The sequence below is a fragment of the Lissotriton helveticus genome, chromosome 3_1, assembly GCF_964261635.1.
Source record: "Lissotriton helveticus chromosome 3_1, aLisHel1.1, whole genome shotgun sequence".
NCBI lineage: Eukaryota > Metazoa > Chordata > Amphibia > Caudata > Salamandridae > Lissotriton > Lissotriton helveticus.
Genome location: NC_136061.1, coordinates 1,206,432,714 through 1,206,576,892, shown reverse-complemented (window position 1 = coordinate 1,206,576,892; position 144,179 = coordinate 1,206,432,714). Strand labels below are relative to the sequence as shown.

Here is a 144,179-nt window from a genome sequence, read left to right as displayed (position 1 = left end):
GACGGGCTCCACCCTGCCGGGCGAGACGTTGCAGCATGGCCACAGTGGAAGAACCGTTATCTAGGTCGTTCCGAAACTGTGCAGCACTGTAGTTGTTAGGATGCCACCGCCTGGAGCGCTGAGGGTGCAGCTGGGAAGTCTCCACCTGGGGAGGCGGGAGAGGCCTGTTCGCACCGTCTCTCCCTCCCAGTGCACCCCACGGCGTCTCGCTTGAGATTTGTTATGGCCGGACCAGGCGATGAGGACGAGGGGGGGGTCGGAGGCATGTGCAAGACATCCCCCCCCAGTGTTGTCGCAGCCATTATAAAAGAAAGAAGTGTCCCGTCCGTCTTCGGGCCGGGCTTCCGGTGGATGTCGGCCGGACGCCCCTGGCTCTGGCCCCATGAACGGGTTTCTTGGTTTATCGGCTGCAGCCGGATCCCGTCGGCCTCGGCCCCCCGACCGTTGGTGGTCGGACCGGAAGAGCATGTGGCGGGACTACCTGCAACTCTCAAGGGCCACCGCGGCCGGACTGGGAGAGAGAGGGGAGGGTCGAGGAGACATTCCCCCCCCCTGCAACTGTTCAGCGTTGTAAAGGCAATCCCCTGGCCGGGTCCCGCTGGTCTCGGCCTCTCCTCCGGCTACACCCTACGTTAGGATCTCCTGGCCGAGGCGTGGCAGCAGGACCTGCCTTATATGGGCTGCTCCCGGCTGGGCGTAGCCGGAACCCTGCCCCACCTTGGAAGTTTCCAGAGTGGGGGTGGATGTTCTACTGACTTGCATTTTCCCTAGTCTATCGATTTTTTTGGCGTGGCAGGCGGTGGGACAGCGAGGGGTGATTTGGTTTCTCTTACTGTTTTTCTGGTCTCTCACCACTGGCATATTTTAACGTTTTCTTGTTTCTAGGACATTAATAGGTTTTATCATTACGTTATGTTATCGTTTCTTTGTTCGTTGTTTAATAAAAGTTCATGTTCATCAGTGGCCTACTGATTTTCGTTTTCCTATTTTTTTCTTTCCAGGTTGTTTCATGGTAAAGTTTCTGTTAACAGGATACAGTGATCACTTCGTTATTATTGCATATGTCCTTTTCACTAGGGGTGCTCTCTGGTCGGGCCAGATGACGTATCTCTAGTAAATGGTCCGGGTGAAAAAGGTGCATCAATCAGTGGGGAGTAGATAGGCATGACAGATTACAACGGGGGAGAACGGTCCGCATTACGTACCCTTTCACTACTTGCAAAGATTTTCCTACGTTTATTTGCAAACAGGGAATACCTCCAAAAAGAACTAATTCCCAAACAGTCAATGTTCGGACAATCAATCAATCAATGAGGAATGAAATAGGTACGACGTGTTAAAGGCTTGCGTTACCTACCCTTCACTATCTGCAAAGGGAGATAGAATATTCCTATTCTTCCTCGTTTGCAGGTAGAGAAGATCGTTAAGAGAATTAACTTCGAACAATTCAATGCTCGATTGAAACAATCAACAAGGGGTACTGTGAACACAAATGAACGCCGCTTATATACATACGCATTGCTATTTTCAACAGGTTGTTCCTAATGTTTCTATTTTAGCGAGGTCAAAAGAGATCCCATTAGTGGCCTACTGATTTTGCTCGATTCCTTTTGTTTTTTTACACGATTTTTCGCTATCTGCAAAGACTAAACAGAGTATTGCGACTCTGTGCTTGTTTGTAAATAGAGAATGAACCAAAGAGAACAATCAATCAAATGGAGAGAGAAGCAGGCACGACGGATTACAAAGGGGGAAAGGGCTGCGTTAACTACCCTTCACTATCTGCAAAGAGAGAGTACTCCTAATAGAAATGAGGGGTGGGGGGCAGCAATCAAAGCAGATCAGTGTGCATAAACACGAAAAAAAAAATTCTTACCACGTACTTGACATTCGACAGCTTATGATATTTGCTATTAAAAAACCATTGAAATTCACTGAAAAAACCATAGGTTATAGACCATATATAGTTAGGAATTAGCATTTACAAAACCTTGAAAATTCACTGAAAAAACCATAGGTTATAGACCATATATAGTTAGGAATTAGCATTTACAAAACCTTGAAAATTCACTGAAAAAACCATAGGTTATAGACCATATATAGTTAGGAATTAGCATTTAAAAAACCTTATTTTACTCACACAAAACCATTGAAATTCCATATATAGTTAGTTGCACTAACTATATATCGCGCACCCGCAATCCACTGCTGATGATGTCACATATTACATCATTCATGACATGGTCAGTGACATCACTGATGACATCACTGATGACATCTCAAATGACATCACTGATGACATCACTGATGACATCTCATTTGACATCAATGACCACATCACTGATGATATCATTCATGTGACAATACAATGCATCTCTTCACACTTTAATATAACCTCTGTTACACCCAGTGTTAAATACAGAGTATAATTTTTGAAACCATTGACACACCAATACTAGTTACTACATACGCACTCAGTGATTCCTATGTTTACACACACATTCACTCATTTACCCATACAATCATTCATACATACAATCACTCATCTTTACAACACTATCATATGCACTCATACACCTATACAGACTCTCACACTCTGTCACTCATCCATGGAGTTACTCACACACCTAGTCAGTCCTGTTAAGAATCAATCACACTTCCATTTTCTAATCTATACAGTTAAACATAGAGCACCTTACATTTTGAAACATATACTAACACATAATTACTCTCTTATACAATCATTGATACAAGTACACATTGATCTGCACAGAGTCACACACCTCCCAGCCAGCCACACACACACTCAGTCTCCCATACAAATATTTGGGCAATCAATCAATAACCCATAAAGTTACTCATATAGCTACTGATCAACACATGCAGCAGTTTACAGAACAACAGACATAATGATGCACAAATTAAGACAGTTTAGTCACTAACCCATGCACTCAGTGAGACACATTTAATCACTCACTCATACAGTCAGTCACGCACCTACTAAATCCTTCATCCAGACACTTCTACATCTACTCATTCTTCAATATGTAAAACATATTTAAACTTTACAGAAACACACAGTCACTGGATGATGTCATCAGTGATGTCATCAGTGATGTCATTTGAGATGTCATCAGTGATGTCATCAGTGATGTCACTGACCATGTCATGAATGATGTAATATGTGACATCATCAGCAGTGGATTGCGGGTGCGCGATATATAGTTAGTGCAACTAACTATATATGGAATTTCAATGGTTTTGTGTGAGTAAAATAAGGTTTTTTAAATGCTAATTCCTAACTATATATGGTCTATAACCTATGGTTTTTTCAGTGAATATATATATATATATATATTACCTACTGGCGGTCGCCAGTAGGTATATATAGTTAGGATTTTTTCTCTATGGGATTTTTGAAAATTCTATGTCTAATAACTTTGGCGTTTGTGGACGGAATTGGCTGAAATTTTCAGGAAAATGGCACATTTTGTTTCTGAGCAGCCCTTGAAAATTTGGGGGGGGTTCGTCAAGGGGGGGCCGAGAAAAAAGGGGGGTCCCAAAACGTGTTTTTAACATTGAGTTTTCCATAGGGCGGTTGGCCTCACTTTTAGCCCGAACGGCTGAATGGATTTGCACGAAACTTGGCAAAATTGTAGGGACTGGTAGCCCGATGTGCCTTTGCTAGGTCTCAATATATGTGCTCCAGTGGATTTTGAGAAATTAACGTTCAAAAAAAGATATATATCTGTAACAGCGGACCGGGCAGCGCTCCGGTTCGCGGACTTTTCGCGGTACGGAGCTTTGTGAAGCGAAGCTGATTGGTTCTCCGGCGTCTGTGAACATTCCAAACAGTCCGTAGCGGCCGCCATCTTGTCTCTCGGTAGGATCGAGAGACAAGAGGAGGCCAAAGCGAAGGGGCAAATGACCATAAGGGGGCATAGTAGATCCTCCTTGACCTCTTAGGTTTGATGTGGAGGTTTTAAAAGGGTCCCGCGGGGCAAAAAAAAAAATAATAATAATAATCGAACGGCTGAATGGATTTGCACGAAACTTGGCAAAATTGTAGGGACTGGTAGCTCGATGTGCCTTTGCTAGGTCTCAATATATGTGCTTCAGTGGATTTTGAGAAATTAACGTTCAAAAACAAGATATATATCTGTAACAGCGCTCCGCTTCGCGGAGATAAAATTATATCTGTATTACCTAGCTGTTGCTAACACCAGTTAGCGACGGCTAGTAGGAGATAGCGACCATCTTGGGCCCCACTTTGCATGTGAGTGATATTTATCACTAATGACATGCAAAGTGGGCATGCCAAGATGTTAGCGACTGGAAACAGTCGCTAACATCGCTATCTCCTATTATCAACTTTTGGAAATATTCGCGATAAGCGCGAATATCTCCAAAAGCTAGCACCTGCCCTGAGCAGTTCTTAGCCATGTTATCCAATGGGAGGTGGATAACATGGCTAAGAGCATTAGCTCGGTAATGCATGAATATCGCTGAGTTTTCAGCGATATTAATGCATTGCGGTCGTTTTTTATCGTATTTGCGATAAACCTTGATAATAGCAAGGTTTATCTGCGATAATTTCTGACGATGCTTAGCGGTAAAAAAATCGTTGCTAAGCATCGTTAGGGATAAATATCGCTTAACTTTGGTAATATGCCCCAACGTCTGTTAACGTTCGATTCGAAGGAAATCAGGAAGTGTTGAAAAACATTGTCTGCGCCATCTTGTCTTTTTTCAAATGCCACACTTTTGTCGTGCACGGCAGCCATTTTAGATGCCTTGACCAGACTCACTCTGTGCACGCTGTCGATCCTTAGCATGGCTCCCCACCCTCGCAAGCATCTCCCCCAGGCAGTGGTCACCCCCGCTCTCTGTCTTATGCATGGGTAATAAACCTCCCCCCATCTGCGCTGCTCTTCCCTGAGAATCACACCCTGTGCCCGCCCGACACCTCCCTTTCGCCCTATTCACTACCGCACCCTCTGACACTCCTTTTCCTCTGTGTCCGATTGTCCAGGCCGGTCCTAGGGTATCAGCTAGCCCTGCAGATGTAGTTTATGGCCCCAGCTGTAAAGAATCACCCCTCTTCAAAGGAGTTATAGTAGATCAAGGCCCACACTCGATGAGATCCGTCAAAGCAGACGCGTTCCTATTATCTGAAAACCATCCTGTATTGTGATTGGGGAGGGGACCGAGCCTGAAGCGGAAGATTCCAGGGATGACTCTTTGTACATCAAAGTTTTTACAATTATGTGTCACATTAAAAATATATAGCACTCCGACAAAGTAGTAAGATTATAAAACTTTAATAACTTATAAATATATACAAGAAAACAAAAACAGTAATAACATATAAACATTTTTAGGGAAAAACAACGAAGTAGCGGTCGGCTGTGCGAATAGTCCCAACGCAGCACAACGTCCAGATTTCCGGCGTGGGGCGTCGCGGGGGGTGGGTCATCAGTAGCAAACTGTTGTGCGAATAGTTCCAAGGCAGCAGAACGATGGCACCAAGGTGATGTCCAGTAAGTTGCCGCACTGGTTTTGGTATCCTACAATGCTGCTCCGAATAACGGCGTGGGGCGCCCCGGGGGAGGCGGCGTGAACGGGCCTCTCCAGGTGGAGTGTCATCTGTTGTAGTGGGGCGCCCCTTTACCGTTTCAGTTGCCATTCCATCCGTTTTTGGTCCACTGTGTCAAAAGCCGCAATTCAGCTGAGTTGCGCCCACTCTTGCGGTGCAGCGATAGGCGGCTGTCACAGGACTCTCAAAATGGCGGCAGGCTGTTTCCTTTTTGGGCCTGGTCCACTGAAATGGCCCTGGGACACCTTGGAAATCGGACGCTTGTCTGCTAGGTCTTGGACCCCATTCTCGAAAGCGTCCCCTCCGCCTTGAGGATTCATCAAAAGTTTTGGGGGCCCCCGACTCCTGTAGGCTTCTGGTGGGGAGCGGTTGCCATGATTGCTCGCGGAATGACCACGACGGAGCTACGAGATGGTGGTGCTCTCATGCTGACGCCAGCTTCAGTCTGAAACATCCAGAAACAAGGTGGGGCTTTCATCGTTTGGGAAAAAAAAAAGTTTTCATCCAATGAAAAGTGTTGTTTTTAGGTCATATGATCAAGCCTTCCATCATTAGGAAACCAAAAGTAAAATGAACCAATGAAAAGTTTTATAAACAAGTCACATGACCTGTTATGCGGCATAGGGTATAAAATGCAGAGAAAATACGTTGGCACGTGAGGCGGCGTCAGTAGCGGACCGATGTGCGAATAGGCCGAAGGCAATACAACGCGCCAAGATCCGGATGGCACCGAGGTGGTGTCCAGCAAGTTGCAGCACTGGTGTGGCCATCCTACAATGCTGAAAGTCGGCGTGGGGCGCCCCGTTGGCCTGTGAGTTTGCGTCAGTAGCGGACCGATGTGCGAATAGGCCGAAGGCAGCACAACGCGCCAAGATCCGGATGGCACCGAGGTGGTGTCTAGTAAGTTGCCGCACTGGTGTGGCCATCCTACAATGTTGAAAGTCGGCGTGGGGCGCCCCGTTGGCCTGTGAGATGGCGGCAGTAGCGGACCGATGTGCGAATGGGGCCAAAGGCAGCGCAACAATATTTTCGGAATAGAAGACACCACAAGGCGCTGAGATGCCAAGATCCGGATGGCACCGAGGTGGTGTCTAGCAAGTTGTGGCACTGGTGTGGCCATCCTACAATGGTAAAAGTCGGCGTGGGGCGCCCTGTTGGCCTGTGAGATGGTGTCAGTAGCGGACTGATGTGCGAATGGGGCCAAAGGCAGCGCAACAATATTTTCTGACTGACACCACAAGGCGCTGAGATGCCAAGATCCGGATGGCACCGAGGTGATGTCTAGCAAGTTGCTGTACTGGTGTGGCCATCCTACAATGGTAAAAGTCGGCGTGGGGCGCCCTGTTGGCCTGTGAGATGGTGTCAGTTGCGGACCGATGTGCGAATGGGGCCAAAGGCAGCGCAACAATATTTTCTGTATGGAAGATACCACTAGGCGTTGAGATGCCAAGATCCGGATGGCACCGAGGTGATGTCTAGCAAGTTGCTGTACTGGTGTGGTCATCCTACAATGCTGAAACTCGGCGTGGGGCGCCCCATTAGCCTGTGAGATGGCGTCAGTAGCGGACCGATGTGTGAATAGGCCGGAACCAGCACAAGGCGCCAAGATCCGGATGTCACCGTGGTGGTTTCATAGTTGAGAGGCACTTCATCTGCAGTGGGGCGCCGAGATCCGGATGGCACCGAGGTGATGTCTAGCAAGTTGCTGTACTGGTGTGGTCATCCTACAATGCTGAAACTCGGCGTGGGGCGCCCTATTAGCCTGTGAGATGGCGTCAGTAGCGGACCGATGTGTGAATGGGGCAAAGGTAGCGCAAGAATATTTTCTGAATAGAAGACACCACAAGGCGCTGAGATGCCAAGATCCGGATGGCACCGAGGTGGTGTCTAGTAAGGTGCACTGGTGTGGTCATCCTACAATGCTGAAACTCGGCGTGGGGCGCCCCATTAGTCTGTGAGATGGCGTCAGTAGCGGACCGATGTGCGAATAGGCCGAAGGCAGCACAACGCGCCAAGATCCGGATGTCACCGTGGTGGTTTCATAGTTGAGAGGCACTTCATCTGCAGTGGGGTGCCGAGATCCGGATGGCACCGAGGTGATGTCTAGCAAGTTGCTGTACTGGTGTGGTCATCCTACAATGCTGAAACTCGGCGTGGGGCGCCCCATTAGCCTGTGAGATGGCGTCAGTAGCGGACCGATGTGCGAATAGGCCGAAGGCAGCACAACGCGCCAAGATCCGGATGTCACCGTGGTAGTTTCATAGTTGAGAGGCACTTCATCTGCAGTGGGGCGCCGAGATCCGGATGGCACCGAGGTGATGTCTAGCAAGTTGCTGTACTGGTGTGGTCATCCTACAATGCTGAAACTCGGCGTGGGGCGCCCCATTAGCCTGTGAGATGGCGTCAGTAGCGGACCGATGTGCGAATGGGGCCAAAGGCAGCGCAACAATTTTTTTGGAATAGAAGAGACCACAAGGCGCTGAGATTCGGTTAGCACCGAGGTGGTGTCTAGCAAGCTATGCAGCTGAGTTGCGTGCGCACTTGCGGCGAATAGGTCGAAGGCAGCATAACAATGTTTTCTGAATAGAAGACACCACAAGGCGTTGAGATTCGGTTACCACCGAGGTGATGTGTAGCAAGTTGCCGCACTGGTGTGGCCATCCTACAATACTGCTCCGAATAACGGCGTAGGGTGCCCGAAGGGGGGGGGGGGGCGGCGTGAACGGGCCTACCTAGGTGGAGGCTCGTCTGCTGTAGTGGGGTGCCCCTTTACCGTTTCAGTTGCCATTCAGCTGAGTTTCGGCTGCTCTTGATGCTACAGCGACAGGCGGCTGCAACAGGACTCTCAAAATGGCGGCCTGTTCTTTGGATTTGGGCCTGGTCCACTAAAATGGCCCTGGGACACCTTAGAACTCGGACGCTCGATTTTTTTTCCTTTCCTGTACATGCAAAAAAAGGTAAATGCCCGGTACGTTACACGCTTCATCTGCCACGATGAACTCTCCAGAGGAACCGAAAAAAAATATAGTTATGGTAACTATACCATGCATCGTTATATGGAGAGGTGGCACCAATTAATTATAGTGCTGCATAAAAGAGAGATTTGGAGGAGAACCCCTGACCTGCTAGTACATTCATCAAAGAAGTGGCACTGACAGCATCAGAGGCAAGGGAAACGGTCCCAAATATTTAGAAGAACTTTGGAAAGATTAAAATGACATGTTTAGATTGTGGCAAATTAATTTCATGTGGACAGATGAGTGTTACTCTAATAAATACAGCATATGAACATCATCATAGTCGATGGTTGGTAGAGACATTTTGACTATATCCTGGACCTGCCCGTCCTCGCCCAAAATGGCGCCGGAATAAATGGGACTCGTAACTCCTTGTTGTGTACTGGTTGCAGAACCTTGAAATCACGAGATACGTATGCAGTTTTGAAGCACATGGCGGGCGGGGACGAGAATTGATTGAATATTTCGACATCCCTATTGATATTAAGTTCTGATGTGTTATTGATTACTGTACTATTGAAAGTTCGAATTAACGTCACCCATGGTACTTGCCCGCAAATGTATATCTAGATAATTTTATTGTAACTGGCCCTGTCGTATTTTAATTATAAAATGTACGTCCACCGATTCCGTAACTGTTAGACACCTTAGTTCTTGCAACCTAATGGCCCGCCCGTTACGTTCCTCTACAGTGTAAATGTCTACTCATCATATACGATTACAGTTTGCTCCGTGGCCGGCCCACGTGGTTATAGGCTCGTATTTGTATAATGAAATTTTCACAATAAAGGTTTTTAAAAGAAAACATGGTAGTAGTATATACATTGGTAAAGTTTTTAATAATAGTCACTGTTTTAGAATCATTAAAAGGCAAGTGAAATAAAGCAGACCAATTACATGAAGGGTAAAAGGTATAATACGAAGGAACGCAGTAAAGATAAATGGTCAAGGGCTGTTGTGTTTTCTATTCCTGCAACATAAAGTGATCGATAAGAATCTCATATTCAGGTGTATCGGCGACTAAGACAGCAGGTCGACCCTCTTTTGCTCAACGGCTCCGTCATGGGACGAAGAAACGCTCTTTTTCTCGAAAAAAGAATATATTTTACTTGCAGGACAGTTGTAAATTTTCCGGGAAAGTACATTAGCCTGGAACATTATAACATATATTTAAGAAAAAATAATGTTCGGAAGTAATAAAAAGCGTAATTTTTAGGTCATATGACCAAGCCTTTCATCATTAGAATAAGAAAAGTAAAATGAACCAATGAAAAGTTTTATTAACAAGTCACATGACTTGTTATGCTTACGTTACGCGCTGCGCGCCCCGGATGACTTCCGGATGCGCTAACGCGGCGCGTCATATGACGCATTACGCGACAACGCAGGTCCAGAATATAGTCAAAATGTCTCCACCAACCAGCGGTCGGAACACAACCCCTTTCAGCAGGCTAAATAGTTCTGTTAAATGACAACAGAAGGGACAGGCAACAAGAACCATCAGTCAAAGAGGGGAGGGCTAGTTCTTCTCTACCGGGTTACATTGGGGCGCTACCGGAACTGATCGAATTGGTAGTCTACAGTGTTTGTGGATGTTTCAGACTGAAGCTGGGGTTAGCATGAGAGCAGTACCATTTCGTAGCTCCGTCGTGGCCATTCCGCAACCAATCATGGCAGCCGCTCTTTATCGTTATTTTGGGCGGGGTGGGTGGCGGAGCCGAGCTGTTTTGCAGCCATCATTGTGTGGAATTCAGTTCATTTCACTAGTTTTGTATTTGTCATGAGGGGTTGTTCCTAATGTTTCTATTTTAGCGAGGTCAAAAAGAGATCCCATTAGTGGCCTACTGATTTTGCTCGATTCCTTTTCTTTTTTTTTTACACGATTTTTCGTTATCTGCAAAGACTAAACAGAGTATTGCGACTCTGTGTTTGTTTGTAAATAGAGAATGAACCAAAGAGAACCAATTCTAAAACAGTAAATACTTGGATAACAATCAATCAAATGGAGAGAGAAGCAGGCACGACGTATTACAACGGGGGCAAAGGCCTGCGTTAACTACCCTTCACTATGTGCAAAGAGAGAGTACTCCTAATAGAAATGAGGGGGGGGGCACCATTCAAAGCAGATCAGTGTGCATAAACACGAAAATGTTTTCACTTACCACGTACTTGACATTCGACAGCTTATGATATTTGCTATTAAAAAACCATTGAAATTCACTGAAAAAACCATAGGTTATAGACCATATATAGTTAGGAATTAGCATTTACAAAACCTTGAAAATTCACTGAAAAAACCATAGGTTATAGACCATATATAGTTAGGAATTAGCATTTAAAAAACCTTATTTTACTCACACAAAACCATTGAAATTCCATATATAGTTAGTTGCACTAACTATATATCGCGCACCCGCAATCCACTGCTGATGATGTCACATATTACATCATTCATGACATGGTCAGTGACATCACTGATGACATCACTGATGACATCTCAAATGACATCACTGATTACATCTCAAATGACATCACTGATGACATCATCTAGTGTCTGTGTGTTTTTGTAAAGTTTAAATATGTTTTACATATTGAAGAATGAGTGGATGTATGGAAGACTGAGTGTGTGTGTGGCTGGCTGGGAGGTGTGTGACTCTGTGCATATCAATGTGTACTTGTATCAGTGATTGTATAAGAGAGTAAGTATGTGTTAGTATATGTGTGAAAAGTATGGTGTTCTCTGTTTAACTGTATAGATGAGGAAATCGAAGTGTGATTGATTCTTCACAGGACTGACTAGGTGTATGAGTGCATATGATAGTGTTGTAATAATGAGTGACTGTATGTATGAGTGATTGTTTGGGTGAATGAGTGAATGTGTGTGTAGACGTAGGAATCAGTGAGTGCGTATGTAGTAACTGGTATTGGTGTGTCATGATGTCATCAGTGATGTCATTTGAGATGTCATCAGTGATGTCATTTGAGATGTCATCAGTGATGTCATCAGTGATGTCACTGAAGTATGGTGTTCTGTGTTTAACTGTATAGATGAGGAAATGGAAGTGTGATTGATTCTTTACAGGACTGACTAGGTGTGTGAGTAACTCCATGGATGAGTGGCAGTGTGTGAGTGTCTGCATAGGTGTATGAGTGCATATGATAGTGTTGTAAAAATGAGTGACTGTATGTATGAGTGATTGTATGGGTGAATGAGTGAATGTGTGTGTAGACGTAGGAATCAGTGAGTGCGTATGTAGTAACTGGTATTGGTGTGTCATGATGTCATCAGTGATGTCATTTGAGATGTCATCAGTGATGTCATCAGTGATGTCATTTGAGATGTCATCAGTGATGTCATCAGTGATGTCACTGACCATGTCATGAATGATGTAATATGTGACATCATCAGCAGTGGATTGCGGGTGCGCGATATATAGTTAGTGCAACTAACTATATATGGAATTTCAATGGTTTTGTGTGAGTAAAATAAGGTTTTTTAAATGCTAATTCCTAACTATATATGGTCTATAACCTATGGTTTTTTCAGTGAATATATATATATATATATATATATATACACATATGAATGTAATTATATTTTAAGTTTTAACATTTTATAATTAAAAATATTAATTATATGTTGATAATATTAAGTTAATACATATAAAAATTATATTTTTTACATTTCATTTATTATTTATTCATTTTATTAATTTAAGTATGTTTTACTTAATTATATTTAATATTTAATTTATTTTATATTTCTTTTAAGACATTTAAAAAATTCAATATTTTTGCAAACTATATTTTGGATTTGATATTTTTGCACTTACCTATTTGTAGATAGGAAGTCGATATGCTGATCCTCGATATTTTTACCTCGATATTTTGGTAGGTCGATATTCTTCACATCAATATTTTGTCGATGATCCAGATATCTTTTATAGAATGCGGCACACAGCACACAACACAAGTAGCACGGAAACAGCTGTAAAAATTGCCACTTACTGGTCTTCGAACCCTGTCAGGCTTCACAGGAGCAACCCTGCTGATAGCGATGAGTGCTGGCGACAATGTGGGACTAAGGGCACCCTCACTCATATCTTATGGGACTGTCCAAAGTTGACTTCATTCTGAGATTCTGTGTTAAATGAAATTGATACCCACTTTCACACCCAAATCCCCAGGTTCCAGTCATTTAAATATTAGGACTCCCCAATGCCCTCACATACCTGCTTACAATGTGCAGGGGGTGACATGTTAGTATAGCCCTGGGGCCGGCCCATCACACCAACCCAGCACTCTGGGGCACCGCCACTGCACCGACACATCTAGGATGGCTTCAGTGCCATTGGCATGTTCTTAGAATGGAAAAGCTGACACTTACTATCTCTACCGAGGATGACACCTATATAACCCTCTGGCAACTGTTCATAGCCCTACTGTTCCAGGAATTTAGGGAACTGACCTGCCCCCGCTATTTGCGGCTATTACATCTTACAGATCCTGCTTCTACAAAAGATAAAGAGGCCCCTTCTGAGTGACACTCGTTTGACTACTTTCTTCCTGCACTTTCATACTGCTATTAGTAACCGGGGAGGGAGGGAGGAGGGTTGTGGGGTGGGGGCTAGGGTTTCCTTGAAAAGTTGTGCTTTATGGTTGCATTCTATCTGAATTCTTCAATATGTCAAAGTTCGCTGTTTGGGAGAGCAGGTAAAGCTGTAACAATAAAACAAATTTAAACCTAAATCAGTGTCCGGACCTTCCACCATCATTTTTTTATAATGGTTGATAGAACATCCAAATGTCTGTGCCAGAACATAAAATTCCACCACAAGTGGTGGTTTAATACATCAGGGGGACCATCTCCTTATATTTTATGAATATTTAAATGGGCAGCTAAGCCAAAATAAACCCTATTGGATTATTCACTAAAAGCTAAATTCATTACTTTTCCCCTTAGTCTACGAAATCAATCATGTGACATTCTATACTGAGTGCAGCTAACTAATATTGACCCTACATATGGGAAGCCGTTCATGTCGAAATTACAGCTCCACAAATATGACCCCCCCTGAAATACTGTAAAAAGAATATAAGAAAAAAAGAATATAAGTTTGAATATAATAAATATATAAATATAAATAGGATTATAAGAAATACTGCAAAAAAGATATAACACAAGCCCGAATAAATATAACATATTTCAAAACCAGCAGGAGACATGGCAGAATCCATATACCATGCAGCAAAACAAATCTGATAAACAGCAGAATTAATACTTTACTTGGTATATGATATTAATAATGCACATTCCAAATTGAATAAAACATTTACTAAAGGTTGTGTCAACTGTACAGAAAGGAATATGGCCTTTCCAGAAAAGAATATAGTAAGCACTGAAATTAATATGACTTGTATTAAAAAGAATACAATATGCGCTGTACTGATTGACGTGTGAAGAGAAATATGGCACATGTTGATGTGAATATAATGTGCTTAAATGAATATAACCTTCAGTGAAATTAATATGATCCATGTTAAAATAAATATATAAAGTAAATATATTGTATTTTAGAATGAATGCAGTCTAAATTGAGAAGAATATGTTACACCTTGAAATGAACATTACACATATTGTAATTAATACAGCTGGTGATGATATTGAATATGGCCCACATTAAAATTATTATGGCTGGAAACGAAAGAGTATGTGATATTTTAAAATGACTTTATTATGCAAGAACATTAAACGAGATATGTTAAAATAAATATAAGCCATTTTGAAATAAATATGATACATGTTCAAATGAATAGGAAATTCGCTGAAATGAATATGATGAATATTAATATGATTGTGACCTACGCTAAAATGAATGTGACATGCACTGAGATCAAAATGGAATGCATTGAGATGAAATGACATACTTTGAAGTTGGTATATGCTGAAATGAATACGACATGCATTAAAATTAAATGAAACACTGTAAAATAAATATCACCATTCCTTTAAAGCCATAGTATCAATTCTTTAATGATTATAACATGCTTTGAAGTGAGTATGACCTATGTTGAAATACATCTGACTTGTATTAGAGTGAATATCATATATTTTGAAATGAGTAAGACCATTCTTCCAAGGAATATGACATGCATTAAAATAAATATGGCTTATGCTGTCATGAATATGACATGTGGTGAAATGAATATGGCATGCATTGTAGATAATAGGACCTCCATTAAAAATATTTTGTCATGCCTTAAAAATAATACAACCTGTGCTGCAATAAAAATAACATTTGATGAAGTGAATATGGTGTGCATTGAAAAGAATATACTCCACTTTGAAGTGAATCTAACATAAATGAATACGACACATTTTGAAATTAACATGGTCCATGTGAAAATGAACACGATGTGTATTAAAATGAATATGGCAGCCCTTAAAATAATATGAAACCCTGTGAGATGACAGTAACATGCAATGAACAGAATAATGTTGAAATAAACATGAACCATGTTTAAATAAATATGCCATGCTTTGAAATTAACTTGGCATGTTGAAATTTATATTGCAGCAGCTGAAATGAATATGACATGCTCTAAAATTACTATAACATGCAGTGAAAAGGGAATATATCCAGCATAAAATGCAGCACGGGGACATGCAGAATGAGGAAGTTGCGGTACAAGGATATGCAGTATTTATTTATTTATTTGTTAGACTTATACTGCGCATGGCTGCCCCAGCAACGGAGCGTCCCAGCGCACACCAACAACTCCTGGACATTAACCGCAGCAACCGGCCATTAAGCCGGAAAAAGCCAGGTCTTAATGGCTTTCCGGAACGCAAGATTGTTCTGAATTATTCTGATTGACCCAGGGAGCGAGTTCCAAAGTTGCGCCGCCAGGCAGCGGAAGGAACGACCACTCGCTCTGGCTCTCTGGACACGCGGAGTGCATACAAGTGCTGTGGAGGCAGATCTTAAGGGGCGGCGGGGGGTGTAGGGCTGCAGCAATCCCCTCAAGCCCACCGGAGCCTGTGGTGAAAGGATCTTATGCGCTAAGCAAAGCGTCTTAAATTGGATGCGCTTTGCTTTTGGCAACCAGTGAAGTCTCTGTAAGACCTGGGAAACTGAGCAGATAGAGGGGATAGCCAGCAGCATACGAGCAGCCGCGTTCTGTGCCCTCTGCAAGCGCTTAACGCTGCTTGGTTAGCGCCTAAATAAAGACAGTTCCCATAGTGTAAACGCAACAGAATGGTCGCCTGTAGGATGAGCTGGTGAACTTTTTAGGGGAAGAAACCCAATAGAGGTTTCAAGCCCCTCAGAGCACCAAAGCACGATCCGGCCACAGCTTTCGATTGGGCGTCGAAAGTTAGTTCGCTATCAAACCAGATACCGAGATTTTTCACGGTCTCCTTGGGAGCTGGAGCAGGATTCAGCTGGTCCAGCCAATAACTCTCGGACCACATCCCTCTGTCTCTTCCAAACAGCAGGATTTCGGACTTGCCTGCATTCAACTGCAGGCAGTTCGCTGCCATCCAGTCTGCTATAGCGGCAAGATCCTCCTTAAACCTCACCAACTTTGTGACGTTTTTTTGGGAGAAAGCGATCACCAACTGGGTGTCATCAGCGTACGATACCAGTGCCAAGCCCCTATCCTTTGCCGATACGGCCAAAGGCTGAATGTAGATGTTAAACAATAGGGGACTTAGCACTGATCCCTGTGGTACACCTTGGCGTAAGGCAAACTCCTGTGACTGGAAAGGCGGGTCATGCACTTGGAAAGACGGGTTGTGAAGGGTTTCGGGCACAAAAATAGAGAAAAACTATTGCCTTCATTGAAAGATGTGTGGAACAGTATTACCCCATTGTTTTGTATAGTGATAACACTCCAATTCCAAGCAATGCTTGGTCCATTTTAAAAGCCTCATTACAATTTGCTGATGAAGCTGCCCGAAAAGCGGAACTAACTGATGTAAAGAAGTTAGCAGTCCAGTAGCTGGGGTGGGCGGAGCTAGGTGGGCAGAGGGGAAGAGGTGGGGACAGGACAGGAAGGAGCAGTCAGAGTAGGGACAGGGACGAGAGTAGATGTGTTATAATAAAGCTCCAGTGATAGTACTATATAGTGTCTGTGGTTATTGTAGCAGGACGCTACAGCTGGCAACGAGGGTGGGATGCGCTTGAACCCCACCCACAGAACCTCACAAGAGAGCCCTGTCCCCAGGCAGCCTCGAGGAGAAGGAGACGCTGACCAAAGAGACGAAATTACGACCTGCCACGAGAGGCCGGTAGCAGGTGACCCTGTCCCCCCCAGCAGTCGAGAGGGACCCAAGAGGGAGCCGAGGCACCAAGCGTCTGAACGCTCGAGGAAGAAGAGACCCCTTCGCGCTAAAACGCGACTCGCGCAGGAAGCGTGCAGGGACCAGTAAGTGCTGCAGGAGCAGAAGCCAGGAGCCTACCCTGACTCTGCCAAGCCCCAAAAGAGAAGAGAAAGTGCCCCAGCGTGGAGGACGGCGCCCCACGAAGACCGCCTGCTAAGCGGTGCTGAACGAGCGCTGTTCGCGCCAAAACGGAAGAAAAGCTCACCCCCGATGCGTGAGACATCGCCCGCAAGCCACAAAGTGAACCGGGAGTTCGCCTGGATCGCGTCTGACTGCTCCGGTGTCCGAGGAGCGCCTGGAGAGGTGCGGAGGGTGAGCTGCCTGAAGAAATCGGCTGCCGGTGAGTGCCGAGTGGAGCATGGAGGCTTGAATGAGAGCTTGGGGGAAATGAGATTCCCATAGCGGTGGCCATCTTTGAGTCAGGCGGATTTCAAGGACGTACCCTGTGAGATCCATGGGCGGCCATCTTTGAGTCAGGCAACCGACAGAAAGTGAACAAGCCCTAACAAGAGCCAGTTAAAACACCAAAACAAATACCAATAAGAGGATAGCAACAAGCATTGGTGCTGTCAAGGACAAGCATAAGCAAGAAACACACAAGCATTGATAGCTACGAGGGGACGACCCTTGGAAACGCGCCCCAGTCACTGAAGCAGGAAGCAGACACCGGCCCTACGACTCACCGCCAGGATGTCTAACCCTCCCGCGCAATCTGAAGTCAAGGGAGGCACGCATCTGCGCGCTCCGGAGCCACTGTCAGTCACAGCAGGAAGCAGCATGGGCCTGAAATGGCAAGAATGGCTAGAGGACTTTGAGGACTACATTGAAGGGTCCAAAATTGAACCAGACAAAGACAAGATAATAGCCCTTCGCAATCTAGGAGGGCGCGAGCTAAGCAAGATCGTACAAGAGATCCCGGCCACAGATGGTGACACCTATGCCAAAGTAAGAGACGTTCTAAATAACCGTTTCCTGCATAAGAGAAACGTCGACTATGAGAGACACAAATTTCACCAGCAGCGCCAGGGAAAGGAAGAACCACTGAGCTCCTTCATACATCGACTGCGACGACAGTCCCAACATTGTGACTTTACTAACTTCTCGCCGGATGCCGCCATCAAATCTCAAATAATCACTGGGTGTCACTCGGAATCGCTGAGACGGCGGTTACTAAGAAAACCACAGGAACTAGCAGACATCGAAGAGAACTCCCGACTATACGACCAAGCTGAAGAAAACGCGGCGGATATTGAAACCGGACCCGGTACCAGCCGTGAACACGCCAACCGTGTCACTGAACGACGGCAAGGGCGACAGGATCGGCGCGACAGCGGAAGACGCCACCCGCGAGACAGATCGCGGCGCTCCAAGTACTCGCCCAGGCGACGCCCTGACTACAGGAGGAAAGTATCGGAAAGGAGAGATCGCCGACCTGAACGCACGAGGCGATGTTTCAGGTGTGGATACGACTACCCTCACATCGACTCCTGCCCTGCCATGGGCCAAGGGTGCAGAAAATGTGGACGGTCGAACCACTTTGAGGCCATGTGTGGGGATTACCACAAAGAAAAACGCAACGACAGTGACAGACAAGATGGGTCGCAGCGACCCTCACGTTCGGAGGCCAAGCGTCATCACATCAGAGCGGTTCAGGAAGAGCCTCCTAGATCTCCCACGTCCTCACACTCCAGCCACGACTCTCGACGCTCCAGGTGGGACCGTCGTTCTCCGTCAAGAGACTCAAGATCGTCCTCATCCAGGCGGTCGTCATACACCACCGAATACGTCAACTTTGCTGACCATGATCAGTTCAAACGCTATCCACGTCTCAACATCAAAGTGGGCAACCACGCCGCCAAGTTCTTGATGGACAGCGGAGCGTCGCTCAACTACATATCAGTTGCCGAACATGACCGCATGGACCCCAAACCACGTCTGCATTTTGCGCCCGTCCGCGTCTACACCTGGATGGTGAAGAAACCTCTCCAATGCCTGGGCAAGTTTGACACCACCCTCACGCATGGCAAGCTGTCCATCCCAGCAGTTATCCACGTCATTAAAAGACCTGAGGCTGACTGTCTGCTGAGTCTCCCCACAGCTGAACGTCTTCAGTTGGTGCACATCCTCTTCAACGTCCATGACATTTCGGACTGCGCTGGAAAATTCCCTTCCCTCTTCCGAGGTTTGGGAAAACTGAAAGGCCGTCAAATCCATCTGCATATCAACGAGCAAGTCAAGCCGGTGGCTCAACACCCGCGAAGAGTGCCATTTCACTTGCAATCCGCGGTTGAATGTGAACTGCAAGAACTTTTGGACGCCGACATCATTGAGCGCACTGCGGGCCCCACTCCCTGGGTGTCCCCGGTGGTTATCGTCCCCAAGAAGGGGTCCCAAAACAAAGTCCGTCTCTGTGTGGACATGCGTCTGCCGAACACAGCCATCGAGAGGGAGAGACACCCAGGCCCACTCCTGAGCGACATGATCACGGCGCTCAACGGGGCAACCGTGTTCTCTAAACTGGACCTGAACAAGGGCTACCATCAGCTCGAGCTGGACGACAGTTCTCGCCCCATCACGACGTTTGCCACCCATCTTGGTCTATTCCGCTACAAACGGCTCCGTTTTGGCGTTTCATCGGCCGCCGAGATCTTCCAGGAGGCCATACGTCTCGTCATCCACCACATCCCTAACGCCCTCAATTACAGCGATGATATCTTGGTCTACGGTTCTGACACGCAAGAGCATGACACCGCCCTTGATCGTGTCTGCCTCGCTCTGATGGAAGCTGGGTTGACCCTCAACAAGGAAAAATGTGAATTTCATCAGTCGACCCTGAAATTCTTCGGACACATCTTCTCAGCGAGTGGCATGAAACCAGACCCGGACAAGATCGCCACGCTCAACAACACCAAGAGTCCGGCGGACGTCAACGACCTGCGTTCCTTTCTTGGGATGGCAAGCTACTGCGCCCGCTACATTCGTGACTATGCCACCGTCAGTCACCCACTGAGGCTCCTCACGAAAGCTGGTGCGCAATTTGTGTGGACCCGGAGTGTGAGCGTGCCTTCAAGGACATCAAATGCGCCGTGGAATCAGCCAAGTGCCTCTCCTATTTCAATCCCAAGAGAAAAACGGAAATCACTGTGGACGCAAGCCCCGTAGGCTTAGGGGCCATCCTGGCACAGTACGACCATGAGTCGGATCAGAGGAGGATCATCGCCTATGCCAGTCGGAGCCTAACGGACCCTGAAAAACGATACTCCCAACCGGAGAAGGAGAGCCTGGCCGTCGTGTGGGCGTGCGAACACTTTCACATCTTCATATTCGGGAAACACTTCACACTCATAACCAACCATCAGGCACTTGTCACGATCTATGGGAATCCCAAGTGCAAGATGCCCCCCAGGATCGAAAGGTGGGGCCTGCGGCTGCAAGAGTACACGTTTTCGATCATTCACAAACCGGGGAAGGATGAGAATCCAGCTGACTATATGTCCCGCCACCCCCGAGACTCATCAGAGACTGCGCCCTCCATCGCGGAAGAATACATTCACTTTGTGGCTAATCAGGCTCGTCCACCAGCCATCCCCATGCACGCCATTCGGGAAGCGACCAATCAAGACAACATCCTACAAGCAGTAATAAAGCGTACCCGAACCAACAAATGGAGATACCACCCGCAGGAGGAAGAGGAAAGCCCTGCTGTCAAGAAAGAACTCCAAGCCTTCCGACATGTCTCCGATGAACTCTCTGTAACCGGTGACGACCTCCTCCTCAGAGATCACAGACTAGTTATACCAGCGACACTGAGACAAGGAGTAATCGACTTGGCCCACGAAGGCCATCGAGGAGTTGTTTCCACCAAAAGAGCTTTGAGAGAACGTGTCTGGTTCCCAGCACTCGACCAGATGGTTGAAGACACGTTGAAAGACTGCCACCCATGTCAACTGACCAGCCACAGTAATCCACCTGCACCTCTACAGATGACCCCGTTGCCTGATGGGGTATGGCAAGAAGTTGCCATGGACTTTTATGGCCCCCTGCAATCCGGGAAGTACGTAGTCGTCATCCTGGATGAATACTCCAGGTTTCCAGTGGCTCAGTTCATATCATCCACCAGTGCCGCCTGCACCCTCAAGGTACTTGAAGAAGTCTTCGCGACTTGGGGTGTCCCCAGGGTCATCAAGACGGACAACGGGCCCCCATTCAATGGTCATGAATTCAGCGACTTCGCGAAACACATGGACTTTCATCATCGCAAAGTCACGCCACTCTGGCCCCAAGCCAACGGCACTGTGGAAAGATTCATGTCCACCATTAAGAGAACATTCCAACAAGCCACGGCCGAGAAGAAAGATCTTCAGTCAGCACTGAACGAGGTCCTTAGTGCCTACAGAACCACTCCCCACTCCACAACGGGCCAATGCCCTGCGACTCTCATGCTCGGGAGGACAATGAGGAATCGGATCCCCACATGGGACGGAGCACTGAGAAAGCCCCCGTCGGATCAACAACACAGAGAAATGGCTGTAACAGATCGGCACCGCAAAGACAAAATGAAGGAGTATGCGGACCACAAACGAAGAGCCCGGTCCCCCTCCTTGAAGGAAGGCGACAGAGTCGTTGTCAGACAGGAACAACGCCAAAAGACTGATTGTCGTTTCAAGGGTGAGCCTCTAACAATTACCCAACAAAAGGGCACTATGGTGACAGCGGAATCCGAAACACGGAGAGTCACCCGCAACGCTTCTCATTTTAAGAAGTGCTCCTCTGAAGTTCAAGAAGGCACCACTGCAGTCCCAGTGCCTGAAAACCGGGACAACCCTGAATCTGTTGCACCCGATACCGGACATTCACCTGTAAAGGAACCCTCAACTGAAGGCGCCGTGTCCGCACCAGCGAGACCCCGCCGTCACGTGCAGCCTCCCAAGAGACTGATCGCAGAGATGGACTAATCTCTACTTCATTTGTTACTTTATTAAGAAAGGGGGAGATGTAAAGAAGTTAGCAGTCCAGTAGCTGGGGTGGGCGGAGCTAGGTGGGCAGAGGGGAAGAGGTGGGGACAGGACAGGAAGGGGCAGTCAGAGTAGGGACAGGGACGAGAGTAGATGTGTTATAATAAAGCTCCAGTGATAGTACTATATAGTGTCTGTGGTTATTGTAGCAGGACGCTACAACTCTGAAATGTTTTACTTGCTCAGGGCTTCACTTAGGAAGCAGAAGTCCAGAGATGCGCCAGGGCAATATATCCAGTGTTGTACCCTGTGCAAAATGCAAAGTGTTCCTTGGAGCTCAGTCAGTCGGCAAATATCAAAATGCGCTTCATGGATCGACACCAGATCATTAATGGGTAAATTGAAGAAATAGTATAGCAAAACCGAGCTAAACTAGAATTTGAATTGAAGATGGGGTAATGGGTTGTGCATATAACTACTGAAGTACCAGGGGTAGGTAGTGGAAATCCTGTGGAATCTACTGAAAATGAAGTTCACATTTTCTAGAGGAAAGAAAGGGAAAAGAGATACTAAATAGGAAGTTCCAATTAATTGACGAACCCTGGGGGCATTACAGATCTGTGCTAGGAGGCAATCCAATTGGCAAGAATTATGTTGTTAAATTATGTAAATATAACCTGACACACAATGATAGGAAAAAGTAAAGAATTCGATTTCACAGTCACTCACATTACTGCTTGTAACACAAGGCTACACCACACTGAAAATAAATATGCCATTTGAAAGCTACAATAATTGCACTGCTCTGGGAGATTTCTAAAGCAAGGTAAAATTATTTATACTGCTTAATGGAAATCCCTGGGGTGAAAAATCGATGCCTTTTACTGAACAGTATTTTTACACATAATCTCTAGTGGCTAATTTGCATGCAGATGCAAACTGCCGCCAGAAGGGCACAACAGTTAAAGTGAGCGGGCAGGCCTCTGTGCGACCCGGTGTTAGCCGAGAAGAGAAAATCTTGCAACACAATGTGAATACATAACACTACTCCCCATATTACGAGTGTGAAGCAAAGCAAACCCTAGCGCTTGATTACGAGAGTGTTGGGTTCCTTCCCCTATCAGCACTTAACCCCTTCTTTGGCGAGGATGGAACAGGTCCGTCCTCCTCCACAGTGGATGTGTGCAAAGGACGGAACCGTTCTGTCTTCGGCACACGTCTAGGAAATTCCTCTGCAGTTTACAGCAGAGGGATTTCCTTTTTTTTTAAATTTATTTATTTATTTATTTTTTAATTTTTTTTTTTTTAGCCTTGGGAGCAGAGAAATATCTTCCCCTGCCTCCTGGGGCTATTTTTGTTGGTGTGAAGATGATAAGCATCTATGGCATGCTGACATGATTACATTGAAAGTAAAAGTGAAATGAGATCGGCTCATTGGGAAAATGGTCTGTTTGTGGTGGAAAGATTTGCTGCCTCCGTGTTGCATTGTGGGCCGTTTCCTGTCATGGGCACTAGGTCTATCCACACAAGTGAGGTAACATCTTTTAACAGGAGACTTTGGGATTGCTGGGTGGAAGGACCTTTGCGGCTCCCTGCAGATTTCAGAACTTTCCATCACAGATATATCGGGAAAACGTGTTTTTAGTCAAAGTTTGAGGTTTGCAAGGGATTCTGGGTAATAAAACATGATCGGAGCCATACAAGTCAGCCCACCATGGATATCCCTAGGTTTCTATTTTTAAAAATGTACAGGTTGGCTAGGTTTCCCTAGGTGCCGGCTGAGCTAGGGTTGGAAATCTAGGATATCACAGAATAGTAGAACAAGTGTTATTATCAAATGTCTGGGCCAGGGGAGTCTTCCACTGCTTGGTCGATTTCAAAAGCTCTGACCAAGCCCCTGGAGGGCCCTGGGGTGGGAGCCCTTGTCCTGGACTCTGTCCCCAGCCAGCCATACAGTAAAGACCTGTGATAGGGGTCAATTGGGTCTGGGGCAGCTTCCCCTGCATGGCCGGGTTCAGGAGTTCTAGACAGGCCCCGGGTTGAGAGCTCTCGTCCTAGTCTCCATCCTCCTGCCCACCGCACTACAAAAGGACCGGGATGGGGATCCATTGGGCCGATGAGGATTCCCTTGCTTGGCAGGGTTCAAAAGCTCTGGGTGGGCTCGGGGTGGGAGCCCCCATCCTGGGCTCCATCCTTGGGCCCGCCATGTAGCAAATTGCCTGGGAAGGGGTCCAGCAGGCCCAAGGAGGCCTCCCCTTTGTGACCAGGTCCAGGCGTTCCAACAGGGCTCTGATGGGCCCTAGGGTGGGCGCTCCTACCAAGGGCCCAGGACAAGGTCCATCAGGCTTCCCCTGCATGGCTGGATCAGGAGCTCTGATCGGCCCCACCAGACCCAGGGGTGAGCACTTCAGCCCTGGGCTCCGTCAACCGGTCTGCAACACCGCCACGGTCCCAGGAACGGGTGGGTCCTTCAGGCACCGAGATGCCTCCCCTTCTTCACTAATCACAAACTTGGTCTCTCAAAGTTGCGTGAAGTTGACACAAAGAAAGGTGGTTGTCGACGTTTCGACCCTCTGACATACGCAGGGATGAGTTATGCCCTTGCTGTGGGATCTTCTTCAGGACCAGAAAAAGACGGCTAGTTCGTGTGGCGTTTCCAGTCCCGATTGATTCGGCGCGTACACCACGGAGTTTCATTACCCGCGGTTTTCTGGCGTTTTTCTGGCGGAGCCGTCCCGATACCGCATTATTGACGGCGCGATCTGACACCTACTGACACCTATACATCCTTCACCATTTTTCTTCCAGCGGACACGGACCAACTATAAGAACTCCATGTGATGTCATCACGTATCACCATGCGATTCTAAACATTCAGGTTGCCTGCCCCATCTTTTCTGGTCCTGAAGAAGACCCCACAGCAAGGGCATAACTCATCCCTGCATATGTCAGAGGGTCGAAACGTCAACAACCACCTTTCTTTGTGTCAACTTCACACCATCATTGTAACATTAATTGTATTTTGTGAAGTGTGCCGTCTTGATTTAAATGCCGAACTTATGGTCATTTTGTTTTGCATCTAATTCGATTATATAGTGTTGCTAACTGACTGATTTTATTGTCACTAATTCCTTCCATCCCCTCATCCTCACTTGACTATCACTTCCCTTCCCTCTCCTACCCCGGGGCACAGCACAACCGCCTAATAGTGCTTGATAAATTGTTTTGTATATTGAATATACTTCATCCCATTGTGAATTAAACAGTGCGGATACATTAAGTGCTTTGTGAGACCAAGTTTGTGACTTGTGTTTATTGCTTCTTGTTTACACTGGTACTTTCAGAACCCAGGTCCCAGTGACTATGTTTGGGTAAACCCCCTCATATATACTCCCCTTCTTCACCAGCAGGTTAAGATGCCTAAGGACCCAGGTCTGAGGTTCGTCAGGGTCCCCTTCTCAGCTCCATGCCTGAAACCTAGCTGGGGCTCCGAGCGCCCAGGCCACAGAGTCCCCGTCCCCTTGAAGGACAAGCGGAATCCCTTTCATTAAGGCCTTGCCTGACCAGATGGCCGTCCTGCAAGCCTGGCCATCTAGATGCACCAAGCCCCTCGGCCATCTAGGCATGAGCAATGCTTTCTATGGCGCCTCCAGGTGGCCGGGCTGCCATGGAAGTCCAGATGAGGGCTCATTCTCTTCCTCAAGCCCGGCCAGGACTCCATGAGATTGGGTGCCTTCTTGCCTTCGGAACCCTCTGTCAATCTGTGCACATGGATTACAAGAAAGGGGGATAGACTTTCCCCCTTGTCTCCAGTCTCCCCGTTACTAGAGACAAGGTCTTCCAGACCTCCTTGCAATCCTGTGGTTCTCAGACAGTGATGAGAAGACCTAGGACTGCGTCCCTGGCAAGTCCTGGGGTTGGGGCCCCCGTCCTGGGTTTCGTCCTCAGGCCCGCTACGTCACAAAGCATCCGGGATCAAGTGCCCCCAGGCAGGCACTGCCACCCTGGGCTCCATCCTCCAGCCTGACTCACCTCTAGAGGCCTGGCACAGGTGTTCATAGGGCTTGAAGAGGCTTCATGTAACATTGTGCTTTCTTTACTCGAGAAGGTCTGCCTGGGTCCCTTTTGACAGACAATGGGGTGCAGTTTGTGTCTCGTGAAATGGAGGACTTCCTACAACGCTGTTCTATTAATCACAAGCTGTGTGTTCTGTACCACCCAGAATGCAATGACATGGTGGAACGCTTTGTACGTGTGCTTAAAGAGACCATATCTATGTCCAAACAAAATAGTCTTGACTGGAAAAGTGAATTGAATAAAAAGGTTGAGGCTTATAGGTTCACTCTGCATGCCACCACTGGGTATACCCCACTCATCTTATTGAAAAACAGACAACCCAACACCTTAGTAGCACAATTTTGGGTAAATGTTGCTGAATCCAAAAGAAATAAAGGAGTTTCATCTCAAAATATGCGAGAGGCAAATGAGGAGAAAAAGGCAATTGCTAGGAAGGAGAATTTTGATTCCAGAAAGGCTGTGAAATCAACGGTTGTCAAAGTGGGAGATTTGGTTGTGGTTAGGGCACCAATGGGTAAGAAATCTTCAGGTTTATTTTCTAAACCCCACAAAGTTGTCAAGATTTTAAAGAATGCGATAAAAACTGAAGACTCGTGCATATGGAATTTAAATAGGGTGGTTGTATTGAAAAATAAAGCACTAATCAATGACAAAACAAGGTTAACAAATGTGAGTCTAATACCACATCTAATGTTCCTACTCCGATTCAAAGGGAATGTAGGAAAAGAAATGTACCCTGCAGATTCAAAGACTTTTATATGAATTTTTAAGACATGTTACACCGTGTATTATTTTTATTTTTTATTTTTTTTGATTATGTGGGAGGAAGGTGTGTAACATTGTGCTTTCTACTTATATTTATCTAGGTGCTCCCTTTAAGGATTTTGTTTTTTGTGTAAGCAGCGCCATGGCAATGGGATATATAAGTGTAGTCAAGAAGTCTGTTGCACCTGACTAGAGCAAGCGGATGAATGGGACATTTCCTTCTTCAGAATATACTTATCTTTATTCATCATACTGGAGATTATTCTTGCTTTTTACACTTCGCCTGCTTGGCCAGGTTCAGGAGCTCTGACCGGGCCACAGGGGGCCCTGGGGTGGGGGCCCCCCATCCTAATCTCTGTCATCTGGCCTGCCACGAGGCAGAGTGCCCAGGATGGGATCCTGATGGCCTGGGGAGGCCTCCCCTGCATGGCCAGGTCTAGGAGCTCAGTCTGGGCCCTGAGACGGGTGCTCCAACCTTGGACTCAATCCTTAGGCCTGTTGCATCACCAAGGGTCCGGGACGGAGGTCCTTGAAGCCTCCCAGATTCACCAGCATGTTATGGTACCTGTGGGCCCTGGGTTGGAGGCGCGTCAGGTCCCCCCTCGCAGCCCCATGCCTGAGACCCAGCAGGGTCTCCGAGACCCAGGCCGCAGACTCTCCGTCCACTCCAAGGACAAGCGGAAGCCCTTTCCTTAAAGCACAGCGTGACCAGATGTTCGAATTTCAAGCCCAGCCATCTGGATGAATTGAGCCCCTCGGCTATCTGGTCACGTGCAATACTTTCCAATGGCATGTCCAGATGGCTAGGCTGCCCTTGAAGTCCAGATGAGGGCTCATTTGCTTCCTCAAGTCCAGCCAGGGCTCAAGGATGTCCGGTGCGTTTGGTCCTTCAGTCCATTCTGTCACTTGGTGCGCACAGATTACAATAAAAGGAGGTAGCCTTTCTCCTGATTACAAGTGACAGGGTACTCCAAAGCCCCCTGTGGTCCAGTGGTTCACAGCCAGGTGGTGGCAGGGTCCGGGTCCACCAACTTGGGCCCAAGGGCCCAGGTCCATGCTTGCCTCCCAGCCCTGTCCGATGGGCCTTGTCTCCAAGCTTGCCTTCCCCGAGAGCAAGCAGGGACACAAAGCCACACCTTGGCTGCCTTGGAAGTTCTGATGAGGGTTCATTTACTTCCTCAAGCCCAGGCAGGGCTCCAAAAGCTTGGGTGCATTCGCGCCAGTGGTCCCCTCTGTCACTCAGCGCACAGATTACAAGGAAGGACTCTATTATAGATTACTAGTGGCAGGGTGTTCCGGACACCGTAGCGGTTCAGGGGTTCTCAGCCAGGTACTGCCAGGGCTTGGGCCAGTCTGCTCGGTCCCCCACCCTGCCTGATGGGCCTTTCCTCCGAACCTGTCTTCTCTGAGAGCAGCCAGGAACATGAAGCTGACATCCCGGCGCAGGGTGACCTGCCCGGGGAGGGTCTGACCAGCGCCATGTACCCCGATTGATTGGGCACGCTTGGTCCATTTAGGGATGTACTGCTTGGCCAGCCTCAGCTGTTGTTTCAAGCAAATAGCTTTCACTCTGCCATGGACCAACTGACTCAAGTGCCTGCCATTTGTGGAGGCCCTACCCAGCAAAGCGAAGGCTGAGCAGCCTTGGCAGCATGCGCCACCAGTGGTGGTACAACCAGATTGGAAGGGGTCAGGTGGAGCCAGGTCCCAGATCCCACCTGTTGGTCTGGGTTCCCACGCGCCACAGCTTCACACTCTCTGCCCAGCACATTTCCGCAGCAGCTCAGAATGACCGTTCTATGGGGTGACCCGCCACCCAGGCAGCACTTCTGTGTCGCGCTCAGGCTGCACCCTGGCCCACCTCTCCCATCTGTGGAGATGGCTGGGTCCACCGGTGCCCCTGTGACTGCACCTATCCTCCCAACAAGACCCCCACATGGGTGGGCTTCCCTAGCAGGCTCCCGCGGGGTGCGAAGGTTGGTTCGGGATGGGCATGCGTGTCAGATGCCAAACACACTCGTGCACTAACCTGATGTAACTAGGCCCAGCAGGAGCAATGAAGATGACAGTCCGACCACTCCCAAGGCTGTTCTCCTTTGAGAACAGTGATTTGCTCCCCAAGAAGCACGTCAAGGGGAATGGGTGTTGGGACAAAATAATAAAAGACAGCTTGCGCTGTAGCGGATCTCCCTCACAGCCTATTCTTCCTGGAGCTGGTAAAAGCAGGGACTGGAAGACCCAGGGATCGTCTCAAGACTGTGTGAGACAAGAAGTATCAGCACGCTTAGCCTCCTCAACCGCACAATTAACAAACATACAGGGTATTGGACGTGGATTAGAATACACTCGTAGTTGCGTTACATCTAGCTGATGCGCATAAGTCACTTACATAAAAGCTACATGCTGGATGTGTTGTCATTCAAATGTTGATAAACGGTAAACACTGTGAAGTTAAGTTCATAGAGATTAAAGCCTCACTATCGAAAGCTCATTCCTGCTTTCTTAGCGCTGCGTCACACGCAGGTTTATAAAAGGTGTTTTGCAAAGGGTTAATAGTTTGTAAACAAGTTGCGTAACATGTGAGTATAAACGTGTTAGTAGTTCTTTTAACATATTGTGGCACAGAAGTGAATAACGGTTAATAGCCCTTTCATAACTATTCCAATATTACATTAGCCCGTAATGCCCAGCACACTTGGTTTAGGAGTTAGTTTAACAATGCAATCAGTCACACGCATGCGAGGCCTCAGCTGCGCTGACTCAGCTGGCTGGTGAGGTCTCCCAGTTGTTCAGGACCATTTCGGAAGCTTGAAGCAGATCCGATATAGGAAGCGGAGATTCGATGGGCGTCCCTCGTAGGCAGAAGCGGATGTCCGATGGGCATCTCTCGATGACAGGGGTACGGTCGCTGAAGATTCGGATGACAGGAGCGGAGGCAGTCTCATGCTGATAGGCCGATTACCAAGCAAAGGGCGTGATCAGTGGTAGTGGTTATATACCCTCCACAGACTAATGCCAAGAATGTAACAGTGACTCATAAACAGTGATTCATAGCCTGATGGGAGATGAAGTGTGTAATCAGAAGTGCCAAGTCATTATGACTCATAGACAGTGACTCATAACTTGATGGGAGATGAAGTGTGTAGTCAGAAGTGCCAAATCATTGTGGCAGAATATGTGACAATGAACAGTGCTGCTTTATTCCAATGCCTGACTACGGGTTTTGTCCATTCCAATGTGTCAAATGGTTACTAATCACATACACGTATACTCTTGCCTTTAAGACACAACCAATTTAGCTACTAAGAATAACAGCAGTACATTCCTGATTTTATACTGAACCTTCCACATCCTCCCAATCATGCTCAAGCAGGGATACCCTAAAGGACTTGGTATAATATCTCCTGCGCAGGGAGTGAACACCCCAATGGAACCAAGTGGACAGAAGGGTCCTTTTCCGTACATGAGTTCTTGGAGGCAGAAGTTGAGTGCCCATGACAGTACCCGCCCCCCCCCGTAAGGACCGCCATATCGGCGGAAGACCTGGTTTGGCAGGATAGTGGGCATAGAACCTATGCAGCAGTGTAGGGGATTGTGGAATTACAAGCAGGTTCCCAGGATCGTCCCTCTGGACCAAACCCCCTCCCCCTTTCCAATCAATGAGGTAGTAGACTCTGGGGAAGGCTGTTGAGTGAAATGACGATGATGGGGCGGAGGAGGTGGAGAAGACTTTCTATATAAGTTTGGGGCCCGAGGTACTTTAAATGTGTGCGTTTGAAGGTCCTCAAGGCAGCCCTGGAAACCTGGTATAAAGTAAGATGTAGCTGGGGAATCAGATATTATTCTGAATTTGCCCCACATGGGACTCCCCTGGGACACCATTCTGTCTTCAAGATTGTTTGGCTGTACCAATTAGGAGAGCAGGCATAACCATCTGGTCTGACTTGGTGGATGTAGAAGGAATCCACCCTTGGGAGCTATTAAGAGCTAAGATAGGCCCTGTTTTTTCTAAGTTTAAGTACTTACAACTTAAATCGTGATTTGAAGCAGAAAAGGGGGATATAAGTGGAAATTGGGATACGGAGATTCTTTTTCAATCAGTACAGCCAATGAAGAAAGAAATCTCCTCTTGGTATAAGAAGTTTCTAGATGCAGAAGACATAAAAATTCCACCACAATCTTCGGTCTGGAGCCTATCCCCCTTTGAGCCTAACATTGAAGTCCTACTAGAACCCTCTTTGAAATTACTCTATAAATTCATTAAACCAGCTAGTTTAAAAAAGAATCACCATTTTGTCACCAATCGACTTTATTACACACCTTCCAGGATAGCCAAGTTTGCCCCATTGCCTACTCCTAAATGCCCCGGGTGTATGAAATCCAACGGCGACAATATTCATATCTTCTACGAGTGCCTCGAATTAAGAACTTTCTGGAAGGGTGTGGGAGATTCTCTCTGCAACATTTTTAAAGCAAACAGTAAGGTTAATTTATCACTAGTGTTTTTCGGGAATGATGGTTCATCTACCTTGAAATTATCACAGATTCATAGCGGTTTGTTGTTATACCTAGTGTTGCTTGCCCGGAGAGAAATATGTATGAAATGGAAAGATTCCCAACCGCCGAAGAGAGAAGATTGGCTTAAAGCCTCATTTGCTATGGCTCGCCTAGACCAGGACTAAACTCGGGATAGCTCTATAAACATCTGGCAGCCCCTTATGAGCTGGGGCCGAGACTTGAGATTAATATAATTTTTTGTTGTTGGCTTTCCCCATGGTCCTCTGATTACACCAAGCCTCCATCAAATGGGGCTGGTCGGGTCGACCTAAGCGAGGGCAGTAAGTCGTAGGGCGCCCAGTTGGATAAAGACGGCTTTTTAAGATCTGTTGAAGCTTACTGGTGAGATGAGGACAAAACAAAATGAGGTAGTGGACTCGTCCACATATGATTTTGGAGTCAAGGATTTGTTTGACTTCGTATTCTACCTCCCCTGCAATTTCCACTGGCGGTGGTGCTTGGGTTAAATGTATCTCAGGGGAACATGGTTGTAAAAGGGACACATGAAGCACTGGATCGACCTCTATAACGGGGGCAGGTCTACTCTTACGACTTTGGAAATTATGATATGTGTGATAGCATATGGGCCAATGTATTTAGGTTGCAACTTACAATTGCCTTTAAATGCTAAGTGTCTTGTGGTCAACCAGACTTGGTCTCCCGCTTGGTACGATGGTTCTGCTGAGCGTTTTTTGTCTGCATAATGTTTATTGGAATCTTGGGCTTTCCTCAACTGTTGTTTAGCTGTGTGGAGAACTTAACGAAGGTGCTTGTGGTGTTTCCTGAATGGAAGGGTGTGGAGAGGTGGCTGGCCATTCGAAGGACAGAATGTTGGGATGAAAAAAGGGAGAGCAGCCTAACAAGGAGTGTTCATCATAGTTGTAGGTGAATTCAGCCATCCATAATAGGTTGTTCCAATCGTCTCCATGTTGTAATGCCAAGCATCAGAGGAACTGCTCCATAGTTTGGTTCAGTCTTTCTGTTTTTCCATCTGTTTGAGGGTGATAGCTGGTTGACAACCGGGCGTAGATTTGCATGGTTTTACAGAGGTGTGACCAGAAACAAGACGTAAATTGTGAATTACGGTCCTTGATTATGACGGCTGGGATTCCGCGCAGTTTCAAAATGTGTTTTTGGAATACAGCGGCTATTTCCATAGCTGTAGGGCAATGAAGTGATCCATCTTAGTTAGGTGGTGAATAACCACCAGAATAATGGTATTTCCATCATTGGGAGGCCTTTCTACTACAAAGTCCATAGAAACCGTATGCCATGGGGCCGGCAGTATGGGAATAGGGCGCAACAATCTGGCAGGTGGTCTGTGCGTGGCCTTACTCTGCGCACTAATTACATATGACTTGATGTACTGTTGCACATCGTGTGATATTGTGGACCACCAAAAACATCACTGAATTGCTGCTATGGTTTTATGTACCCCAGTATGCCCCCCAATGGACAAGTCATGTACCCAACTCAATATCTGGTCTTGTAATTGTTTACTTGTGATAAACAGGGATTTCTGGTGATATAGGAGCTCTTTCTCTTGAGTTCTTCATTTATAGCGTCTTCTGATATCCATGAGGCAGCATCAAGGGTCCATAATTGATATTTTAGGTTGGATAATAATTTTTCTCCCTTGATGACGAGGAGGAGTTGTTCCTTGTTTATAGAGGATTCCAAGAGGATCAGTGGCAGTTCCTGTATCTTCTGTGTCACTTGTGATTGGTCATTGAGAGAGACTGGTGTTCTGGAGAGGGTTGCAGCTTTCCCGTTCTGTGGCCCAGGGCGATGTTTAATGATAAAGTCATAGTCGGAGAAAAATAAGGACCATCAAAACTGCCGAGCGGTGAGGGCTCTTGCGGTTGTCAAGAATACCAGATTTCGATGGTCAGAATACATTTCTATCACATGATGAGCCCCTATTAGGTAATGGCATCATTCTTCAAACGCCTGTTTGATGGCTAACATTTTTTCATTTGTGATTCCATATTTTAGCTTACAGAGTGAATTTTCGAGAATCAAATGCTACAGGGTGTTAATGACCGGTGTCTGGATGCCTCTGGGATAGCACTCCCCCATTGCAAAATGTGATGCATCAGCTTCCAGTATAAACAGGAGTGTAATATCCGGATGTCTTAGAATGGGGGGTTATGTGAAATGTTTCTTTAATGTCTGAAAGGCTTGTTCTGCCTCCTGGATACCATGTCAAAATTACGCCTTTTCCCAAAAGACGAGTGATGGGGTGACTGATGTCAGAAAAACCTTCAATGAAGCACTGATAAAAATAGGCAAAGCCGAGGAAGCTTTGTAAGGCCTTGACGCTGGTCAGGGAGTTCCATTGTGTTATTGCCGCCACTTTCTTCTCATCCATTTGAATCCCTTGGGGGCTGATGACATAGCCCAGAAATTCCATGACTGTTGTACGGAACAAGCATTTCTCCAGTTTAGCAAACAAGTGATGTTGTTGTAATCGTGCCAGTACTGCCTTCACATGTTTTACGTGTGCCTGAATGGTTTCGGAGTATATTAAGATGTCATCTATATATATATACTATACAGAAGACGTCCACATACCCCTTTACGACATCTTCCATGAAGTACTGAAATGCTGCCGGGGCTTTGCAGAGGCCAAAAGGCATCACCTGATATTCAAACAGGCCGAACTTGGTCTGGAAAGCCGTCTTCCATTCATCACCTTGCCGAACGCAGACTACATGATAAGCCCCACGAAGGTCCAGTTTGGTGAATACTGTGGCCCCTCTTAGTTGGTCAAGAAGTACTGGTATCAACGGGAGCGGGTACCTTTTCTTTATGGTCACTCGATTGATCATTCTAAAGTCAATGCAGGAATGAAGCTCACCCCCCTTCTTGGGTACAAAAAAAGAGGTGATGAGGCTGGCGATTGTGATGGTCATATGAATCCGGAGGAGAGATGTTCGTCTATGTAAGTATGCAGGTGTTTTGTCAAGGCATAGATGCAACTACATGGAATGGCAGCTCCAGGAACCAGATCAATGTGACAGTCGTACTCCTGATGCGGTGGGAGATGGCTAGCTCTTTGCTCATCGAACACCTTTTGGAAGTCATGGTAGGGTCACCACACCGCAAGCCTGTAGTGTGGCGCTGCCAAAGGTGAGTAATTTTGCAGGATTCTCTATAGTAGGTAGTGTCAATACCTGATTCTTGGTACAATGGTTTTGGCAAAACTGAGAATTCATAGTAACGGACCGAGCGGCCCAATGGACCAGGGGATCGTGCAACGTGAGTCAAGGCGTACCCAAGATTAATTTGATTTGGGGAGCATCAATGAGGTCGAACTGTATGTGCTCCAAATGTTGTCCGAATTGCATGATCAACTGAACTGTATGATATCTTACCGGTCCAGAAGTGAGTGCCGTTCCGTCCACAGCCTTTGCAGGTTCCGGCGTCTTTTTCTTTATACATGGTACTTGTAACCTTTGCGCATAATTGCGATCGCTGAAATTGTCCTTTGCCCCAGAGTCTAACAGGGCTGACGCTTCTACCTGATCACCTTCGGGGATCCATAAGGTAACCTGCATGTTTAGGTGGGCGAAGGAGCTTTGGAGAGTGTTTGCTAAATACGAGATCTGTGGTGTGCCTTGTCCCGAACAAGAGACCTCAGCCTTCCTCGAGAACTTCCGTTTTCCATTGTTATATCTTCCTCCTAGGTTTGTTGGACCACTGATTGAGTTTTGTTAGGTGTTAGGTTCTTAAAGCCAGAGGTTTTATTGCGAGCTTTACATTCTTTGACAAAGTGACCGCTTTTGCCACAATACATGCATAGTTTGAGTTTTCTTCTTTTTTCCCTTTCTTCTGAGGACAGAGACCGCCGTATCCCATTCACCTGCATGGGTTCAGTCCCATTAACAGGTTTGGGTCCATAGTCATGCGTGTTTCTGGGACGTACTAATAAGAATTTGCCTTCTCCACGATTGCGGTCTCCCTTCCTTTCTTGAAGCCGATGGTCTAGCTGGAGAGTGAAGTCTATGAGATCGTCACAGAAGGTAGGAAGATTAACCACTTGGGCCAGGATGTCTTTAAGTTTGCTACAAAGACCTTGGTAAAACAGATTAGCTCTTTTTTCTATTGGCCATACTGTTTCTACCACCAAATGGTTGAAGGTGGTTAAATAAGTTAACAAATCTTGCGAACCCTGTCTTAGGGTAATAATTTCTCGGTCTAGTGAAAGGAGATGTGTCCTTCGGTCAAACAGTTTCCTCATTACCGTGCAGAACCCGGAAAAATCATATAATAACGGGTCATTACGTTCAATCTAAGGGATTGACCAGCTAGCTGCATTACAACCCAAGTAAAAAAGGACAAATGCTGTTTTGGTTTGATCATCAGGAAAGGCGGTGGCTTTACAGAGAAAATGGAGTATACACTGGTGTAGGAAAACACAAAATTTCTTTGGTTCACCATAAAACGGTTCTTGGGCTGCAAGAGGAATCTATGCAGCATGAATTACCTGGATAGGTTGTGTCTGTGTGTGCGTTAAACCTGTTTGATCATGATAAACTGAAAAAAAAGTACCTTCTCCGGCGGCTTCACCCCAACTACTCATGGGTGAGGGAACTGAGCTATGAGTTGTGGTGGAAGACCCTCAGGTGGGGGTAAGGTCCAAGGTTTTAAGTGTGTTTTTCCACCCTCAGTTTTCCCTTTCCTAGCCAACCCAGCTACTGCTCTTCGAAACGACCCTAACTCTTTTTGCAACTCTTAACTTTCTGCACGGGATGCTTGTACCTCTACTTGGAGGCTGGTAATGGTTTCTAGAACCATTGTGAGGATCCGATTAGTATCCATCGCTAAGGCTAGGAAAGTACATGGGCTAGGCAATCTGTCAGATGCCAAACACACATGTGCACTAACCTGATGTAACTAGGCCCAGCAGGAGCGGTGATGATGACAGTCAGACCACTCCCAAAGCTGTTCTCCTTTGAGAACACTGAATTGCTCCCCAAGAACCACATCAAGGGGAATGGGGGTTGGGACAAAATAATAAAAGACCCCTTGTGCTGTAGCGGACCTCTCTCACTGGTTATTCTTCCTGGAGCTGGAGAATGCAGGGACAGGAAGACCCAGGGAGCGTCTCAAGGTTGTGCGAGAGAAAACCAAGAAGTATCAGCACGCTTAGCCTCCTCAACCGCACAATCAACAAACATACAGGTTATTAGATGTGGATTAGAATACACTCATACTTGCGTTACGTCTAGCTGATGTGGATAATCACTTACAGAAAAGCTACATGCTGGATGTGTTGTTGCACAAATGTGGATAAACAGGAAACACTGTGAAGCTTAAGTTCATAGAGATGAAAGCCTCTCTATTGAAAGCTCCTTCCTGCTTTCCTAGGGCTGCGTCACACACAGGTTTATAAAAGGTGTTTTGTGGTTTGCAACACCTTCTCAAAATTTACAAAGTGTTAATAGTTCGTATACAAGTTGCGTAACATGCGAGTCTAAACGTGTTAGTAGTTCTTTTAACTTATGCTTGCACAGAAATGAATAATGGCTAATAGCCCTTTCATAACTATTCCAATATTACATTAGCCGTAATGCCCGGCACACTTGGTTTAGGAGTTAGTTAAACAATGTGTTAGATCTGGGCGTCTCTAGTTGGCAGAGGTAGGTACCACTGTCCAAATAGGGACCCCTGCTTCTAGTCAGGGCAAGGAGATAACCCTCTAAGATAACCCCTGCTCACCCTCTAGGTAGCTTGGCACGAGCAGTCTAGGCTAACCAGAGGCCATGCGTAAAGTATTTGTACCAACACTCACAGTAACACAGTGAAAACACCACAAACTGACTCCACAACAGTTTAGAAAAATAAAGGTATTTTAATCTAAACTACACAAGACCAAAACGACAAAAATCCAACATACACAGTTCAAGAATATGGTTTCAAAAAGAGTTCTTAAGGTTGCGTTAGAATTCTCTACGTTGCGATAGAATTCTCTACTGATGCGTGAAAAGTTCACAGTTGCGTCACGTTTACTCACAGTACCTTTTAGTTGCAACAAAGTTCCAAAAGCAGAAGCTGGTGCGGTGGAAAACAAGCGATGCGTTGCTCCTGAGACCCTGGGGAGGCGATGCGACAGCCCCCCTGCAGCAGCGGGCGTGTTGCGACGAATCCGGTCTGTATGGGGAGGAAGGCCACTTGTATGGATTCCGGTGCGTAGATTCTGTAGGAAGTCTGTTCTCGCAAAGGCACGATGCGACGATCTCGTAGGGGCTGCGACGATCTCCGGGGCGACGATGCGCGGTCCAGCGGGGATCCTCTCTCTCGCAGCTCCTCGATGCGTTGATTCTGCGACGACACTCGCAGCGACGTGATGCGACCCGCAAGCAAGCGGTGCGGCGATCTCACCCAGTGACGACAGGCTCTGCGACGATACTCGCAGCGATGTTCAATTCTCCCGCACCGGTCTGGTGCGTCCCGCAAACGAAGGATGCGACGTCTCTGGCAGCGGCGTCAGGCGCTGCGACGATCTCGACCTCCGTAGCGGCGGGAAACTTCTCGCACTGTCGGGGATGCGCTCCGCAAGCGAGCGATGCAACACTTTTCAAGTTCAAAAGTCTCTCAAGCTTAGTTTCAAGCTTCCCAGCTCAGGTACAACTTCCAGAGGCCCCACAACTGGATCAAGCACTCTAGGAAGGACAGAACTCTCTCAGCAGAGTTCAGGGAAGCTGGGGGTGAAGTCCTTTTGTTCCTGGGACTTCAAAACAGGGAGCCAGCTCTTCTCAGGCCCTTGGAGATTCCTTCAAGACAGGGGACACAGCACACAGCAAAGTCCTTCCCCTCTCCTTGGCAGCAAAGCAGCAGGTCAGTCCACCAGAGCAACAGCAGGACAATCTTCCTTCTTCAGTTTCAGCTTTCTCCTTGGCAGAGGTTCCTTCTTGATTTCCAGGATGATCTAATTTTCTGTTGTCAGGGGTCCTGTACTTATACCCCTAAAGTCTTTGTTCTCTCTGTGCATGTGGGCCCTGAGCCCGGTCTGAACCAGTTCTGGGTATTTCCTGAGTACTTTGTTTTGCTGGCTGCTTCTTTCCTTTCAGAGTGAGGGGCAGGGTCCTCAGCCACCCAGCAGGGGGGTGGAGCCAGCATTGTGGAAGGCAGGCACAGCCCTATTCAGCCAAGGTGCTAACTCCTCCCACTACTCCAGTTGCAAATGCAGTCATTCAGCCTAGTGCTGACTCATCCAGGGGAATTCCCTCCTGGGGAATTCCCCAGCCCCTGTCACTCTCAAACCAGACAGTCAATACACAAACAGGCCCAGGCACACAGAAGGGTCAGGCAAGAGAACAGCAACTTTCTAAAAGTGCTGTTCTCAAACACAGGATTTAAAAACAACCTTTCCTAAAAGATGTGTTATTAAATTCTGAGTTCAGGGATACTAGATACTTATGTCCTATCTTGTTCCTATGGGAAGAAATGCTGTTAACCACTGTAGCCAGCATCCCCCATGTTAATCTATGGAGCAAGATAGCCTTACAATAGTGAAAAACGAAAATGGCTGTAATTCACTACCAGAACATGTTACCTGCACAAGTACATGCTCTACCTTTTACATACACTGCACCCTGCCCAGGGGGGTACCTTGGGCCTTCCATAGGGGTGACTGATGTGCACAAAAAGGGAAGGGTTAGGCCTGGTCAGTGGGGACCCTGACCAGGAAGACATGGCAGTTCTAAACTGCACACAGGCACTGCAGTGTCAGGCTTGAGACATCATTTTAGGGCTACTCCTGTGGGTGGCACAATCAGTGCTGCAGGCCCACTAGTAGCATTTGTCATCACCAGCCCTGGCACACCCAGTGCACTTTACTAGGGACTTCATGGTGGTACAAATATGCCAAACATGTATATTCAATCAGAATAACAATTTACACAGAGAGCATATGCACTTTAGCACTGATCAGCAGTGGTAAAGTGCGCAGAGTCCTATTGCCAACAGCCACGGGTCAGGAAAAATAAGGGAGGAAGAAGCAAAAAGTTTGAGGATGACCCTGCAAGAAGGGCCAGTTCCAACACAACCCCCTTCCAGCCTAAAGCCAGGGTAGACCAAACGATACCTCGATGGGATTCCCTGCTTAAGGCGATAGAACACGGAAACTGGCCCACACAGCAGGGCAGTCCTGTTTTACGCCGTCCTAAACCCAGTTCAATCACTCTATCCATACTCTCAGGGTCCACCATGCCAATCCATGTGGAACCCTTCTCCTCACCTGTGGACACCACCTGTGCGGCACCTAGCCTTAATTTCCTCACAGGTGTGTCCCAACAGACCGACAGCAAGCACAGTGACCACCAACAGTGATCGGGATGAGACCCAGGCCTCATGCTTCTCAGGGCGCTCAAACCTCTGTGGCGTCAGAGGGTGGGGGACAGTAGCCCCAGGTGCTTGGCACCCTTTGTCCACTCCCTCTCTTGTCAGGTCAGGTCTGACACTCTGGCACTGACCCACCAGTCCTGGACCTGTATCCAGCGGCTGGACAGGAGGCTGTGGTGGGCTTCCCCACACCCGGTCCTCCTCTTCCTTGGGGCTCTGTACCCTCCCACCTGGAGCAGTACCCCCTTCTAGAATAGCCAGGGCACCTGTGGCAGGTGTCCCGCACCCTTCATCCACCAGTTCAGGGGTGCTATCCTGCAACTGGTTTTCCAGGTCAGGGGGGATACCCCGGGCCTGGCCCTCAAACCTAGGCTCCCAGGCCTCCAGGTCAGACAACACCTGAACCTGGCTTCCCCACCCAGGGACTAACCCCTGCAGTGGAACACTTGCCTGGCGCACCAGGACTTCACTCACTGAGGTGCCTATACTGGTAGACAGTACCCACCTGGCCAACACAACGGTGTGGCCCAGTCCACCCCCAGGGTGAGACTCCTGCCCTCCTTCCAGGGGTAACCCTGTCCACCAAGACAACCAAGAACACAACTTTCCTACCAGTTCAGGACCTCCCTCCAGCAACTGGTCTCCCAACCGAGGGTTTAAACCCTCAGGTTGTACCGGGGTCAGGGGCGAGGGCTCCCTCCCTCTGCTCCCCTTCCAGAGCGCTGCACCCTCCCTACTGGAGGGGTACCCCTGGGAACCATATTGGTCAGGACACTGGTTACAGATGTCCTTCCTTCCAGGTCAGGCAAATCCTGAACCTGATCTCCCAACCCAGGGACCAAAACCTGCGGTTGTGCATTTGCCTGGCACACCAGGACTTCTGGGGACTCACATAGTACCCCCTTGAGAGTGACACACAACTCATGTGTCCTGTGACAGTCTGCCTGGTGCAGATCTCCCGACCCCTGTCCACCTGACAGCGCGGGAAGATCCCCCAGGACAGAAGTGAGGTCACCATGGTCACTCACTGGGGACTCCGCCCTTCCGACTGGTCCCTGACCCACTGGTTCTCCCACTGTGGACTCCTTCCCCCTCTCACCCCTCAGTCTGGACTTCTGTACCCTCCCAAATGGAGCGGCACTGCCAGACACCAGAACCGATGGAGGCCTGGTTACAGGCACTCCCCGTTCACCAGACACTAGGAGATCCTCCTCAAATGGCCTACAAGTACAGTCTAGGTCCCCAACCTGGTGTTCCCTTAAGGAACCCTCCAGCCCCTGAGACTGGGTTTCGGGCACCATGGGACACACCGTCCCACACTCATTCCTTCTCCGCTGAGTCCGGACATGAGCCCCTACACCCCTCCCACTACACTGGGACCTAACTGGGCTACACTGAACCTCTTCCACCTCACAGGTCTGGAAGATATCTAAGCCACTCCTTTTGGGATCACTCCCCAATGCCTCTTCAGACCCTTTGGAATCCACCAAGAGGTCTGCCTCCAATGCAAGCTCTCTGGGGTCAGAGAACCCACACTCCACCGGGTGTTGGCATAGCTCTGGAAAACAGGGACTTACAATATGCTCTCCAACACATGAATCACACAGCCCCCAACAGTTGTTAACCAAGCTACCCTTTGCCTCACCCTCCAGTGCCTCACACAAGTACCCCACACCACTCTCCTGAGACTGGCAAGACAGTATCTGACTGTCTCTGTCACACAACCCACACTCTTTTGGCTGGTCTTCACATACACACTCCAAGGTTTCTACCATGGGGGAACCCCTCTCCCTGTACCTCTCATCTAGAGGCAGTAGAGTGTCCCTCCCACCACTAGGAATATGGTCCCCTGTGCCAGTCCCCCAATCTAATTCAGGGACACTGCACTCCAATGGAACTACATCATAAACCTGAACCCCCTGGTGTATGTCGACCCCCTCCCTCAAGTCAGGCGCCACATCTCTGGGTGTTTGTACCTTTCTCTCAGCACTAGATATCATAAACATGCTGCCACCATCTGAGCTGGACTCCACCTCCAACTCAGCAGAGCTCCTTCCTTGAGCATCCCATTTTTCTTTCTGGGCTAAGGCCCACCGGATCATACCTTCCTTATTTAGCCGGTCTAATTCTCTGCACCTTTGCTCAGCAGCAAGGAGCCACTCATCTTTCTCTTCCTCACTGTCAGAGAAGTCCTCCTCCTCAGAATCATCTGCTAATGTTGCTTCCCAAATTCTGGCCTCATGGGAATACAGGCATGCCTCAAGATCCCTCCTTGTGGAACCTTTCTCCACGGGCAGCCCCCTCTTCTTGCAAAAGGCTTTTATCTCCTCTTCTGTGTAGATGCACAGGTGGAAAAAGTTGACTTCCATTTTGGCAGGATTTTACAGGTGCAACATTAGCCAGAGTCTCAATATCCAAAAAATACTTTCAGGAGGACACCGGAAAAAACAAACAGTATGTGGTGGCGTAGTGGTCTGCACTCACTAGTGATGTACACCAATTACTGTGGGTCAAGTACAAATACAAGTTCAAATCCCATCGCCTGACCACCAATGTTAGATCTGGGCGTCTCTAGTTGGCAGAGGTAGGTACCAGTGTCCAAATAGGGACCCCTGCTTCTAGTCAGGGCAAGGAGATAACCCTCTAAGATAACCCCTGCTCACCCTCTAGGTAGCTTGGCACGAGCAGTCTAGGCTAACCAGAGGCCATGCGTAAAGTATTTGTACCAACACTCACAGTAACACAGTGAAAACACCACAAACTGACTCCACAACAGTTTAGAAAAATAAAGGTATTTTAATCTAAACTACACAAGACCAAAACAACAAAAATCCAACATACACAGTTCAAGAATATGGTTTCAAAAAGAGTTCTTAAGGTTGCGTTAGAATTCTCTACGTTGCGATAGAATTCTCTACTGATGCGTGAAAAGTTCACAGTTGCATCACGTTTACTCACAGTACCTTTTAGTTGCAACAAAGTTCCAAAAGCAGAAGCTAGTGCGGTGGAAAACAAGCGATGCGTTGCTCCTGAGACCCTGGGGAGGCGATGCGACAGCCCCGCTGCAGCAGCGGGCGTGTTGCGACGAATCCGGTCTGTATGGGGAGGAAGGCCACTTGTATGGATTCCGGTGCGTAGATTCCGTAGGAAGTCTGTTCTCGCAAAGGCACGATGCGACGATCTCGTAGGGGCTGCGACGATCTCCGGGGCGACGATGCGCGGTCCAGCGGGGATCCTCTCTCTCGCAGCTCCTCGATGCGTTGATTCTGCGACGACACTCGCAGCGACGTGATGCGACCCGCAAGCAAGCGGTGCGGCGATCTCACCCAGTGACGACAGGCTCTGCGACGATACTCGCAGCGATGTTCAATTCTCCCGCACCGGTCTGTTAAATTGAAAGCGACAGAATTTACTTGTCTTTTTAAAACTTGCACTCACCTGCACCGAGCACTTCGCGCTCTCACGAGCCCTCAGTCAGCTGAGATACAAGCTCCCATTGGCGAGGGTTTGTTTTGGTTTCCCTGCCGCCATTGCCCAGGACATAGGCCACGCCCACCCGGACAGGCCACGCCCACCCCTCATCTCCTTTTCCAGCTATAAATCATGTGTCTACACAGGAAGCGCAGCGGACGAGCGCAGCGGGCGCGACGAATGCGCGCCGAAGGCGCGCATAAGGCAAGCTCGTCTGCGCTCGTCCGCGAGCGTCCGGGACCAGGGGCCAGGGACCCTGCGAGCCACTACATCTATACTTCTGCTGAATTACAGGTATTGCGCCCAACCGCTATTACGTGCCCACCTGTCCCCCATCACGCCGCCAAACGCATTTCTCTTTTGGGCATTGGCAATCCTGCCTCCCTCATGAACGCCCCTGCTCCCGAGTACTCTATGCGCACGACCTCACCCTGCTCCACCTACACGTTCAGGTGTATCTATCTCAACACCCGCTCCATGATTAAGCACCAATCTGATATATTTCTGCTACTCATGGACAAACAACCTGACATGTTGCTACTGACGGAGACCTGGCTTACTCCGGATTCACTACCAGATATTTTAGCTGCCCTTCCTGCAGACTACTATATTCTATCAGCTCTCCGCCCAGGCGGAAAAACTGGGGGAGGAGCAGCAATAATCGTCAATAAAAAATTCCAACTCAGACAGCTCCCCTCTCTGCCTTTACCTAATACTGAAAACATAGTCGCCAAAATTGACACCCCCAATGGCTCACTTATATTGGTCCTATTATACCGCCCTCCTCAAACCATGGCTACATTCCCCTCTGCTCTAGCTCAACTACTGGCACCATTGGTCACTAACCATCCTAAACTACTCCTGGTTGGAGATCTAAACTTCTGGTTCGACAACCTATCGTTGGACCCCCAAGCTGCAGAGATGAGCGAACTTTTCTGCGATCTCAACCTGACGCAACACATACACACCGAGACCCACCAGAAGGGCCACAGCCTCGACCAAATCTGGTCTCTGAACCTACCCCTATCTGTACTAGACATAAAACCCTGCTGTTGGTCTGATCACCACAGCATTACTTTCTCTTTCCAGCTAGATAAGACAACCCATTTTAAACTACAAACCAGCAACACCATTAGGAAATGGTCCTCCATAGACATGCCAGCCTTCCTAAATTTCTTGGGTAACTCCCCCCCTCTCGATAGCAACAATGTGGACGAGGCCGACAGCCGGCTCAACGATTGGCTCACCGAAGCGATTAACATCTATGCTCCCCTTACGCATCTTAGCTGCTCAAGGAGCCCGGACGCACACAAATGGTTTACACCCGAACTAAAAACACTGAAACTTGAAGTGAGGCAAAAGGAAAGAACCTGGCGTTCCCAGTACTGCCCACTGGCCAAAGCCGCATATTGCTCAGCCAGGAAGACATATCAAAAAACCCTACAGAACCTGAAAACAACCTACTATTCATCTAAAGTCCTTAACTCCACCAACAAATCTAAAGAAATCTTCAGGATTGTGAACGACCTTTGCAACGACGACAGAACTTCCCCCCCGGTAGTTCCCTCACAAGCACTATGCAATTCCCTGAATGACTTCTTCCGTGACAAAATCTTAACGATCAAGCAAAACATCCTCACATCTCCATCATCCGCCCCAGTGGACGACATCTATCTCAATCCCTCAACTCTACATTCCTACCCCCTTATCGACTCGAAAACCTTCTTAACCTTATTGTCTAGAGTCAAATCAGGATCCCCTATGGACATCTGCCCCCCCCATATCATGAAAGAAATTGGTCGAGCTATGCCCGACAGCATGCTATCCTTACTCAACGACTCTCTTATGTCAGGGACAGTACCTAGCAGCTTCAAACAGGCCTTACTGATTCCCCTTACCAAGAAGCCCGGCATCGACCCGCTCGACCTTGCGAACTACCGGCCCATATCACTGCTGCCTTTTCTGTCGAAAATGCTGGAGGCACATGTCACCAACTGCCTCTCTAACTTCGTGGAGGAAACAGAATACCTCCAACCCAACCAGGCGGGCTTCCGACCTGGTCACTCCACTGAAGCGGTAATATTAGCAGTCCAAAACACCCTGAGGTCCAACGCCGATAACAACCTTCATCAAGCCTTAGTACTCCTCGACTTATCCGCGGCATTCGACACGGTTGACTATTCCATTCTGGTCAACCGTGTCGAACAGGCGGGCCTCAGAGACTCTGCCTTAGCCTGGTTAAAATCGTTCATCTCCGAACGTACTCAATCGGTTCGCTTAGGCTCCTTTTCTGCCGCCAAGGTCAAGTCTTTCTGTGGGGTGCCCCAGGGCTCCTCACTATCCCCCTTGTTGTTCAATCTATACATGCGGCCCCTCCTCTTTGCCCTAAGTAAGCATAAAGTCACTGCATACAACTATGCAGATGACTTACAGCTTGTCTTTGTCCTCAACTCTCCTGACGCGGTGGAGGACTTCCAGGCCACCATGACCCTAATTCAGAGCTGGATGTCCTCAAACCACCTCAGACTAAACCCAGGGAAAACTGAGTTGATCCTGCCCGGCAAGAGCGAAATTAGTTGGAGCCCTAACTTCTGGCCATCGGACATGGGCCTCCCCCCTAAAAAATCCTCCACTGTGAAAAGCCTAGGGATAACCATCAACGAGGACCTCTCGCTAAAATCCCAAATTGGCACCGTGGTCTCCTCTGGATTTTTCCAATTAAGGAAAATCAGGAAAATCGCCCATTTCCTCACTCCCTCCGCCTTAATCCAGGTGGTCATGGCCCTGGTACTCTCCCATATTGACTTTTCCAACAGTTTATACCTAGGCCTACCCGCAGGACAACTCAAGAGACTTCAGTACCTGCAGAATCAGGCCGCCAGGCTGATCTGCAAAGTACCCAAATGGGAACCTATCAAACCAGGCCTCGAGAGTTTGCACTGGCTCCCCGTGGCTCAAAGAACCGAATTTAAAGCCGGATGCATTATCTTTAAGGCTCTGCAAGGCAAAGGACCCCTATTTATCAGACAGCTGATCGGTAGATACGTCCCCCCACGGAACCTAAGATCTGCCCACAAAGATCTTCTAGAAGTTCCTCGTTTCAAGAAAAAACGACAAGGCGGCAGCTGTTTTCACTTCCTTGCAGCCACCCTATGGAACTCCTTACCTCTTGCCCTCAGACAGAGTAGAGACCTTCTTGCCTTCAGAAAGGCTTTTAAAACACATCTTTTCATACAAGCTTACCCGAAATAACTCCTCCGCCAGACTCTCCTTCTGTTATGTTTTTTATCTTACCAGCGCCAAGAAGCCCTCGGGCGTACGCGCGCTTTATAAATTGCCAATAACATAACATAACATCCAGGGGAATTCCCTCCTGGGGAATTCCCCAGCCCCTGTCACTCTCATACCAGACAGTCAATACACAAACAGGCCCAGGCACACAGAAGGGTCAGGCAAGAGAACAGCAACTTTCTAAAAGTGCTGTTCTCAAACACAGGATTTAAAAACAACCTTTCCTAAAAGATGTGTTATTAAATTCTGAGTTCAGGGATACTAGATACTTATGTCCTATCTTGTTCCTATGGGAAGAAATGCTGTTAACCACTGTAGCCAGCATCCCCCATGTTAATCTATGGAGCAAGATAGCCTTACAATAGTGAAAAACGAAAATGGCTGTAATTCACTACCAGAACATGTTACCTGCACAAGTACATGTTCTACCTTTTACATACACTGCACCCTGCCCAGGGGGGTACCTTGGGCCTTCCATAGGGGTGACTGATGTGCACAAAAAGGGAAGGGTTAGGCCTGGTCAGTGGGGACCCTGACCAGGAAGACATGGCAGTTCTAAACTGCACACAGGCACTGCAGTGTCAGGCCTGAGACATCATTTTAGGGCTACTCCTGTGGGTGGCACAATCAGTGCTGCAGGCCCACTAGTAGCATTTGTCATCACCAGCCCTGGCACACCCAGTGCACTTTACTAGGGACTTCATGGTGATACAAATATGCCAAACATGTATATTCAATCAGAATAACAATTTACACAGAGAGCATATGCACTTTAGCACTGATCAGCAGTGGTAAAGTGCGCAGAGTCCTATTGCCAACAGCCACGGGTCAGGAAAAATAAGGGAGGAAGAAGCAAAAAGTTTGAGGATGACCCTGCAAGAAGGGCCAGTTCCAACACAATGCAATTAGTCACGCGTGTGCGAGGCTTCGGCTACGCTGACTTAGCTGGCTGGGAAATCCTCCCCGTTTTCCAGGACCATTTCCGAAGCTTGAAGCAGATCAGATGCAGGAAGCAGAGATTCGATGGGCGTCCCTCGTTGGCAGAAGTGGAGGTCAGATGGGCGTCCCTCGATGACAGGAGTCTGGTCGCTGAAGCCTTCCGGCAGGAACTGGATTCGGACAACAGAAGCGGAGACAGTCTCATGCTGATAGGCGGATTGCCTAGCAAAGGGCGTGATCGGTGTGAGTGGCTATATACCCTCCACAGACCAACGCCAAGACAGTAACAGTGGCTCATAAACAATGACTGATGGTAGATGAAGTGTGTAATCAGAAGTGCCAAGTCATTGTGACTCATAAACAGTGACTCATATCCTGATGGGAGATGAAGTGTGTAGTCAGAAGTGCCATGTCATTGTGGCAGAATATGTGGCAATGAGCAGTGCTGCTTCATTCCAGTGCCTGACTACGGGTTTTGTTCATTCCAGTGTGTCAAATGGTTACTAATCACACACAAGTATATTCTTACCTTTAAGACACATACCAATTTAGCTATTAAGAATAACGACAGTGCATTCCTGATTTTATGCTGAACCTTCCATATCTTCGCAATCATGCTCAAGCAGGGATACCCTAAAGGACTTGGTATAATATCTCCTGCGCCTGCGCTGGGAGTGAACACCCCAATGAAACCATGTGTGCAGAAGGGTCCTTTTCCGTACATGAGTTCTTGGAGGCAGAAGTTGAGTACCCAGTACAATACGGCTCTAAACCACATCCAACAGGGGGTACACAGTCGAAATATCGAGTTGTAAATATCGACCACCAAAATATCGTGTTTGAAATTTCGAAGGTCATGAATATCGATGTCAAGAATATCGTTGGACAGAATATCGATCCTAAGGTAAGTAATATCGAATTTATTTATATCGATGTGAGTAATATCGAAGTTAGTAATATCGATAGCATATATATCGTTGTAACTAATTTCGATGTCACTAATATCGATCTAACTAATTTCGATGTCACTAATATCGATATTAGTCTTATTTTTATGTTTTTTATTATGTATGTGTTATATGTATTTGTTAAGTATTTACATTAATTTATATTATATGTGTATTTTTTTATATATATTAATAAATTAATTTTTAAGTAAATTATATGTTTTAGTACCGGAGCGGGTTGTGGGTTTATAGGGGAATAGGGTGGGAAGTAATTTAATTGTAAATAATTAATGATATTTTTATGTGTAATAAATGTTTATTTTTATTATTAATTGGCAATTAATTATTTTAATTGATAAATTAATTATTTTATTGGTATTTAATGTGACTTTTTATTAAATTTTATGTTTTAGTACTGGAGCGGGTTGTGGGTTTATAGGGGAATAGGGTGGGAAGTAATTTAATTGTAAATAATTAATGATTTATTTATGTGTAAATTATTTTTAATTTAATTATTAATTGGCAATTAAATATTTTCATTGATAAATTAATTATTTTATTGGTAATTAATGTTAATTTTTATGAAATGTAATTTTTTAGTATCAGAGCGGTTGTGGGTTTATAGGGGAATAGGGTGGGAAGTGATTTTATTGTAATTAATTAATAATTTTTATGTATAATTAAATTAGTAATTATTCATTAATTGGCAATTGATTATTGTAATTGATAAATTAATTTATTAATTGGTAATTAATGTTAATTTTTATTAAATGTTATGTTCTAGTACCAGAGTGGGTTGTGGGTTTATAGGGGAATAGGGTGGGAAGTAATTTAATTGTAAATAAATAATTTATTTGATGTATAATGTATTTTGTAATTATTTATTATTTGGAAATGAATTATTTTAATTGATAAATTAATTATTTAATTGGTAATTATTGTAAATTTTTATTAAATGTGATGTTTTAGTATTGGAGCGTGTTGTTGTTTTATAGGGGTATTGGGTGGGAAGTAATTTAATTGTAAATATTTAATTATTTAAACACATTTTTACTGATAATTAATGTATTAATTAATTATTAAATGGCAAATAATTGTTTTTAAACATAATAAATTTATTTAATTGGGTTTTAATATTTTTAAATCGTAATTATTTTTAAATAACTAAAAAAAATCATTAATTAATTGGTAAACTTTTTTACAATTTTTTTATATATTGTATATTGTTTGTTAAATTATATTTGTAAATAAAATTTTATTTATTTTTTATTTTTATGATAAATAGTTACTTTTATTACTTTCATTATTTGGCGAGTAATATTTAATTATTATTATTTAATGGTGTTTGTTGTTAATTTATTGTCAATTTTATTTTTTTAAATTTCATTGGTTTTATTAATTAGTAATTGTATTTTATTGATGTTGATGTATTTAAAAAATGATTTATACATTATTTCAAATATAAGAATAATTCATAAGTATGTTAAAATAAAATTCTACGCTATTAAACGCTTTCCCTGGTGTTGCACCCTCTGGAGTGGGAATAGTAATTTTTACCCACCCGCTATCCAACGTTTTCCCTACTGTTGCACTCTCTGGAGTGTAAATAGTAATTTTTCCCCCTACGCTATCCAAATGTTTCCCTACTGTTGCACTCTTTGGAGTTGGAATAGTAATTTTACCCCTTTGCTATCCAACGCTTTCCCTACTGTTGCACTCACTGGTGTGGAAATAGTAATTTTTAACCACCCGCTATCCAACGCTTTCCCTACTGTTGCACTCTCTGGAGTGGGAATAGTAATTTTTACCCACCCGCTATCCAACGCTTTCCCTACTGTTGCACTTTATGGAGTGGGAATAGTAATTTTTCCCCCCTACGCTATCCAACTCTTTCCCTACTGTTGCATTAATTGGAGTTGGAATAGTAATTTTTACCTGTACGCTATCAAACGCTTTCCCTACTGTTGCACTCACTGGAGTGGGAATGGTAATTTTTACCCACCCGCTATCCAACGCTTTCCCTACTGTTGCACCCACTGGAGTGGGAATAGTAATTTTTACCCACTTGCTATCCAACGTTTTCCCTACTTTTGCACTCACTGGAGTGGGAATAGTAATTTTTACCCACCCGCTATCCAACGCTTTCCCTACCGTTGCACTCTTTGGAGTGGGAATAGTCATTTTTACCCACCCGCTATCCAACGCTTTCCCTACTGTTGCACTCTCTGGAGTGGGAATAGTAATTTTTCCCCCTACGCTATCCAACTCTTTCCTTACTGTTGCACTCTTTGGAGTTCGAATAGTAATTTTACCCCTACGCTATCCAACGCTTTCCCTACTGTTGCACCCACTGGAGTGGGAATAGTAATTTTTACCCACCCGCTATCCAACGCTTTCCCTACTGTTGCACTCTTTGGAGTGGGAATAGTAATTTTTCCCCCTACGCTATCCAACTCTTTCCCTACTGTTCCACTCTTTGGAGTTGGAATAGTAATTTTATCCCTACGCTATCCAACGCTTTCACTACTGTTGCACTCTTTGGAGTTGGAATAGTAATTTTTACCCACCCGCTATCCAACGTTTTCCCTACTGTTGCACTCTCTGGAGTGGGAATAGTAATTTTTCCCCATACGCTATCCAACACTTTCCCTACTGTTCCACTCTTTGGAGTTGGAATAGTAATTTTACCCCTACGCTATCCAACTCTTTCCCTAATGTTGCACCCTCTGGAGTTGGAATAGTAATTTTTACCCGTACGCTATCCAACGCTTTCCCTACAGTTGCACTCTCTGGAGTGGGAATAGTAATTTTTACCCACCCGCTATCCAACGCTTTCCCTACTATTGCACTCACTGGAGTGGGAATAGTAATTTTTACCCACCCGCTATCCAACGTTTTCCCTACTGTTGCACTCTCTGGAGTGTAAATAGTAATTTTTCCCCCTACGCTATCCAAATGTTTCCCTACTGTTGCACTCTTTGGAGTTGGAATAGTAATTTTACCCCTTTGCTATCCAACGCTTTCCCTACTGTTGCACTCACTGGTGTGGAAATAGTAATTTTTAACCACCCGCTATCCAACGCTTTCCCTACTGTTGCACTCTCTGGAGTGGGAATAGTAATTTTTACCCACCCGCTATCCAACGCTTTCCCTACTGTTGCACTTTATGGAGTGGGAATAGTAATTTTTCCCCCCTACGCTATCCAACTCTTTCCCTACTGTTGCATTAATTGGAGTTGGAATAGTAATTTTTACCTGTACGCTATCAAACGCTTTCCCTACTGTTGCACTCACTGGAGTGGGAATAGTAATTTTTACCCACCCGCTATCCAACGCTTTCCCTACTGTTGCACCCACTGGAGTGGGAATAGTAATTTTTACCCACTTGCTATCCAACGTTTTCCCTACTTTTGCACTCACTGGAGTGGGAATAGTAATTTTTACCCACCCGCTATCCAACGCTTTCCCTACCGTTGCACTCTTTGGAGTGGGAATAGTCATTTTTACCCACCCGCTATCCAACGCTTTCCCTACTGTTGCACTCTCTGGAGTGGGAATAGTAATTTTTCCCCCTACGCTATCCAACTCTTTCCTTACTGTTGCACTCTTTGGAGTTCGAATAGTAATTTTACCCCTACGCTATCCAACGCTTTCCCTACTGTTGCACCCACTGGAGTGGGAATAGTAATTTTTACCCACCCGCTATCCAACGCTTTCCCTACTTTTGCACTCTTTGGAGTGGGAATAGTAATTTTTCCCCCTACGCTATCCAACTCTTTCCCTACTGTTCCACTCTTTGGAGTTGGAATAGTAATGTTATCCCTACGCTATCCAACGCTTTCACTACTGTTGCACTCTTTGGAGTTGGAATAGTAATTTTTACCCACCCGCTATCCAACGTTTTCCCTACTGTTGCACTCTCTGGAGTGGGAATAGTACTTTTTCCCCATACGCTATCCAACACTTTCCCTACTGTTCCACTCTTTGGAGTTGGAATAGTAATTTTACCCCTACGCTATCCAACTCTTTCCCTACTGTTGCACCCTCTGGAGTTGGAATAGTAATTTTTACCCGTACGCTATCCAACGCTTTCCCTACAGTTGCACTCTCTGGAGTGGGAATAGTAATTTTTACCCACCCGCTATCCAACGCTTTCCCTACTATTGCACTCACTGGAGTGGGAATAGTAATTTTTACCCACCCGCTATCCAATGCTTTCCCTATTGTTGCACTCTCTGGAGTGGGAATACTAATTTTTCACCCTACGCTATCCAACTGTTTCCCTACTGTTGCACTCTTTGGAGTTGAAATAGTAATTTTACCCCTATGCTATCCAAAGATTTCCCTACTGTTGCACCCTCTGGAGCTGGAATAGTAATTTTTACCCGTACGCTATCCAACGCTTTCCCTAGTGTTGCACTCACTGGAGTGGGAATAGTAATTTTTACCCACCCGCTATCCAACGCTTTCCCTACTGTTGCAATCTCTGGAGTGGGAATAATAATTTTTCCCCCTACGCTATCCAACGCTTTCCCTACTATTGCAGTTACTGGAGTGGGAATAGTAATTTTTACCCACCTGCTATCCAACGCTTTCCCTACTGTTGCACCCTTTGGAGTTTGAATAGTAATTTCTACCCTTACGCTATCCAATATTATTTATATTTATTCATGTATTTAATATGTTTCATAATGTTGTATTTAATTAATTTTTAAAATATTGAAAGTATATTTAATTGTTGTTATTTATTAAATATAATTATTTATGTTATTATTTTATGAGTGTTGATGTATTTTTTATTTATAGTTTTTGTTACTATTTTTAAATAATTTAATAAATATATATATCTTAATTAAGTATATATTATATATTGTATGTTTAATTTTAATTAAATGTTTAATATTAAATATGTATTATTTATTCATTTTAAACATTATAATACATTTTTAAATAAGTTTAAATTATATATAAGTATTATTTATTTAATTTAATATTTTTTTTTACTGGAAAAAAAACGATATTTTTAATTACGATATTTTTAACATCGATATTTTATTTTCGATATTTTTGTACTTACCATGTTGTAGATAGGGTGTCGATATACTTTCCTTCGATATTCCAGCGCCGATATTTTGTCTGTCGATATTTGCATTCTCTATATTCTGTCATAGATTCCCAACAGGGATGGCTACCTGGTTGATCCTGCCAGTAGCATAGGCTTTTCTCAAATATTAAGTCATGCACATGTAAGTACACATGGCTGGTACAGTGAAACTGCCAATGGCTCATTAAATTAGTTATGGTTCCCTTGATCGCTCCATCTGTTACTTGGATAACTGTGGTAATCATAGAGCTAATAAATGTCGACGAGTGCTGACCTCCCGGAATGAGTGCAGTTATCAGACCATGACCAATCTGGGGTCACCCAGCCGCTTTGGTGACTCTGGATAACCTTGTGCTCATCACACGTCCCCGTGAGGGAGACAATACATACTTTTGATGGTACTTTCTGTGCCTACCATGGTGACCATGGGTAATGGGGAATCAGGGTTCAATCCTGGAGAGGGAGCCTGAGAAACGGCTACCACATCCAAGTATGGCAGCTAAAGTAACAGAAGCCCACGTCAACTCTGTTCTGTCTGAGCATCTGGTTCGTAACCAGATTCTGGACCCCAGTCAGAACGGCTTCCGGTCAGGACACAGTACCGAGACGGCATTACTCTACATCATGGAACATCTTCGCCAGGTACTTGACTCAGGTCATACTGCAGCGCTTATATTATTCGATCTAAGCGCTGCCTTCGATACTGTGTCCCACCAAATACTTATCCAACGTTTACAGGAGGCGGGAGTGACGGATGTCGCTCTCCAGTGGTTTCGGTCCTTTCTGGCAGACCGTTCTTTTAAAGTGGCCATACCACCTGGCCAATCCGCCACTCATCCCCTGGAGCTGGGGGTACCACAGGGATCCTCGTTGAGCCCTACAATGTTCAACCTCTATGTGAAACCGTTGGCTGGTGTCGTCAAACAGTGGGGTCTTACGATGGCCTCATATGCGGACGACACACAGCTAGCGGTGACACTTAGTGGAGACCCTGAGGTGGCGGCCCCCAGATTCCGTGCGGGTCTCTTGGCAGTAGCTAGCTGGCTTCGCACCAACTGCCTCCAGTTGAATGCCACCAAAACGGAGGTGTTGGTTTTAGGGAAGCACGCTGAGCTATGGGGTAACCAGTGGTGGCCATCAGAGTTTGGTGTCACTCCTATTCCAGCTGCTGGAGTGAGAAATCTAGGAGTCTGGGTGGACTCTGCGCTCAACTTCAGGGACCACACCAAGAAGGTGGCGGCCACGTGCTATGGAATATTGCGTGGTATTAGGCCAGTTTTAAAGTACTTTGATCCCCCTACCAGACAGCTGGTAGTCCAGGCCTCGATACTATCTCGGCTGGACTACGGCAGTTCACTGTTGTTAGGGGTGAATCAAACGGAGGCCTCTAGGCTCCAAAGAGTACAAAATGACGCGGCACGAGCCATTGTGGGCCTTCCCAGACACTGCTCAGTGTCTGGTACCATCACGGCCTTGCATTGGCTCCCGGTCAGACAGCGAATTAAGTTCAAGGCGCTGTGTCTGGCCTTCAAAATTTTGAAATCTTCTTCGCCGCCGGCACTCGCCAATCTACTCACGCCCTATGTACCTTCGAGATCCTTGAGATCTGAGGGGCTTCATTTGGCTGTCTGTCCACGCTTTAAGTTGAGCAGAATGGGTGGCCGTTCCTTTAGGGTGTTAGCGGCAGGCCTATGGAATTCGCTCCCAGTACACATCCGAGCTCTTGAGGATTTGCTCGCATTCAGGCAAGCGATTAAAACTTTCCTGTTTCTAGTGTCTAGTTAATTTCTTTTTTTTATTGTGTGTTATGTTACAGCGTCTGTCAAAGCGCCAGGACGCCCCTTTGCTGGGGCAGCTGTGCGCTATAAAAATACAAATAACATAACATAACATAACATAACATAACATAACATAACATAACAGCTGGTGCGCAAATTAACCACTCCTTACTCGTAGAGGTAGTAACGAAAAATTACAATACATGATTCTTTTGAGGCCCTGTAATTGGAATAAGTACACTTTAAATCCTTTAACGAGGATCCACTGGAGTGCAAGTCTGGTGTTAGCAGCCGCAGTAATTCTAGCTCCAATAGCATATATTAAAGTTACTGCAGTTAAAAGCTTGTATTTGGATCTTGGTATTGAGCTGGTAGTTTGCTGGGAGGCGAGCTACCGCTTGTCCCGGGCCCTGCCTCACAGCTCTCCCTTGATGCTCTTGACGGAGTGTCCTGTGTGTGCAAAGCATTTACTTAAAAAAAATATTAGTTTTCATAGCAGGCCAGTCACCTGAATACTTCAAATGGGAATAATGGAGTAGGACTCCAGTTCTATTTTGTTGCTTTTTGGAACTGGGCCATGATTTAGAGGGACAGCATGGGGAATTTGAATTGTGCCGCTAGAGGTGAAATTCTTGGACAGGCGCAAGATAAACCAAAGTGAAAGCATTTGCCAAGAATGTTTTCATTAATCAAAAACGAAAGTCAGTGGTTCAAAGATGATCAGATACTGTTGAAGTTCCAACCATAAATGATTCAGACTAGCGAACCAGCAGCATTATTCCCATGATCTGCCAAGCAGCTTCTGGAAAACCAAAGTGTTTGGTTTAAGGTGGATATTTAGTTCCAAAGCTGAAACTGAAAGGAATTGACTGAAGGGCAACACCAGGAGTGGAGTCTGTGGCTTAATTTGACTCAACACGGTAAACCTCATCCGGCCCAGACACAGAAAGGATTGACAGATTTATTGGTCTTTCCTGATTCAGTGGGTGGTGGTGCATGGCCATTTTTAATTGGTGGAGCGATTTGTCTGCCTAATTCCAATAACGAACAAGATTCCTCAATGCTAACTAGCTTTGTGAGCCCCAGCAGTCTGCAATGCATCCAACTTCTCAGAGGGACAAGTGATCTTCAGCCACACAAGATTAAGTGATAACAGGTCCATGATGCCCCCTGATATCCATTGCTGCATGCTTTTTACACTGAACAAATCAGGTTTCCATGGGTGAATGATCTTTAATGACAAAGCGGCCTGAGTGACTGAGGCTGCCAGCCCTAAACCCTCAGCCGCCTCCCAGATGGAAAACACACAATAGGCACTGCCCCCCCCCCTAGTGCACCCTGGCCAGTGGAGCAGTCTGCAGCCTCTGTGGCACTTGGGCAAGGACCAGGTGCAGGACGGGCTCCTCCACCTGAGAGGACCTGACTGACGTATGCGTGAGGAGACAAGGGCGGCCCTGGCCCCTCTGGGATCACGAAGATGGAAAGCCAACCCGAGACAAAACCGATGCTCACCCAACACGACCCAGCAGGGTGGAACTAAATGACTGTGCCTCCCAGTCTGGGACCACCCCTGAAGGCCCTGCCACACTGGGCTTTCCTGCGTCCGATCCCGGCCGGACCGGCTTTCAGGCCACCAAGGTGAGACCCTTCTCGTGCAGCAGGGCAGCCTGGATGAGAAGGAGCCGGGCCAACAGGGGACCCCTGGCTCCTCTCGGTGGGGATGTGTAGGATGGAGGTGCCACCCAGCTCTTCCCTTCCAGTGCTTTCGACCTTGTCAGGGGGTGGTATACCCCCAGGCCACCAGCATGGCTTGGGGCAGCTGCACAAGCCTGGGACTCTAGATGCTGCAGGGGTCACACCTAGTTGTGGATCTGGCATATGTGCTTGGCTGAGGAACCAATGGGGCAAAGCTACCTTCAGTATATATTGCTTTTAAACATATGCTATAGTTAGAAGTTGTTACAGGTGAAAATGTAGACACAAATGGCTGGGGGGTTTTCCAACTCAATTTCAATATTTTTTTCATTTCAGCTTTTACTTTTTATAGGAAAAGCTTGAAGGATCTACAAATATTACCACATGCTGAGTTTAGAATTTTGTCTACTTTTCAGAACTGTATAACTTTCCAGCATGGGTTTCGCACCCACTTCTAGCACTAACTGAAAGGTGGCAGAAAGCACAGTTAGGAAAAATAGGCTATGTCGCAGTAAAATGCAAAAACTATGTTAAATAAAATGGTTTTCTGATTCAAGCCTGCCTGTTCCGGAAAGCTTGGAAGATGGTGAGTTCAGCACTGCAAACCCTTTGTTGATGCCATTTGCAGGAAAAGCAACAGACGCTTTATTCTGCAGCACTTGTTTCCCCAAAACACCCAAATTTAGGTGCATTTTGTCTAATTTCTCAGTCTCCTCCAGGGAAATCAATAACCCTGCATGCCTTTAGAATTCCTAGACTGTTGGGAGAAAAGGATGCACATCTAGCATGGATACCTTATGTGGACAAAAGGTTATGGGGGCCGAAGCGCGAACTGCACCAAATAGTAAAAAAAAAGGCTGTCACGGAGGGCGGGGGGAGGCCTAGCAGCAAAAGGATTAATTGTGTTAAGTACAGTTAGAAGGCATAGAAGGGATGTTGTGGGCCCTGGTGCAAGTAGGGAAAATGTGAGCACATATTGTCTCACAGAATTTTGTCCCATTGTGGGAACAATCGATGATAACAATGAATCACTGTGTTTCGGAGAGAAGATGAATATGCTAAGTGGTGTAACGAAAAACATGCTACTACCCCCCTGAACGAGAGCTCCAGTGTGCAAATAGTACCATATTCTAGGGTCAGACTGACCTTTTTGGAAATCTAACAGTGCAAAAAGGGCTGGTCTGAGTGGTCAGTGTGTGAATCTTATTTCTTAGTCTGTTTGTAGGCCTGTTTTATGATTTGTTGGGACTATTTTTCCTATTTATTTTCCTGATTTTACCAAAGCAATTACCTGCAGCAAACAAAGATACGTGCAGTCATCCATTCCCTAAAAAATACCAGTACAGTGTGTCTTTACAAGTTGAAAATTACCTGGATTTGCAAATGTAGACCACTTTTTTAACTATCTTATTTACTAAAGGGTGACACTGATATTTTGGGCCCAGGCCTATTTTCTGTCCTAGTCTCACCCTTCCCTTCTTGAGCATTAAACTGCAGGAAACACACCAATCTTGTGTTTTTACTTGTTTTTTTACAGGATTGAACAACATTATTGGTAGAAGTTGCCATTAGGAGAGATACCCCCCCCCCCCAAACACACTGTGTCCTCACAGGTTGCTTCTCTCTACTCAACATGGCTTAAGCTTATTTCTTTCTTCTTCAGAAATGCCAACATGAACAGGTGACTGTGGATGCCTGTAATGAGACGTGTGCAGGGCTGGACAGGCCTTTCATTCCACCAAGCATTTCTCGGTGGGCTGGATCCCTTGGAGGTCAGTTTTGGAACCCCGGATCATCCCCTAGTGCCTCTCTCGCTTTCCCCAGCTACCAGGGATTAAATGCACAAGGAAAGAGAGCTTTAAGAGCGAGACAGAGAAGGGGGCTAGGGAGAAAGCGATTATTGAGGGAGAAGAGTATGTGGAGAGAAGGACAGAGAGAGAGAATGGATGTATGAAAAGAGAGAGAGCACAAGGAGGAGAAGCGGAGGGTGGTGCTGATTTTAGTATGGTTTTTCAGAGCTGCTTTTTGTTCCTCAGTCAGGACCCTGCACAGAAGTGAATAAGTGGCTGAAGGCATAACATTTGGGGGTCGATTCCGATCCGGTAAAAAGCGCTCCGAATCGTCGTACGGAGTGTTTTTTTCCCCGTACGAATCGTACCTGTAAACGTCCCGTACGTACGACGAAGTACGATTCGTACCAGGAGCCGTACTCCGTACGAGTCATACAAGACACCGTACGACTCTAATCTCCGTACGATTCTCCCTCGGAACCCGCTGTACGCGACATTTGTACGGTTCGCGGCTGGTTTTTACGACCCAGCAAGTATGATACGTGTCGGGTACGCACCGTACAACCCTTTTTCTACGGGAGCTGAAAACAGCCGTAAAAGCAGAGTTCGCGCTGAAACAGGTGCAGAACGGCCCCCCGGGTATGGTGCGTACCCCCCATGATCGCAGGGGTACGCACCGTACCCCTGCGATCATGGGGTGTACGAGCCGTACCCCCATTGTACGATCGGTGTACGAGCCGTACCCCCATTGTACGATCGGTGTAGGTGTACGAGCTGTACCCCGTTGTACGATCTGTATACGATCCGTACCCCATGTAGATCAGTGTACGAGCCGTACCCCCATTGTACGATCGGTGTACGAGCCGTACCCCATTGTATGATCGGTGTACGAGCCGTACCCCATGTACGATTGGTGTACGAGCCGTACCCCCATTGTACGATCGATGTATGAGCCGTACACCCATTGTACGATCGGTGTACGAGCCGTACCCCGTGTATGATCGGTTTACGAGCCGTACCCCCATTGTACAATCGGTGTACGAGCTGTACCCCCATTGTACGATCGGTGTACGAGCCGTACCCCATGTACGATCGGTGTACGAGCCGTACCCCCATTGTACGATGGGTGTACGGCTCATACACCGATCGTACATGGGGTACGGCTCATACACCGATCGTACAATGGGGGTACTGCTCGTACACCGATCGTACAATGGGGGTACGGCTCGTACACTGATCGTACAATGGGGGTACGGCTCGTACACAGATCGTAAAATGGGGGTACGGCTCGGACACCAATCGTACAATGGGGGTACGGCTCGTACACCCCATGATCGCAGGGGTACGGTCCGTACCCCTGCGATTATGGGGGGTACGGACCGTACGGTGTGTATGTGTTTGTGTGCTTTTCCGTACGACTCGCCCTTACCTGACGTGGACCGTACGAATAGCGTCCTCATACCCCGGTCAGATCGTACTCGTCGGGTCGTACGGCATGTGCACGAGTCGTACGGTATGTGTACGAGTCGTACGGTTCACGGTTTCAGCCTTGCAATACGTACGGATCACGACGATTCGGACGGATTCACGGAATACGGATCGTACTTCGCGACTTGGACGGACGGGTACGATTCGTACGGAGAGGGCTCCAGATACAAATCGTACGGAAATTTTTTTTCCCGAATCGGAATCGACCCCCAAGAATATGTAACGTTACAACGAGATTAAAATGATCGTGGTACGTTACATCGCAGTTTTTACAACGCAAGTCGTTACAATGACTTGCTCTGGAGGGCGCTGTACTTAAGAATGGTATGATTTACTATTCCAACACCAGTCTATGTACAGTAGGGAAGGTGTTGGAATAGTAAATCATACCATTCCTTAGGTTAGAGCGCCATCCATCGCAAGTCGCTGTAACGACTTGCGTTGTAATACCCACGATGTAAAGACATGGTAATGGATGTTTCCCAACGTTAACTTCCTCTTCTGCCCAGTAAGCAATGATCTCACTTTACTTTAGCAAAAAAAATAAGTAAATATGGGAATGATGCAGGACTAGACTAAGAATCTGGAATGTGAAGGAATGCATGGAGCAGAAGCGTCACACTAAGTCGCAGCAATGCCTGTGCTTGCTTGTGTGGGGCAAAGGCAACTGGTGTCACCTAAGGATGTGCATAGCTGGCATTATGCAAGAATAAAATTGTGTAGCACTCATCTCCAGATTTACGTAGAGTTTGTGGAGATATTTTATTAACTGCGCCTAAATTGCATAATCTTTTTGTGCAACAGGTGTTTGTCTGACCTATTCTGGCAGATTTATATCTGCAGAGTAGTGTTGTGCTATTTGCGTTGTGATTGTGTGGTGGAAAATAAAGGATTCGTACAGCAGATAAGGTTGAAGGCCTTTATTGTAAGCGCAGAGGAAGGCACAAGAGCGGACTTTTCCAGGCAGAGCCTAGGCAGTAACTGCCTTGGAATCGAATCCACCGTCAAGCAACAAAATAGAATGGAAATGAGGTAACATTCGTAGAAGGAACACAACAAGAGAAGAACATTCCATAAAAGACCCTGTAGTGTAGTTCCTATTATCCCAATAGGCTCTGCGCATTGGAATAATACTTTCAATAGTATAGACCTAGGACAGAGGTTAACTAGGTCTTCTACTGACGATATTAGACTTAAAGTTTTTGGTTTTGCCAGCTAGCTCAGAGTTCACTAGAAACTTTCTCGAATAGGCAAGGAGGAGTTTAACCTCCCTGGATAGACAAGAAGGGATTTAGTTTCTGACAACCATAGAACATGACAACTTTGCTCTCCCCTAATCAAGAGTGTATCTCTAGAGTCGTGTGAAAACAAAAGACAACTTATTTTACTCAGTCAGTTCAGTGCATTCTTAGTTTCACCAGATTGTAGAGAAAAGGAAGAGACGGGCGTGTTCAATAAAAGATGTTATTTATTGATCAGTCTCTTTTCTCGTACAAGAGAAATGAATCGATATTATTGCGATACTTATGGTTAAGTAAAGTGCATACAATAAAAGCAGGAGTATAAAATAATACTGCAGAAGCATTGATATGGTTTCTAAGCCATATGATATTTAAAACTGATAAAATAGATACATACATATATACATTTGACTAATCGTACTCAACTGGTGCTTCTAACCACACCTACCCCAGTGTACCTGACCTAAGCCTAATACGTGGGCGGGAGTAGATAAGTAGCAGTTTAAGTTAAGTTTGTTTTGCCAAGTGACTGACTCAAGAATTCTCTGCAAGGGGTTATTCAGTTCTGTACCTGAGATCTAGAATGGTTGAGGGCTGGTATCTCTCGTCTCTGGTCTTGATATTCCAGCTGCCTGCGAGGGCTGCTTGGAAGCGCCGGAGCTGGATTTCTCGGCAGGAGAAAAGCAGCGTCTCGTTCTCAGAGCGTCAGGAAGGCGGTGCAGCGCCAGTGGGGTCCGCTCTGTGCTGGCCTCTTCGGCAAGTCTCGCTGCTCCGATTTCGTCACCACCGCGTGTGTTTGCTTAAGGCAATGTCGGTAATATTTATACCTGTAAGGTGCCGAGATTGACGTAAGGATGGACATGGATACGTCAATAAGGATGTCATATGAACGGGCTCGTTCGCACATTCTTTTGCTGAAGTTCTCGGTGAAATCAAAACAATGGCCGCAGGGATTTTCCCAGGTTGTCATAGGTTTGATTTGTTTTGAGAACTCCGTATGCCTTATCAGGGGCTGGAGGAATAGTGCTTGCCTAATTAGATGGCAAGCGTTATGACCTAATCAGATAACGCGTTCCTGTGCCGTGGTGTGGCTTAATCAGATAACGGTTTTTTGTACCGTGGGATGGCTGCTAGTTAATTATTAACCAGAACAGGGTCAGGAATAGGGGAATCGATACAGAACCTATAGGAATACATCACAACCCCAGCAATAACATTAGTAACATGTACTACAGATTGCAACATCTTTTTGACCACATTTTTGACTTTGTTGGTCAATCACATGCTTTTTTGTAATGAACGATCAAAAAACAAAAATATTGTGAACAGATTATTGGGCAAAGTACGCATAGTAAAAGTACTTCTCGGCTGCACTGCATGTACTCTGCCTAGATATCAACTTTTTGACTTCACAAAGCACTAGTGTTTTCATTGTGTACTGCTTCCAAGCAACTAAAGCTCGAATTGTGTGACTTGTAAGGTAGTTTACATGTTACTGAAGCTGGTTCCAGTTTACGAGGCTGCAAGGATCACCTGTGACCGTGGACTTTGATTTGCCAAAATCCTAGGGGTAGTGGAATTGACATCATACTTTGACCTTAATGATGTCACAGGTAGTGACATCATATAACCTGTGACCCTAAATCATCCCTAGAAGTGATGTCACGAAATCCTAATCAAATCACAATAATTAACACTGCTGAAGTTACATAATAATTGCAAATGTAATATTCTATATTTTCTAGGGGAGAACAGCCATGGGCGGTGGAAAAAAACACTCACTAAATATTCAAGTCCTTTCATGGCATGCCTAGCTAATGAAACATGACAATCCCCATATGTTCACCCAATTATGTTTTTTAAATGTCTTATGGGTTTCCCCTTATGCCAAAAATTACAACCATTGCTAGGGCCAGCATTTGGCTGTTGTGGACCCTTTTGTCCAAACATTACATTCAATATGCCATTGCCAGAATTTTCCCAATATTGCTTCTCTTGCACTATTGATGTCCCTTATGTCAAAGGTTATGTCTAATATTTCAGGGAAGACATCTTGTCATGGATGATCCCATGACATTGCCAGAGTTGTCTTCCCGTATGTCAAGAATTTCCTCCAATGTGCCATCACCAGCAATTTGCCACAGGTGCTACCTATGCCAAGGATTTAATTCAGAAGGCCAGCGCTGGCCTTTTTTCATGGTTGCCCTGCACAAAAATGTACCTGCAGCCTGCCAGCACCAGCAGTTTGCTGAGGATATTCCATGTGCGAGTATTGTCTCCAGTATTTCAGTGACAACATTTTGCCAAGGGTGCTTCTATATGCTAAGAAGCATGCCAGGTCCAACAGTGGATTTGAAAGCATAACAACACTGGTTCACTTACATTCACTTATTCACACTCATTCTATCATTAGCATTCAGACGGACTCATTCATCTACACCTTGTGTCTTGCACTCACTCTCACCCTGAATCACGTATTTGCACTGACTGATTTATACTTACTCATTTTGACACACACACACAATCTCAGATCAAACATACATGCTCACACATATACACGCTCTCTCAACAAACTCTCTCTCGCCCACATGCATGCACACAACATACATATGTAAACTATTACTCACTATTAATTTAATAAAAATGAGCAGAAAATAAGGTTAGAGCCTGACTCTAATATTGTGAGACACCCTTGTGTTCTTAGCACTGATGTTGCCATCTCTGAGGCCAGGGGGTACAAAGGCAGTGCCAAGGGTAGCTAGAGGCAGGCTAAGCAGGTCGTAACTGCGACGTGGGCAGCCCCAATGCCTGTGACCCAAAGAGGAACACCTTTCTCATATATATACAACTGCGAAATGCCACAGGATGGGTACAAAGCTGATTGATAACCACACGCACCAATTCCTCCAAGGGGCTTGCCCAAACCAGCCAATGGCAGAAGCGAGATGCCTTATAGCAACTTTCTGCATGTGGTTGTTGAGTGTTGGATCTTGTGTGCTATGGGAAAGTTGTGTGTTGTATGATGACATGACTTCTTTCCAAACAACTATAACTGTCTGTAGCCAGATTTAAAAAAGGTGTATGGTTTTCCAGAGAAGCCTAAATAGTTGGACTTTTGCATATGTTTGGATTGCAATGCAGAGGTTTTCCCGTGAGCCTATATGAAGTTATATAGCTAGACCTAGCCTCTGTGTGAGTGCACAATTTCCTATTAAATAATAGACTAGCTGCAGTTTTATTTTACCAAAGGAAATAAACTACCGAAAAATGTCTACAAGATTTGGAAAAACAATATATAGAAAAATGCAGGTACACATGCAAAAAAGTATAAATTAAATATTACCCAACGATAAATATTTACATAAAAAAAGCATCGAACAGGCAGGGGCATCAATGCTGCCGTCACCATGTGAGCATAACAGTACATATGGTACTTAGTGGAAAATACATTTTGTTGCTGCTAAAGGAGATGGTTTGAGCATTTAAGGTTATTTTGTACCATTTGCAATACACATCCCCAGTAATTTGAGGAGGTGAGTTTGAAGAGCTGTTGATCGGAGGGCACAGCCTTCTTTTTCAGCTGGGAGAAATTGAACAGCGCAGAAATAATTCAAGTCGAAATCCCAAACAGAAACGCAAAATCGATTCACCAAATGCAACACATTGTAAGAAAGAACCTTTCCTGTACCCTTCCACTGCCTGAAAGCTTTCAATAACTACAGGTGACAATACAAAGCCCAAAGGTGACAACTACCGCCCACCCCCATTCGTCTGGCTACGTTTACCTAAAAAACGAACAAAGACCAGCAAAAGCAATCAGCACGAGATGGCAAAACAGCAGCTGCCTTCAGAGCAGCAGAGCGGTTACCTGTGAAAGGGTTTGGATAAAATACCCTATGGCAAGTGGTGCATTGATGACGTCTTGCTCTTTCCGCCGATTGGAATGGCGAGCTGTTATGTTGTGAAATACATGTATATCGCTGTAAGAGTAAAGAAACCTTGTAAATCTTCCAAAGAGGAAAGTGGTTTTTATGAACCTATGCAAATTGAAGAAGTTTTAAACAATTCTGTTCGTCTATCTGATGGACGAGTTTGGAACCTCAAAAGGATTGCCAAATGTCCTCCTCCTCAAGTTGATTCTTCTTGTCAAGTTTCTTCACAGAAGTCATCTGATTTGTTTGATTTAGAGGATTTGTTTAGTGCTAAGTCACCTGATGCTTTTGAGACGTCTAATACTTCCAGTTGTCCTGTTTCAGATGTTTCTGGCCAGTTTTCATCAGATTTGGGTGCTTCTACTTCTTCTAGTTCAGCATGTGATGAAGAGGTAAATATTTTTAGAAACCCTAGGCGTGAAAAAAGGCCTCCTGTTTGGTTAGCGGATTACATTTCTGAAAATTTTCCTTTGTAGTGTTTTTTTTTTCTCTTTTCTCAAATTTCTAATTCAAAAGAAATTTTTTGTAAAGATGGGGGGTGGTGTCGGGCACATTGTTATAAGATTAATTTCTATATTGTTCAAAGGGGGATGTGTTATGTTGTGAAATACATGTATATCGCTTTAACACTGCTCATTCCATATTCCATTCCGAGTGTTCCTACTAGATGTATTCTAATGTGTTCAGTTACTCCTGACTGCAAACCTGTCTGGCTGTGTACCTGCTCTGTTCTTATAATAAACCTACTATCAACTTATATGATGCGTGATTCTTCATCATAACACGAGCCTTCTGAACACATAAAATCACTGATCGTAACGGCCAGAGCTGCCGCCTTTGGAGCTGGGGACCAGGTACGAGTCTCGGCGTCGGCTCAACGTCCTGTGATTCTCGGCAAATCCTGTATTCTCCTCGTGCCAACTAAAAATGAACGTGTCCTTGTGTAGCGTAACCGGTGCTCGTATAAAGCGCTCCAATACCTTCAGGTCGAGTTCGCGCTATATAAAACGGCAAAACAAACACACACAAAAGCAATGGCCCCAGTACTGAAGGGATGTATACTATGCAGTACTCACTGTGCACGTGGCGTGGAGCACACTGGGAAACCATAAAACGTGAACAGTTTTCATTGCACAGAAGGAATGCATACATATGATATTCATGCAACCTCTTTGTGCACATTGCACCATAGGAATGCATTCCGGGTTCACTGTACCAGAGCCGGCATTCTCCGCGAACACATGCAATGAATAATGTACTCAGTGCATCTTTTGGAACCCAACACTACTCACTACCTAGGAAATGCGCCCTGACTGCGGCTATGGACTGCATAGTGCACTCACTGAACCTCTACAACATGGAATGCATACTCTTCTGACTGTTCATCGAATGCATGCTCGCCGCACCGATGAAATGCATATTTACAACACCCCTGGAATGCGTACGACACTCTGCAACGTGCAATATGTGTTCCCGTGGCGTAAATGGAACGCGTACCTTTTAAACACATGGGATGCATGACATCGTACCTACTGCAGTCATTCAATGTAAGAGGCAATACTCATTGCACCCTTGCAAAGTAGTGTACTGCTCACGTGGCACTCTCGGAATGCATAAGGAACACATCATTGTACTCTTGCAGTGTATGATAAGGTCGTCTTTGAAATCATGCAATGAATGACAAAGTACTCATTGCACCCATGGAATGTAGGATTAAGGCTCCCGTTTTATAGTATTCTTTTTATTTTATATTTCTGCTTGCATTTATCGATGTTTATTTTTGATGACCGTATCTCATTCAACCACAATTATCCACATTTATTTTTTCCGTGAGAAAAATAGAGACTGCAGCGGATATTTTTCCACATTTATTTCAACATAAATGTCACCCTTGCCATGAGTTAAGTTTTCACAGGTTTTTTTTTTGGTGTGCTACTTGGAAGCTCACAGTCAAACAATGTTAAAATATATTTGCTTTGCTGGGGATTGGCAGACACAATTTCTCTATAAAGTGCCACACTGCTTCTTAAAGTTCACTTAAAATTTAAAAACATTAAAACAAATTGAAAATACACATACTATTCTTTGTGCAGCAGGTACGTTTACCCGCCAAGTTACATTACTGTCACTGGAACCTGTGACATGCAGGTTAGACACTGGTCACAGCAAATGTTGCTCTGAAGTGACTCGATCTACTGAGCCTTCTCATTGGCACTGAATCCCGAAACATCAGTAACACTTTGAGCACCACTTCTATGGCATTTCCAGGAGGACTGGAAAGCTGTGTCCCTGATGGCATGAACTCCTTTTCTGTAGAGGGTTTCCCCTTGTATCAGCAGCATTCAGGGCATTGCCCCATGACCTCCTAAGCCTTTGGATGGACCCTTCCTCCACCCTTCACACACCCCCTTCACACTCCTTTCAGCAGTCCGCACACACTTCCCACAGCACTCATCTACCCCTTTTTGGGTTGTTTGTCTTCGCGTGTTGTGAGCATTTATACATTATGGAGACCTTAAGGAGATCTGCTCTGTTTTCTGTTTATTCGCGGCTGGACATAGAAAAACAGATAAGGAAACCGATTGTTTTCCATCTTCATTTTTATGTACAAATCTGTAAAAATGGGAAACCTGGTTCCTTATTGACGATATGGTACACTTACACTCATTCATGATATTATATTAAATTGAACCCATGAAATGCACAGTACAGTTCTCGTCGGACTTAAGGAACTTTGTAGCAGCACTAATATGAAACAGATTAGATTTGTTATTCCAATTGCAACGTAAGCAAATTCAGGGAAAGTGTTGGACTCTGGAGGGGTTAGAGTTACTGTTCCCACTCCAATCAATGTAACAATAGTGAAAGTGTTGAAATTTGGAGGAGTTAGATTTACTTTTCGCACTCAAATCCCACTCCAATCTAGGCAACAGTAGGAAATGTGTTCTACTTTGGAGGGGTTAGATTAAATTCACTCAGTGATGTAACGAAACGTGAGTACATGCAGGGGCCCCCAATACTCTGGTTTCAGTTCGGAGCTCTCAGGCCAGGGGCCTGCCTGTGCTGGAGTTGGCCCCCCAGAGTTTGGGCCACAAACACACCCACAGGGGTTGTGGGGGCCTTCGTTATGCCACTGGATTTACTATTCCCAATCCAAAGTATGCAATATGTTGAACTTTGAAAGGGTTTGGTACACAATATCAATTCCTAATCATAATTTAAAAGTAATTTAACTGATATAAAACAAAATAAATACACTTCTGTCCCTCGAACCCGAAAGAACCATGAACAAAAAAGCATACAAATTCTAAATGAAACATTAATTTAATTTAAATAGGATGAAATGAAGCAAAAAAAAAATGAAAGCAAGTTTGTAATATGTTGAACTTTGGAAGGGTTAGATATACAATTTAAATTCCTAATCATAATTCAAAAATAATGTGGTCCATCTTTACCATCTTTCCTGCCTCTCCTGTGTTCACTGTTTTTTGGTGCCCTTGTGGTTACTTAAAGGGATATAGGTTTCAGCAACTAAACATCGTAGGTCAATGTGTTTTCACTTTAAATTACAATTGGTCTTCTGTGTAAGGCAACTTCAGTGCCTCTTTCTTGCTCTCTGAGTGTCTGTCTCTCTCTGCCTTTCTCACCTGCCTTCCATTGGGATATGCACCACAGCAGGATAGAAAATAAAGAAGTCATCCACAGGAGAAATCCAAACATTGTCCTCATTGTTCTCCACCAAGCAGTTCTTTTGGCGGTGCACTCAGGTTGCAGAACTCCATGAGGTTGCCATGAATTTGCATGTGGTTGCTGTAAGGTCCCATGTTACAGTTAGAATAGTGATATCTTTATTTCTTCTTCTGGGATGGTTTGTAGGTCATCATCATACTCTTTATTTTGGTAAAATATCATAAAAGATACAAACATTCAAGACAGACATCATACATTCCAGTTTAAAAAGCAATATGCCGGTAAATATTAAAAATAAATACAGTTAAAAGATTACACACGTTAGCGAGACTGTAGCAGCAAACAAATGGTACCTAAGAGCAGCAATTGTCGAGTAATTCATAACTTTCAGGCCGCAGACGAGCCAAAGGTTACTCTGCAGTATAGCAGCGTCCCTAATCTAAAGTGCAAATGCAATCATTGAAATTTGTTCGGTAGTCAGACCCTGAATTTACATTCACAGACATTACACAGAAAGATTCATATAGTTTTTTAGGAACGTCAGTATTCACAGTGAAACAGGAAAGAGTGAATTTAAAATGTGTTGGTGCTTAAAAAAAGACCATTTACCTTTAAAATTAATTACCATAATGGCAATTGATCTTGATGGAGTCGGTCGTCACACCTATGGCTCTCAGGGGTGGGTAAGGGTATTAACAGTGCCCTCTTTCTAATCACCCCCGCAAGAGTGGCCCAAAAACTTTGCAGTTGCGCATGCAAATAGAGGTCTTGCATCTGACTTCAATATGTGCAGGGCTGCTATAGAGTCTCGAGCCCCAAGTTGTCTACAGTCTGGGGCTAACTATTTGGCATAAGCTATACAAGCAAAGAGAACATGACCTATCAATTCATGGGGACAGGAGCAGCAAGGGCAGCCCTTTGACTGGGCTTTGTTAACCAGCCAGGAGTTTGTAAAATCATTGGTTGGCAGACTACCATGCCTGGAATGGATGTAAAGCTTCCCATCAGCTGGCACCTTATCAAGATAGCTTTCTAGGGAGCGGAAGGCTTTCAGGTCTCTAAATTCTTCTGTTATTCTGCCCTGGTTGCTATTGAAGTGTGTATTTTGCTTAGCACATTCCCAGTATAATAGTTTGATCTGGTTTCTGCTATGGGTTGGTGGACAGCCAATACTATGTCCTGATAGGCCAAGACTGGACAAAAGACTTTTAACATGTTTAATCCAGCCAATTTTGTTCATAGTATCCAGGACGCAAAACTCATTAAAAGCTGCGGCATAGGGTGCCAATTAGAGAGTGGTGACCATTCTCTACCAAAATAGCAGGGGGCAAAGCTTCACTAGGTCACTAATAGGCTTAATGCCTATGTCGAGCTTTAGTGGACAAAGAGGAGTGCTTTATGGAGAGATACCAGATTTCTGAGGAACTTGCTCTCTGTAGCGGTGAGGTCACTTGCGTTTACCATGCCCCACAGCTCTGCCCATGTAGGGCGCTGCTCACAGCTTTGCAGTTATATATAGTTTCAGCGCAGGTGCTATTGGCTTGATATAAGAGAAACAGTGCTCTTTCCTCAGAGCACCGGTTACCTGGGAGAATTTGAGGTAGGCCTTGTTGAAATGGTATTTCCAGGCCATACCCTCCGATAGTTTGATTCCCAGGTAATCGAAGGAACTTACTCTTTCCGGGGAAGTATTTTCTAGGAGCAGATTTCCTTTGAAAGAATTATGGGGGTTCAGTAGCATTAGCTTAGTTTTGGAGGTGTTTATTTCCAGGCCCCTCCCATTGCAGAAGAGCTTGAATTGGTCTAATAATTTTTGCAAGCCCAGAGGGGTTTTTGAAACAAGAAGAGTGTTGTCTGCGAATAGGAGAGTGGCGATTTTTGGGTTTGCTAAAGAGGGAGCGTCTGCTGGGATGGTAGAAAAAATCTCAGCCACTTGGTTGATGTAAAGTGAGAAGAGGGATGGAGCCAGGATGCAACCCTGTCAAACCCCGCTGTATTTTAATGGGATAGGTGACTTGTCCCTGACTACCCCAGCTTACCCTGGCAAAGTTCTCTTCATGTAGCCTAATTAAAAGTGTCAGAATTCCCGGGGGCATACCCATATCCCTGAGCACCCACCATGGTATGTCCCTGGGGACGGGATCAAATGCTTATTTTAAGTCTATAAAAGCAATGTATAGACTCCCCTTGCCCAGCAAAACCACCTTCCAGTACAGCATGATGAGGCGGAAGACTTGATGGTGCCAGTCTTCCGTGTAAAACCCGCTTGGAACGGAGAGAGGATGTGATTCTCGTCCATCCAATCCTGGATTTTAACTAAAAGCGAGCTGCAGAAGACCTTTTGGACACAATCGATCAAGCTAATTGGCCGCTATTTGTAGGGATTGGTCTTATCGCCCTTTTTGAAAATGGGTATCACTTCGGCCCCTTTCCATGATTCTGGAATCCTTCCCCGCCAGCTATGTCAAAAGATAGTGTCATTATATAAGTTACCCAGTTCTCCCTAACAGAGCAAAAAAAATCTCCTGGGGTGCCATCTGGGCTCGGGGCTTTAGTAGGTACAATTGCCTCCAGAGCGGCCATGGTTTTCCCTCTGGTAAACAAAAGGCCAAATGTTGGTTGATGTAAATCAAGCAGCATCGGATCCCTATCTTGACTGCAAAAGATGGAATAGAGGGCACCAAAGTGTCCTTGCCACGAATTTGCAGGGATGTTGTTAGCCAGAGTGGGTGACCTTTCAAAGTTGCCCTTGCTCACAAGTGTCCAAAACGTCCTAGTATCTGAATGTGAAATGGATTCCCCAAGTTCTTCCCATCTCCTTTCTTTTGCCTTTGTTTGTGCCAGTTTATATAGCCTCCTTATATCACGTGTCAAGGGGATATCCCTTTGTCTTATAGCTATGGACAGCCGCCTTCTTAGGGATCTGCACTGCTTTGTGAACCACAGGTTTGTTTTCATAGGTCATCTTCAGTCGTCGAAGATGTGTTTTGTCATGTTGCCTGTTGTGTTTCTTTCTTTGGTGTTGGAATGCAGCAATTTCTCTTTTTAATCCTTTATATATCCTTGTTGTGCCAAGGGGTCCTAGCTATATGGTTTGGTTGCATGAATAGGTTAATTTGATTTGAGTGTGGCATAAGAACATTAAGAACCAAATGCATCAAATATTTCATAGGGCAAGACAAACGTTTCCTTATTTGCAGTAGAAGGGAAGATAATGTGATGAAGACCAGTATAGGAAATGAGAAAGGAAAATATAACTCACTGATATCAGGATGGGTGAGCATTCCAATGAGCCGGTGTCTGCAACGATGAGGTCAAGAGTCATTTATTTGTTTTGAGTGAAGTGCGAAAAGTATTGATAAGATTGAGGAGGTTTATAAAGTTCTCTAGGGCAATGAGTGTTTTACATTTAGGAATGCCCGCTGTCACTGTTTAAATTTCAGACACAAATATTACTTGCTACCTTATTATTCCGAGGGACCTATGGTCTGGTCAGTGAATTTGGATGTCAGCTTGTGTGGGTGTTCGATTATATGTAAAGTGGCTGTTAAAGATGGTGAAAAATGCAACTAAGGCTTAGAGGAACTCAGATGTGGAAAAAGTGGTAGTAGGCGTGTATTTGCAGATGAGGGATTCTTTGCAGATGATGGTATTACCACAATCCTGTTTCATTTGTCTTTTCATGAATGGTGGCATAACCTTTGGTTCTAGGGTTTCAGTAGTGGACCGGGTAGAGGAATTAAGTCTGTATTTATGAAAGAAGTAATTATGGTTTTTAGACCACTAAAATGTCATGTTCATGTTGGCATTATAGAGCTATAAATATAATACATAATGATCAGTCATTTAAAATATCCCAATATAGTCACATATATGGGAGAAAACTGTTAACTGTAACTGTTATAAACTGTATTAATACTTTATAACTATTTTTTAATATATGTTTAACATTAGTATGTATATTTTATGTGTGTCTTTGACAGACTAATAAAGAATGATGATGATGATGAGAGAAAAGTGGATTAGTTGGGGTGGTTGTGAGACCTCACCAAGTAATAATGTCATTAATCCCTATCAGGTCTAGTTAGATTTTTTTTTAAATCAAAATTTAGTTCAGTCCTGTGTAGCTTTGGCACATAGCAGACAGGCTTATTTCAAAGGAAATCTAGTGTAAAGCATTTATCAGTACCAAAACAGTTCATATGTAAGAGACACAACACAATAAAAACCCTACTTCAATTTATTAAATATAGAATATATTGTAATCTGCAAATAGACTAAAAACATCAAAAATTACATGAAGAGAGCAGGAGTTATGATTTTTGTAAGATTCTCATAAATCACTGTATTTCACTTCCAAAAGTTTTGCAAAGTTTATACATCACTGCTTTCCACTCTTAGTGCTAGTTGATAAGCCACGAACACAATGGTCCAAGCCAAAGTTAGGTTTTAGGCTGAGCACAATGGAACTCTGGGTTCAATGTGTGCACCAGTTTGATCCAGGTCAAGATAATTGTTTCGCATTTAGAAACTTTTCTGATTCTTTATCTCATCCATGGTGAGGCAGGTAGGGTACTCTGCAGCTGGAATCTGGCCTTGAGATCAACGTCGATGGATCGGCTATGTGCAGGGGTCCAGTGAAAGCCTTGTTTCTCGACAGCATTCAAGGCTACCCACAAGCTGGCAAAATGTAGTAGTCTTTGAGCTTCAGACTCTGTGTTCAAAAATCGATATCTTTGGTTTTGGCTCACAAGTTAAAGCTCTGTGGTAAGAAACTGGTGGTCTTTTGCGTGCATTCACCAATATGCAGAAAAGCCTATGAAGAAGGGTGTTAACCTGAAACGCGTCAGGCTCTGCTGGCGCCGACTGCATTTGGGTCTCCCTGTTCACAGACTCCATTTTGGGGAAGATACAAATGCAGTCAGCGCCAGGAGAGCCTGACGCGTTTCAGGTTAACACCCTTCCTCGTAGGCTTTTCTGCATATTGGAGTCTGTGAACAAGGAGTGCACTCTGCTTTTGGGCACCTGTGAAACTTTATGTATTTCGGCCGACCCGGCCGAGGAGAGCACCGCCACACATTTACTCATCTGTTATCAGAAGTGACCTCCGTGCTGCTTCTTTTAGCCCACCACTGACCCTGAAAAGTAATTCTAACCATACTTACCAGTAACTTGTATTTCATTTCATAGGAATCCATTGTGTGGTTTTCAGCAGAAAAGTTTCTAATTGTTGATTTTTGTAATGTACAAATATTCCTCTAAAATCAGCCGAACTACGAATTCTGATTTACTCACCTGTTATCAGGAGTGACCTCAGTGCTGCTTCTTTTAGCCCAGCACTGACCCTGAAAAGTCATTCTAACCATACTTACTAGTAACTAGTATTTCCTTCCATAGGAATCCATTGTGTGGTTTTCAGCAGAAAAGATTTTGTGTTGATTTTTGAAATGTACAAATATTCCTTTAAAATCAGATGAACAACGAATTCAGATATACTCACCTGTTATCAGGAGTGATCTCAGTGCTGCTTCTTTTAGCCCAACACTGACCCTGAAAAGTAATTCTAACCGTACTTACCAGTAACTTGTATTTCCTTCCATAGGAATCCATTGTCTGGTTTTCACCAGAAAGTTTCTAAGTGTATATTCTTACAAACTAAAAATATTCCTAAAAAATTGCCTGTATGAATTAAACGCATTCTTTCAACTGTTTACAGCAGATGCACCCCTGCTGGAACCAGGATCCACCACTGAGTAAGAAAAGTAATGATAACACTACTTACCTGCTAAGTGAATTTCCTTCCATAGGGTAACTTTTTTTTTTTTTTGCAGAGTTTTATATAGCGTTAACTAGACCCGAACTGAATCAGGTATCAGAGCGCTTTACATAGCACCAGTTACATGAGGACACACATTCATTTTAGGCATGGGGACATTAAGTGATTTGCCCAGAATCACAGGAGGTTTTTGGCGTCGTTACCGAGACTCGAACCCAGATCCCCAGGTCCGAGGTCGAGCGCCCTGAGTGGTTTTACTTGGAAATTCTTCTAAGTGTGGAGTTTTGGAACTTTAAAAAATTCCTCTAAAATCAGCCGAACTACAAATTCCGATTTACTCACCTGTTATCAGGAGAGACCTCAGTGCTGTATCTTTCAGCCCACTACTGATCCTGAAAAGTAATTCTAACCGTACTTACAGTAACTTGAATTTCCTTCAATAGGAATCTGTTGTCTGGTTTCACTTGGAAATTCTTCTAAGTGTGGAGTTTTGTAACTTTAAGAAATTCCTCTAAAATCAGCCGAACTACGAATTCTGATTTACTCACCTGTTATCAGGAGAGACCTTAGTGCTGCATCTTTCAGCCCACTACTGATCCTGAAAAGTAATTCTAACTGTTCTTAGGGTAACTTGAATTTCCTTCCATAGGATATCATTGCCTGCTATATAAAATATATTTAAATTAAAAAAATATAAAATTAAAAAAACAAATATTACAATTTCAATATTTTTTAAAACCTTTTTTTCAATTTATATTAAAAATATGTAATGTAATTTAAAAAATAAAATATCTAAAAATAAATAGTTTAAAAAATGTAGTAAATCAGTATAAAACAAAAATAACAATTAATACATTTAAAAATTGTCATTTACAAAACCTTCGAAATTCACTGGAAAAAAACATAGGTTTCAGGCCTGAAATAGTTAGGAATTAGCATTTAAAAAACCTTTGAAATTCACTAAAAAAACCATAGGTTTCAGGCCTGATATAGTTAGGAATTAGCATTTAAAAAACCTTTGAAATTTACTGAAAAAACATAGGTTTCAGGCCTGATATAGTTGGGAATTAGCATTTAAAAAAACCTTAGAAATTCAATGAAAAAACTATAGGTTTGATGGGGTGTTATAGTTAGCTGGACATTTCACTCGTACAAAACCATTGAAATTTCTCCAATATAGTTAGTTGTACTAACTATATCTCGCGCGCCCGCAATACACTGCTGATGATGTCACATATTACATCATTCATGACATGGTCAGTGACATCACTGATGACATCTCAAATGACATCAATGATGACATCACTGATGACATCATCCACGTGACAATCACATGCACCTCTTCATACACCCGTAAAATCTTTCATCACTAGAGTATCATATATGAATCCATTGACACAGCAATACAAGTATCTAAAAACCAACTCAGTGATTCCTAGATGTATACACACATCTAATCACTTACCTATAGATTCACTCATACATGCTGTCAATGAACAATAGAACACTATCAAAAATACTTATACACCTATATCGACATTACACACCAGCACTCATCCTATTCACTTATGAAGTCATCCTACTCACTTATGCAAACAATGGATCATACTTACTTAGCTACACACTTATACACACACCACTTCATCTATTCATATAGATAGTATCTCATACTTAATGTATTATAAAATCACTATTACAAGTATACAGTTATCCATACAGACACTCATACAATCATTGAGTCTTATGTATACTTATTTATATACAACAACTGACACATACACTGCCTTTTATTTTTCTAGTTTGTTGGACTTGTACCTTAGAGAGATAAATTTGCTCATCACCACACCCATAACGATATTCACTCACCCAAACAACTGTTAGAACATGTAGTTTTAACTTCATATACCTACTGAATCAACTATTCACACATCTTTGACAGTCACACACCCCCGACCGAACCACACACACATTCACTCTCTCGACCTGTCAGCCACCAGACTCATGGCTAGGCTCAATTTTATGCCCCATATTTTAGAAAGGAGACGCCACGCTCCCTGCTAACTATCGACTTATTGCCCTATTAGATCTTGAGGCCAAGGCATATGCCCGGTGTCTTCTTAGGCTGTTAGAAAAATGGGTAGCAGAAAACAATATCCTACCATACTTCCAAACAGGGTTCTGAGCCTCAGCCTCCACAATAGACAATATTACAACTTTAGCCATTCTGAGTCAACAAGCAGCACAAAAAAACCATCTTCCCCTTTACTGCTGCTTTATAGACTACAGTGCGGCTTTTGATAAAGTGTCTCGTAATATCTTATGGAGGAAGCTGGATAAGTGGGGGATTCCACAGAGCCTGCTAGGAGCACTTATCTCCTTGCACAAGAACACCTGGGTGCGAATTAAAACTGGCCCAAAGACAGTCTCTACAAAAATTGCTATCGAAGACGGTTTAAAGCAAGGCTGTGTTCTTGCCCCCTCTTGTTCAATCTCTACACTGCTGATCTTGGAATAATACTGGAGAACGGTAATCTTCTCCCCCCAAAATTGGGTTCTGCCAAAAGGAATCTGCACATACTGCAATATGCCGATGACATCGTCATAATGGACCAGGCAAAATCGGGTCTTCAACGAGCGCTACGTATGCTCCAAACTAATAACACCGCCAACGCCTTAAAAATCAACCAGGAAAAGACCAAGGTTCTGCTATTTGGCGGATGTAAGAATAAGAAAAGTTTAAAATGGCATATTGGGTCTGCAATAATCAATACAACTTCAAAATATAACTATTTGGGAGTCTGGTTCAGCGAGTCCTCCAGACCATCAGCTCATTTAGCCGCCTTGAAAAAAAGAGCAGGAGCAATAACATACTCCCTGCCCCGACTGGACCAGTCCCTGAGCAGTCCTTCCGCAGAACCAATTTTGAAGGTGATCAAAGCCACTCTTCTCCCTGCCTTAAACTATGGGCATCAGGCATTCCCGGGCGTATGCTCTGTTAGTCTTGACCACGCCCAAATTTCCACCTACAAAAAAATCCTTCATCTTCCGAATTTCATTCAGCGGGCAAGACTACGTCTGGAGCTGGGCCTACAAAGACAATCAATCTATTGCGAGGTAGACACCTTGAAATACTTTATAAGGATATTAAAATCTGCAGACAATACCCTAAAATCCCGGCTAAAAGAAACTTTTGCCAGTCCTGGAAATCCATGGAATCGTCAGATCATAAAGGCCATACAAACGCTAGAGATTAATAACTCATCATTACTGTCAGACACTTTTCCATACCCAGTCTGGAAAAAGGTTATTAATAAGTAGGTAAAACTAATCTCCCATCGGATGGACCTTCAGGCTTTAAAAACCTCTACCGTCCTGATCCCCCTGAACACCTCATACATTCCCTGGAAACCGCAATCTTATCTCCTTGAAAATCTAAATGCAGCGGCTCGGGAGAACATAATGTTCATGCGCCTTCTAGGTCTGCGTTCTACGGCCTTTAACCTGTGGGCTCCAATAATCGAGGGGGGGGCCTGCCGACTGTGCAACAACCATACTGAATCATGGCTGCATCTTCTGTGCTGCTGCCCTGCCCTGGATGCCCCTAGAAGACTCCTCTTAAATCCATTATATTTAAAATGGGGCATCCGATCATGCTGGGAGGCATCGGCTCTGTGTTTTACGTCCACAGATACTCAAGTGCTCACAAGGACTGGAAAGTTTGTGAGACTCTTGGACAATCTTTTTTTACCCACCTTGGACCCTGTGCTCCCAGCTCCTCCACCCCAAAAACTCATCACAGACTTTTTTTGTCCCGTTGTTTAGTACTTTCTGTCTTAATCCATTTTATTTTAGGCCTAGCACAGTAGTGCGACCCACTGGTAACCACAAGACTGCTTTTATTTGTATAGGATTTTATACCTGGACAGTTTGTTCTTCCAATTTCGCTTTCTAATATGATAATTGTGTTAATGCTGGAATTTTAAAGCAATGGTTTTAAGTAACTGCGCTACTTTAATAAACTGAACTGAACTGCACTCTCTCATACAAACACTTAGTTAACTAATCAATAACTAATATAGACTTTCACATAGCTAGTAACAAACTGGAGAAGCAGTTTACACAACAACTGACAAACTGATACAGATATTCACACAGTTTAGTCACTATCCACTATATTTAGTGAGACACTATACATTAGTGAAGTAAACAGTCCATTACACTGCTACTAAATCCTCCATCCAAATATTTATATTTATATATCTACTCTTTTTTCAATGCAAATTGCTACATATATAATACATATTTAAATAACGAAGCAAACCACATTCACTAGATGATGTCATCACTGATGTCATTTGCGATGTCATCAGTGATGTCACTGACCATGTCATGAATGATGTAATATGTGACATGATCAGCAGTGGATTGCGGGTGCGCAAGATATAGTTAGTACATCTAACTATATTGGAGGAATTTCAATGGTTTTGTACGAGTGAAATGTCCAGCTAACTATAAAACCCCTCAAACCTATAGTTTTTTCAGTGAATTTCTAACGTTTTTTAAATGCTAATTCCTAACTATATCACGCCTGAAACCTATGTTTTTTTCAGTGAATATATATAGATAGATATAGATATATATAGATATATATATTCACTGAAAAAACAAAGATTACAGGGATGTTCTAGTTAAGCTGCTGACGTTTCACTCGTACAAAAACCAGAGAAATTAAGCTGTCATAGTTAGTGAGCTAACTATACCCCTGCGATGCAGTGCTTATGACATAACATATTACATCACTCATGACATGGTCAGTGACATCACTCATGACATCTCAAATGACATTACTGATTACATCATCCAACGACTGTGATTGTTTAAAAAAGTTTATGAGTGTTAAATATATATACCAAGGTGTATTGGTGAATTAGTGGGTGTATGTGTGCTAGATTGGATTGGGTGAATGACTAACTGTATAATTGAGTGATTAGGTCTCTCTGTGAATGTATGGGTGGATGACTGGTTTTGTGAATGTCTGTATCTGTCTGTCAGTTGGTGTCTAAGTGGCTGTATGGGTATGTGAGTGTGTATGTGAGATTCTGAATGGGTCAGTGATTGGTTGTCTGAGTACCTCTATGCATGTGTCAGTGGTATATGGGTGAGTAACTGGGTATGTGAAAGGCAGTATAGGTGAGTGACGTGGTATGTGAGTGACTGTATGGATGAGTGAGTGAATGTGAGAGTGGCTGCATGAGTGAGTGTGTGCTTGTGTCAGTGACTGTATAAGGTGAGTGGGTACATGCTAGTATCTGTATGAGTAAGTGAGTGAGTGTGTGTGTGTAACTGTATGAGTGAGTATGCAGCTAGGTGATTGATTGTATGGGTGAGTTAATAGGTGTGTGAGTAGCTCTATGTGTGACTGACTCAGTATGTGAGTGGCTGTATGGGTGTATGAGTGGATATGTCAGTGGCTGTATTGGTGAGTGAGTGGGTGTACGAGTGGCTGTATGTGTGAGTGAGTGGATGTGTGTGCTGATCTAGCTGTGTAAGTACTGTTATGGGTGTGTGAATGGGTTTGAGAATGGCAGTGTGGAAGATGGAGTGGGTGAATGACAGGTCATTTAGGGGTGTGAGTGGGTCCATCCAAGATTCAATGGATAATGTCATCAGTGATGCCATAAGTGACAATGACCATGTCATGAGTAACGTAATATGTGAGGTCATAAGCAGTGCATTGCAGGTGCATGAGTTATAGTTAGCTCACTAACTATAACAGCTGAATTTCTCTGGTTTTGAATGAGAGAAACATCAGCCTAACTATAACATCCCTGTAACCTTTGATTTTATAGTTAATTTCTATGTTTTTTCCAGTAGGTCTTGCATTTACAGAGTGGTGGAGAAAGGGGACGGTGTATCTGACTAGCTCACAGCAATCCTGCTGTGTAGGACTTGCAGGAGGTACCAGGAGGGCTTCTTGGCCCCAAGGTCTCTCAGGAGTCAAGTGGACTTCATCCCCTAACCAGTATTGCCACAGGAGATGCATTTGCAGAGTGGTGGAGAAAATGGACATGGCCTGCTATGAGGTCTCAGCAATCCCGCTGTGGGACTTACTGGAGGTAACAGGAGGGGTAGTTGGCCCCAGGGATGTCCTTGGGGGTCAACTACCCCTACTGTTACCTACACACACACACACATATATGTACCCACATACATATGCATGGTCGTCATTTTCATTTTGTACAATTATTGCTATAACAGTTAAATGCTCACTGTTGAAACGTATTTATATGTCACAAGTCTGAACTTCTGCGAAGTCATTTTGCATAATAGTAACACATATTAGATAAGATATGCTTTGACGAAAGAGTGGAACACTGCTTAATCCTGCATGGATGCCCATATTGTGGCGCTGAGCCCTATTAAGCAATGGGTGCTGTCTGTTTGGTGACTGCGGAGAGGGTGGGGGGATGTGGTTTGTCGTTTTTGATTGCAAAATACGATTGGTAGAGTTTGAATCCAGATTGTTGTATTATTTACTTATTGTCTCCCATCGCAATGCTCTCAAAACAAAAACATATTGAAAATAAATTGTAACATATTGTTGTCAGCATTTGAAGCTCCAAATTTAAAAAAAAAGGCAAAAATACACATGTATTTAACCCCAATGTCAAAATGTAACATTTAGTTTGTTTAGTTTACCTTTGTTGCAAGTTTAAAAAGGCTTCACAAATAAAAACAACCTGCTACTAAGATTCATGGCTAAATGTCATGGCTACCTTTATTTACATTTCTTTTGGAAGACAAACTCCTTGGCACATAGTTTCTTTCATAGCACTATCTCAGTCTCTTGCTTTCATACTGCTGGGGCCAGCATTCTGTCTTTTGTTGTTGATGCCATGTATGGTGATGCGCCTATTGTTTCGTTATGTGAATTAGAAGAGCAGTAAAAACCACAGTTTTCATACCTAACCTTATGCACTCCGCTTTGACAAAGAGGGAACGCGTAGGAAGGAAACGATACTGCAGCAATTTAAAAAATGTAGTGCATTGTCTAACGGGACGAGGGCACATGTAGCATAGACAGTCTTGCTAATAATTAAGTCCCAGCAAGATGCTTTGCTCAGCTTTCTGGCCTGGAGCATCAGTCCACTGCAAGAGGGAGGTCGTAGCCCTCCAAGACTGAACAACGTTACAGACCTCTTACTCCTGCACTTTGCTTCGTAGTTTATTGACTTTCACATGCCCAGCAGGTGGAGCAGCACCGTTTACGTTTTGTCATGTTAATGATGGTTTTCTAATTCCAAGACCAGACAGCTGTTATTGATCTCATAGCTAGCCCAGGTTCAGGGACAAGAGAGATTCAGGAGTTTAGGAACAAGGGTATTGATGGGAACTGGTGGATATTATGTCTCCATTTTCAGTGCTCATATTTTATCATAGTAATTTCGAGTCATTGGTTTCTCAGTTGTCTTTTGGCATGTGTATGCTACTGGATTGCAAGTGTTTTTTTGTGTCTGTGGGGGGGTAAATGTGAATTCCACTTGCTGGCCTTTTGTCAATGTAAAAGTCGATTCCAGGAGTGGAGGTGTTGCTGAATATTTAATAAAAAGGTGAAGACGTTCAAATACATCATAGCAAACTGTCTTGCAGCAAGGAACGAGAATCTAAAGTCAACCATAGTTATGATTAATTCTGTGACTGTATTCTTGCTTAAAGCCGCAGATATTCAGAGTCCCACTCAACTGTAGAAATTATTGTAAAGGAGGACAACATTAATTAAAAAGACATAAAGAAAATCGACTTGTTCTTGACATTTCTAAAACAGAAAGGACCAAAACAATTAAAAAAAAGGCGTCTCATGCTTAGCCCCAAGACTGTGGAACTATTTTCCAAAACACATAAGGGTAAATCCAAGCCTTCTTTCCAAGAAAGACTTAAAAACAAATGTATTCAAATTAAACCTCTCAGACTGAACTTAACTCGCATCCCCTCCTTGTTTCTTTGGTAAATGTCCATAACTTTTTCACACAAACGAAAAGGGGACAGGGTCAACTACTCAACTACCCCAAACCCTCTTATACAACCTAAACACACCAAGAGGGGTAGAGAGGAAAAAGAGACTGAACAACGCATTCGGGGGCACAAACAGTGTTAGTTAACCCCTTCCATGCTGATGATGGCCCCCAGCCGTCATGCATCACGGTGGGCGTGTGCTGATGATGGCTAGGGGCCGTCATGAACCCACCACTCATTAAAACGGCCGCACAGGTGCAAAATCGCGGCCTCGCCCAAGGGGTTAAACTGCCCTCACTCACACACAAGTCTGAGTGTGACATGCTTCATCATCGGGTCTGCTTACAAAACACCCTGGCGTAGCCACGCACAGTATGGAGCATAGGGGAGGGGTAAACAAACAACATAAACACCATACATAAATGGGTGAGTATAAAGTGCTACCACCCCTGACTGGGAACAGTGATAGAAATAAGTGCAGTGAAAAGTGAACCTAAAACTGCCTCGTGGGTACTATATCGATTTTTTACTCCAGAGTCCCACGGACAGGATTAAAATTGGATTGGAAAGGATGGGTTTATTTGTGAGAATATTAGGAACTCACATCAACCCTCCCAAGACTGCCAAAGTCAAGATGTTTTCGACCGAGTTTGATGTGCCCACACTAACGGGTCACACCGGGCTTCTTCAGGACTCCTATCAGTCCCAGTCAAGCAACCCTGTTACCCTACTCTGGTTAGTACCCAGGGTTCATACATACAGCAATCCTGGTGTGTGGAGGAAATTCCCCTGACACGGGATACATGTACTGTAAAACAAAACACATATATCCACAGGTGTAAAAAAGGTTTCTATTTGGACCCATCAAATCTCATTCAAAACCCCAGGCCCAGCCACAGGGACAGACATCCATCTCCTTAGCAAAATAGTAATATGTTCAAACCCCTCTTTCAAAATAGCGGGGCAAAAATCGGAGACATCCAAATTAATCATCAAGTCACCAGATTTAAAAAATGGTACATAACCATCCATCCATAATAATCAAAAGAGCCCTTGTCACACATAGAAAAATCCTCCATTCCCACAGGTCATTGACTAATCAAATCTTCTATTTAAGGTGCCATCATGACCGCTTAAAAATGGCGTTCAATACTTTCCCCGAACTGCCAAACTCACCGAGTTTACTGATGTCAAGAGCTTGAAATGGCGACGGGCAAGGAGAACCCCTGAGGACACAACCTGTAGTGCAGGCAAAAAGGAGAAAAGCATAATCCAAAGTCTCCTTAAATGCCTGACATGCTCCAATCGTAAAAGGCAATCCCATACACGGCAATTGTTGAGCGAGAGAAACCGGAGGTAAACAGTAGTCCCGCAAAACTATTGCCTCAACTATAAATGGCACACTTACTGCCCCGTTGGTGGTTCACGTCCAGTCGGCCTGCCGTGGTCCCGCCCTGTAGTCTGCTGGCAAACCTCCAAAGCCAGCATTAAATCCATTGCTTCCGCATCCGCCCACCAATCACGTGAGGGCGTGTATGCATCAGGATAGCCTAAATGTGTGACGTCATCACCGGCACGCTGTAGGAAGGTGGATACCTGACTATGGTTACCCCGGATTTTGTTCCTTGTGTTTAGCTGGTTTTCGACTTAGTTGGCCTGGGATCCTGCTAATCAGGGCCCCAGGCTATCTGCTCTCACTGTAAAATGGACTCCATGTACTTTAGGTACATCTCCAATTGGATGTTGGGTCACCTTGTGAGCCCCTGTATAGGGGGCAGCTCTTCCCCAACAACAATTGAAAACCACTATAAATGATGCATGGGACCTTCCACCTCTCACGGGACATAAAAAAATGTGGTAACTGTGTCTGCTGTGACTCGACAATTGAAGGCCAATATTTTGAATATAATACCATGAAGTATGCTCGAAAATACTTTTCCAACTGTAATTCTGCCAACTTGGTGTACGCTATCTTATGTCCTTGCATGCTTATCTATATAGGACAAACAAGCCAAAAGGTGAAACTGAGAATAGGACAACACCGAAGCAGAATCAGATGTCAAACACCAAACGCACCCCTGGTCGAGCACTTTGCCAGAATGGGCCACAATGAAAAAGACCTCATTTGGACAGTGGTTACAATTATTAAACCACCGCCTAGAGGGGCAGACATTGCACATTTACTTAACAAAGAGGAACTTCGTTGGATTTTGAAATGTGACAGTATTAGAAATGGCCTTAATCGGCAGGAAGACTGGACCTCTTTACTGTGATGCCCATTATTAATGCTTTAATCTGTGATCTGTAAATTGTATTTCTTTTTATCACCTGCGCCGTTTTATGCACCATTATCACGGGCACCTGCACCACGACCCTTAACAAAACCACTGTAAAATGGCCGCCATGTTCGCCAGTATTCTGGAACATGTTTTATCCTGGGTAGTCCCTTCACCATTTCCATAAACCACGAGTCTTATCAGCCTTCATGGCAGCCCAGTCACTCATCTATCCGTCGCCACTGCTGACACGTTCCGAAATATGCACAAGTAAGTCTTACTCCCTGCCGTCCAAGGCATCACTCACGAGACTGTTAATCTCCCCACGTTAAATCTACGGACCACGTTGTACTAGTTTTTATTCCTCCCGTTTTTCCCCCCAGACACAGCGATTGAGCTGATCTCTATCCGAGCCATTGCGCTCTATCTCTATCTGTACGGACATCCGTCCATCCTGCGTTCTGGTAAATAAAAGAAAAGGAAATGATTTCACCCCCACTTTTCGAATGATACGCTCACTGAAGTTAATTGAAAAAACATTTTTCTTTTTAGATACTACAACCGTCCATCGGGCCGTCCCAATTAACGTAGTACCGATGAAGAAACCATTCATGTAGGTTCTTCGATCACTCGAAGCATGCTTTTCACTCGCCGCCGTTTTTTTCATAATCTGCATGCCGTAAACAGTCAATATTACGAAGGCTCTTCCCTCACGAACTATGTCTAGGGCCAATCTGCACAATATGCCTGTAAATCTCGGAGCTACTTGTTTCCCATCACGTAAAAATTAGCACATGCCCTTACGTTCTGTAATAGTAAATGGTACCAAATGTACAGCAAGTTCACTCTTACCTTCACCCTTCACGGCCCTCCCAAACCCGTGCGGCTTGATATTATCGTTTTTAAAGTTCACTCGTCGGCTTTCACTTTTTTCTTCACTTCACAATATACATGTTTTTTCACAATAGTTATGAAGTTTCGTAATAACATGCCTAAAACTGATATATATTCCTTTTCTTCATTCTTTTTTCTCCAATTATGAATGTACCTGTTTTATGTATAGTACTGTGACTAAAGGCATAGTCTAACTAATGGTTAAGACAACAATTGTCATTCCTTGTCCTGATGATGATGCCCTAGATTTGAATACGACATCAAAACGTCGTCGACCTTTGAACCCCCAAATGCAATAAATGACTGAAATATTAATGATTGCAGTGGTGTGATGTAATGCAATTTAAAATCTGTAACAACTGACTAAAAGTATACAGATGCAACCTTTGCTTTGCCTTCTTGGCCACCAGTTCTTTGTTGTCTTGTCTTGTATTGTAAGGGTCACGGCTGTGCCCGCTTGACATTAAATGGTTCTCCCATTTTTTCAAAGTATTGTTCTTATCAATTGAAAATAAATTTCTTGTCGGGCTGGACAAAAGTCATTTCACCTATCAAGTGTATGATCATTGTTTTGTCTGTTTTTACAGACCATTGTTTCCAATATTAGGGACCACTGTCTTATAGAATATGTTACTGCCCAAGGTCCCTATGGTATACCTTTTGGGTTCCCTTGTGTTTGTGTAAGACTGGTGCATGAACAGCATATCGTTCAGGTAGACGATCATTCTCAAACCTCGCGCCCGCAGGAACTCCACAACCGGCCGAAGAACCTTTGTGAAACACCACGGAGCGGAGGAGAGCCCAAAAGGGAGTGTGGTGAATTCGTAAACCTGACCCTCCCACCTGAACTGGAGGAAACGCCGATGAGGTGGGAAAATTGGTACTGTTAGGTACGCGTCCTTCAGGTCTAACCTGAACATCCAATCTGACGGACGCAACACATCCTGCAGGAGGTGTATACCCTCCATTTTGAAAGGGCGGTAAACCAGCCACTCGTTGAATTCTTTCAAGTTGATGACTGGCCGCCGGCCACTGTCGACTTTGTCGACCAAAAAGAGATTGCCGAGAAACCCCCCATAGTGTTCACGTGCGCAACAAACCGCCCCTTTTTGGAGGAGGGCGAAAACCTCTTCACGTACCGAGTCTGCGTCTCGCTGCGAGAAAGTAATGGGGCGGGGCGATATGGCTGACACGGACGGCCATGAAACTCCAGCTGGAAGCCCTGGACTGTCTGCAGCACCCAAGCATCGCTTGTAAGGGAAAGCCAAGCCGGAAAAAACTGCGCAAAGCGCCCGCCTACCCGCAAGGTTGCCGAGGGCATCACACTTACCTCTTCCAGCTCCCTGTTGGTGTCCTCTCTGGCTGCCTCGACCACGGAACCGCTGTCCTCGCGTCGGGTAGAAGTTGTTGAAGCGTGCGTTGTCCTGGCACTGCCCACGGCCGGAGCCTTGCCCCCGATTGGAGCTATTGCCACGGCCGAACGAGCGGCCCCTGCCACCTCCGGCCCTTTCAAAAACCCGTGGGGCTAAAACCTTTTTGATGTTGGACTGTGCCCTGTCCAGGGAAGTAAATGTAGCCACAAACTTGCCTAGCTCCTTGACGAAAGGGTCCCCGAACAGGCCCCCTTGCGCCACAGCCCCGGCCTCTGAAGAGGCAAGATCACCCAGTTTAGGGTCGATCTTGAGAAGGAGCTACCTTCGCCTCTCCGTTGAAAGTGCGCAGTTGGCGTTCTCTAGGAACACAATGACCGCTGTGCCACATTGGAGACAACCTCTGGGGAAATAAGGTCCCCCTAAACCTTGGCCTCTTCGGCCATATCCAAAATTTTGGTCATAGGCCCTACTGCATCCAGCAGCTTGTCTTCGCCGGTACGCCATGAGCGGTCTATACCCTTCCTAGGGTCCCTAACAAATTTAGCTAAGAATGTTGCCATTTTTGGTCAATATCGGGAGTCAACGCCACCTTACCTTCTAAGGTGGGGCGTGGGCACTCCGCCCTAAGTCGACTGCGAACGTCCTTAACTACTGGCTTGCGCAGACGGCTCGTAACATACTGGGCCACTTTGTCCCCAGGCACCCAGTCGGAAGAGCGAGGATGGACGATATCGTCCGGGTCCAACATGTCAGATGGCCCAGCCTAAGCTGGAGCCTGGGAAGGGAGCCAGGACCTAGAGAAGCATGCCTCCTCATCAGTGTCCGGAGAATCCCCATCATCCCGAGGCTCCGGGGACGCAGTCCGAGGGGTCGGCGAAAAGTTATCCACTTGGGGCACTGGGACAGGCGGGGGAACCTCATGTGCCAAAAATGCGCTTTTAACTCGCGCAAAAGCCTCCGAGTCAACCCCCTCAGTGCACGGCTTCTTACTGGGGGGAGGGGAAGGAGAGGGCGCTGGGGCAGGGGTTTGCGTGGGAATAAGGGCTGCCAGCTTCGTGTAGGCTTCATCTAACCGCGCAGATAGGCGCTGCTCTAGGAGAATCATGGCCTGATCTACGGCCTTGTAAATAGAATCGTCTACTGCCTGATAAAAGTCATCATCCCAGGGAGCGTAGTTAAGGGGGTCCTCCCCTGGGTACTGGTCTTGCTCCCCCTGCATTATGAGGTAAGTTAGGCTCTGCAGGCACAAGAGCTGGAGGCAGCAGAAATCAAAGTTCAACCCTCACGGGCACCAATTTAAGCTGGGAGGGGGCCCAGAAAAATGTGGGTGGCACGCAGGCACACAATAACAGGGACAAGCCCAGGGGACGCTTCAGCCCTTACTATCACAGGGCACCACCCGGTAAAGTGCCCCACCGCACCACTCAAGGCTGGTGCAAATTGCGACCCCTCAGGGTGTTCAGGCACACAAATGCTGACCCACCAGGGCGTTCAGGCATCAGAAAGAGAGGAAAAATCAACCCCTCAGGGTGTCTGACCGGTTGGCAGAAGGCAGGACAGGCTCTCTGTGGGCAGCGCGCGAAAACGCTGTGAGAAATGCCTCACAGTCACGCTGACCACAGAGAGGAGAAATCGCCCCCTAGCGGCAGGAGGACCACACCGCACCTTTCAATGGGCCAAAAATCGCATCAGGAGCGCCAGAGCATCCCGCGTTTGCAGGGGGAATCTGTAGAAAGAAAACCGCCAAGCGCTGACCAAATTGTTACAAACACTACAAGAATCACCCCAAAACCCAGGAGAGAAGAGAAAAAACACTTAGGGGCAGATTTATGAAGGCCTTGCGCCACGTTTACGCCGCTGTTGCGTCACGCAAGGCGGCGTAATCGTGGCGCATCCCTACGAACGATTTACAACGTGACGCATCTAGGCAGATGCGTCACGTTGTAAAGCCCTGCGCCGCTTGTGGGCGTTCCGGCGCAGGGTGGGCGTTCCGGGGCAGGTGCGCCTCGCAAAAGTGGCTGAGTGAAATCTATGAGATTTCACTCAGTCACTTTCAGGCCAATGCTGCGTCAAAAGCCAGCGCCTGCTTGAAGCAGGCGTAGGTCTTGATGCAGCATTGGTCAGATAGGGCACCCCCGAGCCTTGCTGGAGCTGCGTCGCGCTTGCGACGCAACTCCAGCAATGCGCCGCCTTTAAGGCACAGATGCGTCACGCATCTGTGCCGTTTTTGCCCCATGGTGCGCCGCATTGTAAATGCGGCGCACCATGGGTGGCGGAGCTGTGGCGCACGGTGGCGCACGGTGGCGCACATTAACTGGCGCATCCCTGGGGATGCGCCAGTTAACATAAATCTGCAACTTAGCTTGCTGCTGAGCAGCGAAGAAAGAGGAAGAGGAAACAGTAGTAGGGCATGATGGGAGCTGGCCAAAGTGCGGACAGAGACGAAGGACTTCCGATAAGACTGTTTGCTTTCCCAAGTGTTCATGGGAAATGTAGTTTTTGTTATTGTCTTTCTTGCTGCTGTGTGGTAATAAAGCGAAGGAAGAAGGCATAATCCGAAGCCTCCGGTCCTGCCATAGAATTGAGTATGAGTGACAATTAGTGAAAGTGAGTGAGAAAATGTAAGCGAGTTAGAAAGAGTGAATCAGGGGGTGAGCGAGAGTGTATGTATGAGTGTGCAGTAGACTTCTGAGTCTGCCACAGGCCAAGGAGTATTTACGGTACATCTTGGCTTAGGTGGCACACATGGCAATATTGTGGCACTTGCATATTGTAGTTAATACTTGGCATAGTGGTGAGCACCTGTGGCAAATGGGAGGTGCTGGCATACTAGAGACAATCCTTGGTACATGGGCTACCTCTGGAGAAATACTAGTGCTGGCATATTAGAGGTAACAGATGGCCTCAAAGAGGGTAACCATGGCATAGTGGGGTGGGGAGGAAAACCATGAGAAAATACTGCCTCTAGCATTCTAGGTGGTAATTTTGTGCATATGGGTCATCAATGGGGTGAGGCAGCATCAATAACAAAATTGTGGTATTGGCATACTGTAAATATTAATTTCATTGGGGGCACTCATTACTTATGTGTTGCTCCCATGCTAAAATGCTGACAATGACGCACTGAAGGTAAATCTTAGTATATTGGGAGGGGGTCTTTGAGCTTCATTGGCACACCATGTAAATACTGAAATCTTTATTATGTGCCCTTTGGATTTTTAGCATATTAATGTGAAAATTGTGGATCACAATTAACTATTTAACAACATTTTTATAAGGTGTTTTTTTAGGTGGATCCCGCCAAACTCTCTAGAAGACTGAGGCACATTTCTGTTGCTCATAGGAATTTGGATCGAGTATTATCACTCACCACTTTCAAAGATGCCCAGCTGCCACTACTCTGGGCCACAGTCCAACTCAAGGCTGGACTTCTCTCACTGAAGATGCTTCGCAAGGCTGATTTGCTTATGGTAGGATCCGGTCGGAAGTGACATAATGGGCATACAACGATAGCCTTGATTGCGGGCAGAGTAGTTAACAGAGGCTGATATTAATTCAAACAATCCATCCATTTTTTTGTTTTCCATATGATTCTAGGCAGCACGTGTAGATCAGAGGTTTAAATATCTGCAGCACTTACTCAACCTTTGATCCTTTTGTGCTGGGTGAAACTAGTGACAATGATTTGAGAAATGGTAGCATCTTTGAAAAAGATATAACAGCGCCTGAACGAAGTCCGCCTGCGAGCCATGAAATACGGAGAGAAATAGTCCTTTCCTGATATTACTGCTTCACTTCTGCATTAATTTTTTTAAGTGTCGGACTGTTTCCGTGTTCCATGCACAATGTTATTCCATCACTTTACAACGGAAGAACCTATCTCAATCCTTTCCACCCTCACTTCACTGTCAGTCTGACTCGCTCGCTCCTTACTAAGAAATCTAATTTGAGAAAATCTATTTTGACACAGCTGCATATAACAGAGAAATTATATTTTGAAAATGTGTCATCTCTAGTTTTGTCAGAATGGGATTTAAATTGGAAAAGGAGACGTGTTTCTTTTACTTATTTTTTCCCCGCTCTTTTTCGCTCTTATTCGCTCTTTCTACTCTCTCTCATACACCTGCCACTCCTTCCTCTGTCGCTCGATTTCTTCTTCTCTTTCTTTCTGACTTTTCTCCTCCTCTGTGCCGCTCTCTCACCCTTTCTCTGGTCTTTCCGTCTCTCTACCATTTCTCTTAGTGCTATACAAATATCATACTGTAATACACTAACTCCACTAACAGCATCATAGCGTGCACCACTGACACCAGAACCAGCACCACTAACTCCACTGCACCTACACCATCTCACAAAATACCAGTGCTCCCACCTCTAAAACCACAGCTACTAACACCCGTAACAGTAAAACCAACATCACTACTCACACTAGTAACAGCAGCACTGGCAGCAGAATATAAAGCAGCAGTGCTTCGAACATTATCAACACTACGGGGCTTATTTACAAGCCCCATGCGCCGCCGGTGAGTCACGTTGCGTGATGCACCGACGGCGCAACATACAACATGATATTTACAAGCACACATAAAGCCACCATGCTGGTTGCATGTAGCACTTTGATGGCAGTTCATAGCTCAGTGTGCTGGGTTATAACTTATGAACTTGGCAATAATAAAAGGATCTATGTGACAAAAGCAGCATCCCACAGAGCAGTGTTAGTGTCTGTTGATAAACTCTACCATGAACCTTATGCTTGATAGGAGTGTCTTCCAGAGTCTGGTGTGAATGGCTGTTGGATTTTCGGAAGTCACTCATCACGAACAGTCTCATTAGCAATTTCTCTACAGTAAGGTTCATTCTCAGGTGTGCTATACACATTTTGCCTGATGCAAAGAATGTGTACCATGAAGGTTACAGAACAGTATTTCATGTGCAATACCCTGGAGAGTTAGAGCAGAATTTAGAACTATTGCTGATTGACTCGTGTTAAGAGGACACACAATCTAGATTCCTGCCTCACTGCAAGGAGAGTAATTGTGCTGACACGCCAAGTATATCAAGGTGTTGTTAAAATAAAGACTACTTTAAGAGAGAATGTGTGGTTTCCTTGCTAGGAGTGGATGGGGGAGAAGGCCATGTGGAGCTGCAGGCCAGTTAACTAATGTTGCGGAGCAACCGGCCCCAGCTCACCGAAGAACCATGTAACATACATAGCTGCCATACATAGCTGCCAAGGTGTGACATTTTCATAATTTCAGTGCAATTATTAGTGACATTTCAACGACTAAGAGTAACACTTTCTTGTGAGCAAAATCAAGCAGTGATTATGATTGAAACATATCAGAAAGTACACCCATTTGAGCAATGAGATGGCCTTTAGACCCCTTGTGTTCAAACACACATAGTTAAGCTAAACTAACCACATTATAACAAATATAAGATCATGTCAAACTTGTATGGGAAAAAGGGACGAGGCGGACGAGATATCACAAGGACCATGGCACTGTTAACATCTCAATGTAGAAATTCATGTGAGTGGGCAGGATTTCTTTACATAGGAAGAAGGACTCCTATGACACAAGATGTAAACAAATAATGCTGAATCGGTAGTAAGCAACATCTTAAAAATGACCATAGTTCTTTTACACTCTAGGTACAGGACTGTAACAATCGTTTTTTATGAGTAGTACATGGCTTCATGAGTCATTGAGCATAGTACTCTCCAGTAACGGTATGCACATTTCATGACATCTATTTAAACAGTCAACAAAAAGTAACATTATCACCAGAAGCCAGTATTTTTTCACTCATCTGTACACACTTTAACTGTAATTATAAGACCATTTAAAAAATATGTTTGAGCTGCATTAATGATCCTTGACTGATAAAGTACGCAAAGACAGAAAAGCCATGCTTAAAATAAATTCAGATGATTCATACATTTCAATAGATCCGATTCAGACGGGAGACACTTGACTTTTAAAGCGAAAAATGCTTTATTTTGACTGGCTCTCCCCTGAAATGTGGAAACGGTAATCTCAAATTACAATACACTAGATATTAATGCAGCCCACTGCTACTATAATAGCATACTGACATGGAACCCAAATCATCAGTATATCAAAACAGCTCCTCTTACATGTATATTTTGCCAAGAGGCCAAAAGAAACGAACAGCAATTGAGGAACAGCTGCTGTACATACTTACAAGTGTCAGTTCCAGCCTGTGTCCCCCATGCTGGTGTTTAACGGTGTTTGCATGCTGTAGATGGCCCAGAAGACGCTCTCTTTGAGCTCTGCAGCACTGCTGTAAATCCTTAGACCTGGAACCGGAGCTTCCTATCATTTTTCAAAGGATCTGAGGCCCGAGGAGAGAGGCGGTCAATCTGCTTGTATCCCGAGGGTCTGAGAGGAGCAGTACTGCTATCCAGGCTCCTCTGAAACTGGCTTCCTCAGTGCAATTATGTGTCTCCTCTGCCTCCAGTCCCTACAAGGAGGCCAGGTGAATATTACCACTCAATCTGGCCAGGGTGCCGAGGAACGGTAATCTGCCTGGGAGGGAAAGGGTGCTGAGGCAGGCAGACGGTGCAGGGCCTGCAGGAGTTTCCAAAACTCCGTGCCAGGGAGCATGACCTCTATTTCCACATACCGTGGACCAAAATAAGGGCCAACTTCCAAAACGAGCGCCAAAGCGCACTTCCTACCTTGGTTCAGCCGGGAGTCTGTGCGCTACTCAAGAACCGGATATTGCGCTATTTCACAAGCATGTGACATCAGGTGTGATCTGTAATTAAACGGTGGCCGTAGTCAAGGCGGGGGCCGTAACTCCTGAAGTCTCACGAGATGTTGCTGCGCATGATCCAAGGGGGTATTGTACTCTTTGTTTCCTGCATCAAGCTCACCAAAATACAATGGGCAAAATAAGTTTGCCTGGAAGTGTTTGTGATAAACCTGTAATATATGTTTTTTTACGACTGTTACGTTCTAGCTGGGGATGACCTAACACTGCATGAAGAAAGCTGTAGTACCGGTCCCGGAAAATAAGTGCTGGTGCTGAGCACTGGAAAGCTCCGGCACAAATTAAGCACTGAGTGGGTCTGCGTGGGGCTCTTACCAAAGGGCCCATATCCACGGGAGCTCTCACCGTACTGGCCAGTAGAGTTTGTTTGCAAGCCCCTTAGTTCCAGATGAGGGTACATGTTTGACCATTGGCACTTTGATGCATCCAATTGGGCGTGAAAGAGCATCGGTGCTATCCACCTCTACTTTACTCTACCTTTAATTTCCTTGAAGAACACGGGGTCTACATTTATTCCAAAAACAGTGACTGCTTGTTTTCATGGGAAACCAGCTTAGACTGCCAGAAGTTCCCATTTCACACACTTTTCATTCTGGGATTTGCCGTTTTAATTTAGCTATTGGTTGGTGAAAACTGAGTTTAGGCTCATGGCTCTTTCTAGCCTCATCACCCACTCTGACCTTGTCGCCCCCATTGTCTTCACCATCCCTCCCACAACAACTAACTACAGTGTGCCTTACATCACAGTTCCCATACAGTTTTTTCTTCACTTAGAACAATAAATGATACTGAATAGTCTGTGAGTTTCACATCTCAGTCATCAATTCTCTGATCCAATACAGACTTTACAAAACCATCTCAAGCTATCTGGTTGCAGACAGAAGAACCTGAAACTACTTTCATTAGTACAGATCACTACCACCCGGTTGATTATGAGGCTTTAAAGAGGAGTACTGATTTGAACAGCAGTGGATGATTACTTCAACAGTACTTAAGTCTTTGTATTGTTACCCTGTTAATAGAATCTAATGTTCTGGGTTTTAAGTAATCTGAGACAAAATCCTAACTTTACGACTTTTGGTATTTATTTATTTATTTTATTTATTTTGAAAGTTTTATATAGCGCGAACAAGATCTTTGCAGATAACAGAGCGATTTACATAGGCAGGAGGTAGGAGGTAGGGTGGGTACACGAGGGAGCATAGTTAGGAAGGTGGGTCAACAATGCAAGTAGTACAAATAAGAGGGAGCATGAAGAATCAGGTGGGGTCGATAATACAAGTAAAACACATGTGCAAAGGAGCATGAACAATCGGGTAGGGTCGATAATACAAGTAAAACACATGTGCAAAGGGATCAAACAAGTAGTACAGATCAACGCAGAGTATTTAGCCATGAGGATAGCTTTAACTTCTTTCTTAAAAAGAAAAGTGGAGGGGATGAGCCTGGTTTCAGGAGGGAGTGAGTTCCAGATCCTAGGCGCCATTCCTGAGAAGGAGCGTTTGTAGGTTCTTTCCTTCCGGAATCTTCGAGGCTTCAGCAGAAGATTGTTTGCACTTCTGGTGGTTCTGGAGCCGCCGGAGATTGTTAGCTTCTGAGTGAGTTCAGGTGTATAGTCTTGTGCGTCATGCAGGCAATTTTCAGATCTATTCTGGCTTCAAAAGGCAGCCAGTTCAGGGATTTGAAGTCAGGGGAAATATGTGAGTGCTTTTTAGATCCAGTGATGAGCCTCGCTGCCGCGTTTAGTGAGGCTCTTAGCGGTGCAGTTGTAGTTAGGGGGAGGCCGCAGAGGGCGATGCTGCCGTAGTCTATGCGAGGGATGATTCGTGCTTGTACTGCATTTCGGAAGTCTTTGGCTGGGAGGAAGGGTTTAAGTTTCCTCAAGGTATTTATTTGGAAGTTCGCTCCTTTAGTTGCCTTGCTGATATGCTGCTGCATGTTGAGATTGGTGTCAAGTGTTATGCCTAAAGATTTTGCTGAATCCACGATGGTCGGTTGGACATTGAGTGCAGTTAGGTATTTAAGCCAGGTTTGAGTGGTGGAAATTTTCGCGGGAGGTGAGATTAGAAGGAACTCAGTTTTCATAGCATTGAGCTTGAGGTGGTTATCGGCCAGCCAGGATTGGGTGTTTCTGATCGTTGAGTTCAGACGAATAATGTCTTTGGGGGATTGTAATTTGAGATATAGTTGAGTGTCATCAGCGTACATGTGAAAGTGTACATTGGATGCTTGTAGCAGGGTGGTGAGAGGTTCCATAACTAAGTTGTACAAAGTAGGGGATAGGCAGGATCCTTGAGGGACCCCTAACGATACAGGTACTGGAGAGGACATCAAGTTGTTGCTCTTGAATTTCTGAGACCTGTTGTGTAGAAAAGAGGTGAACCACTGAAGAACAGTCCCAGAAAGACCCATTCTTGTGCTTAAGAGCGTGAGTAAGTTCTCATGTTTCACAGTATCGAATGCTGAAGAGAGATCAAGAAGGATGAGGAGGCAGGTATCATTTTGATCTAAGATTTGTAGGGCGTCGTCAATTATGTGAGTCATAGCAGTTTCGGTACTGTGCCCTGCTCTGAAGCCTGATTGATGAGGGTTGAGGAGATCAAACTGCTCTATGTGGTTTGTCAGTTGTAAGTGAACGCATTTTTCCAACAGTTTGGCGAGAGTGGGAATGTTGGTAATAGGACGGTAGTTGTTTAGATCAGTGGGGTCGGCAATTGGTTTCTTTAGTAAAGGTGTAACTTGTCCAACTTTGAGGGAGTCAGGGATTGTTCCTTGTTGAAGTGAGCAATTAATAATTTTAGTCCAGAGTGGGAGGAGCAGAGGGGTGAAGTCTTTTACAACGTTAGCCGGAAGAGGGTCATTTAGGTGATTGGATGGTTTCAGGGTGCTGAGTAGTCTGTCAATTTCTTCTTCAGAGTAAGTGTCAAAGGATGACCATGTCGCATTGTTTTTTGGTACATTGGGTGTAACGCAGTGGGGTTTGGGGTATAGGCTTGCGTCAATGAGGAGATCGCTCCTTATGTTGTCAGTTTTTTGGTTAAAGAAAGCAGAGAACTCTTCACAAAAGGCATTTAGTAGTAGTAGTAAACTTAGGATTTTGTCTCAGATTACTTTTGTGAATCAGGCCCATAGTGTTTCTGCACATTACAGAGCTTTTGGAAACAAAAATACCGCTAACTGTGACTATAGTCTTCAACCCAAAGTCTATTGATGGTTCCTAAACTGAACTCAGTAACCTGCATGTAAAATATGGTAGTAGCAGGTCTTTCTCTGTCACTGCAGGTAAACTGTATGGGTACACACTGATTGCTCTAAGAGTTTAGACTAACCTCAGGAATTTTAAGGGACTAGCTTTTTAACCAATATTTTATGTAAATTGCCATGTCTGATTCTTAGAGATCCACACTTGTTTTTGTGTGTTTGTCAGCTATCTCAATGTACCTAGCGTACCAAGCTCTGTGAACATGTGTGCTATATAAATATACAAGCAGGACACAACTGCCTAGAGTATCACCAAATACACCATCACTAGCAACACAGTAACAACACCCCAACCACCACTGCTAGTTGTAGCAACAGTCCAAATACTACCTTGAGCACCTCTAAAAGCAGTAACTTGATCCTCACAAGCACTGCTGCCACCAACTTTAGCACACTAACACCAACACCACTACTGCCACTAACAGCAACACAAAACTCTTTAGCATTAACACTATTAACAATTCAACAAACCCACCACCGTGTTCATTCACAAAAACACCACTACCACTACCAGCAGTACCACAACTTCTAGCATTATCACTAACAACACATCAACCACCAGCATCACCAGTGTTATCAGCTCCAGGAACAGATCGCATATTTCTTGTAGGAGATTATTTTTATAATTATTTTTTAATTGTGTACGGCAGAAATTGGGGGATGACTTCAAATGTACATGTTTTCTCACTAAGAGCTAGTTTAGAGGGTGAAGATAGTCAGTCAAATTGTTTAACAATTAAAAAATGGCTTCGAGAAAGTCATTTTGAAGTTTTTGTAAGGGTCCAATGACTTTTGATGGAGACCCATAGACTAAGCTTCCACAGTCGAATTGCAGTTGAACAAACACATTTATAATCATTACCTTGTGAGAAGAAGAGAGTCAAGTCATAATGCATCGCAAAGTGAGGATCTAGAGAAAACATGATTTTGTAGCATAGTTACCTCTTTTTCTAGGTTCTATTGTGTGTCAATCTGGACACCAAGGTTTTGCCCCTCTTTCCGAATTGGGACACATGCCCAGGTTTACAGGCTGTAATGAAAGATTCCCAAAGATTGATTTTGTTAAATATAGGTAAATGTTGTTCTGTTGGATTTAGCTTTAAAATGTTTTTGTCCATCCCGGATGCAATTGTAGTGAATACCGCTGATAATCCTGCAATGGTGTCTGAGGGATTGTGTTAGAAACGGGATCTCTGGCTGGCCAAGGCTGCGCCAACGTCAGTCAGAGACCACCACTTCCAAGTCAGGGCAAGGGAGTCACCCACCAAGGCAACCCCTGCTCACCCTCTAGGTAACGTGGCGCGAGCAGCAAGGCTAAACCTGGAGGCGGTATGAGTTAAGTATTCGCGCTTGACCCCAGCGACAACACCCTAGGCCCACCACAAAGGAAACTCCACACAAGGTTATATCAAAAATAGCCTTTGTATTATAATAATAAAAACACATTAGACAACACACACACTTTACAATGTGCCAACAGGCACGGGCAAGATTTACAAGGGATTATGTACAGGACAGGGCCACCTGGACCACTGTCAGGGGTATGCACTTTTTAGAAATAATACTTGTAGGTATAACACTTAGCACATAAACATATAATGACTGTAACACAGAAATAGTAAATGTAGCATACAACCAGTAACTACTGGTAAAGGGAAAATACCTCCTACGCCACCCTAAACACTGTAGGGAAATCACGCAGGGAACTAGGACCTTATCATCACGACCTATGGAAGGAAAACCATCACCTAAGCAAGTCACATTTAGCAAAGGGAAGGAAACCTAAAATAATCACCTAAGCAGGTCACTTTTAGCAAAGGGGAATAAACCATAAACAATTACCTAAGCAGGTCACTTTTAGCAAAGGTAATATCAAACAATCCTCTAAGCAGGTCACTTTTAGCAAAGGGGAATAAAAACATAAAGAATCACCTAAGCAGGTCACTTTTAGCAAAGGTAATAACATAGACAATTGCACATGAAACATTAAAACACATTCAGAGGTGCAGGTAGAACATTTGCGCAGGAATCACATAAGCAGTAAATCATAAATTGCGCAGGGTGCACGTAGCACCACATTAGAAATGTCCCTCAGGCCAACTGGCCTCGCAAAGGCTGGAATGCCCTGAGTCCAAATTGTCAGGGAAGCTGCGCAGGCAGCACAGCACACAAGCCTAAACGTAGCAACTGTCCACTAAGTGCTGGACAGTTGTGAATCACTGCTGGCCAACGTTGGAGCCTCGTGGGCTCAAGAACACTGGGCAGAACACCGCGTGGGAGCCTCGGGGCTCTAACCGACCACTTGCCCCTCAAGAACCTCGCTGGGCTCTAAACAAATAGGATGTCACTCAAGAGCCTCTCTGGGGCTCTAAAACAAAGTGTGGCACCCAAGAGCTTCAGGGTTCTAACACGATATGGGTGGTGAGCCTCTCGGGCTCAACGAACAACTGGGGGCCAAGAGCCTCTCGGGGCTCAACGAACAACTGGGGGCCAAGAGCCTCTCAGGGCTCAAAATAACAGAATGCCCCTGGTTCCTTTGGACGGGCAGCGACAATCTGCCCCGATATGCCCCCTCTCCCTCTCGGCTCTAGGGAGACTCGTGGGAGCGGCCCGCTGCCAACCGGGGCCGCTCTAGATCATCAGGACCACCCCCGCACTCACCGGCTGGATGTGGGTCCATCCTTCACTCGGGTAGCCTCGAGGACGGGGCCGGCTGCTCCTCTCGCGCTTCCGCCTGGACCCGTCTCCGCTGCACACCGCCTGACTTCCGCTGGGGCCGCCAATGGCAGCGCGGCCCTGGGGGTCAGGAGGCGGGACTTCCGGGTCGCGATAGGCAGCGGCCCGGCAACGGTTTCCAACGCTCCGGGGCTGCGGCGGTGATCACGGGGCAATGCCGGGTGGGCTCCGGCTTTAATTAATAAAATAACAGCGGGGCAATGCCGGGTGGGCGCCGGCGTCCAAAATTAAATATAAAGCGAGGTGGGCACTCGCTCGCCAAAAATCGGCGAAATAAAACGGGCAGATGCCGGGTGGGCACCGGCTGCACAAAAAGCGCTCCCCAGCGCTTCAGGGACAAAATAAAGCGCTCACAGCGCTAGGGACCAAATAAAGCGCTCTCAAGCGCTAGGCAAGGGATTCCAGCGCTTCCCAGCGCTGAAGGACAGAGAGCGGCGCTCTCTAAGCACAAAGTCAAGCACAAAGTCTCTTAGGCAGGCAGGGGGGCAAGGCAGGGCCAGAGCCAGCTCACTGGGTCTCCAGGCAGGGAGACAAGCCAAGTGGCGGTCCTCCTGGCCCCAGCAGCAGCAACAGCCCCCTCTGGCAAGGATCCAAAAGTAGAACAAATTGTATGGGGACACAGCCCCTTCTTATACTGTGAAATCCTTTGTTTCAGGGTGCAGGGTGAGGGGAAACCAGTTGCAGCTGGCTTGGGAGTACCCTTGATGGCCCAACCACCCCTTTCATTCACTGGGGAGGCTTGGGTCGTTAGACAAACCACAGGGGGGCGGAGCCAGCATTGTGTGGGGAAAAACCCAGCCCATCCAGGACCCAGGTGCACTCCTCCCACACATCACTCATGCTGATCTCACACTCACCACCGGGCAGACCCATTCAGACTTCCTGGAGCCTGGCATGCCAGCCAGCTCCAGCCAATCACGCTCCAGCACCCTTACTGCACACATACATCAATTTCCAGAAGTAGCACTTCCCTTCTAGACACATACATGCTGCATACACCATCTCGCAGCATTCATTCTCACGAGTTCACACATATCAAACTCGAGCCTGCACTCCCCACACATCAGGAACTAACATGGACACACACATTCCCCATGCATTCCTATGGGAGGGCAGGCCAGCCATACTACACGCACGCACTTTACTCTGGGGCACAGGGAAAAAGTGCGCCAAGACCCAAAAATTACTAACACTGGGTCACAAATAAAAGCAAAAAGATTAGGGGTGAACCCGCCCTAAGGGCCAAGTCCAACAGATTGTCTTTTGGATTGATGACAATCTGAGGGCCATCTGCTTAAAAACAGACTTTACATTAAATAGTTTAAGTATTGAAGCCAGAGGTCGGATGTATAGGTTAAATATTAAAGGGGAGAGGTTGAACCTTGGGGCACACCTCCGTTTAGCGGAATTAAGGTGGAACTAAACTTATTTAAGTAGATTAGTTTAAATCTGTCAGAGACAAAGAATCCTAACCAGGAGTAGGCTTTATTTTTAATATGCAAAGTTCTTAGACAATGTAAGCGAACTTGATGGTCGACAGCATTTAAAGCATTGAATAAGTACGGGAGTATAACCACTCCTGAACTACCTCTGTTGACTATTAGTCTCAGGTCGCTAATAGCACATATCATGACATGCTCCATACTGAAGCCATAATGGAAGCCAGCATTTGTTGCATATAAAATGAGTTTATGTTCAACAAAGATTGCAGTTGTTTGGTGGCAACTCTTTTCATTACTTTAGCCACATAAGAGAGATGGGCCTATAATTCTTCAGGTCCTTAGGGTTTATATTTGGTTTCTCTACAATAGGTCTTATGACAGCCTTTTTTAATGATAAGGAGCTAAACTCTTGACAAAAGAAGTATCTTAAGGGCACTAGAGTAGGCAAAAGTTTTAAGCTGGTTATTGGTTGCTGCGTCTATGTGCATTTTATCACTAGTTTTCTTTATTTTATCTAAGAAACACTTTGAGAGGGAGTCAACTAATTCTTCTGTTGGCTTGATAACATTGGTAGCCAACCCATTATTGATAAGAGTATCAGCAATTTAGAAAAATCTTGCAAGTTGTTTTGGGCATGAAGAACCTAATTTAAATAAAATATTACTTTTGTTTTCCTAACTTATTGGTGTATTTACACATGTGTTTGATGCACATGTCTTTATCAATAGTGTTATACGTTTTTGCCAATTTTTTCCAGGTTTTTAAATATTTTCTTTCCCTCCTTAAGTGCTTCAGTACACCAAATGTTGGCGAGGTATTTTGTTTTACCATTTAATTCTCTAGTCAGGCATGGCATTTGGTTGACTCGTTTTGAGCCATGCGAAAAGATTGAAGAGTACCATTGTCATCCTGAATATCTTCGATTGAGGTAAATTACAATTGATGGCTATTTCTTTAGATGCTTTATCAAATTTCACAGGAGTTACAACTTTCTAATTGCAATGAATTATTACAGCCTGCCACGCTTTAGTAGAGGCATTGTGCGCTTTGAAATATCAAACTTTCTCAAAGTTTATCGATTTAGCTCTGAAGAGGAGTGAAATTTAATCTGTTTGAACATAGTGAGCACGAGGTTTAGGGGGTCACTGACCTAGAAAGTGTGGGTTTTTACTAATTAGGTTATGCCTAAGAAAGTGCATTCAGACATTTGGAGCTGAAGAAACTAGTCAGGGAGTCAGCCCAGAGGGTAAATCCCATAAGACTAGAATTTTTGGAAAACAGATGCAGGATGCTATGGCCTCTCTTCTTGCCTTTGGAGGTTATTAACTTCAGTTTGTGAGGGGCAACAGCACAGAATGCAACCAAGACGAGAATAGTGTTTTAAATCAATGGAAAATAATAAGGACCTTGTGCCCTGGTATCGGGAAAAGGTCAATTTTAATGAGTTGTGATAGATTACGCATACTCTGCCTCCTTGTTTGTGCGGTCGCATCTAATGATCTTTTAATTAGCTGGTATTACTTCATCTAGAATCGGATTGCAATTAGAAGAGAGGCACGTTTCAGTTAAAAAGCATATCAAGCTGTTCAATTGTAATTAGCGCCATGAATCAATATGCAGTTTTTATTTGCAGTGCATGTATTATGAAGACCTTCTTTCAATTTATTTATGCGTGTAGCAGACAATCATTTAGGATTTAGGGAGGTAAAATATTTAGAGGCAGATTTACAAGAAAGTGAAGCATATGTGTAGATGTGTCACTTTCCATGTGCCACCCTTAGAAACTCTTGCGCCACCATGGATGCGCCGTATCTACTTTGCGGCGCACCATAGTGCAAGGATTGACAGAGGCGTCAGACATTCGGACGCATCTTTTGGGGCAAAAGTCATACATTGCTGGAGTCGTGTTGCAAGCACGACACAATTGCAGCAATGCCAGGGGAGGCCTATTCCCAATACACTGTGTCACTCTTTGACGCAGTGGCATCCTCGAAGTGGCACAGTTAAATCTTGTAGATTTCACTGCATCACTTCAACGAGATATACCTGCGTGGGAACGCCCACACTGGATACATTATATCTGACACAGGTATTATGTGACGCAGGGCTTTACAACGTGACTCATCTCCCTAGATGCGTCACATTGTAAATTGGCTGCATTTTTTACGTCGCAGATGCGCCCCAAAAGTGACGCAACGGGGGCGCAAAAGTGTTGTAAGGGGCTTGTAAATCTGCCCCACAGAATCATATGGCACTTTGGGAGGTTGGAGCTCTTTTTTTGGAATATATGTTGGGCTAGGGTGAGAGATTGATATGTCATCCAGTTTATTTTCTTAGTTTAGAGGAATGTTTGTAAGGAGAATACCTTTATTAGTGAGCATTTGCTTGGAGGTTTCATTTAAATGATAATGAGAGGAAAAATTAAGAATTGCACAGCAGTTTTTATCCTTACCTAGGTCTAAATTGCAGAGCTTCCATTATATATTATAAGGGAAGAGGGAGAGAACAGACAGACACCTGGCTCTGCCCAGCACCAGGCGTAAGTCAGGCAAAAATATGAAAATTAATAATATTGTGAACTGGAATAAGCAGGGCCTTAAATAGAAATATAGAAGAGCATGTACTCACTATCCACAGACCCCACAGCTTTTCACGATTTTGCGATTTGCAACTTTATCACAATATTGGCCGACATGCATAAAAACAACAATTACAGAATCTCCATGAAAATTAAGAAGTACCCATTCTGTTATGGTATGTTATGTGTTTTTATTATAAATGCTGCCTGAAAATTGGCTCTGCACAATCTGCACAGTCTGTCTCAGTGACACACCATGATAGGCTGTGCAGCAAAAAACACAAACACCTAGTTGGACTTATGTTCTGTTTCTGGTCACCAAATGATGTGCTCTGATAACGAACATTGCACCTGGTGGGCTTTAGGGGGACTCTTTACGAGCCAATGTGCATTGCGTTTGTACCACGCAACGCAGCGTGGTACATGCGTGACGCAAACCTTAAGTGAGATTTATGAAGCCATGCAAGGCCACTTTGTGTGGCCCTGAGTGGCTCCATAAATCTGGGGTAAAGCAACTCAGCACAATTCGCTGTGTTGCCTTATTCTGCACAAGGGAGTCGTTCCATGGGCATTACATGGGTGTTACCACGCAACTCCCATGGTTTTTGATGCATTCCAGATATACCAGAACTAGAAAACCTAAGAATGTGTAAAAAAGATACACTTTCCCAGGAGAGGTGTAACAAGGAGAATTATCTTTATTTCCCCTTATTATTTCCTCCTTCTGCAGCACCCAGAAAGAGGAATATGCCTCTCAGGATTGTTTTTGGGCAAAAGCAATCATGCATGCAACGCAGCCACCCTTACATCATGGTGCAAGGATGCCTGTGTTTGTGTTAGGCTGCCAAAACAGCACCAGTGCAGGGGAAAGGCAGGAATGCCCCGCATTCCCTTAAATACAGTGCATTCCTGCCCTTTCCCCGTCTTGCAGTGCAGCATGACTTGCTACACTGTACTTTATGACAAGTTCATAAATTTACCCCTAGGTTTTTATGTGAGGCATTGGATTGGCAGCACAACCAAGTACTGAACACAGAGTACCACCAGTGTATGTGGGTGAAAATGACTAAGATCACCATGAATTGCATTTTTTATGAACCCAATGTCAAATGTGTTAAGGTGCATCCCAGCACATTTCTAGGCACACAAATGCAGATCCAAAGTTTCTTCAGAGCCTAAACTAATATGTGACAAATTCAGCTACTCATGGCTTTTAAAAACATTATGATTTCAGGGTGTTAGACCTGGCATCTTTTGGCATGCATTCTGACTTTCTCAGGCCTGCCAAGTATCATTCATCAGGTGTGACTCTAACACATTTCAGTGTGGTTTTCCGCATCACCGCACTGGAATGCATTGTCACACATTTTTAATGCCAGTCTGAAACTGGCTACGCGGCGATACCACCTGTGCATCTGTGCGCCAGCTCTGCTGCTCCCACCACAGACTTGCCAGCAGCCTGGAGCCTGCCAGCACTAAATAGTTAAAGATCTTAAAGTCTGGTCAGCTCTGGAGTCAGAGTGCTAGCTACAATGTAACAATCTGCCTCCCCTGCTGCCTGGATGCATTTAATTTCCTGCCTGCTGTGCCGCGCGGCTTTCAGACACCACTGTGACTCCCACTCTCAGACCCGGGGCCTGCCCTCAGAGTGGTTGCTACTGGCAGCTGTGGCACCATGGGGAGCACCAGATTGGATGTGACCTTGTGCCTCGTCACGTCCTGGAGAAGGAGGAAGTGAGGTAAGGTCAGGTGGTAGGCAGAGAAGTGGGGGGACTCAAGAGACGAGGCGTCCTTGTGGCGGTGCACTGCCTGCCTGCTGTCTGTGCAATAATTAAACCTGCATTGAACCGACAAGAGGCAGCCAGCATCGAGTGACTTGACCAGTCACTTTGACTCTCTCATGGCCTCTGTGGCACATTATCAGAGGCATGATCACCATCAACATCGTGGTGATCGCAGCGGTGGGCGCAAACTAAGTGCAGCCGGCCAACCGGGCGGGGAACGAGCCAGTCAGCTGTGCTGTGCAGCCGCGCGTCCCAGTGCAGCTTACACCGTGGCCGCCAGACTGACCGGGATGTAGAGACACACAGCAGCAGTCTGTGAAGGTCATTAATAAAGTAAGTGTACTTGTGAGAAGAATGTCTCCTGTGGGCATCAAGGAGATTTTGATCTGAAACGCCATATTAGCATTAAAGTTCATACATCTCTTCAAGGCACAAAGTTTAAAATGAAGCCAATCTCTGGCTGCATGTCAATGAAGAGTTCCAGCGAAGACTCCCTTGCCAGAGAGGCGGAAATAAAATTCACAGGATTTTTGGCAGAGCATAATGGACCCTTTGCTGCTGCTGATCATTTGGGCAATCTCATAAGGACATGTTTTGTTTCCCAGACTCTGAAATTGAGCAGGGTTATTCTTGTGCGAGAACAAAATCAACCTGTTTATTAAATGCTGCCATTGCACCAGAGTTGTTGACTCACTTAGTGGCTGATATGACATCCTCATCTTTTAGTCTTTGTGTTGATGGTAGGAATGATCAAGGCATTGAAAAAATGAACCCCATAACTGTACGTATTTTTGATACGAAGCAGGGTTTGGTATGCTGCAAATTTCTTGACATTTAAGCAAGGAAAGTATAGCTAAAGGTATATTTACTGCAGTATCTAATGTTATGACAAACCATTCCATTCCTTAGGAAAATTGTATTGGCTTTGGTGTAGATAGTGCCTCAGTGAATGTGGGAATGTGGGAAGGCATAATTATTTTAAAAGTAGAGTACTCTCTTTGAATTCTAATGTGTATTTTTATGGCTTGTCCGTGCCACATAGCTCACAATGCTGCATCCCATGCTGCTTCTGCCTGCTGTTCTAGCGTGAAACATTTTGATATAGAGGAATTGCTTGTAGATGTCTACTTCTGGTTTGATCATTCTTCAAAACGTATGCTGAATTCTGCCAATTTGTTGATTCTGATTACCGCTGGATGTTGAAATTTATTTCTGTGAGGTGGTTAGGAATGTCTGCATGTTTGGATAGACTGATTCATCAGTTTACTGCTCTGTGTTCGTACTTCCTATCAATACCAGGGAGTGACAGAAGTAGCAAAGTCAGGTTAAGGAGACTTGTTCACAGTTTTGATAACCCTATGACTGAGGTCTACTGTCTATTTCTTCATGCTGTGTTACCTGCTTTTGTTAATTTCAACCTTTTGCTTCAAAGGGAAGACCCAGTCATTCACCTCCTGCATGATGCCATGATCGAATTAATTGTTGTGCTCTTGAGAAGAATGTTTCATGTAGTTGTCATTCAGTTGTTCAAGGGGAGTCCAGATGCCAGTTTGCCTGATTTAACATCAGAAGAATGCCAGATCCCAGATACAAGTCTGTATGTTGGCATCATTGTGCAGGGAAAGTTGAAAAACATGCTGAAAATTAGGAACATTGAGCCAGGGACCCAGAAAGCTTTCTATGAAGCAGTACGCAGCTTTCACCAGAATGGCGTAAAGTATGCTTTAAAAGTCCTTCCAGTTAATAACAATGTGCTTAAGCATGCACTTTTTCAAGAAACACAAACACAGTTTTGATAGTGTGCTGTTCTTAGTAGAACGGGTTGCAACCTACCTCAAGTTTGCAGAGAAGGACCTAGTTTGCTTAGAGCAAGAATTTGCAAAATACCAGGTCACTGACTTTCAGGACCTATCAAAAAATGCAAGAGAAAGGGCAGCTATGAAAGTAAACTGTGGTACTGGTGAGGTTGTAGCTTACAGGATGGATATCATTTGGCATTCCCTTGTCACAGAATTTACTATTGTTGGCACTCAGAGAAGTAAGTTTTTCCTTCTATCTAAAGTAGCCCAACTTATCTTTACGTTTCCCCACAGCAATGCTGATGAAGAAAGGGTGTTCTCAATGATAATCAAGAATAAAACCGAATTCCGCCCCAGTTTATCACTTGATAGAACATTGTCTTCTATATTAATGTGTCAAATGAACAGGCTTCAAGGTGAAACATGTTACACATATTCTCCATCTGAAAAAATGAAAAAGGAGGCAACAACTGTGAGATAGGAGTACAACAAGTTGCATGGAAGCACATGTTAAAATATCAACCTATGTGTTATATTGGTTTCAGATATGAGTGCCCATAACCCTGATACGGGTTAGTGTGAGTAATGGGTTACTGTCAACCTCTGATGCTTGACACTGATAATGTTCTGACTGGACTGTTTGTGCTGGTCTTAGTATTTTCTCTTATTTAGGTTTGTCAAGTTGTGCAGGTGTTGTGTTTGGTCTAGATATTATGTACATATGTACCACAAATATTTTCCCGCTGGGTAACGAACTGTTGGGCCCTACCTGATCCCCGCACTGCCGGGATTCCACCTAGCCAAGCTCCACAGCAGCCCGCAGCCCTCCCGCCACCGCTCCAGCCATCAGCAGCCGCCGAGTGGAGGACTGCGGATCCCGTGGGGCATTGCGGCAGGAGCCGCCACCGCCATCTTCCGGCCCCGGACGCGCTGCATAAAGCGCGCCTCTTCAGTGTCGCGGGACGCGAGCGGGACGCCGGGCGAAGCCCTGGCAAAGGGCAAGCCCTCTTAGGCCCTCAGAGGCCCGAGGAGACCGGGCTGGGCCAGAGACCTTGGTTGTTAACTCGTCTGAGGACTACGGAACTGTAAGCAACCCTCCTTTTACGTAGTCTATTTTTACCCTTTTCTTTGGGAGTCCTTGACATTGTCTAAGAGTATAATCGTCACCCCTGAACTGTGGATTCCATCGAGGTTTCTTTAGTCGGCACCAGCTAATTGTACATATTTGGAGCATATCATTTTGATTGATTATAGCCTTTGCCTACCTCACCTATTTTCAACATGCTCCAAAAATAGCCTTATTAGAATATAGCTCTCTTATTTTTTGTGAACCCTGACATCCGCAGCTCACAAAAATGAAACGCGAAACTAGAAGTAAGGCTGCGGCAGGAGTGACAAAGTTGACGGGAACACTTGATGATTTCATAGTACGCACAAATTCATTGATAGATCAAGGAAATGTGCTCATGGAGAGAAGGGTATCTCAAGATCTAGCGTTTGCTAAGAGGTCGTCCATGGGCCACATTGTCGCGGCACGTAGCCCTGAAAATACCTTAAGTAAATCTATTTCCTTGCAGACACACGTGGAGGTCCATAATATCGCCTGTACCCAGCCTGCTCTTCAAGATGTGATCTCTTATGATCCTCAGGCTCTGGAACCTTCGGGAAATATTATGACTGTAGTACAATTCGATACCCAGGTTGAGAGTACCAACAGTCAAATGAGAGGGAAAAGGGAGGGGGCAATCCCTAAAAATAAGTGTATTAACAATAACAACTCCACTGCCAAGAAGGTAAAAGCAACGAATGCGGGGGGTATTAGTGATGATAGTAGTAAAGAGGCAGCAAGGGAAATTCTTGGGGATGAGCCAGGGAAAGAAGAGGTTGGTCCTAAAACCATGCCCATGATCATGTTAGATGATACCACCCTAGATGACACATTACCTGACATCTTTTCTAATAGTACCACAGCTAATAGCACACGTTCAAGAGCAGAAAGGGAAGATCCTCTAATATGTACTTTGACGACATTAATTAAATCCCTACTCATTCCCCTAGAAGAGAGGCTTCATGGGATAGAAACCCAACTCCATGAACTACAGAAGGACATAAAAGCACAGTACACTAGCCAGGTAAAAAGAGCAGCCCATGCAACTTTACCGGCTAATAAACCCCAGACACTTAATAAATGTGTAGCGGAAGGGAAAAAAACAGTGTCTAAAACCCCCTTGCTAAACCCCACTTGCTCTGAAGCAAGTAAAGCCGGTGCCAAATCCACTCTGGCAATCGAGGCAATCACAAATAAACCAGCTGTCCCCAATGTACCCACTCATAATCCCGACAAAGCTCAACAAGACAAGACCGAAAAACGTAGAAGCATCAACTTACCATCAGAAGCATGCCCCTACGTGGTTGTCTTGACTGGGGTTCCAGAATTGGCTTCTCAAATTACGGAACCCTTTTGGGCACTTAGAAATAAGGTGCTCCATTGGTTAAACTTCAATCATCCTTTACCACCAGCAATAACTAGTAACATCCTAATGGTTGAGTGGGTTCCCTGGGTGGGTTACAATATAAAAAGATCTCAGGGAGATTGTGTGGTTGTAACCTTTGAAGACCCTCGAACAGTGGATCATATCTGCCTGGGGGTATCTTGAAACTTTGGATCAACGATTGTAGCTAGACCCCTGTCCTACTTCTATATGCCAGTAGAGCAACCAGACAACAGATGGAGCTGGACTAGGGACTCCAACTATGCCAGGGGAGGGAGGGGGCATGAAATGTATAGGGATTCCAACCAAAATAGCTGGGGAGGGGGTGGAGAAGATGGATGGACTCTAATACAACGAAGGGCTGGGAGAACCCATCATGGTGGCCGTCAGCACTGTGGAGAATGGTTGGGCCCACAGTTTGCTCCACCCTTTTATCCCCTGCTACAATCGGTTTAGAGAATTGGAGGCAGTCGACTGACGCCCAGAGCGTGAAGAGGCCCTACAGTCTTCCCCTTTTTTATCCATTCCCTCAAATCCATCTGATAGTAGCTTACTACAGGAAATGCCTGATATGACTGTAGGAAGCTCAAGTGATAAGAGGGCCCTACATGACAATGAAATCATAAATTTGACAAACATTTTGGTGGGGGAGACTAATATATGCAAAAAGGGAGTAGGTCTTAAGAGTAAGAGTAATCAGATCTCTGTGTCCACAAAAACCCATGGTAAAACTACATCTGAAAAACATGGGAAGGAAATGGGACATGCCGTCATGGATGAGGCAGCAGTGGCTGAGAATAAAGAAATATGCAGCCTTATGTTTTGGAACGTGGCAGGCTTAAAACAGAAAATTATTAATCCCTCCAGCACCGCCAAAAATAACCTACACGAAGGAATGAAAGAAGTTGCCGAATGGATGAAACAAAGCCGTCTGAAACTGAACTCAGACAAAACAGAAGTCCTCATCCTAGGTACATCCCCCTCTGCATGGGACGACTCTTGGTGGCCGGAAGCCCTTGGAAAAGCACCCATCCCGACAGACCACGCACGGAACCTAGGCGTCATCCTGGATTCTTCACTCTCAATGAACAGACAAGTCAGCGCCGTATCCTCATCTTGCTTCAACATTCTTCGCATGCTCAAAAAAACATTTCGCTGGATCCCCACCGAAACAAGGAAAACAGTCACCCATGCTCTGGTCACGAGCCGACTGGACTACGGAAACACCCTCTACGCAGGTACTACCGCTAAACTCCAGAAGAAACTCCAACAAATCCAAAACGCCTCAGCCAGGATCATATTGGACATCCCGCGCAACGAACACATCTCTAGTCACCTGAAAGACCTCCACTGGCTACCCGTCAATAAGAGAATCACTTTCCGACTGCTAACCCACGCACACAAGTCACTCTACGAAATCGGACCAGAATGCCTCAACTCACGACTGTCCTTCTACACCCCCTCCCGCCAACTGCGTTCTTCCAGCCAAGCCCTCGCCACTGTACCTCGCATCAACAAGACCACCATGGGAGGCAGATCCTTCTCATACCTGGCTGCTAAAACATGGAACTCACTCCCCGCTTACCTTCGCCTTACCCAGAACCACCTAGCATTCAGAAAGCAACTTAAAACGTGGATATTTGACAAGTAATCCTCCTCCCCTCTCTAAGCGCCTTGAGACCCTCTGGGTATGTAGTGCGCTATATAAATTCTCTGACTTGACTTGACTTGACTCCTGGGAAACTGTCACAAATAGCCTGGATATCTTGGCTTTGCAAGAAACTTGGACCATTGATCCTATACATCTAAACGGCTATAAAACTTACTGTACGCCGGCAGTGGGGGAGCATACGGGAGACCTAAGGGTGGTTTAATCACGTACCTCTCAAATTGTCTAACATATGAGAGGGTACGTTTCTACTCCAAATGTAGTTTTTATCATAAAATGGTGATAGATACTAGGAAGGGAGCTAGTGTCATTATCATAAATTTTTATAATAATATCCCAAGTAGTTCGATCCAGGATATTTTGAAAATGTTAAGTAACGATTTACAATGTGAAATAGATAGTAAGGAGAAGGAAGTGATGATTTTGTGGGGGGGGGGGGATTTTAACTGTCCACTTTGCAAAAAGGGCCAAAAAGGCATTTGTGGTTTAATGTTAGAGCAGGACATTAACCTCACACATTTTGATCATACTTTAATCGGGGATCTGTTAAATGAGATATTATTTAATTATGATTTGGGATACGCAAATGAAATGGCCCATCGACCAACACCATTTGCCCCGACCTTTATTGGCAGGGGAGCATCGACTACTATTGATTTTAGTAACTGCTCAAATAGTTATGGCCATAGGATAAGTAGCTTCAAGATTCTTGACTCACCAATGAGTGATCATCTCCCACAAATACTTGAGATTGATATCCCGTTTGTGGTATGGCAAAATGACCAGCCCCCTACGCAGGCAGCCCCGGACGTGATGCTGGGGAGGCAAAATGGGTACACACTCAAGTGGAGTAAGGTGGTTCCGGAGGAATTCCTAGCTAAGCTGGTGAATACCTGTACAGATAGCTTCAGAATTTGCCTAGATGAAGACTCCGAGAGTGAACACATAATAGAACATTTTAATATTATAGCATCCACTATTAAAGAGAGTCTGAGGGTGGAGTCAAGGAATGGGCCTAAGAATAGTAGAAGATGGTTTGATAAGGCATGCACCAAGGCCCTCACTGAGCTTAAACACGCCATCCACCGGGTACCCCGGGACCCCTCTTTAATAAGAGACCTACGGAAACGCTACAATTTGGCATTGATCAGCAGGAAGAATGCCATAAAGAGGGTGGCTTGGGAAGAACTATGTGCAGCTTCACAATCTAAAGATACATCTGCTTTTTGGAGGGTGGTAAATGCCCCCTTCCTTTATGATAATACCAAAGCTCGCATGGAAATTGCGATTAATGAAGATGACTGGGTCGCACATTTCTCCACTCTCTACATGTGCCTAGAGGAAACTCCCGAAATAGGACCCAACCTAATGCACGAGAAAGGGGACGATTTACAAAAACTGGTGGTAACTCTGCCTGAAGTTTTAATGAGTCTGAAAGCTACAAAGAGTGGAAAGGCGGCAGGTCCAGATGGGATCCCAGCAGATCTGTATAAAGCCAATAGTGACATCTGGGGCCCCATGCTGGTACAGCTTTTTAACGCAGCATTAGTGAGGGGTCCGAGTCCATCATGGTTTACATCAATCATTGTTCCTATCTACAAGAAGGGAGATAGGCAAAATTGTGCATGTTATAGGCCAATATCCCTACTCGACTCATCTATAAAGATTCTTGGTAGAGTTATTTTAACTAAATTACAAAACTGGGCAGAGAATAAAGGGGTAATAAGTGATCTACTATTCGGATTCCAAAAGGGCATAGGAACTATTGAGCAGGGCCTAAATTTATTTATTGTTCAGCAGAAGTACATAACGATAAAAAGGGAGCGTTTATATTTCACGTTTGTCGATCTCACATCAGCTTTTGATTGTGTGTCTCACAATACATTATGGGAACTGCTGCTAAGGCTGGGCGTGGAAGAACCGATCATTCGCTTCCTGAGGGAATTGTATTCAGGGGCCACTGCTACTGTTCGCTATGGAAAAGGGGGGGAATGTAGTAGATCATTTGGGATAGGGCGCGGAGTACGCCAGGGGTGCGTCCTATTCAGAAAAGGGGGGTGGCGATGGACAGAGCATCTGAATTAAACAGAACACTCATACCCAGTCAAAAGATCAGGGCTTGATCCATCACCGTTTTTTAGCTCACTACACCATCCCAGCTCAGAACCTGGCTATATGCAAATTAGTCTGACCCTGGCCCAGTGCATCATGGGAACAGGGCAGACCAAACTACCAAGCCAATTATTTACTGGAAAGGAAACAAGCTTCCGGGGAACGGTTTCTGGCATTGCAGCCGTCTTCGGCCCGGCTTGCTTGAATCCTGATGGTGCAGTGAGCAAGGGACTCATGTCTGAGCATACCCTGCCACTCCTATAGTGGCCAAAACGATTCAGAAAAGGGGGGTGGCGATGGACAGAGCATCTGAATTAAACAGAACACTCATACCCAGTCAAAAGATCAGGGCTTGATCCATCACCGTTTTTTAGCTCACTACACCATCCCAGCTCAGAACCTGGCTATCTGCAAATTAGTCTGACCCTGGCCCAGTGCATCATGGGAACAGGGCAGACCAAACTACCAAGCCAATTCTTTACTGGAAAGGAAACAAGCTTCCGGGGACCGGTTTCTGGCATTGCAGCCGTCTTCGGCCCAGCTTGCTTAAATCCTGATGGTGCAGTGAGCAAGGGACTCATGTCTGAGCATACCCTGCCACTCCTATAGTGGCCAAAACGATTCAGAAAAGGGGGGTGGCGATGGACAGAGCATCTGAATTAAACAGAACACTCATACCCAGTCAAAAGATCAGGGCTTGATCCATCACCGTTTTTTAGCTCACTACACCATCCCAGCTCACAACCTGGCTATATGCAAATTAGTCTGACCCTGGCCCAGTGCATCATGGGAACAGGGCAGACCAAACAACCAAGCCAATTCTTTACTGGAAAGGAAACAAGCGTCCTGGCGCCTTTTTTATTCCTGATCTATATAAATGGCCTGGAGCCTCGTCTCCTACAAGAGTGCAGGGATATGCCCATGGTTGGTAAAAGATCTATTCCTGCACTCTTGTATGCAGACGACGCTGTTTTAATGGCTCGTACCCCATGGCCCTGCAAAACCTGATAACATCCTTTAATAAGTTCATGCTCAGTTTGGATTTAAAAATCAACTGTAGCAAAACCTTTTCCATGAACTGTGGAACACGAACAAAGAAGCAAATGAAAACGATGTTCATAAATAACGCTTCCTTAGAAAATACGTCCACCTTTCCGTATCGAGGCATCCTCTTTCATGAGACTGGTTCCTGGACAAGTGCGGTAAAGGCAAAAACTCTCTTGTTCTCGAAGACAACAATGGCCTTAAAGAGTTTCATAAAAAACTGGGAAAGAAACCGATAAGGGAAATTATAACTATCTATAATGCAACGTGTTTATCGGTGGCTTTGTATGGATCGGGACTCTGGGGGTATGCCAACATATAATCAATTCAACAAGTTGAAAATAAGTTTATGCGGTATATTCTGTCCATACCCGAAAGTATTGCGACCTTTATCTTCACGCGGAGCTGGGGCAGCTGTATATCTCGGATATAATTAGAACCCAGCCCATTCTCCTGTGGCATAGGGTATGGACTATAAATGAGTGTGTAGTAAATCGTGCCATACTCCAGGAGGTGTTAAAACTTGAAAATGTTAATGGTCTTAAGTGGTTAAATTATGTTAAAACTTTTTTGACAGAAATTGACTGTCTACAATACTATGAGGACCCACCTACAATGGTACACATATCCAGAAAATTGCTGAAAAAACTGTGTATGGAACACCTGAGGGAAAAAAGATTGTCAGAGGAAACAAAGAAAAAGACGGTTTGCTCACATCAGCTGATATTAACCAGAGATAAATTACAGCCATACCAAAGCCTTCCTATGTCCAATTATGATAGATTTCTCCTTACACATTTTAGACTTAATATTGTTTTTAGGTTATTGACCTTCCCAGAAATGAACTCTTGTTCGAATGAATTGTGTATGTGCCCATGTGATGAATTGTCCCTGCAATCCGATATTCATGTTTTATTTTTTTGTAAATTTTACACTTTGCCTCGCAGGAAATGTATTGTCCCTATCCTCAAAGAGATGAATTTAAATAGATGTTGCCCAGCGTTTTTTGAATTACAAAGAATGGACACTGTTTTTATTGTTGCATCACTATCAGAATTTTTTTAACATGTTTTTAAACTACGAAAATCGATCTGTATGGATGAATTTTAATTGTTCTTTTAGGGAAAAATTGTGTCTCTTTCTCCTTAGACAAAAACTGTTTTATTTTTCACTGTAAATGGAATCTTAATTGTTGCTTTTATGGTTATTGTCTTTTTAACCGAATAAAGTACTTTTTGAACTTTGAACTACATATGGATCTTAAAAGAATATTATTTATTTTATGCAAATGCAATCTGTTGCATCCAGTAAGTATTTTTGTATTAAACTGTGCATGTGTACAAGAAGTTTAATAAAGTACTGCTACTGAAAGACTTGTTTAATATCATGGTTATGCATTAGTTTACAGTACAATCAGGTTACAGGAGGGAGCACTAGGGTTAGCGTCCTTCCATTTCTGGTGCTCTGCAGCAGTTTCAAGAAGTTCTTGGAGTTTCTTGTAGCTCAATGGCTGTAATTTCTGATATTTAGAAGTTACCCTCGTCTTCATTGCATGATTTTTGCTCCAGAGAAAGTGTCACTCATAGTCTTTGAAATGTCACTCATATCACTGAAATTATAAAAATGTCGCACATGGCACTCTGACACCTTTGCAGCTATGCACGTGTGCCCCACTTTCATGTGCCAAGGCCTCCGCTACACTGGTGATGAGGGTCCCCAAGGCTCAGCATACCTTTGTGTCCCTGCCTACCTTTGCAAGATTCTGCTGATCTATGCGGTGTCGCCCACTGCGGTCCACCTGTGCACGGCTGCGGTCTGCTCCAGGTCTCATGGGGCCTGCTTCCAGCACGTCACACTGAGGAGCTTTGGTGCATGATTGCCTGCCCCCTGGAGGATGCTGCCTGTATCACAACTGGTGTTCCCGTCTGGCCTGCCTGTTTGCCTGCATCCGGAGGCCTGTCTGCTTTGCTATCCTGCCATGGGCCACGTGCCCCCTCCCTGTTTGGCAGGCCTTCCTCGATCTGGCAACAGTCCGGGCCTCTTCCTCCAGGACGTGACAAGGCACGAGGTCACATCCAATCCGGGATCCCCCACGGTGCCACAGCTGCCAGTAGCAACCACTCTGAAGGCAAGCCCAGCTCCCGGGTCTGAGAGTGTGAGTCACAGTGGTCTCTGAAAGCCGTGCGGCGCCGCAGGCAGGAAATTAAATGCAGCCAGGCAGCAGGGGAGGCAGATTTTTTACATTGTTGCTAGCTCTCTGACTGCAGAGCTGAGCAGACTGTAAGATCTATAACTATTTACTTACTGAGCCAGCAATGCTGGCAGGCTCCAGGCTGCTGGCAAGTCTGTGGTGGGAGCAGCAGAGCCGGCACACAGGTGCAGGCTGGGCGCGCTGGCACCGCCACATAGCCAGTTTCAGACTGGCATTAAAAATTAATGACAATGCATTTCAGTGCGGTGATGCCGAACACCACACTGAAATGCGTTAGAGTCACACAGAAGAGGTGTGGCGCCGCGGCCAGGGCGACTGACGCTGGAATCTGGGGACCACGGTTCGATCCCCGGCTCCGGCGGCAGGTTAGCCCAGCACCATGTGACTCTGGGCAATAGCTCGCTTAATCTTCCCGACGGCCCCCAGCGCCTAGAGACCCTTACGGGTGATTGTGCGCTTTACAAATGTGGACTTTACTTTACTTTACACCTGATGCGTGATATTTAGCAGGCCTGCATGTGGTGAGGCCCTGCACAAATAAGGCACACACACAGGATACTTGGTATGGACTGGAAGACCATGAGTGGTCCCAGCCCATTTCTTATATAGCCTCTCGCCACGAAGGGCCAGAGGATGTATCTGGTGTGGTTCCAGGGCAGCCGGGCAACGTGTGGGATGGGTTAGGTGGCCATAACAGAGGGGGCAGAAAGTGTAACTGGCAAGCACGTCCCATCAAACCTGAGCTCTGCTCTGTGGTGCCAGTGGAGGTGGTGAACTTCCTCTGCAGCACTGAGTGTAATGACTACATGACTCTCACCCGGAGGAAGGGGGAATAAATGGAGAAAGAAAGAGAGAGCACCAACGAGGGAGAGACACAGACTGATGAGAGAGAGAGAAAGAACAACAGAGATGGACATGATAAATGGGAAGGGGTTCACGGCTAGTCAGTCACCTTTGGAGGTTATGAGTGAAGGCCCCTGCCTCCAGTGTATTTTCTGTACGATCCGTCCTTGGCGTAGTCGCATCTCTCAGCACCTGTTATCTCTCTGCTGCTCGGAGCAGCAGAATCCTATGTTTTTTTGGATATCTCACTGAAGGATAAGTGTGGAGTGAGATAAGCGCTGTCAGGACTCCAGCTGGTGTGAGATTCCCCAATGAATTCTGAATGTCACCGCTATATTTGTTGTTGTTCTGAACGACATCTGATCTTCCACACACCTGAAAGTCGTTAGTAAACAGAAACTCTCATGTGCACCACTGAACCTTGAGTCCAGAGCCTCAAATGAAATGTGTTGATCTTCTTTGCAGACAGCCCTGATGCTAACATCAATCTTTCCCTCTCCTCCCCCTCTGTGTCCTCATCGACACCACCGCCCAGCGCTATGTTTCCATCTTAAAATAATGCTCGTTCTCCAAATTACCCATGGATCGTCGCTACATTTGTAGTAACTCCGAAGTCAGTATACTAAATTACCTGTCAGGTCTTTAACAACTTAGCATAATTCTGGCATTTAATAAAGAGAGCTATGAATACATTGGAATTGAGTCTGATGTTCTAATGAAATGTATTTGAACGTTTCTGCGCTTAGATCAATGAATCAAGAGAAAACGTGACTATTTCCATATTATGTTATTGTATCTCCGTGCACTCGATGTATCTGTGTAGGTTAAAGCGATTTTAGGCGCGTTACCTTGTCGCACTGTGCCTGTGGTGCCTTACGTAGTAAGAACAAAATGTGATAAGAAGATCACTGCAAGGCGCGCAGTGATCTTCTTATCACATTTTGTTGTTATTTCCATATTATGTCATGAGACTTGCTGCGAGTTAAACATACATCACCTTTCTCGAAGTACCACTATGCCTGGAGGTAGAGGCGGGTTGTCTCCTGCTGCTCGCACATCATCATCCATCAATAATTACTCTATTCCTCCGTTATTGTACTCAAGTATTATATAGACAACACTTCATTTATCGACCCCCCCATAAATACCTAAACTAGCTCTGTACAGCACATTACAGTATCAATTCAACACACAATGTCTCTAATATAAACAAACTAAATCCAATGCACCTTATAATGGGTTTGCTTGAGAGAGAGTGCCGAATTATTAATCACCTGTCAATCTTTATAATTTTACAAGTGGGCCACACAGGGAGGGCTATAAGAAGGAGGTCATCATTGGGTAGGGTCGGTCTGGGACAGAAAGTAGGTTGGGGCATCAAAATAAAAGCCCTCCCCCCCCCCCAAATAGGAAGTCAATGAGTCCAGAAAGGGGGCCGTATTCTCAGATCATAAGTGTTTCGAACTAGTAAAGACACATATATGTGTTTTGTAAGGTATGGGAGACTGCATGCATTTTGTGCATGCCGCAGGCAATGTTTGTGGTAACAATGAAAACTGGCCAAACAAACCATGAAACAGGCCCAGAAGCAGGCAAAAAAATGGCCCACGCACCACTGGCGCAACAATAGCTCATGGAGCCCCTGCGGAACGAGCTCCAAGGGGCCCCCTCTGCCCTGGGCAGGGGCAGGCCTAATAATAATAATAATAATAATAATAAAACATTTATAGAGCGCATGGCTGCACAAACTGTGTGTCCCCGCGCTAACTGCTAACTGAATCTGTCAGAGGGAGAAGAGGGGGGGGGGGGCAGGGAGAGTAATTATTGTGGGTAAAGGTGTGTTTTTAATTTCGATCTAAAAAGCGTTTCCGAGGGTTCCATACGCAAAGAGACTGGTAGAGCATTCCAGTGCTTAGCTCCAAGGTAGCGAAAAGTTCTTCCTCCCATTCTGGCTCTGAAGATACGGGGAAGTTTGAATTGTGTCAGTCCAGAAGATCTTAGTTCTCTGAGGGGACGATGGATAGACAGCAGATTTCTGAGATAGATAGGTCCTTTATTATGGGCGATTTTATGGACATAGCAGAGGCTTTTGAACATAATTCTTTCCCTGACAGGGAGCCAGTGAAGTTTAGCAAGGGCTGCTTGGGATGATGTTCTTCTAGGTAGACCTAATACCATGCGGGCGGCTGCATTCTGTATGCATTGTAGCTGGTGTAACTGTTTTTGGTTAAGGCCTAAAAGGAGAGCATTTCCATAGTCAAGGTGGGGAGTTAGTCAAGGTGGGGAGTTATAAGCGCGTGCACTATGGTTTTTCTGGCCTCTGTAGGGATGATATCAATGATCTTTCCTAACTGGGTCCGGAGCTTGGATGGCCGTTTCGTTATGCCAGCATCCACTGGTCTGCTAGCCCTGCACTTGCAGCACTACCTGATTGCCCCATATGTCACTCTGGCTCAGTCAGTGGCTCTCCAGACCTCCAAGGTTTATTATCTTGGCCAGTAAATTGCAATCAGTGTTCACCTCACCCGTATACGTAATAGTCAAATGTGTGAATAAACTAAATTTACAACTCTGGCAATTTATTTTTTGAGGATCGGTCTAAGGTTACATTGTGCTAGTGTGGAGGTGTAAGTGTGAGATACAACGCCTGGTTTTCAAAACCTGAAGAATTGGCACATTTGGCGAAGAAACTGATCAAACTAACAAGAAATGGAAATCAGGCAACAGCGTTGTGAACCACAGGGGCAGAGGAGAAAGAGTGCCCAAGTGTAACCTGGCAAGGAGAGCATGACCACCTTCCAAGTGAGAGGACAACATCCTGCACAGTTGTAGTTGAGTTGGATGGTGTAAGAAACACTTTTAACCTTTTTTTCGGTCGAGTCTAGAGTCAGCCCGCAAGCGCTGACCTGGTGAAGATCTGCTGTTGTTCAGTATGTGAGGGAAGCCCCTCCCACTTCCACTCCCCTGCCCATATTTTTTATTGGTTTGTGTCTTTGTCCTTCGTAAATGCTGCCTTCGGATCCATTTATAGGCTTGTTAGTCCCTCCTTATTACAGCCATGTTATCATTTGTATCCTTCCATGACCACTGGCCCATTACCTCGAGTGTTACACGGTATGTGTTATACTATTTTCTTTAATAAGGTTCTCCTACTGCCTTCTCTACTCCCCTCTCCCTCCCGTTGGCCGTGCTTTCTCACTCCCTCCCCCGCCTACACTCCCGTTGTCCGTGCCTTCTCCACCCCTTCTCCCCCGCCCGCACTTCTGTTGTCCGTGCCTCTTCCACCCCTCCTCCTCCCTTCTCAGTCCGCAATCCAGTTGTTCCTGCCTTCTCCCTCCCTCCCCTGCCCGCACTTCTGTTGTCTGTGCCTTCTCCCCCCTCACTCCCATTATCCGTACCTTCCCTCACCCTACCTCTCGTTGTCCGTGATGACTACCGTTTGAAATGCAATAGGTCTTGCGTAAATGCGAGTCCTATTGCATTGCAAATGCTTGTTGATCAATGCCATACTCCGAGGCCTGCATTACATTATCTTGAAATGTTTGTCGGTTTGCCACGCCTAAGCCCTGCTATCATCGCACCCGGGTTAGCTGGGATAGAGATTACTGTAACCCGGACTCCTCCTGAGTTATGGATTGAAAGTTGCTTACTTTGAAAATGTCTTGAGACTGGAAATATAACGAATATGTAGCCTCATTTTTGTTGGAACGAAGAAATCTCAACTCCGGTTTTTTGGTTATTTATTGCTCCACTGCAGGAACCTTTCATTCAGTGATGCTGTGCATTTAAAAAAAACATATATTTATTTTAAATCCTTGTACGATGCAATGTCAAACATGCTGTGGAACTGCAAGTCTCTGACCTTTTTATCTAGTAGTTTGTATCTCTACCATGTCTTCTTTCAGGCCTTTTGCAGCCAGTTGGTTCCTCGTCACCCACCAGCGGGTTGCTTGAGCTTTTCCTCCGCACTGGTGTGTTGGCCAGCTGTGACAATGGGGAACCTTTCCACTCCCCTAGTCAGTTTCTCTTAGTATCCAGGGTGGAGGCTTTGGCAGCAGGTCCTTGAACCACTGTAGCTGTGACCATGTCTGCATACTCGGCTCATTTTGTGGCATTACAACAGCTGTTTGTTACCAGCAATGCATATTTGAACAATGGCATTATATTTTCCAACTGTCATTAGCAGTAGTGAACGTTTGGGTGTTGTGCATATGGTGTTAACATTTAGGAGAGGTGAGGATCGTAAAATATAAGGGCGGCTAATTTTTATGCAGATCTTTATGGACCAACAAGGTGTTGCAGCCTTTGTATATACATAGTGGTCCACAAAGGCCCTTTCTTCTTCTTTTTTTAAAAATAATTTCTCTCCTATCCCCAAGCTCATCCGCTCCAAGCCCAAATTACCTCAAACACGCACAGGGCGTGATTTTCTCACATGTAACTAGCGTATCTTCTCTGCAGTATTGGCTTTCTTTCTTGGTAGCGACTGCTTGACACTTAGGCCCAGATGCATCAAGGTAAAATCCGCTCGCAAAGGGGCTGATTCCTAGAATCTGCCCCTTTGCGACCGGTATTTTTGCATTTGGGATGCATCATCCCAAATGCAAAAATCGCAAATTAAGAATTCGCTAAATTGCGATTACTTGCATTTAAGGAATCTCAAATTGAGATTCCTTAAATGCAATGCATCAAAGTAAAAAAAAATAGCGATTTCGCTAATAGGAGTAGCAAATTACCAAAAAGTTCAACTTCATGGTAATTTGCAAAAACTTTGAAAAATGCACTTTTGTGCATTTTTCAAAGTTTCATGTTGCGCACACACATGCCCTAAGGGCATGTGTGTGCGCAACATGTGCACAGATCAATTTCAGGGGTTCAAAAGGGTGTCCTTAGTACACCCCTGCACACTTGAAATTGCATTCTCAATTTGCGATTCGCTAATTGCGATTCGCAAATTGTGAATGTCTTCCCATTCATTCAGGAATGAATGGGGAGGTATTCCTTATTTGCGACTCGCAATTTGCGAGTAGCAATTAAGGAATTTTAAGAAATCGCTATTTTTGAGCGAGTTTTTCTTGCATAGCATTTTGCTATTCCTTATTAGCGATTCCTTATTTTTCGCTAATAAGGAATCGCAAAATGGATGCTTGATGCATCTGGGGGTGGCTCTTCAGTTCCAAATATCTCTTTTAGTTTTGGAAGCACTCTGTTGGCGCTGCTTGGCTTTCGTTTCCCTAGAAGTCTAGTTATGTGAAAGAGGATTAACCCAGGAGCAGCTTCCTGCCAATGAATGTGAAATGTATGATCGTGGTGGCTTTACTGCATAGACCAGTGCTTAATTTTGTTAAAAGGAAAAAAAGTGGCACGGTTTTTGTGAGGAGGCCACCATAGCTTGCACCACACATTTCCCCTGCAAGAGCTGCCAATGATATTAACAACACAACTACTAACCATCACACTCTTACAAGTGTGACAATTCAGACTATTCCAGGCCCCCAAAGCTTTAAGAATGGCTTGGGAGGCAGGTAAGTCATTTTAATGTATACTTCATCAATTTCGATGACTTTTCTGAAGATCCAAGCGAGCATGAAGAAACGCCAGCAACAAAGACTTTCAAGGAAAAAATGACTGAACTTTTTCACCAACTAAAAGAAACATATCTGATTTCACCATGGATTGAATTTTGGATTGTGTTAGGTGTACTTTTCCTCCTGCTTTGGCTCATCATGGTTTTATGTTTGGGTAGATTTATTGATGGAAAATATAGTACAATGGACACAGCAAGTCAGAACATCAACTTGGTCCTAGAGCCTCACAGATCCTCTCACATCGAGAAAAGAGAACTGTCATCAGTGAACATCACAGCCAATCCAATACCCGGTGGGGTAGCATGGGACAAAACGGATTATGAAATCTATGGCCCGATTGAGCTCTTGAAATATCTACACCAGTTCAAGGTTTCCTTAAGTGACTTTGTGACACCAAGTACTTTCTCTGATGATTGGGACTTTGAAAACATTAATAATATGATGTCAGATTTAGTAATGTCAGCTAAATTCACAGAACATGATTATGCTAGAGCGTATGTGTCCTGAGGCGGAAGCCGGGACTAGAGAGTTGTTGTGCAGTTAGAAATCTAACTTTTTTTAAAAAACTCACCGCGCCTGTATTTTATTGTAGTCACTGCTTTCTTTGTCACTATTATTGTGTGCTTGAGTGCCAAAACGCCCTGTACCCCTCGTGAGCTCGTTGGTCCGTTGCCTGACACACTGCAGCCGATTAAGGTGCTGCTGGGGGACTGCCTTTCAGACGCCGCCATCTTGGGTGAGGAGCAGACGAGCGCTCTAGTGCTCGGCCCCTCACACCCTTGGGGGTATAAAGTCCTCACTTCTCTCGCGCGCTTCTGATTGCTAGAGGGCATGTGTCCTGAGGTGGAAGCCGGGACTAGAGAGTTGTTGTGCAGTTACAAATCTAACTTTTTTTTTAAACTCACAGCGCCTGTATTTTGTTGTAGTCACTGCTTTCTTTGTCACTATTATTGTGTGCTTGAGTGCCAGAATGCCCTGTGCCCCTCGTGAGCTCGTTGCTCCATTGCCTGACACACTGCAGCCGATTAAGGTGCTGCTGGGGGACTGCCTTTCAGACGCCGCCATCTTGGGTGAGGAGCAGACGAGCGCTCTAGTGCTCGGCCCCTCACGCCCTTGGGGGTATAAAGTCCTCACTTCTCTTGCGCGCTTCTGATTGCTAGAGCATATGTGTCCTGAGGCAGAAGCCGGGACTAGAGAGTTGTTGTGCAGTTAGAAATCTAACTTTTAAAAAAAAAAATCACTGCGCCTGTATTTTATTGTAGTCACTGCTTTCTTTGTCACTATTATTGTGTGCTTGAGTGCCAGAACGCCCTGTGCCCCTCGTGAGCTCGTTGCTCCGTTGCCTGACACACTGCAGCCGATTAAGGTGCTGCTGGGGGACTGCCTTTCAGATGCCGCCATTTTGGGCGAGGAGCAGACGAGCACTCTAGTGCTCTGCCCCTCACACCCTTGGGGGTATAAAATCGCTACCTTATCTAGGGAGCGCAGCGGATGGGCGCAGCGGGCGCGCCAAAGGCAAGCCCGTCTGCGCCCGTCCGCGCCGGACCCGCGCTTAGCGCGGGAAACTATGGCCTTTATCAAAAAATACAATATTCAAGAGCGGAGTTGCTCGGGATAGACCAATACCCCTGTAAACCTTTGCAAAGAGCAACCCCTGTAGATCTCTCCTCTACTTTTAGCTGCGCCTCCTGTGGCCTGCAGACACTTCATAATCCCCCCTCTCTATCATACAAACTGCTTAACCCGCTCCTAGCCACGAGTAAATGCCCTACTTTAAATAATCATCTGTGGGCTAATAATAATCATATGGTTTGGTCAGGCTGCCCGACTAGTGGGAAAAGATTCATAAAATGTATTTTGTTGAACACTAGATCTATGGTTAAATATAGACATGAAATTGAAGCACTGATCACTGACCATGCTGCTGAGTTAATGTTTCTAACAGAAACATGGTCATCGGATGCCTTAGGACCGGATTGGAATGATGCAGTTCCTGAAGGCTACTCTGTAGAATTTGTAAATAGATTAGGAGCAGTGGGTGGTGGAATTGGGATTATTTATAAATCCCACTTAAAAGTATTCTCACTTCCCCAACAGGGCTTAGAAGCTAAAGCCATGAGCTTTAAAATTAAAGACAATAACTGCCTGATATTTGCCGGCCTGCTTGTGTATCGCCACCCCGTTCTGAGAGCGCCGTTTATTAGAGCACTTCAAACCTATCTAGAAACTCCTTCTGACTCTACCACCTACACTATCTTAGGTGATTTTAACTTTCATTTAGAAGCAAATAATGACTCTGACTCGACTACTTTAATTGACAATTTTCTTAGTTTTGGCATGAATCAATTAATCTCAAATCCCACTCACAGTGCAGGACATACCCGTGATGGCATTTTTACAAATAATGGTCATATTAAAGTTATCTCGACCCAATCAGTTCCTTGGTCTGACCATAATGCTATCTTTTTTAATCTGCAATTAAATAACTTAGTAAATCATCGAAGAGGTCTTACACTTCCTGAAAAAATACGCCCTTGGAAGAAGCTCGAACCTACTCCCTTGGCCAACTTACTTGCTAAGGATCCCCCTGTATTTGAGCTTGGTAACACTGAAAATGGAGCGACTAAATTCCAAAACTGGATCAGTCATTCAGTCAATGAGCTGGCTCCAGTGGAAATAAAAAAACCTAGAAGGCGGTCTGCCACTGCACAGTGGTATTCTGCAGAGGTGAAACTTATAAAACTGAAATGCCGGCGACTGGAGCGGTTGTGGCGTTCGGATTACAGTTCTCAAAACAAATTAGAATACACCAAAGCCCTGCATGAATATAAGACAGCAATAGTTCAGGCTAAATCAGCCTATTTTACAAAGAAAATTCAAGTAGCTTCCAACACCGCCAGAGAATTATTTAAAACCGTCACTCATCTGACAAAGAGCCCCCGTGATACTGTCTTTAGTCCCAACCAGAACTTTGTGACAAATATTCCTACCTTCTTTCAACAGAAGGTTCAGGCAGTTTATGATGATCTTAGCTCCTCTGCAGTAGACTCACTTATTGAAAACAATGAGACTGCTACTCTGACTGATTCCAGCTACTCCTGTTTCCCTCTGTTAGAGGAGACGCAGGTGATGGACCTAATCACACAGATGAAATCAGGATCCCCGTTAGATCCCTGCCCACCGCACGTACTGCATATGATTCCACCGCTGTCCTGACCCCCCTGTTAAACAAGATTATCATCTCTGGGGATTTCCCCAGTAGCTGTAAGAAAGCTTGTATTCGGCCCATCCTTAAGAAGGACACGTTGGACCCTACTGAACTTAAGCACTACCGGCCAATATGTTGCCTGCCCCTACCAGCCAAGATTCTGGAAAAAGCCATGAATCAAGAAATGATGAGATATGTAGACCTTAATAAGCTTTTAGATCCTTCACAACATGGATTTCGTTCCTTCCATTCAACAGAGTCTGCCCTGATCATGGCAACTGAAAACATACGAAGGACAATGGACGAGGGTGGTAGAACGGCCTTGATTTTATTAGATCTAACAGCGGCGTTCGACACCGTGAACCATTCGGTCTTGCTAAACAGATTAAGAACCTTAGGCTTTGCCGGTACCGCTCGGACCCTTTTAACATCTTTCCTGGACTCCCGAATTCAACAAGTGCACTGGGAAGGTTTTCAATCTGATGAATTCTCCCTCCCAGGAGGGGTCCCTCAGGGCTCGGCGCTATCGCCCTCCTTGTTTAACTTATATGTCACTCCGTTAGCTGCCCTAATTCAATCTCACGGGCTACAATTAGTGTCGTACGCCGACGACACTCAAATTGTAGTCCCAGTCAATCGAAGCCACAGCAGAGCATTTTAAGAAATGCCTCCTTGGTGTAAAAAACTGGATGAGCTGTAATTTCCTAAAATTAAACACGATAAGACCGAGATAATTGAGTTCGGTCAGAAACCTTCCGTTTGGAGCGACCTCTGGTGGCCTCCTAAGGCGGATTCCTGCCCGAGTCCTGCAGACAAGGTTAGGAATCTTGGCTTCATGTTAGATAAAGATCTCTCTTGTAAGGCGCAAATTAACCAGGTAACTTCCACCTGCTTTTATACCATCAAGGTTCTTACAAAAGTCCTACCATACATCCCGTCAACATTAAAAAAGACTGTGATGGGTGCCCTGGTAATGTCCCGAGTGGATTATTGCAACTCACTCTACTTGGGCACAGGAGAAAAACAGCTGAACAAACTGCAGGCAATCCAAAATGCCGCAGCCAGGGTCCTGCTGAATCTACCACATCGTCACCCAACTTCCAAAGTCATCCGTGAACTTTACTGGCTCCCAATTAGGTGCAGAATACAGTTCAAAGCCCTCTGCCTGGTTCACAAGTCCTTGTATGGTAAGGGACCAGACGATTTTACCAAACTCCTTTCTCGATATTTACCATCACGCACTTTGAGATCAGCCAACCAAGTCAGCCAAGAATAAGAAGAGCTCGATGGGGTGGTAAATCCTTTTCTTACCAAGCCTCCAGACTATGGAATTCTCTGCCCCCGTAATGCGCTCACAAAAATCTAAAATGTGCTTTAGAAAGGCATTGAAAACTTGGCTTTTCTCTCTGCATTAAAACCTGCTCTCCACGCTCTTTATGTTACTATAGCGCCAAGACGCTACGGCATTCGAGTGCTTTATAAATATTTCAGTCAGTCAGTCAGTCATTTACAGGGTTCATCAAATTATGAAGAGTAACATTGTTATAATCATTTTGGTGATCACTATTTGCATAAATCTGCTCAGCCTGGAAATGTTTTAACTTATAACCAATGGGAACATTGTCCAACTCCGCCAAAAGGCAGCTCGAAAACATTTTATGAGAAATTCCAATACTTCTCAGGGTTTAACAACAGTGATCCAGAAACGTTTTATTTAAAAATGTTAAATAAGACAGGAATGAAAACAATGTTGACAAATACTAAATTGATTTATTCTGAAAAGTTTTATGAGAAAATGTCTACATTTGGTTTTGAATTTTGGAAAAACAACATTGAAACAAAAACCATCTGGGGTTCCAAAGACTGGCAGGTACAAGGTCTAGAAGCATTATTTAGAGCCTGCATGATCCCAGAACAGATAATATTCTTGAATGACACCATTCAGCAAACAACCTGTCTTGGTTTAGCCAAGATAAAAGACTTAGATAAACCGTCTATTCCAAAGCCCATACCTGATAGTAATAGCACTACAGATGTGGAGATAGACGTATCCCATATTTTACACCAAAACAGAACAAATCCTGATTGGAAAAAATGGTTGATCTGGCCCACAGACACAAATAACTGGCAAGATAGATTCCTGAACAAAATACAGGGGTTAAAACTGAACAGGCCAGACCCAAGATACTCCCAGAGACAACATCCAGGGATAGTTACAACATACAGTGTAGGGAAACTATGCCTCGAATGGCTACAGAAATCCACACTGGCTGAAATTAAGCAATACTTGACTTTACTAGAAGACGGTGCTGACTTGCGTGATTTCATACTGGGACCACGCAAACAGCGTCAAAAACGTTTCATATACGCCGGTATATACGCTGCTTACAACGAGGCTTGGAAAGTAACATAAATTGAAACAGCAGAAAAAATACGAGAAATTGATCGTATTAATTTGGAAAAATCACTTTCCTGTAGTTGACAATGGGTTAACGACCCTGTCCTCCAGAATATATTCACTGGACAGCATTGTATCATCTGCTATTGATATAATAGAGCAGGACTTGCTAATGTTACAACATGGTCAGTCCCAATTGCGTTCTATTGTACAACTTGGCTCTACGTTGCGAAATCTGCGTTCAGGCTACGTGCCATGGCGTTTAATCAACACAACGTCATTATTCTCTATCTTTAGCCTTACTGATAAACAAATCAGTTTGGCACAAAAAGGAGCAGACTACACGATTCTGAGCATTGAAAAACTTGGGAGATTACCATTGACAATGTCAGAGAGACCTGTCATTGAATGGATAATACACGGAACAATTACAATTACGATAACAACTTTCCGGTTTAAGTATTGCCAAAAATATATACCAGCAGGCCTGTATGAAAGGTTGGGTAAAGGATACATCAAGTCAACATGGAGCTTACCTTATACACACAAATGTTATAGTGAAGGAAAAAAGGAGGTATTCCTTAGTGGTAACAATTGTAAAAAATCACTAAGCGGTACACTTCTGTGTCAAGGTATTAACTTGCATGGAGCATGCGAAGGGTCTTGAAATTACCTTTCATGTCACCTGCATGGCACTCCTGCAACACAGATAGAGCCATTCTTTAGACAGCTTTCCAACGGCAGTTATGTTCTAATAAGTGACCACAGCTGTTGTGGCATGGTGCCAGGAAAAGCCTATCTCGTAAGCGTTACTTCCATGGTCACTTGCTATATGCAAGTATTGTATCCAAACAGCAATCCAGACATGGAGTCGGCAATATGGCCTTCTTTGAATATCTCTTCTATTCGAATTGATAATTTAAGCAGAATGAAGTCTATTCTTTTACAGACAACTGTGCCTTTAACCTCGTCCAAAGAGACGTATGATCTGCAAGTTGCAAGGACAGCGGCAGAGATACATTCCTTATTATCAACAAATTGCCCGTCCATTTCGTAGAAATGTTAGGTCATATCTTAAACATGTCTGATACCAGTGGCATCGCACATGTATTTAAGACAATTTTTTCGGGACTGTTAGCACCCTTTGAAACAGTTCTGGGCATTTTCCCGAATTTTGTTCATTCATTTTTCGGCGGCCTGCCTCTTCTTTTGGGACTCGTAGCAGGAATTTTATTTTTGATACTTCTGCTCCGATATGGCAAGCCAAGCCACAGACAAGACTCCAGCTACGATGGAAGAAACGATCCTAGCAATACGCTACCGAGACCGAATCACTAAAGTCCTCGGATTAGCCCGGCTAAGAGATCTAAGTACCACTTGGTTTCTTTCATTCAGACCAATCTGGCGAAATTGCATCTTACCTGTGCTTCGATGTCTGCTATGCGGAGAAGAATGCGTGTTGGACGTCTGTCTTACACTACCATAAGCAGTACCAATGGATATCGATACTTTGCTAGGTCCGGTAACGACTCATGCAACGTGTTGTCCCCAGCGGCTACCTATTCTGATGACGGCATTCGTTGAGACTTCACCATTACGAGTAGGTGGCAGTGAAGTACGAGAGGAAAGCAGCACCAAAGAGGTACAACCTTCTGTGAGCATTGCTGATCCAAACATCGATGATAGCAATCATTCTCACATATGCACAATTTCAGCATTTTCGAACTTGATCGAACTTTCACCTGATGTTGTAGACCAATTGTTTGCAAGCCTGTCTGATATGATGTTCTCCCCTGAACAACGAGAATAACTTTTTAAAACAACGAGCACACAGCGTTCCCTGAACTCTGAATTCGGCCTTCAGTTTGATAAACAAAACTACTGAAAACATTTGGAACTATTTTTTCCCCTGAAAGCGAAATTATTTTTTTTCACTTCCAAAATATTTACCCTTTTTCTGGCACATGGTACTCTGCATAACCCTTTAGGTGCTGCCGTCGGCCAACGGTCGTCACGGGCACTACCTCCCCAGTGCTGCGTGCGACCGCTGGACGTCCAGTTCAGCACTGGATAATGGACAGCGCAGCACTGGGGAGGTTTGTTTACGAGCTCCTAAGGTGTTAAAGTAGAACTATTCTTAGAGAACAGAGCTTCTATTTTAGGAATTCTAGAGACAATATTTTACCTCAGCCTCTAGCACCTGTAGAGTATTGTATAAATATGTGATGAAATGGTCTCGACCTTCTTTTCTGTATACAGAGCCATTTCAAGTGTAATTTTCGCAATTCATTCAGCTGATATATATATATATGCATTTAACTGAATGATACCACTGCTTGAAAAACGTACAGTACCAATACTCATTTTCGTGTATTTACCATATACCATTTCAAATGCGATTTATGTATTTTGGGGTGGGTTGGAAAACACACATGCTTTGTTATATGTTTTATATTGCTTAGATTTTAGTAATGATGGAGATTAATACGTGGAGTGGGTGTTGTGTTTCTATCTAGGACCCTAATTCGATATTCCCGATTCATGCCCTTATATGGTCATAACAAATAATATCCTGACAAAGGCATAAGAATCATATCCATATTTAGTAATAGCCCATGCAGTCCAAATACGGCAAGGCTACTCCCCTAGACTCCTAGAAAGTACAACGCGTTCTTTAAACAAACCAAGCCTTCAGCAGCCCGGGAAATCCCCATGCTCTTGTTTTGATTTGCACAAGAACTCCTGGAGTCCAGAAAGAACTGTTAGTTCTTAGTGATGTCTTATGTCCAACCTTACGTCAAACCCGGCACCTTTCAGGTATAAATATACCAACGTTGCCTTAAGCAAACACATGGTGGTTTGGAGCAGAGCGGCTATCTACTTACCCGAAGCCCAGCTGATGCGAGAGCCGAAGGAAGCCGCCCCTCCCTTTTGACACACTGAGAAAGATGCTGTCTTTTTCTCCAGCAGAGAAAATCCAGCTCCGGTGTTTCCAGTCACCCTTGCGGGTTGCTGGTAAATCAAGTCCTGAGAGAGAGATACAAGACCTCCTACATTCTATTACCAAGGTACGGAGCTGACTAAATCCTTAAAGAGAATTCTTGATTTAGATTCCTTGGCAACAAACCAACTGAACTTAAACTGCAACTTACTTACTCCTTCCCACGTATTAGGCTTAGGTCAGGTACACCGGGGTAGGTGTATCTTAGAAGCACCACTTGAGTACGTTAGTCAATGTTTTTATGTATGTATATATTTTATCCATTTTAAAAGTATCATATGGCTAAGAAACCATATCAATGCTTTTACAGTATTATTTTATAATACTACTTTTACTGTACGCACTTTACTTCATGATAAGTATTGCACTTGTGGCAATTGATTTCTCTTGCATGAGCAAGAAGACTGCTTAATAAATAACACCTTTTATTGAAAACACCCGTCTCTCTATTTCTCTGCACTTTGGTGAAACTAAGTACGCACGATTGACTGAGTGAAATAACTGTCTATTGTTTTCACACGACTCTAGAGATACACTCTTTATTCTGAGGGAGCAAAGTTGTCATGTTTATGCGGTTGTCAGAAACTAATCCCTTCTTGTCTAAATCAGGAGAGTTAACTCTTTCCTGAACATTCGAGAAAGTTTCTAGGGACCTCTGAGCTAGCTGGCAAAACTAATTACGTCTAATATAGTCAGTAGAGACCTAGTCGACCTCAGTCCTACGTCTACACTGCTGTTTATATTATTCCAATGCGCAGAGCCTATTGGGAATATAGGAACTACTCTACAGTTTCAGCAAAATTGTAATAAAAAGAAGTTTAAAAAAAAAGCATGAAGAAGGGGAGAGGGGGGCACTGAAAACTGGTTTGGAGCGCAATGCATAGCACCTTCAAATGAGTAATCCTGAGCAATAGGAACCAAAGAAGGGATCTAACTGTCAGTGAAAATTGGGCATTCAGTATGCATGGCCTCAGAAGAGATACTGGTAAGACTAAACAAGGGCTACAGCTGGCCCCGAAACTGGTTATTATTTCAAATTGATGACATGCATGTTTTAGTAAGTGGTTATGTTACTCGCAAGGCGTATCCCTGTAGTAGCTTTACTTCCATAAATTTTCCACCACAATGTGACTTTGGAAACTATGCCAAATGTCAGAAAACACACTTTCTACAGACTAAACCTTAATTAACTGATACCTCCTCAGTATTTGTTGTACCTGGCGTAACCCTTTTGTCGTTCCCATCCCTTAGCTGGTGTTCAGTGATAAAGAGATATCTAAAGAGATACTACAGATAAAAATAATGTAAATTGTTGGACCTGGCCCTTATGGCAGTTTCATCCCTAAACTTTTTGCCTTTCTCCCGCCTTATTTCTGACAAGGTGTTGCTGGTTTTAGGCCTCTAGGCACTTTAGCACTGCTGTCCAGTGTAAAGTGTGTGCGCTCGCTGTATTACATTGCTGAGATTGGCCTGCCCTCCCATAGGAATGCATTGGGGATTTCCTGATCAGTGTGCCAGTGGTAATGATATGGGAGGAGCAGTGTGGTCAAGTGTAGTATGTATTAAATTGTAATATTAAATGCTGCGCAATGGTGTGCACAGATTTATTGTGACTATTTGGGAAATGCCACTTTTAGAAGTTGACATTTCTGTGTGCTAATTGTCTGCCTGCCTGGTGTGAATTGCATGTCTGGCTTGTGAGTAACAAGGGCACCAAACCACCAAATCAACGACCCCCACCTCCATCCTCAACGCATGGCCCCCCATCAGCACCGAAGACACCCCCCACGTCATGAACATCATCTACTCCGGCTCCCCCTCTGACCCATGCCCTCATCATATCTTCAACAAAGCCGACACCATCATCGCACCCCACCTCCGGAACGTCATTAACAATTCCCTCACGCCAGCCACATTCCCTGAAAGCTGGAAACCCGCAGAAATCAACGCCCTACTGAAGAAACCAACAGCGGACCCCAAAGACCTCAAGAACTTCCGCCCCATCTCTCTCCTCCCTTTCCCGGCTAAAGTCATCGAGAAGACCGTCAACAAACAGCTGACAGCATTCCTCGAAGAAAACTACTCGCTCGACCCATCCCAGTCCGGAGTCCGAGCCAACCACAGCACCGAGACCGCCCTCATCGCAGCCACCGATGACATCAAGACCCTGATGGACAACGGAGAGACAGCCGCCCTCATCCTCCTCGACCTCTCGGCAGCCTTTGACACCGTCTGCCACCGCACCCTAATAACCAGCCTCTACAACACTGGTATCCAAGGAAAGGCCCTAGACCGGATCACGTCGTTCCTCTCCGACAGAACCCAGAGAGTCCGCCTCCCACCCTTCCGCTCCGAGGCCTCCAAGATCATCTGTGGCGTACCTCAGGGCTCCTCACTCAGCCCTACCCTCTTCAACATCTACATGAGCCCCCTCGCCGCCATCGCACGCAAACACAACATCAACATCCTCCCTTACGCCGACAACACCCAACTGATACTCTCCCTCACCAAAGACCCCCTCACCGCCAAAGCCAACTTCCAGGACGGAATGAAAGTTGTCGCAGAATGGATGAAGCTCAGCCGTCTGAAGCTCAACTCGAACAAGACGGAAGTCCTCATCCTGGGACAATCCCCATCCACCTGGGCCGACTCCTGGTGGCCCACGACGCTGGGCACCGCACCGATACCCACGGACCATGCACGCAACCTGGGATTCATCCTGGACTCCTCCCTCACGATGACCAATCAAGTCAACGCAGTCTCGTCCTCATGTTTCAACACCCTGCGCATGCTCCGAAACATCTTCCGGTGGATCCCCACCGAAACCAGAAAGACGGTCACCCAGGCCCTCGTCACCAGCCGACTGGACTACGGAAACGCCCTGTGCGCAGGAACCACAGCCAAACTTCAGAAACGCCTTCAACGCATACAGAACGCCTCCGCACGACTCATCCTTGACATCCCTCGCCACAGCCACATATCTGCCCACCTGAGAAACCTGCACTGGCTCCCCGTCAGCAAGAGGATCATGTTCAGGCTGCTCACCCACGCACACAAAGCGCTCCACGACATGGGCCCCGAATACCTCAACAACCGCCTGTCGTTCTACACTCCCACCCGCCAGCTCCGCTCCAGCAGCCTCACCCTCGCCACCGTCCCTCAGATTCACAGAACCACCACCGGAGGAAGATCGTTCTCCTACCTGGCAGCCAAGACATGGAACTCCCTCCCCGCACACCTATGACTGACCCAGGACCATCTCACCTTCAGGAAACACCTCAACACCTGGCTATTCGAGCAGTAGCGGCACCCCCCACCTCTCTTCAGCGCCTTGAGACCCTCACGGGTGAGTAGCGTGCTCTACAAATTGATTGATTGATTGATTGATTGTTTGGTTCCAGGAGGGACTGGGTGAGTCAGCACTAGGTTGAATGGGACATCTGTGCTGGGAGTAGTGGGAGGAGTAATCCCCTGACCCTGAATAGGTCTGTGCCCAGCCTGGGCAATGCTGGCTCCACCCCTTGTGTTGAGTCTGATCACCTAGCCCCCACCTGACAAAGAGGAATTGGGGCTTGGAAAACAAAGTGCTCCAAATCCCCCTTGAACCAGTTGCATTTGGTTCCCCAAGCCCTGCGCTGCAGACAAAGGAGGGAAGTGGTATAAATACTGGGGCTGTGAACCCATGAAAAGGTTCTGTTCTGTGCTGTGCTTATGCTGTTCCTGACCTTGCTGAGGCGTGCTGCTGCTGAGGCCCAGGAGGAATCACCATGAGGGCTTGCCTCCCTGAGCCCTGCATTGCCCCCTTGATCTCTGAGGACTAGGAGGACCTTTTGCTGAGGAGCTGTGGCTCCTAGCGCCTGGTGAGCGCTATATTCTAAATTATTCCAAGAAGGAAGAGAGCGTAGGCTCCGCAACGCTAAAGCTGCACCTCGTCCAGAGGTAATCCCCGGCATAGGGATTCCCCCGTGCTTCCAGGAGGAGCGAGTGCCAACCCCGCATGTTGGTGCCTTTATTTGCCTAGCTGGAGCCCACCCTGCATATTGGTACCTTTATTTGTCCAGCGGGTGCCCACCCGCATTTGGCGTGCTTGTGCAGCTGGAGCCCACCCCGCATTACTGGGGAGAAGAGAGATCGCCATGAGAAGGGCTGCTGCGTCTACCCGCGGCAACCCAGAAGCCAGGCCAGAGCCGCCTGACTGTGGGCGGGGCCTGAGAGGAGTCTGAAAACCTGCACACGCCGAGCAGTGCTCCCATGAGCTGAGGAGAACCCTGCGGTGCTGTCCCGGGAGGAACGAGGTGGAGATGTCGCTCCATGAAGAGGAGGGCTGGGAGCCTACCCCGCCTCTGTGGAGAGTCTACCCGCAAGCCTAGGTGAGTTAGAAGGGCCAAGGGCAGAGCAGTATTGGTGCATCATAGGCACAGGTCGGTGCCTGAAAACAGGAGCCAGCGTTGGTGCCAGTCAAGGTCCCCAGACAGAGTCCCCGGTGAGTGGGTGCTCCTTTGGGTGAATCGTTGGTGCCGAGGTCGGCCCTAGAGGAGCCCCAGTGAAGCGGGTCTCCCTGAGGCACATGGGCGGTGCCTTGCTCCCGGGACAAGAGGAGCCTACTAGAGAGCCCTTGAGGGGGGCTCCAATGTACTCAGTGCTTATGGTTCATTTTGCTCACAGCTGTACCGCCGTGGTGGACAGCTGCAACGTGGAGCATGTTCGTGCAGAGAGCCCCAGAGCAGGGCCTCTTGGTGATTTCTCAGTTGCACCTCCGTAGCGGGCAAATGCAATGTTTGGCACATAAGTTTTAGATGTCCCTGAGTGGGACAAGAGAGGGCACTGTGGTGCCAGGCCTTCTTTGCTTCACAGCTGTACAGCAAGTAGTGTCAGTTGCAACGTTTAGGCCAACATTTCTTTGGGGGCATTGTCAATGAGATAGGAGTGAGATGCACTCCTCTGCCCCAGCGCAATTGCGCACTTGTGAATTCTGCTGCTTTGGCAGCCGCCCTGACATTTGGGACATAGGGCATTTGAGCCCTCTGCAATGGCCAGTTGGCCAGGGGGACTGTGAGGTTAATAGGACGCCAAGCCCTAATGTGATTCATGTGATGTGCAGGAAATGTGATCCATGTACTGTGATTTATGCCTCTAGTATTTATGTTTAGGAGGTTATTGCCTAATCTGAGATTTATACTTACAAGGTTACTGCATAATGTGTTTATGCTTGTGAGGTTATGGTCTAGTGTGTTTAGGCTGGTGAGGTTATCGCATAAGGTGTTTATGCTAATGAGGTTGGCGCAGAATGTATTTCAGGCCTAATGTGATGCTGCTTGCATAATATGATTTATGTTGCAGGAGATGATGCACAGTACCGTATTTTGCCACTAGTTACTGGTTGTGTTCTACATTTACTATTTGTGCTTGCGATGGTTCTTACATAGGCCCAATTGGCCATCAGGTGTATATAATCCCCTGTAAATATTGCCTAGTGTCAGTTGGCACAGTGTATATTAAGTGATTACTATTCTAATGTGTTTTATGATAATACAAAGGCTATTTCTGATATAACCTTGTGTGGAGTTCCTTTTGTGGTGTGCCTAGTATGTTTTTGCTGTGGGTGTGTTGTGCAAACGCTTTACACATTGCTTCCGGGACAAGCCTGACTGCTTGTGCCAAGCTACCAAGAGGGTGAGCAGGGGTTATCTTTGGCGTGTAACTCCCTTGCCCTGACTAGAGTAGTGGTTTCTGCCTGGCTTTGGCGCAAGCCTTAGCCAACCAGAAATCCGATTTCTAACATAAAATAATTAAGATTGAACTAAACAAGGTCAACACCGCTAATGTCAAAGTCCAGAATGAGATTTTACAGAGTCCTACATGGTAAAAACAAAATGTAACACCGTGGCAATCCGAGGAGCTTGTAATAACTGGGAAGTGAAAATGCAAGCAGGCTATTGTTTGTGTAGAATTAAGAGTTTGAACAGACTCTCGTAGAAATAAAGGGCGCGAAATTCTGAGATCAGAATGAAATACAGTGACATCATTTTTAATAGAAGTGCAGGAGTGATCCTTAACATTGCATGGCACATCGATGAGTGTACAAAGGAGATGACACAGAATGTGTTCATTGATGGAATGTGATCATCAAACAGATTCTTGGAGGACTGACTTGAACTTACACATTGATCCATGTTTATCCTCTCACTACACCTAATTCTGAATCAGAAGAAATGCATACATTGGCAGCTGGAAATGAACAAAGAGCTAGCAGTAAAACAAAGGTGGGTACTAAATATAAAGTTTTATTGCTTAGAATATCATTACTGGAAGGCAAACTGCAGGAACATGGCTCAATATTAGTGCTTTCTGATTAACTGTAGAGTGTAGTAAATATTGTGATAAAATGCCAAATGGCAAAATGCATTGTGTTTTTACTACCAAGCAGATTAAAAGTCTGCAGACTGCTCTAAAAAGTATTTCAAAGTGCTTTCTGGCACAATGCTCAGTATCCCCGCCCACACTCGCTTCTTTAATGAGCTTCCATTGATCCTGCAATTGGCTTGAATTCAAAAAGGAACATTTGTTCTAGTAATAGCCCAGCTGCCTTTAAAACTAAGGCCACAAAATACAAAACGGTGGGAGTAGTCTACACATTTTGTAAGAAAACTGTCAGTGAGTTTTTTGTGTACTCACATGTTACTGAAGGCGTGTGCCCCCCTTCAGCAGCCTCCATGACTCAGGGTACACCCACAGTTTGAAGACCACAGACCTAGAGAGAGGGTTGGGATACATTTACAACATTCTGTACCGGTAATAGCACAAGCGGCGCCTTTGGCAGAGGGGCAAAATCAATAGCCATTGTATTCTGTAAAATCACACTTTCATGTGCATTACGCTTGCAGTGACGGTGTGTTCACACCTACATGCATTATAATGTTTAGTTGCATGATACAAGTCTGATTCTTCTGTTCTCTGGTACCAGAATCAATTTTTTACATTGTGGTAAACCTTTATCTTTAAAGGTTTTCAAGATCTCAAAGTAGAGTTTGACAAAGGTCAACCTACCAAAGTGGATTTATCTTAGTCTTTTAGAGACTAGATAGGAGCCCTATTATGACATCCTGATGAATGCCATGGGCCCTCCTGGCCATGTTGGCAGAAACATGTTGACGACACTGATGGGGATGGGGTACTAAACCCCTGTGTCCCCATCCTAACTTTTAATATTAAGCAAACCCCATATTAATAAAATTACTTGTTGAGGTAGCATTAATTTTTAAATCACTCGCTCACCTTTTGCACAGGCCCCCACTTAGTTGTAGAAGTGCCTCCCTGTCTCCAGGTGAAGGCCTGCTCTCTATCCAACGCGGGTTTGAGAGAGCGAGGACTGCCGATGATGAAGCATGACACCTGGTGGGGTGTGAGGACAGTCCTTCCATATTTTTGATATCCCCAACACCACACAAAAGAAGACGTAGTGCGCCTTTGTCCATCTTAGAATTAGACACTTATTCAGGGTAGCTTCTTGTTATATCAGCTACAGACCATACCACACTCGATGGTGGCTGTCGTGTGGTGGGCAACTTGCTCCCCACATGCACACCTCTTGTGCCATGCACAGGAGCGTGCATCTTTTGTTCTGCCCTCGCCATGACAGGAGCAAGCTCTCTTTCTTCTCCCGCCCATAAATGGGAGCTGGGCATTCTCCCCTGCCTAAATGAGGGCAGGGGGGGCAAAAGGTTTATGTAGCTTGCCCCAGCCAGACATGCTAGCCCAACTCGTCTCTGGCCTTTGCAGTCATATTGGGTCCCCTGGGACAATGTCTAATGCGACAGCTCACAGAGGATGGGGCTCCAGGGCCAAACATTGGGCTTGAGAATAATGGCCCCAAGCCCACCCCTCTACCCAGGTAATTAAAGAGGCTCTGACACCCTGGTGGCTTTTCTTAAAATAGTTGCAGACCACCACACAATTGCTTTTCTTCCTTCGTCTTTTAGAATAGGCAAATTCTTTAAAAAAGAATATCTCTTGCACCTTGTGGGAGACGTCCTTCATTCGGTGCATATTTGCTCCTTGTGGCCAGGGCTAGCCGCAAGGGGCATTTTTTACCAAGCCTTATGGTCTCTTTAGAGGCATATATTCTGCGTGGGAGATAGAATCTTTTAATCCCTGTACCAGCCTTCTCCCGGTCCTGGAGCCTGGTGCTTCTCTACTGCTGGGGGGGACATCTAGCGAGGCCACACAACTGTCATCCAGCAGCGCACCCTCCTACTGACACTTCATAGGCCCCAAAGCCTATTGGCTGTCTTTCAGAGCACATGTGGGAAGGCTGTAGAGTCTAGGTCTTCCCCCAACTGGTCCTCAGGAGGCATAAGGGGGCCAGTGACCCTGGCCCTGGAGAGACCCTTCCTAGTCCTGGGGGTCAGCTCATGACAATGTCCTAAGTCCATCTTTGCAGGGCAACAGGTGGCTTCTCTTTCCTCCTGGGCATCCTTTCCATCATTTTCGTCTCCCAGATCCAGAGTTTTCTGAACTGTTTCCCTGTGTGCAGGGATTTTTAAATGGGGTAGACAATTTTCGGGGAAAGACACCCATGGCCAATCCTACAATGCCACATCGCCCTCCAACCCTGTCCCAATCAGCATTCTAGGATAATCCAACATGAAAACTTCAAGTTTTAACTGGGAAAAAAGCTCCTCTGAGGGCCTATGCTCCAGCGCTATCTGAAACCACTGCCTGATCCCATACAAACTCCAAAGGTGAGTCCCTACTATGTTGGTTCCAGATGTCTGGCCCTCTCCCTTTGTTCTAGTGGGCCCGGGATGTCCCAGACGAGGTGCAGTGTGACAAGCTAACTATCAGATGCAGATTTTCCCCTCACCCATTTCCCTTCTCAGGAACTGTATCAGTCACTGATAAAATGTCTAATTCTGAATTTATGTTCACCCCAGTTTTGCACCTTGCTGGATCCTGTAGGCCTACATGAAGTTAAACGATACCTTAGGGCACATTTTGCCTATATGTATAATACAGTGAAAATACCACACATTTAACAGTAAGACCTACAGTCCTATTCTATAAAGGCCCACTCATTTCAAAAGGCATATCCTAGGTCAGTATCAATCCTTGCTGAGTCCCATCTTTACCAGGCTATTTGTGCCCAGTACCAGGCTATGCACAGCAGTGTTCATGTGTAACCAGCCCAGTGCATTAGTTACACAGCTGCAGCATTGTCTTTAAAAGGCAGGCGCTGGCAGCTAATATGCTCAATACACTTATTGTGAATTTAAAGTGAGTGACACTCAGCTAGCGAGACTCACTCACAATAAAAAAGATCCAAAACCGGGTGGTCATTTGCAGAAGATTCTGGTAGACTAAATATGTGGAACCGATTTGCTACAACTGTCATGCTACATTCACAATCCCCAGTGCTTAATTTGTGCTGGGGCCCAAAGGTTTTTCAGAAGCCTGAGAAAACTGGATTTTACTGTTGAATGTCAGGGTTGCCAAATATCAAGGTTGTCTAATATTATTTACACCTCATACCTATTTAATTTACCACTATACTCTCCCTGTCTCTTTATCTAAGTCTTGCAGGTTCCTCTTTATCCTTGTGTTCTCTGTACATCACTGTTTCCCCATCTTTCTCTTTCTCCTTCTTTCCCTCTTTTCGGACTTTCTCTCTCTTGGTCTGTATCAAATTCAGATGATGAAAAAGAAGTTCTGGTACCCAGAAATGAGGATGAGTGGGTCCCACCTTAAACAACAGACTCAAAATAAACACTGCAAATGCTGCATGAGGACACTCCCCAATCTGACATTGCAGAATAATTCCCGGGCTGCGGGTGGAAAGCGAACAGTAGGAGTCATCACCTGAGCAGTAAATGAAAGAATGTTAATACAATGATCATATTCAGATAGGATATGGAGTGCCCATGCTCATGAGAGTCATTGCACTGTTCATTCCAATCAAAAGAGTTTCAGGGTGATGGGGGTACCCCCACTGGAATCCTTGCACACATGAGTGCACACCCAGTATGAGCAAAGGTTGAAACCCTGTTTGTATCACTCCAGAATTTGCAGTTAAGCATTGTCTTTATATGAAGGACCCTTTATATGGCTGCCTCCTTCATATTTGCTGCCTTTCTGCTATTGACACAACCAGATGGTGAAACAACCAAGCAGGCTGCAGTCAAGAGGGCTGCCCAACCGCATCATGAGGTGAGGTTGCTGTGAAGCTTTCCATCAGGGGCGTAGCATGAGATGTCAGCGCCCGGGGCAAGGCAAGTATTGCGTGGCCCAATTTGCACCCCAATTATGCACCCCAAAGAATTTTGCACCTGTGACAACTGCCCCTGTGGCCCCTCCCATACTACGCCACTGCTTTCCACTATCAGGCGTTGTGAGCTATAGGTGTAGGAGAGCTGCGGCTTACATGAGTAGATACAGGATTAGACGCATTTCATTTTCCAGCCTCATGTTGCAGGCGTAGGAGAGCTCCTTAGTGCTGCAGGTTCAGGAGGAGCACTTTGAATTACCAGGAACTCCTCCGTACAGCTCAGATTGGTTGATGCTGGTGTCACCTGCCCAGACAACCCCATTTCAATTTCAAACAAACCATGCCTCATGAAGACGACAAATACAATCAGGCTTTACATTTCATGAATTTGAAAGTGCGCTGACACGGTTGAGCTGTTCGGCAAGTCGTGCGCCAGGCTGTTCTCCACCCTAGCCCCCCCCCCCCCCCCACAGACCTTTGATGCCTGGAACTATTGTGTGGAGTCTGGTCTGACCTCAATCCCTGCATCCTGTCAAACATGTGCACAGCCTGTTCAATCAAACCAGGTTCTGTTAAACAAAAATCTGCTTACATGCCAATCAAAGTCTAAGAGCGTTCATGAACCAACGAAAATATAATATTCCTCGTACGCGATGAATCACATAGTGGCGGTGCGTCCATTAGGGGCGTTGGGGCGTTGCCCCACTAGCCATGGACGACCGTCACGCTGCTGAGGCATTATTAAAACTGTAAACAATTTAAATCTGAGCATGAGCGTGCACTCGCATAATTCTCTGAGGCAACGCAAGCTCAGTTTGCAATTACAAGCCCGACATCATCATCACGGAAGGCGTGGGGGCGGGGCTGCGGCAGTGATTGACAGCGCAGCACAGCAGTCTGCAGAAACAGTGCAGCTGCAGTGTGCGCATGTAAATTTTTGGCTACTCATTTTTTGGACTGGCCCGCGCATGGGCACAAGGTACAGTACCTTCCCCTCCCTCCCCTACAGCCACTCAGAGTGCGAGGGACCCGGCCCCCCTGGGTCTCATTACGGGCAGGAACTAACCCTGCACGTATCCAACCCTGGCGCAGTGGTGCTGCTAATGTAGCGCCAGGATTGGCTGAGAGCAGTCACCCCGCAGCCAGGAGGTCATGGTGCCGGCGCCACGCGTGGTTGGTGGCACTGCCCAGTGCCGCACTTCTTATGGCCAATCACACTGTAGCTTATGTGCGCCATGCAGTGGTGATTGGCCATTTCCCATGATTCGATGAGGAGAGTCAGTCACGAGGCTGCCTGTGGAAAAGCGGACCGGCCAGGAGTGGCAGGAACTCAAGCGGCGGGGCGCGTGACCTGGGGAAAGGTAAGTTTTATTCATTGCAATTAAACCCCCCTGCAACTGATGCCTAGGCTAGTTGTTCAAGGCGCAGATGGCCTGCGGCGTCCGTCTGTCTCTGAAAGCCTGCTTTAGTTTTTCCATGGCGTGAGCGAGTCAGGTGCAGACAATGTGTGGGGTAGTTATTGTGAAAAATGAGGCTTAGAACAGATATTCTGA

The 144,179-nt window shown here is 45.3% G+C and overlaps 1 pseudogene; it reads left to right on the top strand.

Annotated features, from left to right (window-relative positions):
- Positions 1-65,389: 65,389 nt before the first annotated feature.
- Positions 65,390-108,279, top strand: LOC144824228 (uncharacterized; annotated as a pseudogene).
- Positions 108,280-144,179: the final 35,900 nt, after the last annotated feature.